Consider the following 144,179-nt stretch of genomic DNA (forward strand, 5'->3'; position numbering starts at 1 on the left):
AGGGGAGACAGAGAGAGAGGTGCTGCGTGAGTGAGAAACAGCAGGTGTCAAGTTACACTGACGCTCTTTGCTGATTGGCTGATTCATTCCTCACTGTTCTATTTATAGCTCTGTGTATCTCCTACTGTATATGTCTGGATGTGATTCTGTCTTTCTTTCTGCCTCTCTGTGTCTCACACTGGGACACACACCCACACACACTCACACACACACCCACACACACACACACACAGACACACACACAAACACAGACACACACACACCCACACACACACACACATACAGACACACACACACCCACAGACACACACACACACAGACACACACACAGACACACACACACACACACACAGACACACACACACACACACACACACACACACACACACACAGACACACACACCCACCCTCACACACACACACACACACACACACACACACACACACACACACACACACACACACAGACACACACAGACACACACACACACACACACACAGACACAGACACACACACACACACACACACACACACAGACACACACACACCCACACACAGACACACACACACCCACACACACACACAGACACACACACAGACACACCCTCACACACACCCTCACACACACACACACAGACACACACACACACACAAACACAGACACACACACAGACACACCCTTACACACACCCTCACACACACACACACAGACACACACACAAACACACACACACACACACAGACACACACACACCCACACACACACACCCAGACACACACAGACTTATAGAAGATATGCAGCATCTTGCTGCAAACACCAAAGGATCTAAGCTTCCTCAAGAAGTACAGTCTGCTCTGTCCCTTCTTGTAGATGGCTTCACAGTTGCATCTCCACTCTAGTCTGTTGTCCAGGTGAACACCGAGGTATTTATACTCCTCCACCACCTCCACTTCTTCTCCCATGATAGAAATAGTGTTTGACTTATTCCTGTTTCTCTTAAAATCTACAATCATCTCCTTTGTTTTAGTCACGTTCAAAATGAGATGATTGTTTCCACACCATGCCACAAAGCGGTCCACCACCTTCCTGTACTCAGCTTCTTCTCCATCTCTGATCCACCAACAACTCCAGAATCATCCGAGTATTTCTGCAGATGACAGGAGTCTGTCTTGTACAGGAAGTCTGAGGTGTACAGAGTGAAAAGGAATGGTGAGAGTACCGTCCCCTGTGGTGCTCCTGTGCTGCTGACTACCTGGTTAGACTCACAACCCTTCAGTCTCACAAACTGTGGTCTGTTTGTCAGGTAGTCTTTGATCCAGGAGATTGTTGAGGCCTCCACCTGAGTCTTCTGGAGTTTCTGACAAAGCAAATCAGGTTGGATTGTATTAAATGCACTGGAGAAATCAAAGAACATGATCCTCACAGTGCTGCTGGCTTTGTCCAGATGACAGTGGGTTTGTTGAAGCAGGTGTTTGATGGCATCTTCAACTCCAACTCCACAGCGATAAGCAAACTGAAGGAGGTTCTGATGGTTTACTGTTTGCTTACTCAGGTGGGCCAACAGGAGTCTCTATAGGACCTTCATGATGTGAGATGTCAGGGCAACAGGTCCATAGTCATTGAGGACTGATGGGTGTGGGGGTGAGTGGAGGTTGGGGGCCATCCATCCAACCTCTAATATTCAGAAATTCAAATCTGCCAAAGTGGGAAAAGAAAGTGTGAATATTTCCTCCTAAAATACAATTAAGAATAAGCCTCAAAGTTCATTTTAAAGTCAGAAAAAAGCACAGAGCCATTAATGTTAGTGACTGATGTAATTCCTGTATGAGCATTAAACCTAAAAGCAAACCGCTGACAGGGACTGCTGGGATTCTGCATCAAATCTAACACTTTGACGTCAGAATTAATGGAAGATCTGGCGTTTTTAACTGGGCCTTCATTAGGGAAATCACCTGCTGAAGTGCATCATGTTTTCAGCCGCTCAGCCCAGAACCCTGCTGGTTGTTTCCTTTACTTTTTAGCTGACTTCACCGGTGATGATCAGCCAACATTTACATGATTACAGACAGATCCATTTGAAGCAAACGTTTTTAAAGAAACAGCACCATCTTTTGGTCTGAAGGACTATGGCTGATGCCTTCACTGCAAGGAAAACCTGCAGTCAGCTCTGACCTGGTGTCCACCTGGTTAATCTGAGCATTAAAGTTAAAAGGCCTTGAGTTATATTTGAATACCATCTCTGCTTAATGGATTCTCAGAGTGTTAGCCGTACTCGAACCATTCATAATGAAAACACAGAAGCTCATTTTACATTTTGCCGTGAGACGAGCGTGATGGATCTGTTTCATAAGGCTCACAGCTCAGAGAACCTGAACAGACCGGCTGGTGATTCTTCAGACTGCCTCCTGAGACGGCTATACTTCACTTCTTTAAAGCTAAGTGCCAAACTGACTTAACACAGTGGTTCTGGAAGTTGGTGGAGCGAATACAGATGCAGTTGCATAAAAAGCAACACAAATCTGTACAAGAACACTTAACATTTCAAACATTGTCCATAAAACATTTTCCCTGAGGATGGTTGCTGCATGAGTTCTCCATTCCACTTTAAATGTATCTTTGAAACAGAAGTTTTTGGAGTGAGACAGGTTTCCTCTGACAAGTTTTCTGGTGAGACTCAGTAACTAAAAGTGAGGAAATATTTAATTAGTTGTCAAAGTAACAAACTGAATGGCTCTGATGTGTCTGAAGAGCTCAGACACATTGGCTTTGATTAACTTCCAATGAAGTCAGAAATGGAAAAGTACAGAACAACTTCTGCACTTATTGGCTTGAAAATAAATTCATGTTTAATGTAAACAGCAGAATCTGAGACTTGAGGAGCCATCACACCAAACCGGCGCACCCTGGCGACAAAAAGAACAAAAAAACAGATTTTATTCAGTTTTAAATTAGCCACTTTTCTGTTGTACTGTTCCTCTTTAGTTCTAAGCTTGGAGGTGCAGAGATATCACGATAAATTAAACTAATATAAGGTTCATGATCTCAAAATAAAACTGAAGGAATTTTGATCACAACCTAACGTGTTCAGTTTTTCCTGTGTTGGAATCAGAACCATATTTTTTCCTCAGTTGGTTTTTATTTCTATTTCCTGAGTGCCTGATGCACCCTGGCTCCATGGTGGTGCAGTTGGTAGCTCTGTTGCCTTGGAGCAAGAAGGTCCTGGGTTCAGCTCCTGGGTTCGGCTCTTTCTGCATGTAGTTTGCATGTTCTCCCCATGCATGCATGGGTTCTCTCTGGGTTCTCCGGCTTCCTCCCTCAGTCCAAAAACGTGACTAGTCTCTCTAAATTACCCTTAGGTGTGATAGTGTGTGTTTATGTGTGTGTGTCTCTGTTGCCCTGTGATGGACTGGCGATGTGTCCAGGGTGGACCATGCCTCTCGTCTAATAACTGCTGGAGATAGGCTCCAGCTACCCTGCATGGATGATGAGGGGGCATTCTGAGCATGTTTAAATGGTGATTAATTACTATTATTAGGGTGACTTAAATGACTCTTTCAGGTTGAAGTAGTTTGAAAGAACTAATCTATTTAATGTAAAAATAGTCAGTATATAACATTTTTACTGCAGATTTGGAGAAGCTCAGATTTTAATTCCTTAGGAACTTGAATGTGCTTTGTTGCTTTTTTTAATCTAACAATGCAAACAAATTATATTCAAAAACCTTACAATTAACTTTATAATATTGATTGTATTTATTTGTTTATTGTTTTGGTGGAGCTTTGTAAACATACTGGATATTAAACTGTTAACATGCCCAAAATATGTTTTTAATGTTTGATAAAAATATTTTAGACTGAAGTTGTTTTAAAAGAGATGCTTAAAATGGAAGAAAGTCAATATATGATTAAATGAGGACGTTTCCGTTTTCCTTAAGGAAAAATGTGCCTGGATTTTAAAGGACTTCTTCGGGAGTCAGGCTGCTTACTTCTTCACAGTTAAACACATTAAACTCCTTAAAATTATGAAGAATCATGAATAAATTGTGATGTTTTTTAAGCTCTAAAACACTATCTTCTGCTCCTGCCATTAGTCTTTAGGACATGATTTGCAGGTTCAAAGGTTAATCCGAGCAGATTTAAAGTCATGGTGGAAGCATCTTAAAGAGCTTCAGTGGAAGTGATTAATTATGTGTGAAAGGTTGGATCCAAGGTGTTCGTATGCGCTGCATCAGGTTGCAATATGCTTCTTATTTGTCAGTTTCTGTTCTGATTTTTCTGTGATGTAAGGAATAATCAGGTGATTTCTGCTGAATAGGTAACCACTGAGAGACTTTCACAGTTTTTAAGAATCTTCTGACAAAATTTTATGTTTGTTAAACGTTTGCTGAATATATCTGCAAGAAACATCTAAATGAATCTATGAGCTGGAAATCCAGATGTGTTCAAAAGTACAGCTTTAGGCACTCTTTGTGAGAACATCTTGTTGGTTTATGAAAAGGTTACTAGTATTTAATGGCTCTTTTTCAGGCCTCGTTTCTTTAGTTATGTACAGAGGCATAACATTTGAGGAACCAAACTGTACAGAGTTAGAGGTTTAGAGTTGCTAAATTTGTCAAGGAGAGTGGTTAGGATCGGTAAACTGGAGTTTGGCTACATGCTGGGAACAAACACCACAGATCTGATGGTTGCCATTAAAGCGTTGATTGCATGAGAAAGGTCAGAAGGAGGTGGACAGAGTTTTTGTGGATCTAGAGAAAGCAGATGACTGGCTGCCAAGAGAAGAGCAGTGATGTTGCAAGACGAGGTATGTGACAGAGGTGCAGAAATGCACAAAAACAGTGAGACAGAGGTGAGGTGTGTGGTAGGAGTAACACAATGGAAACATGGTATTGAGGAGATTCTGCCAGGATCAGTTTTGAGCTCCTACTTGTTTACAGTAACTACGGAAAATTTCAAATTTACTTTTTAATCAGTAAAAAATCTTTAGATTAACGTACGTTTCTGCACTTTTTGTAAAGTTAAATAGCATAAACAAAAGGCTCTTATGGGATACATATGAGAGAGTTGGTTTTGTTGGACCACTTGTTTGCTGAGTATTGGACTATCTGCACGTTGTTGGACGTCACTGTGCCTCATGGTGAAATTCCCCATTTTCTTTGTCTTCAACCTCACTGCTTGCTAGCTTGCCGCCAAAAGTTTTATAACTCTTTGTCTGCTCAGGAGTTGACTGAGTATAACTGAGTTACAGTCGGAGCTGCGCCCCCAACCGCCCCTCACCACCACACCCCTTCGTCATATTATCATTTTTGCCATAACTGCTGGTTTGATCCCACTGCTGTTTTCCTTTATTTTGTTCAGTTAGATATTTTACCCCTTTTATGTAGAACTTTGCATGTTTGAGTAGGTGAAGATTATTAAATCAGAAGAACGGATTGTATCAGGCTGTGATTTAATAAATATTCACATAGATAAAGAGAAGGCGTTTCTGGGTTATTTTGTGTAAGAGTTATTTGTCAGTCAAGATAAGGTTAAAAGTTCCCCACGTTTCAGCAGAAACGGTCGATTAAACAGTGACATCTAGTAATAGTTATTAATTATTACGGAGTATTTAACGGTTGTAGTTATCAAAGGCGTTGAGCCACAATTACAACACCAGAAGACATCTCTGGTCTCGATTCATAAATGAGGATTTTGGTTAAGAAATTGATTTTGTCAAATTATGATTTTTAATTATAATTATTGATAAGGATTAATCAATCAATAATCATAACTCCCAACAGTTTATTAATTAATTTGACAGGAAACATTTGCGTGCTTTAGGCCACTGTCAGGAGTAGAAAACATATGCTTGTCCTCAGGCAGCAGCAGTCAGAACAACACTAACAGCAGAACACAAAGGGAGATAAATGATGCTGGATATGGACAGTAATTGGGAGACCAGGCGTAGAGCTGAAGGATGTTTGGTCCTGCAGACAGTTTGAAGGAGATGTTCTTCAGATGCATTTTAGCAGGTACGAGTTGCAATTGGCTCCTCTTCCACAGTCACAGAGTTTCCCGATTCGGGGACCAAACTTCATGGCACAGCGGTCCCCCATCCCACACTGAGGAAGACAAACAGACGGTAATTCTTCAACGCTGAGTCAAAACTAGATCATTAATGAGGCCTGACGTCTTCAAGGAAAAATATTAGATCAGTTCCATCATTACAGCACAAATATTTCATATGATTAATCTTTCAAATGTTTTTCCTTTGAATAATTTGCATATATAAATCAAAAAGAGTCAGAAGAAGGAAAATCAGCTCAACATTTTCCATCAGCGTAATTAGATCCTGCTCATTAGTTCAAACTGAGTCTGTAGTTAAGATGTTGATTGATTTTCACCAACGAGGACTGAGAAGCTTTTATAGTCTGAAATCAGGCAGCAATCTTTATTTAATCTGTAATTAGAGCATTGTTATCTTTTAATTAGTGGCAGGTATGCTTCTCAAATGGGTTTCATTAAAAAGGAACAAAAGGATGTTTGCAGCATAGACTCAGCAGACTTAAATTAAGCATTAAAATAAAACTGCATTGCATTAATATTAATGTAGAAAGTGTTGCTTGCCAGTGGGATGCTCCCTCTTTTCTCTGTGGAAGAGACACGGCTGTGGATCCGACCCAGCAGAACCTCAAGAGCTTCTACCTACACAGCAACAAGCACAGGAAGAGAAATATAAGGAAAGACAAACGCAGAAATAACAAAATGACCTTAAAGTGTTAGAGAAACGTATTTATCTGTAGAAACTGTGCAAAGGTTTTCAAAAGTTCGTGTTCATTTGAGATCAACAACATACCCGAGACTTATTGCAAAAAGGGATTAGGGTCCTTTTTATAAAAACAGCTGAGATTTTATATTCGGGAAAATGTTAGATTTTATGTAACATTCAATGTATTTGTCTCTTTTGCTTTGCTTGTTTCCTTTTTATATATTTTTATATCAAAATGATTATTTTTAAACTTGTTTCATTCTTTACCCGTTGTTGTTTATGTTTAGAGGTTTTTTCTCATTTTTATTTATTTATTACAATTTTTTGATTTTCTTTTAAAACAAAGGGATTTAAAATATTCTTTACATAATCTGTAGTGTGCCACCTGTAATGGTCATTTTGTAGCCACTTGCCTTTTACACACGGATCTTACTACAAACAGCCCAAGAGAAACCAGGATACATAAAGCATCACAAATGATTCCAAAACTATTGATCAAGATCAATTTAAAAGATACAGTTTCACTGGAAATAATGAAGGGGCACCTCTTTAGTCACGCAAAAGGTAGTTTGTTGACATAAAAAACAGCCCTGTATACAATCAGAACCAGTCTATAATATTCAGAAGAACAAATTTAAAAATTATAATAATAATACATGGTATTTTAAAAATGTCATTCCCTATCACTTACAGAGAGTTAAACAAAACTAGCATCTACAGTTCTACATTTATCCCCTCAGACGCACCAGGTCTCTGTCTGCTGCTGGGTCCAGCTTCTCAACCTCAAAGTCCTCCGCAGAGACTTCCTGTGACACCTCGCCGTGACACAGGACCGACAGCAGGCTGAGGAGCAGCAGCCCCTGGAGCACCCTGGAGCTTTCCATGATGCTGGTCCCGGAGCAGGAGGAGGAGGAGGTCCTGACTGGAGGCAACAGATCAGGAGCTGGAGGAACTGAAGGTCCCAGCAGGTTCACCGGAGCATCTCTCTCATGTTTTATACAGAAGCGTGACGCCCCGCCTGGGAGGAGCCATGGGGAAAGAGCAACTCCTCTTGTGAGGGATGGTTTCAGTTGACTTTAACAGAAAGACATGTTGAGCGTTTAGACATCTGCACTAATGCCTTCTGACTGAAGATAGTCTAACTGAGCCTTTAGAGGGAACTGGTCGCACAAGTCAGATAAGGCAGAGTTATTTTTTTAAATAAGATTTAATCAGTACTGCTTAAGTCAGTTCATTCAGCTTTATAATGTAATGTAAACTCTTTTAGCACCACGCTGGAAACATTCTTCTCCTCAACAACCCAACCATAAAGTTTCCTTTATAAAGAAGCATGAAAGAGAGAGAGATGGGGCAAAAAGAAAAAAGGAAGAGAAGAAGAAAAGAATGGAGGAGAGAAAGAAGGATGAAGAAATTACAAGATAACACCCTGCTGGCTTCTACACCTGCAGAAACAAACATAATAACAGCAACGCTACCGAAAGGTGCACGGTACTAATGAATGCAAGATGTATTTAGTGGTAACTTTAGCTCAATGTAGAACATTTGTGTATCTGTTAACACCTGAATTTAAACACCTGTAGGTCTGAGTGTGAGCGCGTTTGTGTATACAAGGTTTCTCCATACAAATATGCAATGACAAGTGTGAGGAGCCACAGACCTGCCCCAAACACCAACCAGGTCAGCTTCACTGTAACAGCTCAGCCAATCCAAATGCCATTGACCACACATCCAAAAAGAGGACGTAACCCGCCCCCCTGACACGACAGCCAGCGGAGCAGTACACAGCCAAGCCTGCCCAACCATCCGGCCAATGCCAGCAGGCCCAGCCCACCCGTCCATGGGAGAGAAGCATGCTCTAACCAGGTACCCGTACCTGGGCAGACCAACCGCCCCAAGCCAAGCACAGCCCGCCAGCTGTTCCAGTGCAGGTACAAGGCACGCTCGACCACCCCACCCACCCGACTGCGACCCCAGCCCGGCTCCAGGCCAGGCGCCAGAGACACAGAGAGAAGCATCAGAGGAAGGCCACCACAGCACGCCAAAGACCCCGCAAACCCCAAGCTTTCATTCTTATTAAGTGTTTGTACTCACCATTCTGCTGCTGCCTACCTTGGCCTTGGGTCCACTCCTAGAGCCACTCTTTCACACCCTAACGTGAATAAACTCTACTAATTCTGCCAAGAAGTCCTAAGAAACACCCAACCAAAAACATTTCAGAGGCTACATAAACTGTATAATTTGCCGACAACATTTAACAGTTACATGTAGAGGCATATGTAAATATTTGAGCTTGCATGAATCATTTTGACCCTGTGTGAATGAAAGAAAATTCACGATTGATTCAAACTAATATACCTAATTTAATTTTTTTAAATAACAGAAATTGTTTGTCATGTAATCATTTAACTCTGGATAAAGAATGATCCAAAAGCCTACAATTAATATGACATTAACGGCCATAATAAAGGATTGTAAGCCTTTGACCAGTGATATGCTAAAAGATCATAACAGTGTTGCTCCTTACATTACAGATAGATATTCTGTGTATGGTTCAAAGTATGCTCCAATAGAAATCTAAGGATTTTGTCAATAAAGTACCTTAAAAATGTATTTGTGTTTTGGTTAAATCAACAGAAAAGTTGGGTACTTGTGTCCTTGTGAAGTAAAAGCTAAACAAAGTGCCATTATCTGTGAGATTTGTGTAAGAAAGTTGTTCAAACATGAGTTTATAGATGATGAGAAAAAAGCTTGACTCCCCTGTTTATTCTCTTCTGCAGGTTTTCTTCCAGGATTTAGTCCCATCCATCTTCCCATCAACTCTGACCAGCTTCCCTGTCCCTGCTGAAGAAAAGCATTCCCGCAGGATGATGCTGCCACCACCATGTTTTACAGTGGGGATGCTGTCCTTAAACTGATGTGCAGTGTTCGTTTTCTGCCACACTACTGCATGTCGGCCAGATAGTCCAGTTTTGGTCTTACCTGAGCAGAGGACATTCTTCCAAATGTTTGCTGTTTCCGGTATAATGCTTGTACCAAACAGAACTTCTTACGGCTCTATTTCTTGCTACTCTTCCTTAAAGGCCAGACTTGTGGCTCACAGTTTCAGCGATTTTCCCAGCTGGAGCTCTAGATTTCTGCGGCTGCTTTAGAGTTACCGTGGGCGTCTTGACTGTTTCTCTGGTTAATGCTTTCTGTCAGATGTTCAAGGTTTGAGATACTATTTTAGAACCTACCCCTGCTGTAAACTTCTGCACATCTTTCTCCCTTACATGTCTACTGTACTACTTGATATTCTTGATGCTCTAATGTTCTCTAGCAAACTTTCACAGCTGCATGCATTCTGAGATTAAAATTACACACAGCTGGACTCCGTTTGCTCACTAGATGACTTCTGACAGCGTGTGGTTGTACTGGATTATTTTCAGAAGTTTCAAAGTAAAGGGGCATCAGACAAATGTAGGGCACACATGTCAGATTTTTTGTTAAAAAAGTTAAAACCATGTCAAAGCTCATCCAGCTCAATCCCAGCCTCCACTTGGCAGTGGATCTCCAGCTTCCTGAAGGACTGTCTGCAGCAGGTGAGGCTGGGGAGCATCTTCTCCCACTTATAAACCATCAGCACCAGCACCCACCAGGTGTGTGTTCTCTCCCCACTCCTCCCTCTACACAGATGACTGGACCTCAGTGGTCCCGTCTGTGAAACTCCTGAAGTTTGCAGATCACACTACTGTTATTGGACTGAGCCAGGAGAGTGATGAGTCTACATACAGACAGGAGGTGGATCAGCTGGTACACTGGACCATTTCTCGAAACCTGAGATGGTCCTCACACATAGACAATGTTCAGAAGAAGGTCCAGTACAGACTGAACTTCCTGCAGCAACTCAAGAAATTCAACCTTCCACAGGAGCTGCTGGTCATCTTCTCCACTGCCATCATCCAGTCTGTCCTGTCTTGATCCATCTCAGTGTGGTTTGGATCATCCACAGAACAGGACAGGTCCAGACTGCAAACAACAATCAGGACTACAGAGAGAATAATCAGGGCTGACCTTCCCTCCATCCAAGACTTATACAGGTCAAGGGTCAGGAGAAAGGCAGCTCACATCCTCACACACCCTGCACACAAGCTGTTTAGGCTTTGACCTTCAGGTGGCGCTACAGAGCTCTGTCTGCTAAAACCAGCCTCCAGAGAGACAGTTTCTCCCTCCAGGATGTCTCTCTGATGGACACCATGAACACCTTCCAACCAGAGAAGTCAGATACTCTGCTGGAAACAAATTAGGAAATTTCGACTTTTCCAACTTGCCATTCTTTTTTAATTTCTTTATATAAAAATGGCTGCACATATGTTCATGCTCTTGCTTTTATCCTTTTTCATTTACTTTAAAATGTATATATTTATACTTAATGTCTGTATGCTGTGAGCGCTGCAAACCAAAGTCAGATTCCTTGATTGTTCAACAATCTTGGCCAATAAAGTGGATTCTAATTAATTTTCCTTCCTCTTCACCATGTTGCACATTTGTTGGTCTGTCACATAAAATCCCAATCAAATGGTTTGTTGTTGTAACGAGGCACTTCCTTCAAACAACACCAGGGGTCGCTGTCTCTTCAGCCCCTGCGCCTGTTTCCTGAATCTCATACTTCAGGATGAAGAACACACCCAGTGACATCGGCGAGGTTTGAAGAAGAAAAAGTCTCAGAAGAGGAAGAAGAGGTCCGACAGGTCCTTCCTGGGTTTCTGTTGGACTTTGGCGCTGCGCAGAGTTTGAAAAGAGCGGACATCCAGGATCGCTCCGTGCGTAAAGCTTCAACTATTCATCTGAGGCGAACCTTGGAGCGCAGAGAGCTTCTCTAAACCGGAGGATGTCAACTTCAGACGACACAGACGGGCCCCGGCCAAGATATGGCTGTAAGTTTCTAACTGTTTTCATCCGTTTTTTTTAGAGTCTTCTGACCCAGAGAGGAGCCGCTCCGGGCTGCAGAACATGATCTCCAGCCATGGTCTTCTCATGCAGATTGGAGAAAAGTGTCTTTAAGCCACTCTGGTGTTACTTCTGACAGCGTGCTCTCAGCTTTATGATGATTTCCGCGTTTCTTCCGTTGCAGAACTCCGTAAGGAGCGAGGAGGCCTGTTCTCGCTTTGCACTCATTTTCTTTTTCCACAAGTTAGTTTTCACACCTCTAGAACATTATTTAAGGTGGACAGATGATTTGGGATGCAGCCTTTTAGAGATCAAATTCCCACCCAGCAAACCAACAACCACCCACGAAGGAACTTCTGGACTCCCAGTGGTAAACGTTGGGGAAATGAATGAACTGAACCTCATTTCTTCTGGTTTGACCAAGAAAACATTCATCTTCTCTATTTGTGGCAAATATTTTCCATTAAATGCTGCAGGTTTTAAACTGGATTCGCTTCACTATAATTTAGGATTTAAAGAAAGGACTGTGTGACACTCAGGCTTGCCCACAGGAAACCCTGAGATGGATCAGAACCTGTGTTAACAAGTAGATGAGGAAGGGATGAAGCTAGTTTCTTGTGTCTTTAGAGAAGCCACCTTGCTGGACAAAGATGGGTTTTTCCATCTCTTATCAGTATAAACAGCTGTGTTTGAATTAAATGACTAAGATCCAGTTAGAGATGCACTGTTAAATTGTCCAGAGATTGGAATCTGGCCAATTTGTCCTTGAATAAATACTCAAATACTCAGATATGGACTTTCTCGTTCACTGAATGCATCAGAACTAAAAACTCCAAGTATTTTTAGTGTATAAATGCTTCCACCTCCAATATTAACTGTTCAGTTGAATAAAATCAGGTAAAGGTTCAGGACTTGGCGTAGGCTGGTATAACCACGGTCCCACGTTACGTCAAATAAAATGTAAAACCCAGATATTTCAAATCTAACAGCTGTTGTTTAAAAACGGTGTTACATGTAAAAAAGTAATGGATGGGGTTCCTTTAGTTTCCACACCAATACATTTTTTTCCCCAAACAGTTGAACTTGTAGCTTGCTTTCAGCCAGCTGACTGGCAAAGCGTAGCTGTTTCTCCAGCATCTCATAAAACCTTAAACCATGGAAATAGTTTGACAGAAAAAAAGTGGTTTTGAAACAGCAACTGTTTAAAGCTTTGCTATATATTTTATAGTGGAATCAGCCGGTACTTGTTTGGGACACACTTAATGCAGAAATGTTGATGAAAAATCGTTACATTTATTCATTGTCTGGATTCAAAAATGCTTTTATCAAAATACCTGCAGCATTTATTTATTTATTGTTTGTGTTTTAGCCGATTTTACGGGAAAAATCGGGATCAGTTCAAGTCTCACCAAAAAAACAGAAAGCTGATCGATGCATCACTAATTCTTGTAGATTTAAATGTTTTGTTGTTTGAATTTAGTTTTTGAGGAGAAGGTTTAGTTTTTATTTCACAAACACAAAACAGGATCTGTCCAGACTGCAGCGATCTGCAGAGAGGGTCATCAGGGCTGACCTCTGTCCAGGACTTACACAGGTCTAGGGTCAGGAAACGGGCAGCTAATATCTCTGGAGACCCCACACGTCCTGGACACAAACAGTTTAGGCTTTTACCTTCAGGTGGCGTTACAGAGACAGTTTCTCCCCCCAGGATGTCTCTCTGGTGAACACAATGAACACTTCCAGCCAGAGACGTCAGCTACTCTGCTGGGAGCTAAATAAACAGTGTCACAACCTGTCCTTCTTGGTTTCTTTAAAACATGGCTGGACATAAACTACATGTTCCTGTTATACTGAATCTCTGTCTGCTGTGAGCGCTTCAAGCCAACGTCAGAATCCTTGTTTGTGCACACGCTCCTGGCCAATGAAGCCGGTTCTGGTTCTGAAAAGGCAACATTTAAGTCTATTTTGATCTGTTTTGACTCCAGCCGTCCTGGACTGCATGGAGCGGCTCACAGCGGAGGAGATGGATGAGCGGCGGCAGCAGAACATGGCCTACGAGTATCTGTGTCACCTGGAGGAAGCCAAAAGGTGAGAGGCGGGTGGTCCAGTCCAGAACTAAACTAAAACAGAACCAAATAGGGTGTAAAGAGAAATGTTGCTGTGAGAATTGCTTTTATTGTCAATGATCCTTTCTGTGGTTTTGGGTGACAGTCTGCAGCCATAAAGTTCTAAAACCACATGAGATGTCCTCTGATTGCTCCTCTTGTCCACCAGCCGTCCAAACCAACTCATGCACTCAGTAAAGTTTGTTACTTGTAATGAAAAAACGGCTTTATGATCACTGTTGTTGGTGTTAATTGTGATTGGTTGAGCTGTTGAACTTCCAGTCTCTCTGTTAGTTTGTGTTGTTGGAGATCTGAGACATGACACAGCTTTCTCAGATTCACACTGTTTTATTTTTAGTTTCTGACCCAAGTTTTACCTTCATCCAGTGTGTCAGATTCACCTGACAGCAGGGTTGTCTTGCTTACATATTGAACCTGATGGGACCTAATGGTTTCCACGAGCTGAGACATGGAAATCAATGCAGTTTCTGTGAACTCAGCTCAGGGTGATGCAGATTCCGGTCTTTCACTTCAAATACATGCATTTGAAAAAGCAACAAGCACTTCAGATTTGATCATGAAATCTGCAGCTACAGTGACTGAGGGTTTCAGAATGTGCAGTTCAGTGAAGTGGAAAGCTGTGCAGTCGTGCATAAATGACATGTAACTGCTTTTCTGTTGACTTTTGACCTCTTACCAACCCTTCTGAGCTGGTTTTCAACAATTCAGTTGAATATTTAGTCAATCTTGAATTTTCAAATGGAAAAACGTAGATATAAAGAACAGCCTCCAATTGCAAGGACATGATGAGGGAATCCAGGATGTTCTTCCATCTCCATGCAGAGCAGACCTGCTGATTGACTGTCCAGGTTGATGGTGTCCAAACCTTTTGCACCGCCACCAAAAATCTGCAAGTTGAAGTGGATGTAATTTTATTTTCTCAAACAAATGCAAAATAATTTTAGCCTGAATAATTTTCTTTTTACGTGCTCAGCAATAAATTAAACAGGTGATCATTTTAAAGGAGGGGCTCCGACATTTCCCTAGATAAAAGAAAGTGTTGAGTTTTCTGGCTTTTTGGGGTAATTGGTTTTTATTTTGTGAATCTAGACACTGTTTTTTCAACATGTTTAATGAATGGGAATGCCCAAATATGTTATTGAGTAAAAACAAAAAAATGTTCGAGACCCTAAACAACAAAGGGGCAAACATGGCTAAAAAAGAAACCGACTTGGTTTTGGAGGCATCAATTTAATACAAAATGTCCTAATAATTAAAAAAGTGTCCATCTGCATGGGCTCCATTTGCAGCGTTTTCTCTTCCATGTAAAAACATACAAATTTGATGCTGTCTGATGGGGCCCCTGGTGCTTCATCGCTGGTTGAGGATGGTGACCAATTTTTAATCATCAGCGGCTCTGACCTCCTGGAATCACATCCAAACTGGAGACAACCCAGAGCAGATGGTCTGAGTCCTTCAAACATGGAGGGTTCCTCTGAGAAATCAGTGGTTGGTAAAAGAGCGCCACAGGAACTTCAGGCTTCGCATGCATCCAAACATTTAGGAGCATTTCAGAAGCTTCACCTGTTATATTGGTCATATTTATGTTTAATTTGTCATCAGATCAGCTTGGAGCCGTTTTCTTCTGTTACATAAAGTGTCTCTTTCAGGGAGGTTTGATCCTCCATCTGTTGTTTCCTCGTTTTTATTTTGGAGAGGATCACAGTTCAGAAGGAGAGTCTACTGACGCGACTCCATGTTTTTGTCATGTTATCCCTGCAAACAGATGTCTTGATATTACAACTATGAATATATAAATGCTGTTTTGAACAAAAGGCAGTTGGTGCAAACAGAACTACAGAGATTGGCCCTTTTCCATTGCAGGGACGTTCAGCCTGTATTTGTGTTTCGACAGTTTATCTCGAGTAATTTCAACGTCCTGCGTCCACCCTTTCCTTAATTAACAGTCCTGGTCTGGAGGGGGGCTTTCAGGTCACCCCAGGATCGCTGAGGGGCCCGGCTATGTGCTGAGCAATGATTGGTGGACCCTTTCTGGCAGTGTTCTGACTGCCGCTCACCCGCCATATTTAAGACCTGCGTGTTGTTGATCGCCTGCTTTCTTTCGCCCAGGCTCTGCGAGGAAGGATCGTTGATTTGCTTTTATCTGTACGATCATTGAAACTTTCATTCATAAGGATATAAATGATCATTCCTATTTATATCAGGACGGTTGTACGTTTAGCTTCCTGTTTTCAGCTGATGTTTGACATCATGTGACAGCCTGAATGAACCGTGGAAAATGCAGTTTCCTTCCCAAGAGCTTCTTGCACCTGTATATGTTTCTTCTGACTTTATTTCAAACATCTCGCTGATATTGGAAAATCGGGACGCACCAATAAGAACATTTGGGCCAATGTTGGTGTCATGACTGACGGATATTTACCAATATTATTTATATTTCCCTACCCCACACCACTGACATTGCTTCTCAGCTTCAATTAAACAACCCACAATCCTGTGCTGCATCACATGACCAACCCCCTCCCCTCCCCCTCCAGAAACACAAACGGCAACAGGATGGAAAAAAAAACCATATTTGTTAAAATCGGTTTTGCTTATGGGACATATAGTGCTTTGTTAAAAAATGACTAACATTGCCCGATACTAATGTTAATGTAGATGTTTCTGACATCCCTACTGAAAATATCTCTTCTCACATAGCTTAGTGGTAGAGGGGCGCACCATATGCAGAGGCTACAGTCCTCGACGCAACTCTCCCCGGTTCGATTTCCAGCCCTTGGCCATTTACTGCATGTCTTCCACCTCTCTCTCTTTGCCCTACTTTCTGTCCAAGTACTGATGAACACAGGCCACTAGTGCCAAGAAACCTTAAAAAACAAGAAAGTATCTCTTCTTCCTGCAGAAACTGCTTGGAGGAGTGTTGTGGGGCAGCAGGATAATACTTAATGTCTGGTGCATTCAGTGATTGGTAAAAGATGGGCTTTTAAGCTTCAGACTGATCAGTCACTATTTAGGACTGGTCTAGTGTAAAATCTGCCAGTTCCAGTCAACAGACAATTTCTCTGTGATTCTCCAGTTGTAAAAGGAGCTCTTTGATTTGCATTAACCTAAATGAACACAACCCTAACCTGACATTTTATTAATGTTAACATGGAATCATAAATGTTCTTGTTTTTGTCTTAATTTAACCAAATAAACTAAAATCTAACCAGAAGTTAAAAAAATGGAGCTCATAACATTTTGAATTAGTTGTCTCCTTGAAGCCACCTTCAGCCCCTGATGAAAGTGTCCCAGCAGAGACCTGAGGCCCAGTAGCCATGGTATTATGGTGCTGGAGCTGGGCATTTTGGTGGTGGAAATAGAACTGGCTCCAAGCGAGCAATAACACCTGAACTAGAACTTTGGACCTTGGTGGCCTTGACACAGTACATTGATATGGAACAGTAGTTTAAAAGTGATAAAGTCCAAATGCTGACAAACCGTGTGCCATGCCTGAAAAAGTGGAGCCTCCATCCTACTTATGCTTCTGATCTGACCACACTTCCAAATATCACAATTCCTTAATATATCAGTCCAGCTCATCAACTGGACCCATAATCAGAGGTCCCACTGATACGTATCGGGTCAAACACAAGAGCAAGCCTGAAAACAAGTCAAGTTGTGTTAGTTCATGAAGATGTTCTCATATTTTTCTCTGCAAAACAAGTTAATTTTGATGTACAGCTGATATTTGTAATATGGTACATCCGCCACGTTTGGGTTTTCTGTAGATTCAGTCCATTTATAATTTCTGAGTAACACTAAGCAGGATGTTGAGCACAAATGTCAGCCCAGAAATGAATGACAATGTGGCGAGGTCGGTTCTTTGTCTGCGTGTCGGTGGCCCAGTCAGTCAGCAGTCGCTTGCATGAAGTTGAAAATGTCGCGGGTTCAAAAGAGGAAGGATCGTGTGAGACAGGAAGTGACTCAGTCCCTGCTGATTTTGGTATCCCCCACTGTTGCCGCAGAAACCCACAGTTGTCATAGTGACAAGTTCCGGTGCAAGCAAAGGTGCTGTTGCAACCCGCTATTAAAAAAAGCCTGGGCCCTCGTACGAGTCTCTGTTGACCCACATCCCTCACCTGCTGCGCTGCTATCATCCATCTGACATGTTCAGGAAATCCCTGGATGTTGCGGTTCTTCGGGTTATCTGGTTTCCCTCCATCTGAAGCTGCTCTCCCTTGGAAAGCTGTGCAGAAACTTCATCATAACTTCATCGTCATTGTGTGTTTGCAGATCAGGCCATTTCCTGCCAACATAATAGAAAAAAAATCACTTTCACACAGACAATAATAGAACTTAATTCTCTAAGATTTATCTTTTTACTCCATTTGCTGGTGCTGATGGTAGAAATAATTCAACTTTATGGTTTATTTGAAAAACACACAAACTCCAGAACAGCTCAGGTCAGGCTTTGGCAGGTTTTTCATTTTCTGGACCTTCCTTTCAAGATCTACATGTGTGAGAAAACATTGTGACGGCTTCCTGCAGATGTTAGCATGAGAATGTGGAACTGCATTAAGGGAAGGATTGGGTTGGTACTTCAGTCTTTATTGAACAAAACTCATATTATCACTCCTGTTAGTTTCCCAGCCTGTGTGTAAGGGTTGGTATTTTAGCAGCATAATCTCACAGTGAAGAATTGCATCAAATAAAAAATAACATTTATTGAGAGGGGGGAAATGTTACGTTAAATATTTTACAATTAGCGGTGGAGAAATTGCTGACATTCCCATCAATTACTATTAAGTATTACAAATTAAGACTTGTTGATTTCTATTTAACTGTTCTTCACATGTAGGAACTTTTAATTACTAATTCAAGGCTTCGTGTTTCCTAAACGTATAAATATGATGTGACGCAGCGATCTGTTTGACATAGCTCCTCTTCAAAATGGAAAAGAGAAGAGAACATGCAGCTCAAGTCAGGCAGATGTGCGCTGAGCTTCATAGGTGAGAAAATAGCTGCTCCATCAAACCTGACCCTGTCTAGAGTCAGAGCAGTGGAACCGTGAGGAACAAGGCTGGGCGGATATCCTAACTGATCTTCCATCCCACACGGTGAGCAGGATGGAAACGGAGATGGGAATTCTCAAAAGCTCAGTGCTGGAGAACCTCGGGTTAGTGTGGCATCTTGGAGTCACCAGGTTTCCATAAGATCTTTTAGACACTACCTAAATGCCGGATGGACGTTTGGAGGCACGCCAGGAAAAGCCTTTTCCGAGTCACAAAAGTAAATGTGGAGTTTGAGGAGCTTTGCTGGGAGTTGGAGCTTTAGTCAGATGAGACTAAGACTGAGTTTATCTGCAACAATCCCTCCAGGTGGGTCTGCTATGAAACAAAAAATAAATATGGGGAAAAGCACTGCATGCTCACTGTGAAGTACGATGGAGATTCTGTGATGCTGTGGGCCTCTTTCACTTCCGAAAGTTCTGTGAACTCTTTGAAATACCAGGGCATTTTACCGAAGTGTTTTTCAGGATCAGATGATGTGTCATGTACAGTATAATTGTGATATAGTAAAACCGTCTTGATTTGCACATTTTCTGCTTTCTCATAACTGAAACAGTGAGGATATATTTGGCTTCTTGCTTTTTTTTTTTAAATGTGGGTTTAGTTTTGATGGAAGAAATATTTCATGGTGTAATGTCACACATCTTTGTTTGTGTGGAACGATGGGAATGCATGGGACAGGCCTTCAGCTGGGTGTGAGCTGTACTTGTGGGGACAGCTGCAGGAATGTCCTGCAGCTCTTTCTGCTGTTTCAGATGCGTGTTTGAGCTTCGCCATGAATTCATGGCTCAGTCTGATCGCCACAGCTGACAAATGCAAACTGTTATCGCTCTTATTTTCATATTCCTGTCATATGAAGAGAAACAGGCCGAGGCTCAGACCACTTTAGGAGCCTATTATCACTCCTTTATTTAAATGCTCACTGATATTTTCATCTCTGTTGACTTTTCAAATGAGAAACAAAGTGAGCGTGTCTGGAGCCGATTAGGTGGCTACAACTAAGCGTGCTTATATTATTAATGGTACCATCTTCAACTTATTTTAAATCTAGAAGTAATATTTTACTGATAAAATAGGAGAAGAACATCAGAGTTCATGCCCCATATTTTATAAAACTTGTGTAGCTTCTGCTAAACTTGTTTCACTACTAAATGATTGCTTTTGTTATTACAGTTATGAATATCTTGATTCATGGCCAGTAGTATCTCAAGCATTTGGAAACTTATTTTGAGTTTATTTATAGCCTAAGATACTACGACTTGATGAAAACTTCTATGTTCTGCGTTTCCTGTGTTGTACTCCAAGGGTCAGTGCAGGGATCCTTACTCTGACATTTAAACCAGCTCTTTGGACATATCTTGCATTCAGTTTACCTAAAAAGTCAGAACTTGTATGTAGGAATGATTTCAGACCCAACTCATTCATTAGCTGCTAACTGCTATGTATTTCTTTGCGCTTCATGCATACAAACCGCTGTAACTGGGAACCTATTTAATGTGGTGCCAACTGTTAAAAGCATAAATGAACAGTTTATTGCTTTAGCGATCACAGTGTTGGTTTGCGGCAGCTATATTGGATTTTCAGATGTTGGTGGAGAAACTTTACTTTCTAACTTGGAATTGAAATGCTGGAGGGGTGTTCTAGATGGTTGTTACTGACTGGATCTTGAAAATTCAAATTCTGGGAGCAAGTGTCTCATTAGTGATCATCTGAATCACTTTTCTGCAGATGACATACACGTATACATCTAATGTGAAAGGTCTTTTTAAAGTAAATCTTTTAGTCATTCTTCAAGTTTGTCCAGTCCAGAACACTACTGACATAAAGCAGCTTTCTCCAAACCCAGACAGGATGACATCTGGGGATTATCATTAGCGACAACTTGTTTTTCCTCTCACCGTGAAGACTGTCTGTTGTCATTCCATTTTTTTGATTTAACTGCATATCCAAATTCAGGCCATGCATTGCTTCACATACTTCCCGAATCTCAGTAGAAGTTTGGGTTGCATCGTGTCAGCTCGTGTTTGGGAAGGACGGATTCCTCTGGGCTCAGCACTTCACCAACAGTACCAACAGTGTGCAGCAGCTGATCCATTGCTTGACCTCTTGAAAACAATGAATATGAAGGCCCTGTGAGATGTTAAATTGCAGTCTTGCCATCACCATTTTTCCTGAATGTCAAAGTCAGGTTTCCCTTCTTTGGCTACTTTTTGGTCATGTTTCCTACATCATGTTCAAAGATTTATGCTGCGAGCAAGAAAATCTGCTAGACTTCCTATTTCATTGCTTGGGGTCATGATTTTATGATTTAAAATCAAACTGAAACCATTAATGCCTCCTACAGAGAGATGATTGCTATCAGCTTATTCTTCTTCTCAGCTGCTGAGTTTCTCCAAGAATGTCATTTTGTCATAATTTCACACAGATTTTTCCTAGAAAACCTCTTTTAACACATCTATCGCAGTAAGAGTCTGCCTACATTTCTGAACCTGTTCCACCTGTACACTTTTCATTTCAGCAGATCATAATCAGCCTAAAATAAATAGGAGGGTTTCTTACTGTACTGAAGCTTGGCAGTCACTTTGGATGCCTGCACCTGCTAAATGTCTAAATATAAATATGCAATACCATTGCTTTCATTTGTTTCTTGTCGCACCCAGTCTTGCCAGGAATGCAGTGGCACTTGTTGTCAGCAAACTCCTGTTTATTGATCCGTGCTGATGCTAACTGCAGTCCCTCTCTATTGTATGCACCAAAACGACTTCTAGTTTTAGAGATATGTTGCATTCACTGTTTTAAAGTCTGGATTGCCTTAAATGCTGCATGAACTTTGTCACAAATCTGTCAAACTTGACTTGTTTCCTGCCTGCACTCCGTACTTCGGAGTAGAGCAAGCAGTGAACTGGTCGTGCAAAAGTTTCAGTTCTTGAGGTAAGCTACTGAGAACTGCTGTGATGGGATCATTAGACGACAGCAGACTGACGAGTGGAAGAGGAGCTCTTGGTTTGTCTTTTTTTGGAGGAGAAAATAAAAATTCCTGTGAATATAAAATAAAGCGAATACATTGGTTTGTTTGTTTAAAATGTGAGGTTTGTGGGATGTAACGACACAATAAATAATCACAGAAATAAATCTGGTCTGTGGAAAATGGGAAAAGCTGCAATAAACTGCTAGCTTAACTGTGCATGCTTTGAAACTAGCAGTTGAAAAACCTTTTTGCTTAAAATTTGTAAAAGGAATTATTACAAGCATGTTAAATTGTTATTTTTTTAACCATAAATGGGCAATGCATAAAAAACAGGAACCCCATAGCATGATGCTGCCACCACCATGTTTCTCTGTGGGCATGGTGTTCTTTTGGTGATGATGCATGTTGCTTTTCTGCTGGAATCGTGACCCACAATCAGTCCGTTTTAATTCAGACTTCAGCATTCATGCCTATAACAGATTTGTTATATTTTCTGTTTGTCTGATTTGTCACATTACAGAAAAAAGAAAGTATCTATTGTGAAACCTTTTAACAGGGATGTGTACACTTTTTATGTCCACTGTACATCTGGGTGTACTGAACCTTTGGTGTGTGCCTTTGGGTTTGGACTGATTTAAGGCTGAAACTGTAATTTGATGCAGATAGTAATTCATCTCTGTTGATGATCAAAAGCCTAAGAAAACAGATGATATAAAAGAAATGTTCTGGGAATTTTTGGAGATCTGCAACAGATAATTCCAGGTTTTCAGGTGCAGATTCAGATTCCTGTGAGTTTATAGTTGGTTGTTTCTGGACGTCCGGCACTGCTGTTTTAATTGGATCTGTTTGGACCTTCTGGTTGTACTTGATCCAGTTCTGCTTCTGCAAGATTAGATCATCAATGTTTCTTTTTGGTTATCTCAGCCACCATGAACAAAATCTTGTTCAGTGGCAACATCTAGCTGAAAATATCTAAATGTTATTAAAAGACATGGCGGCGGCGGCGGCAATCCCCGAACCCAGTGGTGGACACCGGCAGTAAGGGACACTGTCAAGCTGAAGAAGGAGTCCTATCGGCTGTGGTTGGCTTGTGGGACTCCTGAGGCGGCTGACGGGTACCGTGAGGCCAAGCATGCCGCGGCCCGGGCTGTGGCAGAGGCAAAAACTCGGACCTGGGAGGAGTTTGGTGATACCAAGGAGAAGGACTACCGGTTGGCCCCGAAGCGATTCTGGCAAACCGTCCGGCGCCTCAGGAGGGGGAAGCAGTGCTTCGCCAACACTGTTTACAGTGGGGGTGGGGAGCTGCTGACCTCGACTGGGGACATTATCGGGCGGTGGAAGGAGTACTTCGAGGATCTCCTCAATCCTGCCATCACACATTCCCTGGTGGAAACAGAGGCTGGGGACTCGGGGTTGGACTCTTTCATCACACAGGCTGAAGTCACCGAGGTGGTTAAAAAGCTCCACGGTGGCAAGGCTTCGGGGGAGGATGAGATCCGCCCTGAGTACCTCAAGTCTTTGGATGTTGTGGGGCTGTCATGGTTGACACGCTTCTTCAACATTGCGTGGCGGTCGAGGACAGTGCCTCTGGACTGGCAGACTGGGGTGGTGGTCCCCCTTCATCAGAAGGGTGACCGGAGGGTGTGTTCCAACTACAGGAGGATCACACTCCTCTGCCTCCCTGGTAAGGCCTACGCCAGGGTATTGGACAGGAGAGTCCGGCCGATAGTCGAACCTCGGCTTCAGGAGGAGCAGTGTGGTTTTCGTCCCGGCCGTGGAACACTGGACCAGCTCTATACCCTCTACAGGGTACTCGAGGGTTCATGGGAGTTTGCCCAACCGGTTCACATGTGTTTTGTGGACCTGGAGAAAGCATTCAACTGTGTCCCTCATGATGCCCTGTGGGGGGGTGCTCCAGGAGTATGGAATCGGGGGCCCTTTATTAGGGGCCATCCGGTCTCTGTACAAGCGGAGCAGGAGTTTGGTTCGCATTGCCGGCACTAAGTTGGACCTGTTCCCGGTGCATGTTGGACTCCGGCAGGGCTGCCCTTTGTCACCGGTCCTGTTCATAACTTTTATGGACAGGATTTCTAGACGCAGCCAAGGGCCGGAGGGGGTCTGGTTTGGGGACCAGTGGATTTCGTCTCTTCTTTTTGCAGATGACGTGGTCCTGCTGGCCCCCTCTAGCCAAGACCTACAGCATGCACTGGGGCGGTTCGCAGCCGAGTGTGAAGCAGCTGGGATGAAGATCAGCTCCTCCAAGTCCGAGGCCATGGTTCTCGACCAGAAAAGGGTGGCTTGTCCTCTTCAGGTTGGAGGGGAGTTCCTGCCTCAAGTGGAGGAGTTCAAGTATCTCGGGGTCTTGTTCATGAGTGAGGGAAGAATGGAGCGGGAGATCGACAGACGGATCGGTGCGGCTGCCACAGTAATGGGGGCGCTGTGCCGATCCGTTGTGGTGAAGAGAGAGCTGAGCCGAAAAGCGAAGCTCTCGATTTACTGGTCGGTCTACGTTCCTACCCTCACCTATGGACATGAAGTTTGGGTCATGACTGAAAGAACGAGATCCCGGATACAAGCGGCTGAAATTAGTTTCCTCCGTAGGGTGGCCGGACACTCCCTTAGAGATAGGGTGAGGAGCTCGGCCATCCGGGAGGGGCTCGGAGTAGAGCCGCTGCTCCTCCACATCGAGAGGAGCCAGTTGAGGTGGCTCGGACATCTATACCAGATGCCTCCTGGACGCCTTCCTCGGGAGGTGTTCCAGGCACGTCCCACCGGGAGGAGGCTCAGGGGACGGCCCAGGACACGCTGGAGGGACTATGTCTCTCGGCTGGCCTGGGAACGCCTTGGGCTCCCCCTGGAGGAACTGGAGGAGGTGTCTGAGGAGAGGGACGTCTGGGTGTCTCTGCTGAGTCTGCTGCCCCTGCGACCTGGTCCCGGATAAAGTGGAAGAGTACGAGTACGAGTATTAAAAGACATTAAATTAGCGTTTATTTAGAGGATAAAGGGTATAAATCACAGGTGTGACAAAAATTTATATTTTCATATCAACTGACCTGAAACAAAAACAAGTTACTTGGTGGCATTTCTAGATGAAGTAGAGGAGAAATTACTGGGACCAGCTGCATCACTAAAATAAATGAAGTCATTCAGGTTCATTCAGGCTGAAAGAGTGAGACTCTCCACAGATAACAGAAAGACTGAAGACAGTACAGAAAATGTGTGATGTTTTATTTTAAACATCCACTCTCCCAATGTCTGTCATGGAAGATGCTGAATTTAGACATATTATCAACTTTTGGTAAGAAAAAAAAAGAAATCAGTTCGGGTATAGTTCTACATTCTCCTGGTCCTCAGGACCCACAGTCCTGCATGTTTTAGGAGTTCCCCTGCTGCCACTCCCATAGCTTAAACAAACTGGTGATTACCAACCTTCTGCAGGATTTAACGGCATGCTGAGGTAATATAATCATTGGAATCAGGTGTGCAGAGACGCATCTAGAACATGAAGAGTGGGCCCTGAGGACCAGGGTAGAGGAACGATGCCATAAAAAATATGCAGAGACTCTTTAAGTAACGCTGTCTGAGCTACACTAACTGCTAAAGTTAGATGTTGAGGACAGTTTGAAACGTGAACGTGCAGCATGCTTCTGAATGACCTCTCATATCAGCGACACATGCTAATCAGTGTGAGTAAAGGTGCAAGGAAAATGGGAAATGACTTACATTTTCCAGGTATACCTGGATTACTTTCCTTAAAGCCTCAAACAAAGAAAATCTATATCAGGGGTCACCTTAAATGCAAAGCTTTTTATTTTCCAGTTAAAACTTGAACTTATGACACAATTTAAAGAAATTAAATTCATAATCAGTTCAAAAAATTTAATGTTTTTAAGATGCTGATATCCTATCGGATTTCTTTTTAAATGCACATGAATAATTGGATTATTCTTTGATATCTCTTATATATGTAGCTGCTTACTTTATTAAACTCAAGCATTTGAATATAGCGTAGATTTTTGTAAGGTTTTTGTGAGAAACTGCTTAAAGTGTTAGAGATTAATATGAGCAGCCTTCAGAACCTCTCAACCTCTATATTAAAAAACTAGAGGTTTACCTCTCAGGACATAAACAACAGGATTTGGTCTGTACCAAGTTCTAAAATGATTTACATTTGAGCCCAATCATACAAAAACACAGCAGTTCCCTGAGATTGGGCTAAATTGGAGAATTTATCTGTAGAGAAACTAAGTACACCCCAGCGTCTTGTAGAGTTACTTTTTGCTCCATTACACTGGTCCTCTCAGCGGCCGTTTTCTGTTCGACTTTATTAGTCGCTCACATCGTCGTGGTCCTCCAAGCTGTGAACAATCCTTCACAGCTTGGAGGACCCAGTTTGGACCAAGCTTGGAGTGTGCTGTATAGATGGTTGACTCCGGGTGGTTCTGTAATTTGTTTTGCTGGGATGTCCATTGCTGGCTAGATTTGCTGCTCTTCTAAATGTTTTTTTACAAATAGTCTTTCTCTGTGTCTGGGCTTCAAATTGCGTGCAAATGGCCAGATAAGCCTTTCCAGACTCATGGTCCGATAAGTGAAACCGGGCCGATATTAACAATCGATGTTTATTTCCATCTTGTTGCCGTTTGTGTATGGTGGCCGTGGCGTGTTTCTTTGGTCATGTGACGGCGACAGTGATGCAGCCCAGGATTGTGGGGTGTTCAGCCGAAGCAGAGAAGCAGTGTCAGGAGTCTGGTCCTTTTTAATGGTAAATATTGGTTGTCAGCCATAACAACAATATTAATGTCAGATATTGGCCCACATTTGCATATCTGTGCATCCCTAATTCTGGAACCTGGTGAAGATGTTCCGATATGTAAATCCGTTGAATTAAATGGGTGTACTTTGTGAAAAAGGCTTTTTTCTTCCAGTATTCAGCCTTAAGCCTGATCATGCTGTGGTTTGGTAACTCCAACGACCTTGTGGGCTTTTGTTTGCCAGTTTTTTTGCCTTGTGTCTAAAATGTATGAACAGTTTTGTTCAGTTACGTAAGAAGAAATGCAGGTTTTTAGTTGTTTTTATTTTCATATCCTTAAGTATGACCTTAAGATACGTATTTTCTAAGTTAGTAGGGAAAGGAAATATTATTTCTTGTTTCTTATTCTGACTCTGACTTTGCTTGTGTTTGTCAGGGTGACAACCTGCTTCTAACGCTCAGATTTGCAGCCTTAAACAAAGATATTCTTTTAAGAGCTACGTTCAACATCTGTGTCAGAGAGGGCTGTCACTGAAAAATGAGAAGAATTCACACTGAACCCAAACTGTTGCTGATGGAACAAATGACACGCATGTCTTTATGGTGAGGTTATTGGGTTTTAACAGGTGATTGTGATTCAACTGTAGCTCATGAGTGTATTTTTGTCTCCGATCGAAGATTTTTTTTATTTAATTGGGTTTATTTCACCAGTTTTACTGTCTAGCAGGAGGAACACAATGATTGTAATCATAACTGGTCATCGTATAACAATAATGACACTTATTTATGTCTAATCCACAATCAAGTGTTTTTATATTGCCACTTTTCTCCTCTAACAGCACAGAGAAGAGGACTTGAAGTGGCTCCACCTCTAAATGAAGGCTCTTAGCTCAAAATGTACCAATTTAACTTAAATCCAATCAGAAGCTTCTTTTCTCTCATTCTCAGCTTTCACAGTCAGACCAGCCCAGTTCCTCCTTAAGCTCTGGCTGTTTGCCTGTAATTTCCTGTTTTTGAAAAAGTTTCCAAACCCTCCAGTGTATTGGTGCTGCTGCAGGGATGATTGTGTAACATCGACCCCTGACCTTGTGTTGGTGATGGGGAACAATGTCTGAAGAGTACTGTGTCGAAAGCCCTCTGAAAGCTATCAGATCTGACCTCTGGTGACTGATTCTGTTCACTGCTGGAAGAAACATACTGCTGCTTCTGTAGCTATTGGATTTAAAGCTCAAACTGTTTAGAAGCCACAGCTTTGTTAATGAGGATATTTCCAGTTCACTACATTAAAGTGGTCTTTAAATGTCTTAATTTTTTCTTTCTCTGAAAAATATCTGGATTATCGTCAGCTATGCATCAAAAGAATATGAACAACGTTAATCAGTTTTTGTTTTTTGAACAAAAAAACGCATCAAAGTTCATGACATTGTTTACACACAAAAAACGTTCAGAGTTTGTAGTTGAATCCATTTAATAAATGGGGGAAAAAAGTGATTTGTCAATGTAAATAATTGTCCCTATAAAGTTTCAACAAATACAATAAAGAATTCCCAAATCTCAAATTGTTTATTAGAGTCCTCTGGCTGTAGACCTGTGCAGTTCAGGTGTGACCAGCACAGGTATTTTTTATTTTGAACTAGAGATTATTGGACTCTGTTCATATTTATTAAAAACGGTGAAAACAAACAGTTAAATATTTCTTTAATTTAGCACTGAATAGGAATCTTAGATTAGATTATGGCTTTAGTCTCATTAACCAGGTGAAGTTTTCAGCCCCAGCTTGTGAACTGGCCAGCTTGTTGGGGACGTCGTGACGCGTCAGACAGATTACAGAACTTTAGTTGATGATGATTTTGTTGGACATGTTGACACCAAATAGAACGGGTTCAAAATTGGTTGCTTGACTTTTTGAGGCGCTCATGCTGCCCCCAGACACAAAGGCACCCTGGGCTAAGAGCCAACATGAATGAAAATATGCTTCTTGTGGCTACTCCCAGTGCTCCCAGTTATAAGAATTGTCCTAACCTGAATGGGGAAAAATTGATCTAGTGGGATTTTGAATTCTCTCAAATTGTTTTTGTTACCCAGTCTGGTTGCCCAGTGTGTTGACCAGCCTGTTACCCAGTTTGTTGACCAGCCTGTTACCCAGTTTGTTGACCAGCCTGTTACCCAGTTTGTTGACCAGCCTGTTACCCAGTTTGTTGACCAGCCTGTTACCCAGTTTTTTGACCAGCCTGTTACCCAGTTTGTTGACCAGCCTGTTACCCAGTTTGTTGACCAGCCTGTTACCCAGTTTGTTGACCAGCCTGTTACCCAGTTTGTTGACCAGCCTGTTACCCAGTTTGTTGACCAGCCTGTTACCCAGTTTGTTGACCAGCCTGTTACACAGTCTTGTTGACCAGCCTGTTACACAGTCTTGTTGACCAGCCTGTTACCCAGTTTGTTGACCAGCCTGTTACACAGTCTTGTTGACCAGCCTGTTACCCAGTTTTTTGACCAGCCTGTTACCCAGTCTTGTTGCCCAGCCTTGTTGACCAGCCTGTTACCCAGTTTGTTGACCAGCCTGTTACCCAGTCTTGTTGACCAGCCTGTTACCCAGTCTTGTTGACCAGCCTGTTACCCAGCCTTGTTGACCAGCCTATTACCCAGTCTTGTTGACCAGCCTGTTACCCAGTCTTGTTGACCAGCCTGTTGCCCAGCCTTGTTGACCAGCCTGTTGCCCAGCCTTGTTGACCAGCCTGTTGCCCAGTCTTGTTGACCAGCCTGTTACCCAGTCTTGTTGACCAGCCTGTTACCCAGTCTTGTTGACCAGCCTGTTACCCAGTTTGTTGACCAGCCTGTTACCCAGTCTTGTTGACCAGCCTGTTACCCAGTCTTGTTGACCAGCCTGTTACCCAGTCTTGTTGACCAGCCTGTTGCCCAGTCTTGTTGACCAGCCTGTTGCCCAGCCTTGTTGACCAGCCTGTTGCCCAGCCTTGTTGACCAGCCTGTTACCCAGTTTGTTGACCAGCCTGTTACTGAGTCTTGTTGCCCAGCCTTGTTGACCAGCCTGTTGCCCAGCCTTGTTGACCAGCCTGTTACCCAGTTTGTTGACCAGTCTGTTACCCAGTCTTGTTGACCAGCCTGTTACCCAGTTTGTTGACCAGCCTGTTACCCAGTCTTGTTGACCAGCCTGTTACCCAGTCTTGTTGACCAGCCTGTTACCCAGTCTTGACCAGCCTGTTGCCCAGTCTTGTTGCCCAGCCTTGTTGCTGAACAACAGTCTATAGCAGTTCAAACCATGTAAAAAAGGACCTGTTGAAATGTTTAAAGCAACTAAAACTTAATGTCACTTAAAGTCAGCTATTGTTGCCAGCTGATCTGCGTCATAAACATGGTAAGATGCATGTAGCTACATCATTTAGTTTAATGTAATTAAATGTAATTTAACTGAAGAGATGATGAATCTGTTTAATGTTGCCTTTCAGAGAAAGCAACTTGGCGGTTTGAGTTCAACTGGTAAACATTGTGTTTAGTGGTTTTGTGTAATCCTTTGTAAAGGTCGTTTCCAGAGAAACAGTGATTCCTTTGGGTAAATGGGCCTGAGTCATGCAGCCTGGCAGTAAATGGGACAGAAGGAGGGAAGGACAAAGTGAAATAAAAGGAGAGGGATCATTGTTCCATAAAGGGAGCTGCAGGAGTTGTACCACCCCTCCTCCTCCTGGCTCGTACCTGGCGCTCACCTGGCCGCAGATGAAACATGAAACTTTGCTTTTCTCTCTCAGACTAGCAACAGTCCGAGTCCCTGTCAAGAACTTCTGCATTAACTGCTTCATTGTTTTGTCTGTTTTTATTCAAGAACTACTCTGAGCTTGGCTTCACTTTGGAGAAGTCTAAAGGTGTTCTCAACACAAACAGCTGGATTACAGCCTGTCATGTAGTCATGCGAAGGCTTTTATTGCCTCCAGAACGAGCGTCTCCGCCATGAAAGGTCATTAATTGTTCTAAAGCAAAGCCGTATCCGCGTCTCGTTATATTTTAGTCGAATGATGTCAGACCTGACATTTTTACGCTGCGTTTAACAACTTTTGTTTGCAGTTAGAGCCTTTAGCATCATTAGCATTGCTTACTGTAGCAACAGTGGTTTTTATTTTCTCTTTTCCAATGCAAAAGCATCATCTGGATGTTAAACTTAAACACTCTGGCAAATCTAAAAAACACGTCTAGAGATGTATTCTGAGCTGCATAATGTCTATTTCCAATTGCAATATCAATCTATACATCATCCCAGTTGTAATGAGACTGCTTGACTGCAATATTTATTAATAATTATATTTTAAATATTATTTCAAGTACCGTGCTTTCATACCCGATGCAGAGTTTAGTGGCCAGAGCTCATAAGACTGGTTGGGGGCATTGTCCTGGAAAAGTAAGAGAATATAGGATATATATATATATATATAGTGGAGAAGAAAAGGTCAGATTCTAGTGTCGCAGTAAAAGCATGTAATGGACAACTTGGCTCTCTGTTCGGCTTTTGTTTTTCCTTCTGTCACCTTTCTCCTACATTTTTTCCAGCGTTTTATTTGTGCTTTAGCAAAGTTGAAACGTGTTCCTGGAGGACAGCATGCAGGGAAGAGGAGAGTAGAAAAAGCAGGAGAAGGATTTCTTTACCTTGGCATTTTGCTGCATCCATAAATGGCTCGCCACACATAATTATTCAATAATCACGCTTCCTTCTTGCTTTACTTAGCATGCAGTGAAGCTTTATCTGTTTGTGCAGAGTTATTGTGCGTCCTTCTGTTATCTAAACACACGTCTGGCCTTCTGATGTGTTCATTTCTAGTCATTAAGTAAATTTTGCATGTGAATAGAGGGGATTTCCCAGCTCAAACCAAGTGCTGCTTTGCATTTATTCAGCACACATGGCCCAAGGCTCTTCACTTGATAGTTGGTGGGCAAACTGATAAAGATGTCTGTTCATCTATTCAATTCAATTCAGTTTCATTTATATAGCGCCAATTTACAACACATGTCGTCTCAAGGTTCTTCACAACAGTCAGGTTCATACATTCCTATTAATCGTAACCATTGAACAGTTCAGTCAGATTCAGTTATTTATTCAAATTGGATAAAAAGTTTTTCTATCTAAGGAAACCCAGCAGATTGCATCCAGTCAGTGACTTGCAGCATTCACTCCTCCTGGATGAGCATGTAGAGACAGTGGACAGTCACTGGTGTTGACTTTGCAGCAATCCCTCATACTGAGCATGCATGTAGCGACAGTGGAGAGGAAAAACTCCCTTTTAACAGGAAGAAACCTCCAGCAGAACCAGAACCAGGCTCAGTGTGAGCGGCCATCTGCCACGACCGACTGGAGGTTTGAGAGAACAGAGCAGAGATACAAAGAGAACAAAGAAGCACTGATCCAGGAGTACTTTCTATGGGAAGGAAAAGTAAATGTTAATGGATGTAGCTCCTTTAGTCGTTTCATCTAGAAAGAAAGAACAGATAAACTCTGAGCCAGTTTTCAAGGTTAGAGTCTGAAAGAGAGCACATAGAGTTAGTTACAGTAGAAGCTCAGTCAGTAGCCATGTCTAGGAGAGAGAAAGGGTTAAACACTGAAAGACAGGGTCATGTGGATCATCTGTAGAAGGTGAGCATTAAGTTGTTGCCAGCAGAAGCTCGGACGATGCCCCTCTCCAGAAAGGTGTCACAGGTAGACACAGAGTCAGGCCAGGTGTAGCTTCTAGGAAGAGAAAAGAGAGAACATAAAGTTAAAAGCTGAAAACAGCAAATAATGCAAAATTGGAGAGTAGTGTGAGAATGTAGCAAAGAGGGTGAAAGTGGTCATTATGTCCTCCAGCAGCCTAAGCCTCTAGCAGCATAACTACACAGATAGCTCAGGATAAACTAAGCCACTCTAACTATAAGCTTTATCAAAAAGGAAAGTTTTAAGCCTAGCCTTAAAAGTAGACAGGGTGTCTGCCTCACGGACTAAAACTGGGAGCTGGTTCCACAGGAGAGGAGCCTGATAACTAAAGGATCTGCCTCCCATTCTACTTCTAGAGACTCTAGGAACCACCAGTAAACCTGCAGTCTGACAACAAAGTGCTCTGTTAGGAACATATGGACCAATCAGATCTCTGATGTATGATGGAGCTAGATCATTAAGGGCTTTATATGTGAGGAGGAGAATTTTAAATTATATTCTGGATTTAACAGGGAGCCAATGAAGGGAAGCTAAAATAGGAGAAATATGATCTTTCTTTTTAATTTTCATCAGAACTCTTGCTGCAGCATTTTGAATCAGCTGAAGGCTTTTAACTACATTTTGTGGACATCCTGATAGTAAAGAATTACAATAGTCCAGCCTTGAAGTAACAAATGCATGGACTAGTTTTTCAGCGTCACTCCTGGACAGGATATTTCTAATTTTGGCAATGTTCTGGAGATGAAAGAAGGAAATCCTAGAAACCTGTTTAATATGGGATTTAAATGACATGTCCTAGTCAAAAATAACACCAAGGTTTTTACTTTATCATTGGAGGTCAATTTAATACCATCCAGGTTAAGTAATTGACTAAGCAGTTTCTTTTTTAAAGACTTCGGTCCAAAGACGACAACTTCTGTCTTGTCTGAATTTAGAAGCAGAAAATTTAAAGTTATTCAAGTTTTTATGTCTTCAAGACATGCTTGTAGTCTATCTAACTGGTTGGGTTCATCAGGATTTATGGATAAGTAAAGCTGAGTATCATCAGCGTAACAGTGAAAATGTATCCCATGCTGCCTGATAATTTGACCTATTGGAAGCATATATATATAGTAAAGAGAATTGGTCCAAGTACTGAACCCTGTGGTACTCCACAATTAACCCTGGAGTTTAAAGATGATTTATCATTTACATGAACAAACTGGAATCTGTCAGACAGATAAGATTTAAACCAGCCTAGTGCTGTTCCCCTGATCCCTACAGCATATTCCAGCCTTTCTAAGAGAATATTATGGTCGACTGGATCAAATGCAGCACTGAGATCTAACAGAACCAGAACAGACACAAGTCCATTATCTGAGGCCATAAGAATATCATTAGTGACTTTCAGCAGAGCTGTTTCAGTGCTATGATGAGCTCTGAAACCTGACTGAAACTCTTCAAACAGGTCATTGCTGTATAAATGTTCACACATTTGATTAGCAACTATTTTCTCAAGAATGTTAGATAAGAATGGAAGATTGGATATAGGTCTGTAATTTATTAAGTCATCTCGATCAAGCGAAGGTTTCTTAAGTAAAGGTTTAATTACAGCTAACTTAAAAGCCTGTGGTTCTGATCCATTTACTAAAGATAGATTAATCATATCTAAAATGGGGCTGGTAATCAGAGGGAACACTTCCTTAAATAATTTGGTTGGGATTGGGTCTAACATACAAGTTGAAGGTTTAGATGAAGCTAATATTTCTGATAACTCAGGAAGCTCCACAGGATCAGAACAGTCCAAACACAGATCAGGTTCTAAAGTTATTTCCAATGTTGTCTTTCCAAAGATAGTGGAAACTAATTAAAAGCTTCTCAAAATCTGAATTGATTTTATGTGCATGGCATCATTTCAGGACTTTAAATCTAATTAACAGATTTCTTGCATATTTTTCAAACAGTGAGTCAGTGAAACCTGTAAGGTTGCTCCCAGTAGAGGGGCAACAACACTTTAAAGCCATGGAGAAAAGGCTTGTGGTCTGTTAGCTACAGCATATATTGTCTGTCCTTCATTCATGTCAGCAGAAAGTCCATCCCTCCCAGTGAAACTTGGAAAAGAGGAAGTAGGAAAACCAAAAAGTCCAGAATGTCTTAATCTCTGTGGATGAATGATTCTTAATGCATGTAACATGCAACGGAAACTTTCTGGACTTAGTGGTGCAGTGGAGGGGAGGATGTACCTTCTCAATAACACTAAGTAAGTAAACAGGTCTTCCTGTGGAGGTGACGGTCAGTAGAAGACCTCTTCCTATGAGACTGACCTCTGCTCTGACTTCAGCTTCCTGACAGCATGCTGGATCTGAGAAGGATGCATGTTCCCCATGTGCCTTATGTTGCAGCATATACTCCAGCGCTGGTGTTTTGCGGAGCAGTTTATTCTGAAGTGACATTGACTGAGTGCAATGATGTCACAATCATTTCCTGCTTGAACATAGAAAAAGGTTAGATTTCCTTTAATATGCCACGATTTGGAAAAGTCCTGTCAGCTATATCAGCCTTACAGGGCCTTCATCACACTTTAAAGCCTAGGCCTCTATAGGTAGCATATCTAACTACATTTTTAAGCCATTTGTACTATGCGGCATTTCAACTTTCTGATGGCATCAAAGATAGTGACGCACGTTTACTTTTAATATGCCTGCTCATAGCTTGGAAATGTGTGGAATAATATCTAGCCTTCAGATAGCTAGACCTTTACACCTTCATGTTTTTAGGCAAATAAATTATTCAGATTCCAGTCGTTGCTTTCATATTCGTGGCTTCATTTTCATTTGCAGACATGCTGGTTGGAGTCCAGAACACAACTGTACAAAGGTTGTTTTCTGCTTTCATAGCTGCAGATCTCACTGGTTAAATGGAGGGTGTGACCGTGTTTGTGCTTGGGTGGAAGAGGTGTGTACCCTTGATAAAAAAAAAGAGCCATTACTTAGGAGTCTTTATGGAGCCTTTCATTCCGCCAGCAAAGAGTGAAAGTGGGGGCTTGTTCCTGATGAGAAGGCCCAGCGCCACGGCTCCGTCACCCCAGCCTCAATGGCTGGCTTGTCTGAAAGCCCTGTGTCACGACTTCCTGAGAGGGAAGTTGTTTCAGCTGGTAGTGAGCCGCCCTTTCTTGCATTTGTTTGCAGACCAAGTGACTTAAGGAAAACCTAATTGTTGGGAAAAGGCACTGTTTGTAGAGCTGCTTTATAAACCTTTCAGAAACTACAATGATTTCCACTGAAATCTGTTCAGACTCTCTTCTCAGACAAATCTACACCCTTTTTTCTTTTATTGAACACACTGGACACAACTATTGGGACTTTACAGGAATCTGTTTTTCTGGGTAAATGACTTCTAAATGACAGAAATAACTTAGCATCGCTTCTGATTAATCTCATTAAACTGAGCTGACTGAAATGCACCTGATTATTTTTCTCTATGTTGTCCTGACAGAACTGTGGTTACAAACTGACAGCATATTATTGGCATTGAGTCCTAGAATAGGAAATAGTGGACAGCGGCTATGATTTGAGTCTGACTCACCCAACAACCACACCGTGAGCAGATTAAGTAATGGATATGAGGTTTGATGCCATTTTTTGTTCTTCATTGTTTTGTAAGTCTCATAGATAGCACCATAAACAGTACGTTACAAGTTACATAGTTCAGGGTTTCCAGGGCTGTTGTAGGATCCTGATGAAGGCAAATTAAACTTGGAGTTGTTAGCTGAGTTGGGTGTGGTTCTCCAGCACTGTGAGTAAGATGAGACTAAAGCTGAAGGTTTTATGAGTAAACACTTCTTGCAACAGAGATGCATGTGTGTGCATGTAGAGGGAGGCTTGTCTGAAGGAGGAAAGAATTCACTTGATCTTTCTCAGGATGTAACCTTGCTGTAGTTGCAGAGGGATGGGAGTGTTTTCTCTGCAGATTAAAAGAGCCTCATTTCTTTTTTCAGCGTTTAATGTTTGACTTTACTCTGTCTGCTCTGGCAATGAGAAATTCCTCATGACCGATGAGGAACTCCAGCTTTACCAGTGAGAGCTGATGCTCGTCAGGATAGCTATTACAGAAAATGTTCATTACTGACAACAGAAGATGTGAAGTTTTGACATTTAGAGGCCAATAGTAAAAATATTAAAGTAGTAATAATTAGAATATTCCACAAAGCAGGAGAATATGTGATATAATCATAATTATTACTATTATAATCATTATGTTCTGAATATTTCTATATGAGTAAGAACAATTGTTGCAGTTATATTAAAACAAAATCATATACTATGATATATCCAGTTGCTTTTATTTAAAATACACTTTGAAACCAGTATATTTTCACTCACGGTTATCATACTGAGACTGTCATACAGACTCATGCCTAATGGAGAGATTATAGTTGGTGATCCAGCAGGTTTTACCCAGGCGTTTTGGTTAGAGTGGTGGACAATGCCAACATCCAGTTCAGTTAAAACTGAACAAACATCAAACACAGCATGAACATGGAGCGCCATAAATCAGGTCCAGTCCTCCAGAACACGTTAGAGGTGCTACACGCATCTACAAATGGAAAGTATTTCCCAACATTTGTAGATGTCAGAAGTTGTCTGTGTTGAGGTCTCTTTGAATAAAACAAGTGCACCTCAAAGAACCAGTGATGTCGCAGTGACGCTGTCATTCTATTGGCTGAAACTGTAATCTTTTCCAGGCGGAGCTGCGAGTTTTCTTGTAACAGAGGAAAATGAAAGGATAATGCATAATCTGCAGGAACAGAGAAGTTAGTCGCTTTACTTAAGGCTGCAAGAAAAAGAACAAAGTTCTTGCCAGCAAAGACATTTCATACTTTCCAAGAACTAAGGTGCAGGACTCCTTGGAAGTCAGGCCTTTACTCTGAAGTAAAAATGCATTACATCTGAGTTTTAAGATAGAGCAAAGTATATTTGTAAGCAAAAAATGTTTCTGAGTGTGAGAGCAGAGTTTTTATAAGAGGACCACAACATCTGAGGATGAGAAAAAGAAAGCTTGCTCTTAAATTAATCCCGTCATAACTTGGAGGAAAAACTCCCATCGTATAGCCCTAAAGGTGCCATACTAAGTAGGCATCCTGACTTTAAATAACACCAGCAGGTTTGACAAAGTGGCTCTACTGAATCAGACATGATTTTTCCTGCTGGTGTTTGAATCCAGTCTTCAAGGCTCTTCCTAGTATGGGAGTTCCTCTGTGGCCCTGGGCTGACTCAGCACTCAGCAGGAATGTGGCTTCATAATATGACCTAAAAGAAGTGACCTGTCACGCCTGATGAATGCTGGGAGATCTCGGAGAGTGCTGCAGGCTAGCGCTGTTGTTTTGAGACTAAAAATACAAGAAACTTATGGCTCCACACATGAGATTCAAAACGTGAGGTCCAGAACTTTGCTGTTCGTGTTCTGGGTGCTTGTTGTGTTGGACAAGAAGGATACAGTTCTGTAATAATGATTAAAAATGAGAAATAGGCTTCTGTTCCTAATGTTTGAACATGAAAAGCAGCTCTGCTGTTTCCTCTCATTGAACCTCAACATCCTCAAACAGAACGTTCAGAACATAACTGAGTTTCAGCTCCTCTCTGATTTACTGAGTCCACGTTACATGTTTGTGCACAAGCCACCTTTGTGGTCTTAAGTGCTGTTTATCTTTCGTTGACGTGACACATGCCTTTTCTGCTCACCTTGCAGATGGATGGAGGCATGCCTGGACGAGGAGTTGCCCCCAACAACGGAGCTGGAGGAGGGCTTGAGAAATGGCGTCTATCTGGCCAAACTGGGAAACTTCTTTGCCCCGCAGACGGTTTCCCTGAAGAAGATCTACGATCGTGAGCAGACGCGGTACAAGGTGAGAACATTGAGATGTCCAGTTCACCGCTGCATGGAGGATTGCTGTGAGGTGTAAATTTGCTGTATGCTGTCTGATTAAAACGTTTATTCTCCTCCTTTTTTTATTATTCTCCCCATTTTTCTTATTCTAAATATAGACTATAAATAGACAATAAATTGTCTCTTAATAAATATATTTGCTCTATGTTCTTTTTACACACACTTTAGTTTATACAAGAGACTAAGAGCTTCTGCAATCCAACCACCGTTTCCTCAGACGTTGCAGGGTCTAGCTGCATTAAAGGTTGCTTAAAAGGACTTTGATGCAAAGAGTTAAATGGAAAAGTGCAGCATATGGTGTAAAAGAGTTCAAATACAGTGCTAATACAATTACAATCACAACCTTAGTGAGCTTTAAGATTTTAAATGACAGAACAACACAAAGTGGTGCATGGCCCTCAAGTCCACCTGTTAATAATTTGATCTCAGTATGAATGTAGCTGTTCTTTTTTCTGGCCTCAGAGGTTCTTTAGAGAACATCAGAGAACAACCAGCACCATGAAGACCAAGGACCACTGCAGACAGGTCAGGCAGGAGGTTCTGGTTCAGTTTAAGGCTTTGAACATGGAGAGAGGACGGAGCCCATGGAGGCCTACACTGACAGGCTGGGCAGGGAGGAAGTTAATCAGAGAAGCAGCCTAGAGGCCCATGGTTACTCTGGAGGAGTTGCAGAGATCCACAGCTTGTGTTAAAAAATCTGTCAACAAGAAAACTGAGTCCTTCTCCCTACTCATGTAGCCTTTATAGAAGCGTAGCAGGGAGAAAGGTTTTGTTGAGAGAAAACGGCGCTCTGGCCAGATGAGACATCACCAAACGAATAGGGTCTCATTTTACAGCTTGCGCTGCCAACATAGAGCATTAGCTTTTTGAAAGAAAAAATACATTTTTTCTTCTGTTTTGTTTTTCTCATACAGGCAACGGGTCTCCATTTCAGACACACTGACAATGTCATCCAGTGGCTGAACGCCATGGCAGAAAAAGGACTGCCAAAGGTGAGTTCAATTACAGCGGTACTGATTAACCCTTACTGTTGCTGCTGTTCAAAAATCTTTTGAAAGAGTTGAGGTTGTGAGCAACATAAGCAGGTTTGTAAAATGTGTATATTCTAAATGCTGATGATGGTCCCTGAAAGCTGTGTAAAACAATCACCAACATCACAAAGTAAAGTAGATGAAAACTGGCCTAAAGTGTCACCAGTTGGCAGCTTGAACAGAAAGTATCTGTTTCTACCTCAGTTGTACCACAGGGTGTGTAAATGTGAGCTCATATTCTGCACACATGCTCCAACATGATGCTGATATTCTTCCCTCGCTGTTCCTAACCATGTTTCAGATCTTCTACCCTGAAACCACAGACATATATGACCGAAAGAACATGCCACGGTGCATCTACTGTATACACGCTCTCAGGTTGGTTGTCTCTTTCCTTTTGCAGCCTTTTCTCTTTGTGTAGCCCTGCAGCACAGACATTTACAAGCAACCCATTGAAGTCAAACACATACCATTGTTTGGTTTCTTCTTCCTTTCATTGTTTTCACTGGCCAAAAAGCTTGTTGAGGACAAAAAAGGATGTCTGTTCATTAAAGCGGGAGTTTTTCAGTTGTTTGGACCTGTATTTTCCCAGCTGTCCATTGGCGTTGCTGACCAATAAACACCTGGGACACCTGCTGGCTGTTTTCCTGTTTCAGTTTCCGCAGAAGGTTATTCAAGGGTAGATTGTATAGACCATCTATGCCAAAATGGAGTGGTTTTGTGTAAAAAAAACAAACAACAAAAAACGAGGATTTAACAACTGTTAGAAGCACCCTTACTAGCAACCACCCTCAGTAGTTGTTTTCTGTCTGACTTTACAGGTCCTTCTCAAAATATTAGCATATTGTGATAAAGTTCATTATTTTCCATAATGTCATGATGAAAATGTAACATTCATATATTTTAGATTCATTGCACACTAACTGAAATATTTCAGGTCTTTTATTATCTTAATACGGATGATTTTGGCATACAGCTCATGAAAACCCAAAATTACTATCTCACAAAATTAGCATATCATTAAAAGGGTCTCTAAACGAGCTATGAACCTAATCATCTGAATCAACGAGTTAACTCTAAACACCTGCAAAAGATTCCTGAGGCCTTTAAAACTCCCAGCCTGGTTCATCACTCAAAACCCCAATCATGGGTAAGACTGCCGACCTGACTGCTGTCCAGAAGGCCACTATTGACACCCTCAAGCAAGAGGGTAAGACACAGAAAGAAATTTCTGAACGAATAGGCTGTTCCCAGAGTGCTGTATCAAGGCACCTCAGTGGGAAGTCTGTGGGAAGGAAAAAGTGTGGCAGAAAACGCTGCACAACGAGAAGAGGTGACCGGACCCTGAGGAAGATTGTGGAGAAGGGCCGATTCCAGACCTTGGGGGACCTGCGGAAGCAGTGGACTGAGTCTGGAGTAGAAACATCCAGAGCCACCGTGCACAGGCGTGTGCAGGAAATGGGCTACAGGTGCCGCATTCCCCAGGTCAAGCCACTTTTGAACCAGAAACAGCGGCAGAAGCACCTGACCTGGGCTACAGAGAAGCAGCACTGGACTGTTGCTCAGTGGTCCAAAGTACTTTTTTCGGATGAAAGCAAATTCTGCATGTCATTCGGAAATCAAGGTGCCAGAGTCTGGAGGAAGACTGGGGAGAAGGAAATGCCAAAATGCCAGAAGTCCAGTGTCAAGTACCCACAGTCAGTGATGGTCTGGGGTGCCATGTCAGCTGCTGGTGTTGGTCCACTGTGTTTTATCAAGGGCAGGGTCAATGCAGCTAGCTATCAGGAGATTTTGGAGCACTTCATGCTTCCATCTGCTGAAAAGCTTTATGGAGATGAAGATTTCATTTTTCAGCACGACCTGGCACCTGCTCACAGTGCCAAAACCACTGGTAAATGGTTTACTGACCATGGTATCACTGTGCTCAATTGGCCTGCCAACTCTCCTGACCTGAACCCCATAGAGAATCTGTGGGATATTGTGAAGAGAACGTTGAGAGACTCAAGACCCAACACTCTGGATGAGCTAAAGGCCGCTATCGAAGCATCCTGGGCCTCCATAAGACCTCAGCAGTGCCACAGGCTGATTGCCTCCATGCCACGCCGCATTGAAGCAGTCATTTCTGCAAAAGGATTCCCGACCAAGTATTGAGTGCATAACTGTACATGATTATTTGAAGGTTGACGTTTTTTGTATTAAAAACACTTTTCTTTTATTGGTCGGATGAAATATGCTAATTTTGTGAGATAGGAATTTTGGGTTTTCATGAGCTGTATGCCAAAATCATCCGTATTAAGACAATAAAAGACCTGAAATATTTCAGTTAGTGTGCAATGAATCTAAAATATATGAATGTTACATTTTCATCATGACATTATGGAAAATAATGAACTTTATCACAATATGCTAATATTTTTAGAAGGACTTGTATGCAGGAATTCTGGCACACCTATCTTTCAGATATTGCTTTGGTTAATTGAGTTGTGTAGATATCGATTTTTGCACAGCTCTATGAAAGCCCTGTCAAGACATTTAAAGTAGGTTGAGATCTGGACTTACAATGGGCCATAGCAACACCTCGTTTCTCTCTTTTCTCAACCATCTTTTGTAGATTTGCTGTTGTATTTAGGATAATTTCCTGTTGATGACCCAGTTTGGGCCAAGCCACAGCTGTCAGGCAGTTGGCCTCACCTTTGACTCTAGAATACCTTGGTATACAGAGTAGTTCATGGTTGATTCAATGACTGCAATGTGCCCAGGTCCTATGGCTACAAATATAAGCCCACATTATGATCCTTCCATCACTATGCTTGATAGTTTGTTGGAGAAGAGCTTCAAAAGATAAGTACCTCTGATCTGAAATGAAACTCTTTGGGGTTTTGTCATGTTTCTCAGCTTGATGGGGCCACCACTCCTGGAAAGACTGGCAGCGGTTCCAAATGATTTCCACTGGTTACTAGTCTTTCTGTGTGCAGAGGGATCTTTATGTGCCATCCCAGAATGATTCGCTCCTATAGAACTATTCCACCAGAGATAAGAAGCTGGATTTGTTACATGCAAATGTCAAGGACTAATAATGGTCCTGAATACCAGAACAATGGATAGCAACAGTTTCTTGTCTAAAGTTTTTGCTGATATTTTTCTGCCATTGAATTTTGTTCAAACAATGCGGTATGCTCCAGGGCGACAAACTGCCAAAGCACCTGATGTTCTACAGATGTTCACAGCTGGCTTCTGCTTTCTATTTTTAAACCTATGGAAGCAACAAGGATGTACTTACTTTTTCATAAGTGTTTCTTATTGTATAACATTGACCTCATACTGTGTTTTCTTTTGATTTTTACCATTTTAACAGTCTCTACTTGTTCAAGCTGGGTTTGGCCCCACAGATCCAGGATCTTTATGGAAAAGTAGATTTCACCGGTAAGTGAACGAGTTAAAACAGGGGTTCCTGCCTCTAATTCCCTCACTCTGTCTATTCTTAAACTGATTATGTCACCCTCAAGGTTGAGCGCCACAAATGTTGCCTTGTTTGTGAAGTTTAAGACAAGGTTTAAACTATGCTGGAGTTGTTCACACCATAAAACCCTGAGAGTGAGGAATATGGCAGACCACGGCTGGAAATGTGAAAGTCATTAGTAACAGTGAGAGCTTTTCCTGTCTGTGGCGTTCCCACTCAGCTGTATGTTCCAGAGCCAGCCTGAGGAATCTGATTGTCAAACATAAGCCAGGAACAGTTCGTCCCTGCAGTCTGCCACATTTCCTTAACCGCCCCCCTCCTACCCACCGAAAAAAAACAGCTCCCTGTTTTTCCTGCTTGTTTCTTTTTCCACTGCAATGCCTGAATCTGTTCCTTCTGCTCTGCTCTCTCATCTCTTATAGAGGAGGAGATCAACAACATGAAGAGCGAGCTGGAGAAGTACGGCATCCAGATGCCCGCCTTCAGCAAGATCGGCGGGATTTTGGCCAACGAGCTCTCCGTGGATGAAGCTGCATGTGAGAGGGTCTTCTAGCTTTACAGTGCTGCACTAATTATTATATGCTGGTCTTCATCGGTGTCTTCAAAAAACCTCAAGCAAGGTCCAAACATTTATCTATTTCACAGTCCCTAAAACAGACCAAAGAAATTCTGTTTGTTATTTTTCTAAACCTTTTTCTCATAAAGGTCAATTATGTCCAAAAGAAACATTGAAAGATAACATGGTATAAAAGCACTTGTAAAATAAATATAGGCATATGACTGAATGATCTGGAAAATTAATGAGTTCATTAAAAACCATTTTAAATAGAGATGCGGTGGTCACAGTTTCTAATGTCAAATTTCTGTGGGTCTTACCTGCCAAATATGATAATATAATTAGATATTTCTCTGTTTATTGTGGTTTTTCTTGTTTGTTGATAAATAGAAAAAATCTGCCCTAAAAACAAATTTACTTTAAAATAAAATGGAACAAGTTCCTAGGTTCCCAACATGTTTGCATTTTATCACTAGATATTTAAGTAATTTCTTTAACATTAATTGACAATAAATATTGGTGTTAATCATAATTTTTCAGAGGAAAAAGCAACATGTTTTGTTGCTCTGTAAAAGATTAATGCATGCCCCTCATTTTCAATAAATAAATTCTTTATTGCAGCCATTTCTTCTTATTTATTTTCATCATGTTGACCAAAATCCTTTTTCCATGGCAGCACTGCTGCAGCTCACTAATAAACAGCTCATATCTGATTTAAACAATGAATGGAAAATAATCAATCTCAGTTAGAGATGATGTGAGAATCCAGTTGGGATTAGATGTGTTGATTAGTGACACTGAGAGCCGCTGGTGGCCGGTTATTGCTTCATATCAAACGCACTAACAGCACAGAAACCTGAGCTTTACAAAACACATCCCTGCTTTGACAGTTAAAGGTAAATTGAGTTTAAAATCAAAGGCAAACCTCTTTCAATGCACCTGAATGGGTCTAATCTGTTCCTGTCTTCCATCCTCAGTACATGCTGCAGTGATCGCCATCAATGAGGCCATCGATCAGGGAGTCCCAGAGGGAACCCTGGCTGCCTTGCAGAACCCCAATACCATGCTCGTACACCTGGACCCAGACTCGGCCCAGAAATATCACGATACACTTTACCGAGCAAAGGGGGAGAAGGTGGCCAGCTCACGAAAACGGGTAAGAACCTGGGTAATCATTTTTGAAATGATAGCATGGAGTTGACGTTGCAGCTTAATAGAAATGGTGTGAGCACAGTTGCTAAGCTGCTGAGAAACGTTTGGAGTTAAACTTTGTTCTCTGGAGGGACAATAAAAGTGAATTCCTTCTCTGTGCAGATTTCATTTGCACAACACTCCCATTATTGTTGTTGAGTTCTGCATGGAGAGCTTACATCATAGACCCATTCAGCCTTGAATGAGGTTTTTAATTTTACTTGCTTGGTCCAAAACATTAAACGTTTCAAAAACAACATGACACGCACAGCGTTTCAAATTTCTGATCACATTCGAAATACTTTTGGGAATTTTCTCTGGTTTAAATGAATTTAAATCAGTAAAATCTGTTACAATCACAGTAGGTTTTCTAGTTCATCTATAATTTAGCGCTTTGAGTGCCTTGTTGCTGAAAAGCGCTGTATAAATAAACTTGACTTCACTTGGATAATTAAACTGGCTTTTAAGGGTTTAAAAACCTGAAAATAATGAAACATTTAGATAGGTGCCTGCCATAGCAATGCATATTCACCTGGTCAAAACCTATCCACTTTAATGCGGCCCGAACCGCAGCGTGCACCCCCACAATATATACATCAAAACGACCGGCTCGGTCCCGTGAGGTGTGCTATTACTTTTATTGGCGTTTCGAGTTACCATGACGACGTAATTTACGAAAAACCGAGCCCCAAAATCCCATAGAAATGAATGGAGTCAGGGGCGGAGGAATCCTCAAAATTCACTGTTTTTGAGGCTCTACTGTATCACCATACTTTCACCTAGAAACACAGTTTGACTTTCAGTTTGTAGGAAAATCCGCCGGCTTTTCAGAAGGGAAAACGGTTTGTTGATAACTGCTACGGTTTCTCTAAAGTTAGACTCCAAGCAACACAAAGTTTGCGAGAAAATCACACTCTTTACAGTGGAGATGGCAGTTACTAGAGTGTAGAAAGAGGGGATTTTGTTCAGGAAAAATGAGTTTTAACTGGCCCTCACGGCCACAAATTTCGCTCTAAAGTCACAATTTTCGGTCAGATTGTAGGGCCGGGCCTCTGCTTTCACACAATAACTTCAAAATTGTTCAAAGTCTCATAGATTTCTGTCAAAACACCCTCGATCGCCAAGAGTCACAGGAATTCTGTAGGCCTTCTCCCATGTATTTTCAATGAGAGTTTGACCTGTAATCCATGAGTGACACCATTTATTTCCATAATCCTATTTTATACTGTGAATGACATAGAGCTATGAAAATCTCCATGATTGGGGACGAGGGATAGCTGTCGCCCACAGTTTAAAAAAATTTCAAATACCATGTACGGATTCCGAGATATTAGACTTTGTTCAGGAGCATGTTCAGGCATTTTTGTCTTTTTCTCCATTTTCCCTTACTTTTCACCCAGTGTTGTGTCTTTATTATTATATTTTCACTAATAAAGGATGAATATTAATGTTCCCCTGTCCGTTCTGATAAAAACGGTCCAAGAATGACATCGATCGCCCCTACGGTTTCAGAGTTATGGCCAGTTGTTCGGGAGCATGCGCCTCCATGTTATAAATCCTAGACCAGGGGAGACAGAGAGAGAGGTGCTGCGTGAGTGAGAAACAGCAGGTGTCAAGTTACACTGACGCTCTTTGCTGATTGGCTGATTCATTCCTCACTGTTCTATTTATAGCTCTGTGTATCTCCTACTGTATATGTCTGGATGGGATTCTGTCTTTCTTTCTGCCTCTCTGTGTCTCACACTGGGACACACACCCACACACACTCACACTCACACACATACAGACACACACCCACACACAGACACACACACACACACACACACTCACACACACACACACATACAGACACACACACACCCACACACACACACACACACACACACACTCACACACTCACACACAGACACACACACACACACACCCACAGACACACACACACAGACACACACCCACACACACTCACACACAGACACACACACACCCACACACACACACAGACACACACACACACACACACCCCCACACAAACACACACACACAGACCCACACCCACACACACACACACACTCACACACTCACACACACCCACACACACACACACACACACACACACTCACACACTCACACACACCCACACACAGACAGACACTCACACACAGACACACACCCACACACACTCACACACAGACACACACACACCCACACACACACACAGACACACACACACACACACACACCCCCACACAAACACACACACACAGACCCACACCCACACACACACACACACACACACACACACACACACTCACACACTCACACACACCCACACACACACACACACACACACACACACACACACTCACACACTCACACACACCCACACACAGACAGACACTCACACACAGACACACACCCACACACACTCACACACAGACACACCCACACACACACACAGACACACACACACACACACACCCCCACACAAACACACACACACAGACACACACCCACACACACACCCACACACAGACACACACCCACACACACTCACACACACACACACACACACACAGACACACACACACACACACACACACACACACAGACACACACCCACACACACTCACACACACACACACACACACAGACACACACACAGACACACACTAGGGATGGCGTGATTATCGATTGGATCGTCTATCGGCGATTGAAGGGTTGGATCATGATTTATTTTTTAAGGGCGATCTTTATTAATTAATTTAATGCCGTGCTGGGGATGTAAAATCAATTTTAAATGCGCGCTTCTCTGTAATTTAAAATGTTTTAATCATCATCCCCGTGATCTGTGCAATAGAGGGAATAAAATGCGTCTTTCTCTTTTTTCCTGTCACTTTTCTCGGAGTAAGCGCCAACGCGGCTCCTCTTCGTATCTCCGCTCGTCATCTTCTTGCTCTGTGCGCCACAAGTGGTGCCGATAGAGCTGTATTATCACATATAGTCACAAAACGAATAAACCATGACAGGCATACATTTGAACAAGTAACTTTATTACAAATCGAGAGTTACAGTGTTAAATAAACTGGCTTTAATAAATAATGTGTACAAACAAAAAAGCTTAAACGGTAGAATTTCTTAGTAAATGTGAATGTTACCACAAAATAAAATCACTTCAAATATGACGCCTACTTAGGTTTGCCTTTCATAAGAAATTATTTCGAATGAACTTAAAGCTTAAAACATTAAACAATAGAACATTGCAGCCTGCGTATGATAAACAAATGAAAATAAATATATAACCTTTTACAAATTATTTGACAAAAAAACAAGCATGTTAACTTTATCTGGCTTTAGCAGACTGCGGTACCGGGTTACAACATTCCCTGCTTTACTGAATATGCGCTCCGATGGCGTGCTGGTCGCAGGAATGCACAAATATTTCTGTGCAATTTTTGCCATTAAGGGTAAGCGGCTTTCGTTCCTTTTCCACCATTCAAGAGCGTTGGTTTCTCCATCAACTACCTCTTCTTGGAGGTAATTCGCCATTTCCGCCTGCGCTCGCTGCTCAGGAGTTGCAACAGGTGCAGGTCTTATTGAGCCAAGGAGACTGTCCAGTGTTTTCTTCTTTTTGCTTGGCTGAGACTGGGAGAAAGGAGGTGCATCGTCGTCATCCGTAGAGTCCCGCACAGTCACAGGTGGTCCGGAAGTAGTCTGCTTCCAGAACAGCACCATCTCATCCTCCAGCTGGGTTCTGATGTAGTCCAGGTCAATACTGCCCACGTGAGTAGCTTTGTACCGCGGGTCAAGGAGGGCAGCTGTGCGCATTAACTGGATGATCTTGTCGTTGTCATATCTATTATCAAGTTGCTCCAGGATCGTTTGTTTAATGGCTGCAGTCAGTTTGGCATCGCTCTCTTTTTTCTTGAGAGTATCTTTAATCAAATGAAGCAGAGGCAGCAGCAATGAGATGGTGACGTCACGCTCACTTGACAAGATGTCTGTAAATTCAGATACAGACTTCAGGCCTTCTGTGACAGCCTCCAGCACGCTTACATCTTGCCAGCTAATGGTTGGTAGTGTGCGCCAACTCCTGTCATCAGCAAAAACCCTTCTGATGTGAGGCAGCAGGGTGAGGATCCTCTCTGTCATCGCATATTTGCTGCCCCAGCGCGTTGCACAATCCTGTTTTATAAGAGAAAATATAATGGGCAAAAGGCGGTTATAGGCTGAGTAAAAGCAATATGCGTATTGTTACTTTCTAAATGTGCTGTCTTCTGTGTGTATGTTTGTATGCAGACACCGATAAAACTAGCCTCCAATCTGTTATGTTATTATTGGTAATAATACAGTGGCAACACTAAGCTAGTGATGAAATTGTACATTTTTAACAGAAAACATATGATTGAAACTGAGTTTGTTATCGTTTGGTGGGATAACGGCTATATGTTAATACTTACAGTTATTAAAGAAAGCGGTTTCTTTATCCCCTGTTGCTCTTGCTCTTTCCTGAGTTGCTGTCGCCTTTGCCAACTGTGTGGAAAGGCTCCATTTATTTGGCGACACACTCCGAAAGCCCGGTCCGTTTTGTTTTTTTCTTTATTCAAGGCATTGTTGACGGCTAAGTTCAAATTATGCCCGAAACAACTGATCTATGGCCACTTAAGATCATGAACAGCTGCAACGATGTTGGCTCCGTTGTCGCTTGTAATGCAAACGACTTTCTCTTCTCCTATTCCCCATGCTTGCAACCCATCCTGGAGTGCTTCAGCTAGCACCGCCGCGGTGTGACTCTCTGGGGTAAAAGCTGTCTCGAGACATTTGGATTTTAATGTCCAGTCTTTTGAGACATAGTGCGCAGTTATGGACATATAAGGAGACATGTTACTGCTTGACCACATATCCTTAGTCAAAGCAATGAAGTTGGCCTCTTTTAATTCATTAACTATTTCCCCTCTCAGCTGTTCATACAGTTTTGGCACAGCAGTCTCCGAGAAATATTTCCTCCCAGGCGGTTCATACTGCGCATCCAGTGTAGTCAACATTTTTTTGAAACTTTCTCTTTCAACCGCCTGAAATGGGACGCACTCCTTCGCCAGAAATCTTGCAACAGCTGTTGTACACTTGGTCCATCTTTTGCTGCCTGGCCTGTATTTAGTTGATTTAGCAAAAGCTGCTGATATTGTGGGCTGTCCCACAGAAGCACCTGCATCGCTGCTGGTTGGAGGCAGTTTTGCGGCCTCGGCGGGGTGATGGACTCGAATGTGTGCGAATAAATTTGTGGTTTGCCTATCCTTCGCAGGCACACATAATTTGCATAATGTGCAAATAGGCTGTGTTAGGTCTTGAGGCTCACCGTTAGCATTTGGATAGAACCTAAATTATGCCCAAATAACCGACTTAGCATTCTTTTTGGGCACCAAATTGCTGTCTGACTCTGCCATGTTTTCGGCACCAAGATTTTTTTTTTTGATGACATAATTGCACCCGCCCCATCAGCCGATTGGATCGTCTATCGGCGATAGCCAGTGACCTCGATCTTACGATCAGAAAATAGGGCGATTTCCCATCCCTAACACACACACACCCACCCACACACACACAGACACACACAGACACACACCCTCTTGTTTTGCTATATGTAGTGAGGACCATGTGTTGACTCCCATTGACTTCCATTGATTTTCAGTCATTTTCAACCCTTTCTATGCCCTAACCCTGACAATAACCCTAAACCTAACCATTACCAGTGCATGCTTAATCCTAACCTTAACCGTTAGCAAAATAGGTCGTGAGGACCAGCAAAATGTCCTCACTTTGGTACAAACGGTCCTCAATTTGATGGTGAAATCGGGAAAATGGTTCTCACTGTGATGCCAAGACAGGAACACACACACACACACACACACAAATACTCCCACACACACATGCATAGATTACTATCTTTCTGAGGACTTTGCATTGACTTTCATTGATTTTCATTCATTTCTATGGCTTAAACCTGACCTGACCCCCTTTGACCAGCTTCATAGGAGGCAACTACATGGCGGCCATGTTGTGTGGGGAACTTAAACAGCATGTTCTGCTGTTCCAACACCCAGACAACAGTGATTGACCCTAAAGGTCAATTTCTTTCATCAACCATCCATGCTTACTAATGATTTTTGAAAGCTGATAATAGCATACACAATGATTTCAGAAGAGCACTAAAACTTTCAAAATAAAAGCCTCAACCTTCCATAATTATTATTTATTTTTTTAAGCTGATAACAGCATACACAATGATTTTGGAAGAGCAAGCAGGTTCTATTTAACTAATGGAAGTAACCCAAATCTGAAAGGACAACCATGCTGGGCTTTCAAAATAAGACAAAACATGCTCTACAAAATAAAAGCCTTTACATTTTCAACTATAGATCATTGCAGAACTGGGCATTACACTACTGTCGGAGTTCACCCAGTGTTGGAAATGGGACTATGCTGGTCCTTTGAAATATGGGTTACTAAAACTTTCAAAATAAAAGCCTCAACCCCCCATAGTTACTATGGATTTTGTGAGCTGACAAGTGAATAGAAAATGATTTTTAAATAGCAAACAGGTTCTATTTAACCAATGCAACTAACCCAGACCTGAAAGTACAACCATGCTGCACTTTCAAAATAAGACAAAACATGCTCTACAAAATAAAAGCCTTTGCATTTTAAACAATAGATCATTTCAGGACTGGGTTTCACACTAATGTTGGAGCTCACCCAGTGTTGGCCTCTTAAAATACAGGTCCTTCTCAAAAAATTAGCATATTGTGATAAAGTTAATTATTTTCTATAATGTAATGATGAAAATTTAACATTCATATATTTTAGATTCCTTGCACACTAACTGAAATATTTCAGGTCTTTTATTGTCTTAATACGGATGATTTTGGCATACAGCTCATGAAAACCCAAAATTCCTATCTCACAAAATTAGCATATTTCATCCGACCAATAAAAGAAAAGTGTTTTTAATACAAAAAACATCAACCTTCAAATAATCATGTACAGTTATGCACTCAATACTTGGTCGGGAATCCTTTTGCAGAAATGACTGCTTCAATGCGGCGTGGCATGGAGGCAATCAGCCTGTGGCACTGCTGAGGTCTTATGGAGGCCCAGGATGCTTCGATAGCGGCCTTTAGCTCATCCAGAGTGTTGGGTCTTGAGTCTCTCAACGTTCTCTTCACAATATCCCACAGATTCTCTATGGGGTTCAGGTCAGGAGAGTTGGCAGGCCAATTGAGCACAGTGATACCATGGTCAGTAAACCATTTACCAGTGGTTTTGGCACTGTGAGCAGGTGCCAGGTCGTGCTGAAAAATGAAATCTTCATCTCCATAAAGCTTTTCAGCAGATGGAAGCATGAAGTGCTCCAAAATCTCCTGATAGCTAGCTGCATTGACCCTGCCCTTGATAAAACACAGTGGACCAACACCAGCAGCTGACACGGCACCCCAGACCATCACTGACTGTGGGTACTTGACACTGGACTTCTGGCATTTTGGCATTTCCTTCTCCCCAGTCTTCCTCCAGACTCTGGCACCTTGATTTCTGAATGACATGCAGAATTTGCTTTCATCTGAAAAAAGTACTTTGGACCACTGAGCAACAGTCCAGTGCTGCTTCTCTGTAGCCCAGGTCAGGCGCTTCTGCCGCTGTTTCTGGTTCAAAAGTGGCTTGACCTGGGGAATGTGGCACCTGTAGACCATTTCCTGCACACGCCTGTGCACGGTGGCTCTGGATGTTTCTACTCCAGACTCAGTCCACTGCTTCCGCAGGTCCCCCAAGGTCTGGAATCGGCCCTTCTCCACAATCTTCCTCAGGGTCCGGTCACCTCTTCTCGTTGTGCAGCGTTTTCTGCCACACTTTTTCCTTCCCACAGACTTCCCACTGAGGTGCCTTGATACAGCACTCTGGGAACAGCCTATTCGTTCAGAAATTTCTTTCTGTGTCTTACCCTCTTGCTTGAGGGTGTCAATAGTGGCCTTCTGGACAGCAGTCAGGTCGGCAGTCTTACCCATGATTGGGGTTTTGAGTGATGAACCAGGCTGGGAGTTTTAAAGGCCTCAGGAATCTTTTGCAGGTGTTTAGAGTTAACTCGTTGATTCAGATGATTAGGTTCATAGCTCGTTTAGAGACCCTTTTAATGATATGCTAATTTTGTGAGATAGGAATTTTGGGTTTTCATGAGCTGTATGCCAAAATCATCCGTATTAAGACAATAAAAGACCTGAAATATTTCAGTTAGTGTGCAATGAATCTAAAATATATGAATGTTAAATTTTCATCATGACATTATGGAAAATAATGAACTTTATCACAATATGCTAATATTTTGAGAAGGACCTGTAAGGCTTATTGAAAATTTCAAAATAAAAGCCTCAGTCTTCCAGAGTTACTAGTAATATTTTAAGGTGATAATAGCATAGAAAATAGCATAGACGATGAATTTCAATAAAAATAGCAAGCTCCGGTCCGAGAAGCACGCACCAAGAGGCAGGCCCCGTCTAAATTTCTTCCGAAAGTTTCTAGTTTATATTGTTACTTTGTCGTGAGCTCCTTCTAGCTGCCCATGTGGAGGGCCTGGACCCCATAAACCTGACTCCAAAAAGTGGAAAAAATCACAGAGGGCATGTTGGCATTTGATGGTTAAGCTTTTTATTTACACACCTCCCAAAAATGAAATGCAGAGTAGCAGGAAAAATGAGAAGAAAAATTGGATATATAGTATTTACAACTCCTTATCTTTCTCTTAGTGCTGCCCATCAACATTACCTCCTCTGTAATTAGACCAGACTGACTCCAGCAGAGCAGAAGCTCTTCTTATAAACCATAAGCCCCAGCCCACAATCATTCATCATTAATTTTACTATACAGAAAAACCAAAACATTAATGACCCCAAAAACAATCAATATTAATTTCATGCTGAAGCTCTTGGTTTTCTTCAGTTAAAAATAATCTACCATTACATTTTCTGGAAGAGAACTGACGAAGTGTTACGCCCACTTTTACTCAAGCCGCCACAGGCATCTGGACCACGCTACACGAGGGAGTGAAAACTTATGTCGTTATGTTTAAATGTGAATGAATGAGTACCGATTTCTACGTGCCTCCAAGTGTGCACCCTTGGTCGCCACGGAGTACAAGAAGGAAAGATGAATGTGTAAAGCGATCTGGCTGTAGCTGTCATATACTGAGAGGGACATGTAGTCGAATGTGTGTGTAGGCACGTGCATCGCGATGCGTGTGTGTGATCTATCAGCGGAAGGGACAGAACTGCTCCGTCACTTTCTATCACTTTTTTAACAGCACCTTCGCCATATGGGTACATTTTAGTTTTTTGTCATTTTACAATTAAGTTTACAATGTCTTTTTTTCCCTTCAGTTTCTTATTTGATTTTAGAAAATGTCCCAAACTTTTGGTGGATAACTAAAGTCCAGTAAAGACAGTTTCCACTTGGGAACATGTTACAGTAGCAAATTGCTGTTTAAAATAGATTAAAATATGCAGCGTCTTGCTGAAAAAGATGTCAGTCTGACCACATATAAGGCTCCAAATTCAGTTTATTTAATTTAATTTAATGCTCAATGCTTAACAGCCTCGTCTCTTCTTGTTTTAGTTCGTGGTCTTCCTGCCAGTCAGTCGGTGTATACTTGTCCGGTTCCTTATTTTTTCTTCTAAACGTCTTGTAAGAACAACAGGGTGGACGGAGCTCTGAAACAGATCAGACCGTTTTCTTCCCCAAGGGGGAAATTAAACTGTCACAGCAGTGAGTAAAAGTTGCACATCTAGGAAGGTCATTTAAAGAAAATTGACAAAGCAAATGGTGTAACAAATAAAGCATTATATATAAATAGATTTAGATGTACACTATTGGCAGTATTGTTTAACATCTGTGCATTGGGACTTGAGTTGGAGGATTAATACTGATCCAAGTTGACCCAAAAAACTGATGAATAACTGTTTTCATGGTCTACAGCTAATAATATACTGATGTTTGTGTTGCAGCAACTGGAGAACACTGAAGCAGAGCGAGATATCTACGACGAGCTTCTCACTCAGGCTGAAATCCAGGGTAACATCAACACGGTCAACGGTAAGCTCCACCGACACACATTAAAGCTGCAAACCGTTGGGTTTTATGAAGTTTTAATGTATGTCACACAGCAACACAACGTAGCGCACATTTGTGGAGACAAAGCAAAAATAGTTGCAGCCTCCTTTTACTCTGATACCCCCTAAAAAGAAATCCAGTTAAACCACAGTTCAAAGTTCAGAAGCCATTCTATAAATAAATACTGAGCTGGGTCCGGCTATGTGTAAGTTAGTATCAATGCAGCTGTTCTATGAAGGCCACAGAGGTTTTTTTAGAGAACAACCAGCATCATAAAGACCAAAGGACATAACAGACAGGTCAGGGAGATGTTGAAAACTCTAGTTTCTAAAATAATGTCCCAAGCTTTGCACCCTGAACACATCGTCCCCATGGTAATGCACGGTGGTGGCAGAATAATGCTGTTAGGATGCTGTAGAGGCAGAGACGGGCAAGCTAAGTGGAAAGGAAGATGGATTTTACTAAATGCTGTGGAATCCTGCATAAAAAGGCTACAAAAGCCATGAGTCTGGGTCAAAGGTCCCTTGTGCAGCAGGACAATGACCCAGTGATGCTGTACAAGCCAAGGTCCAGTCTTAAATCCAACTGAGAAGGCTGGAGAATTACTATTCACTCTCTCCATCCCATTCAACTGAGCTTGAGCTATTTAGCTTAGAGGCTCTGCTTCCAGATGTTCAAACCCTGAGGACTTTCAGATGTAATTCACTTCACATTTGGTGGAGTCTCATTAAAAGCTCAGTAAAATACATAAAAGTGGTTCTAACGTAGCAAACTGCTCAACGGGTATGAAAAGGCACTGTATACACAGGTTAGTGAATGTCTCCTGGTTTCTCTGGTGCATTGGTTGAACATCAACCTTTCTCCAACAGTGAGCAACGCCCTGAATGCAGCTGAGCAGGCTCTGCTCGGTGGAAATGAGGATATGTTGTACGAGGCTCTGAAGGCCATGGGCATCCAGAACCTGCAGCCTCAGAACAAAGGCTGGTACCTGAAGCAGCTGCAGGGTGAAAGAGAGAATAAAGAGCAGGTAGGGTCCAGACAAGCAAAGATTATTGTAGTTTAGATTTTTTAAGCTCCTCATCATAACTTCTCCATGCTAGGTGTCTCCTGGAGAACCTCTGACTAAGGATGAGCTGCAGAGCGGCGTGGACACGGCCAATGAGATTGCAGTGGGCTACCTGAAGAGTACGAGCGTCACACAGTGAATGTATTTCCTGTCTGTGCCTGTTGCTATCATTAATCCTAATTTCCTGCCTCCATGTAGTGTTGAAAGCAGTGGAACGCATCAACGCTGCTATTAAAGCGCGTGTGCCGGAGAAAACAGTGGAGGAGCTGATGAACCCTGACGCTCAGCTGCCTGAAGTTTACCCAAGCGCTGCTGATCTCTACCAGAAGGAGCTCGAATGTCTGCAGCAGCAAAGCCCAGAGGTGACGGCACATACCTGCAGCATTAAAGTGAGCCAACCTGTGGCTTCTGAGGCTGACTTACAGGAGCAGTGCAGCTGGACATGGAAACTGCTGACCTCATCACACATCAGAACCACACTGATGTTTCACACTTTGTACAATCTGTTACAGAGGTTGTAGTCCTTCAACTGGGTTCTTCATATCTGTCTTCAGATGATCTTTTAATCCTGTAAAGTAGTCTTCATCAGTAGTTCTGCGGGAACTTTTTAGTTTCTCTCTAGACTTTGGCTGCTTTTTTACTCCGTCTCTGTTCTAGTATGTTTTTTTTTATTCAGGACATGTCAGAGGAAATTCAACATTTCAGGATGTTTTGGTCAGTTATGACATCATATTCACTGACGTAGAAAAACAGCGAGGAGCTAAAAATCAGGCATCTCCGTCTATCATCCATCCATCTGTCCATTTAATCCAAGTCAATTTGTCCATCCATCCAGTTGTCCGTCCAGCTGAAGCTTGAACTTTTTTCTGTGTTCACATCATCAGTCGGACATTTTCCTTTGCAGTTTGACACACAGAATGAATTTTTGACCCACCTGTCTGTCCTGCAGGGTTCCCTGACCCACCCTGAGCTGCTCGTTGCCGTGGAGATGCTGTCAGCGGTGGTGCTGATGAACGAGGCAATGGACGTTAGAGACCGAGCCGCACTGTGGAGACAGTTGGCCAGCTCCGTCACCGGGCTCAGTAATGTGGAGGAAGAGTACGCACAGAGGTGAGCGTAAAGGTCCGCAAGCTGAGAATGGTTCTGATCACGTTGTTTCCAGAAGGTTCACGTCGTGCTTGTCTGCTGCTCAGATACATGGATGAGCTGATGCGCCTGAAAGAGGCAGCCAAAGAGGAGGGAAATAAATATCTGACCTGGAACGACATCCAGGCCTGCATCGACCAAGTCAACCTGGCCGTGCAGGAGGAGCATGAACGTAAGAGACAAACGTTTATTGTACCATGAAGCCGGCATGTAAAAATCTTGAACGAAACACCAACCGCAGCCATACAAAACTTTATTTACATGTTTCATTGCTGAGCCAAACTATTTAATAACTGTCAACCAAGCTAATAGGCATAAATGATTACGACGGCTGCATTAATTACTTCTGCAGTCCACTCTGCTAATAAATTGTGATTGATTTCCTGCTGTGGAAACAACCATCTCTGCAGGAATTGCTGCCATCGGACAGATCAACGAGGCCCTGGACGAAGGAGACCCCATGAAGACCCTGGACATGCTGCAGAACCCCTCGGCCAAGCTGACGGACGTGGACCCGTCCATCGCTCAGCACTACCATGATAAACTGCTGGAGGCCCGCAGGGAGAAGGCTCATGTAAGTCAGGAAGTTATCATTTAGAAAAAGCATCCTGCAGATGGTAGGAACAAGCAGAACTTTCAGCCAGCCCTAATTCCTTTATATCCTTCTTCCAAGCAGTCTGAAGTTCTAGTAGTCTCTCAGAGGTTCTCTAGGCTATGTGAAGGTTTTCATCTGCCTCCTAAAAACCAGGGATGAGCCAGTTTCTGAGGATACCTAGTTATGTTATTAAAATATTGGAACTAAGATGGAAAGAGGTTCATCTATATGCTGTTCATGTCCCTGAATCTGAGATTCGAATGCTGAAGAAGATACTGCTGGTGTCAGAATACACAGAATGTTGCAGTCTGTCGGGTAGGGGGATGCATTGCTGCAACCTGGTCAAGGTGCCCATGCTGGTCATAATGTTTTGCCTGATTAGCATAGTCCCGGCCGACAAGATATGCTAGCTCAGCTGAATATAGGGCGTTTCATGTGTTTTTCTGGACAATTTTGGAATATGGAGTTTTAAAAAATCTTGTTTTTCCTGCCTGGTGGTCTGAATGTTTGCTCATTATGCTTGTTTTCAAATAAAAGAGCTGGAGGGTGGAGTGTGAGGGGGGTTGTAGCGTGTGGGGTGGGGGGTTGTGTGGATGTGGGCACCGCCATTTTGGCTGAGCAGTGACGGGGGAGCTGAGCTGGTTGGTGTTTCTCCTTGGGCTGTCGTTGCGGTGATGGTGATGTGGTGTGGTTGCGGGGGCATTGTGGGGGCCGCGGGCTCCAGGTGCATGTCGCCGACTATGGACCTTTTTCAAGTGTGTTTGTCCCGTCTGGGTGTGGGGTCAGGAGTTCGTTGTGAGCACGGTGCTCGGTGGTCGTCTGCTCTGCTGCGTTTGTGGGCGGAGGCTAGGGTGGCGTCTCTGCCCTCCACAGCATGTGGTGGAGGGCAGAAATGTGGTGGGGTTGCATGGAGTGGGGCTGTGTGTGGAGCTTGCGCTGTGTTGGATGCGTCTTCATCGGCTTTTCGGGGGTGGGGCTCATCTGTGGGGGTATGCCCCCTATTTCCTTCCCGCCACACTACCTGCTACCTGGTGGTTGGTGTCTCTGCCTGCTGGTGTATTGGTGGTTCTTGGTGTCCGGGGCTGGGTGCTTTGGTATATACCTGGTCTCTCCTGCTGGCTACTTGCCGGGACCTGGGTCTCCTGGCTCTGTTGGGCCTCTGCTCGGGGAGTGATGTGCCCCGGGGTCTCGGGTCTCTGGGTCCATGGCTGGATTTGCTCCACCGTAGACGGCTCTTGGCGGGGCCTATGGGCTTCTGCACTGTGGCTGCTGGGTGGCTCCCTTAGGGCTCTCCTCTGCTATTCTCTTGGGGGGGGTTGTGGTAGTCCCGACCGTGGCCCTCCCCGGGTTTCCGTGCCCTGGGGCAGCCTTTGGGTCTCTGTGGTTCAGATCTCCTCCGTGTCTGTCTCGGGTCCAGGGGGACAGGTCTGTGGCTCCTCACACTTGTCATTGCATATTTTTATGGAGAAACCTTGTATACACAAGCGCGCTCACACTCAGACCTACAGGTGTTTAAATTCAGGTGTTAACAGATACACAGATATATTGAGCCGTAGTTGCCGCTAAATACACCTTGCATTCATTTTTTTACCATCTATTTTTCGGAAACTTTGTCACAGGTTTGTACAGGTGTAGAAGCAGTCTTCTTGTAATCTCTTCATCCTTCTTTCTCTCCTGCAAACAGAGTTGGGCTACAGTTACATCAGGCTTTGTGTTTCTGCTGCTCACATTTTAACGTTGTCAGAGCTTTATTTGAATGTGTCTGTTGAAGAACTTGGATGACTCTAGTGAATCTGCTAATGTTAAGCTGGTGTGAAAATCGTTAAAATAATTTAATTCAGACATGGAGCTGCAGGTTCATATCTTCCGTTTTAAATGCATTATTTTAAAACTCAGAGATGATTCTTGCAGAGAACATACATCTGATATTGATATCTTTGTAGAGTTTAAGTGAAAACATTGCTAGTTAATGCATTGCATAGTACTTCACATTGTGGATGTTTTTCCACCATTTAGAAGTGCCTTTTTACGGTGAATGTGCTTGAGGTGATCTGATGGAAAGCTGCAGATGTCTCCATGTGACTCAGGCTTCCAGCAGACGCTGATGTCATGGTGTTGTCACCCCTCCAACCCCCACTTCCTGTCCTATATCCATGTAGGATGTGTAAGTTTGGCTCTGCAGCCTGAGATGTCTGCTGGTTTTTCTCTTCAGATTGAGACGTTCAGCTGCTGAACCTCGACACACACCAGACTGGAGCTCCGTCTTGCTCGAGGGCACCTCTTCCTGTTGCCTCTTAACGCATTTGCCTGGATTATCATGAGTAGATGAATGCGGTTCTGGTGTGCAGAGTGTATGCACGGCACTTCTGGGCATGACGTTGTGAGCAGAGACTCCTTATTTGGACCTTTTTCTCTGTGATAGGGAGGGAAACAGAGGGCAGGTGTTTGCTGCAGGTGGACTGCATTGCACAACATCACAGTCGAGGCTCAAACCCAAAACCAGACAGAAGTTCAGTGTTTTCTGCCAGATTCCCAAGATATATGTAGTTTTTTCCCCATAGTTTTGTTAAAACAGAGCCACTGCCAACCTTTTATATGTAAAACACAATCTGAATCATACAGCCTTGTAAAGTATTCACACCCCCTGAGGTTTTCACATTTTGTCTTGCTATGACCTCAAACGTCAGAGTGTTTTTATTGGGTTTTTATGTGATTAATTAACACAAAGTAATTCACAAATCAATGTCCCTAAATGATAAATATTGAATTATTCCTCCTGAGGGAATGCCTTGTTGGAGCAGCTGTACCTGCAGTCCTTGGGGACATGTCTCTACCAGCATCTAGAGATTGAAACAGCTCAAGATCTTTCAGATGAGATTGAGAACATCATGGAACATCAATTTTCAAGTCTTGGCGCAGGTTCTTAGTTGCATTTAGGTCTGGACTTTAACTGGTCCATTCTCACATGTAAATCTGCTTTGATGTAAATGATCCAGATTGTACCTCTGGCTGTATGTGTAGGGTGGTTGTCCTGCTGGAAGGTGAACCTCCACCCCAGAATGAAGTCGTCTGCAGGTTTTCCTCCAGCATTGACCTTGATGTACCTCCATCCACCTTCGCTTCAAATCTGAACAGCTTTCCTATTTCGGATGAAGAAAACCGTCACCACAGCATGATGCTGCAACCACCGTGTTTTACTGTGGGGATGGTGTGTTCAAAGCGTTGGTTTTTCATGTTGGCTAAAACAGGGAACTTTGGTCTCATCTAAGTTGAGCACCTTCTTCCTCATGTTTCCTGTGTCTCATACACAGCTTGTAGCAAACTGAAATCAAGAAGTCTTTTGATTTTCTTTAATCATTCTTGTTTGTGGCCAATAAAGATCAGATTTGCTCGACTAAATGTCTCATCCTCTCAACAGATTCTCCCACTTGAGCTGTGGATCTCTGGAGCTCCTCCAGAGTTACCATGGGCCTCCTGCTGCTCTTCTTGCTTGGTTGTGTAGGTGGATGGCCATGTCTTGGTACTCTCTCCATGTTCAGATGATGAATTGTTGAAAACATCTCTAACACAGCTTCCTCCTGACCTCTGCTGTGCTCCTTGGTCTTCATGATGCTGTTTGTTCTCTGCTGTTCTCTTACAAACTTCTGAGGCCAGAAACAGAACAGCTGCTTTTAAACTGGGTTTACATTGTTTTAAGCAAAATTTAGGAAGCCGCTTTATTTAAAGAGAACTTTGTAGAAGTTTGGGAAACTCCATAGATAGTTCCACAAAAAGAGTAAGAAACAACATGGATCTGTTTCTCCTGCTGATTTCACAGACATAGGAAATAAAAAGTAGGACCTCGGTCGTTTGATTCCATAAAAGGACAGAAAGCTTACTGCTACGTAGGCACACTCACACACACAACGTTCCCTGGTCTGAAGACTGAGTTAGTGATTAAAGCAGCACAAGCTTCCTGTTGGATTTCTGATAGACGGAGCAGACGAGGTATTCCCCAGGCGAGAGAGCAGGATCATCAGGAGGACCAGCCTCGTGCCTCAGATTTAGTGGACTGCAAGTTGCAGCTGATCTGAGGTCAGGAGAGCTGGGACACAAAGGAACGAGTGTATTTACTTTATGGTCCTGTGTTTCTCTTTGGTCTCATTTACTCTGCTGTCTTAGGGCTGTTAGTCAGAGAGGCAGGAAGCAGAAGTTGGCTCAGAGCTTTGGGCTGTGCCTAGATAAACAGCAGGAAGTCCTGCCCAGACTCCACCAACTAAAGAGCTCAGCTCTTCAGATGATTATCACTTGAATTTGTTGCTGCAGAAAGCACAACATCAATGTTTATTAGGAACCTCTGGTAGTTTTTACCAAATTACAGTTGCAGCAATTATTATTATTGTAAGTATTGGTTTATTTAATACTAATACCATCATATCAGTAACCAGTGACTTTCTGAGACCCGTTTCTTCAAATCTAGAAAGACAAGAGAACATGCTAGTCAAGTAAGGCAGATGTGTGTTGATGTTCTGAAGTCAAGAAAATAACGGGTCTATCGGGTCTAAACTACCTCTACAGTCAGAGCAATAATTAAAAGCTTAGAACAGCCGCAACAGCGACAATGAGGCTAGAGAAGGACCCAAGTTTATCTTCTACCACACATTGAGGAGCATGGAAAAAATTAGATGTTATATACAGTACAGACCGAAGGTTTGGACACACCTTCTCATTCAAAGAGTTTTCTTTATTTTCATGACTATGAATATTGTAGTATCAGTGATGGTTAACATAAGTTACTGCAATAGGAGATTAATTTAAGGCAGGGTGCCTTAAATGTTTACACATCTGTATGTGTAAAAAGTACATCCTCATTTATTAGAGAAACCTGTCTTTACACATTAACTACCAGCAAAAAAAAAAAACACATTTTCCTTCACAACTTTAAATAAGTTTAATGAAATTAAATCTTTCTAGACTGTTTCTAAGGAAGTGAGATGAAGGGCAGAATAAAATGTTAGATAGTTTTTAACTAATCTACCTCTAGAAAGCTCAACCGCCCCGGCTCTCACTTCCTCTATTTCCATGATGCAGTCATAATGTTTGAAGCTGCACATTAGTCGTCCTCCACCCAGGTCCCAGTCAGTGCAGTGAACCTTCTACAGCCTTCTTCTTCAGGTTTGTTTACTACAGTCTGTGCACGCTGCGGCAGAGCCTGTCCACCAACACCACCAGTCCTCTTCAACCCCCTGGCATGAGACATGAAGATCAGGTATCAGTTTTACCGCACTTTTCATATATACGCCTCCTTCCATGTTCCCTGCAAGAAGAAGGGGTGGGACATATGAGAGGGGAGGCTGCAAGCTGAAGAAACTCTCTGGAGAGCATCTTCTATACAGACAGTGCCATCTGGTGGCTGGTTTGCACCACTGCAGTGTAAAACCAGTACGGGACTCTGGTCTCTGATGAATTTAAAGCAGTAAATACAAAAACTACACTTACAAAACGTAAAAACAGTATGTGAAAAAATCTAAGTACACCCTATGATTTGGCATCGTTTAGAACCAAATCAGTCTCTCACATCCTGGTGGAGAAATGTTGTCACGTTCTTCTTTCCAATGTTGCTTTATTTCGTTCAAGTTTGCGACCCACAGCATTTTAATCAGGTTGAGGTCTGGACTTTGAATTTTGCAACATCTGATTCTTTTCTATTTTAACAGTTTTGTTGTAGATTTGCTGAAGTGGTTTGGATCATTGTACTGTTAATGACCCAGTTTGGGTCATTCTTTCTGTCTTGGTGTTGTGCTAAAAATTACTCGCCTAAATTCCTGCTTTTACACAGATGTTCACATCGACAATAGTCAGTTAATCAATGCATTAGATCAGCTGCACCTAGTGGCTTGCTGTCCTTCATATAAGGAGATGCACTGACCAGAGGTTTGTGAAACCCCGAGTACCAGGTTTCTCATTAATAACGTTCATTAATGACCAGCTGTCCTGCTTTTATTGTTGCTGTTTGTTTCTGATCCTTTTAGCCGTTTTTTTCAGGAGACTCAGGATCCCTCTGCTGTGCTGTGGCTGGATGAGATCCAGGATGCCATCTTGAAGGCAAACCAAGACACCAAGGAGGCCATACAGTGTAAACACACATTTACGCCACTTTGTACTTTTAAACATTTCTATTCATGTTGGGGGAACTGTAAAGCCTGATGTTTGGATTTGTACCAACAGTTTCACAGTCCATCCAGGCCATTAATGAGGCGGTCGATGCTGGAGACGCCGCTCAGACCCTGGCTGCTCTGCGCAATCCTGGAGCAGGACTGTACGGCATCACATCGGAGTGTGCGCACACCTATCAGGACAACTTAGCAAAGATTAAAGAGGAGAAGAAGAACAAAGGTAAGGACATGTATTAATGATTCTATTCCTGGTTTGGAACATTGCTGGTGTCATTACTCAATATATTTATCAGGTGGAGACTGATCAAATGAAGATTTTGCAAGAACGGAATGATGTGAGAATAGGGCTATGGGTTGCTACTCAGAAACAAACTTAGTTCAGTTTTAAGCCTCAACAAGGAGGTTTGCAGCCACACCTGCACAGGTGCAGACAGCTGTTACAGTTAAGAGCTTGCATCATCCAAGAATCCTGTTGGAACATTAAGGCCGTCTGCAGGGGAAAATAACAGGAAGTAAAGCAACCGAAACAGAGCAACAGAATCTTTAACTAGGAAATAATGTAGAAAATTGTAATTATGACTATATCGCGCGCGGATCATTTTCTCATTTACAGCCTGTAAATTATCAGCTGCCATTTAGTTGGAAGGAACGGTAATGATGATGAAAACAGAACAGGAACGTTATCAGCAGGGAACGTTTAATGAGAAGAAGATTGACCTTCGACCTAGCTGGACCTGGCATGAATATTCAGATTTATTAGATGATTCATCTTTGGTAATGTGACACAAAGACAAGGATGATGCTGTTCGGCGCTCGGTGGTGAATTCAAAAAAGCAAAAACCACGGTGTGTAAAGCATTCGAGGACGTTCTTCAGCTGTTCAGGTGGTGTTGCTATAGCTCTGTGGTAAAGATTTGTAATGATGCCCAGTTTGTAGAGGCTTCAATCTGATAAAAATGTTTTCATTTCAAATGCAGCTGATTGAAGCACTTGTCAGTTAAGGCCACAAGAGTTCTGTAAAGGTTGCCAAAAAGTGAATATCAGCCACAACTGGACTGGATCATTCTGATGGGAAAAGCATCATAAGTCTGTTTCCAGTTCAAGTGATGAAGACTGATCACCAGATGTTGCTGTTAAATGCAGAACAAGCAGTTATTAGGTTTAGAAAGCAGTTTCATAAAGCCAGACTGGGTTGGAAAGTGCTGCTGGTATTTACTTAGGTTATCTTTGTCTGATGTTAATTAATGGTTTTATCTGAATCTGAACAAATAAACAGATTAAAAGCTTATAGAGCTGTAATCAGAGAGATGAATCGGCTCTTTTATGGTTATATTTTATTTCTGCAGATTCATTTGTGCAGCAAACCAATTTCTTTCATTAGATATAAAACCTTTTAAACCAATTAATGGAATAATAAACTGAACTGCACTGTTAGTTAGGATTAATTGGAATGTATGTACCTGACTTGAAATTTGTATGTACCCCATGTACTCGTACTCGTCGTCTTCCGCTTATCCGGGACCGGGTCGCGGGGACAGCAGACTCAGCAGAGACGCCCAGACGTCCCTCTCCCCAGACACCTCCTCCAGTTCCTCCAGGGGGAGCCCAAGGCGTTCCCAGGCCAGCTGAGAGACATAGTCCCTCCAGCGTGTCCTGGGCCGTCCCCTGGGCCTCCTCCCGGTGGGACGTGCCTGGAACACCTCCCGAGGAAGGCGTCCAGGAGGCATCCGGTATAGATGTCCGAGCCACCTCAACTGGCTCCTCTCGATGTGTAGGAGCAGCAGATCTACTCCGAGCTCCTCACCCTATCTCTAAGTGAGCGCCCGGCCACCCTACGGAGGAAGCTCATTTCAGCCGCTTGTATCCAGGATCTCGTTCTTTCGGTCATGACCCAAAGTTCATGGCCATAGGTGAGGGTAGGAACGTAGACTGACCAGTAAATTGAGAGCTTTGCTTTTCTGCTCAGCTCTCTCTTCACCACAACGGACCGGCACAGCGCCCCCATTACTGCGGCAGCCGCACCGATCCGTCTGTCGATCTCCCGCTCCATTTTTCCTTCACTCGTGAACAAGAGTCCAAGATACTGCATGAACTGAATTGAAGTCAGCAATTAGAGAAAGTTCTGACGTTGGGAGAAATGAATGTTGTTAATGTTTTACTATGAAAACTGTAAACTAATAGAGGAAGCAGCTTTGGATGAAATTTAACTTTAAACACAATTTTGTCACCCCTGTTTGCCGCCCACGCACAAACACACACACACACACACACACACACACACGTTAGAGGCTGTTTATCTCCAAGCACTCAGATCCAACATAGGCTGTAAATGTCTACCTGACCTTTGCTCTTTAAACTCAGGTTAACCACTCATCAATATCCGCACATGGTGTTCTGCATGAGCATAACTACCATTTAATAACCCATCCTAGTCCTCTTCCAAACATGATTTATCTTAAATGTTATAAACAAAGCGTCTCCAGAGCTTTCATTACTTTCAGTGTTCCACAGGGATTTACCCACTCTGCACTTTGACCTCGAGCTGCATCCGCTTTGATTTTTTAAAGGTTCTGGTACTTTTCTGTTTTTTAAAATTAGACCCCACAATTAATTGGGATTACCTCCTATAAATAAAAGCGAAAATAATCTGTGTGTCCAGGTGATAACGGCAGTGAGTGGGTCAAACACTGGGTGAAGGGAGGACACAACTACTACTACAACCTGCAGACCAAGGAGGGCACATGGGTGGAGCCAGAGGGCTTCGTACCAAACAACGTCCAGATCAACAAGGAGGAGATCCAGGTATGGATCTGCTTATGGACCTCACCTGAAGTCTGGAGCCTTGTTTAACCATTATGTTCTCCTATCAGGGGGTTGTTTCTGGAGTTACTACAGCCTATAACCGAGAGCAGCTCTGGCTCGCCAATGAGACTCTAATCACAAAGCTTCAAGCTCGATGTCGTGGTTACCTGGTGAGAAATGGCCTGAAGGAGCGGATGGACTTCTTGAAATCTCAGGACCCAGCTGTGACTTGCATCCAGGTGAGAAATCTGTGATCAAATAAACATTTGGATTAAACATGATTCCATCAGTCTGATACCAGAACCTTTTCATCTCAGGCTCACTGGAAAGGCTACAAACAGAGGAAGGAGTTCAAAGATCGCAAGCAGTACCTGACGGATCACACCGAAGAGGCTGTTAAGGTAAAGTTAGGAAGAGGTTCCAGTAACCTCGAGGCCGATGGAGAAAAGAAGCGTTAAAAACTTTGTCTTTCTTTGTCAGATTCAGTCTGTGGTTCGAATGCATCAAGCTCGTAAGAAGTATAAAGATCGTCTCAAGTACTTCGAAGATCATGTGAGTTTTCTTTACCCAGGGTTCTATGCAGCCTTTGAAAGTATGGAAAAACATAGCTTAAAGTCCCCTGGTAACTCTGGAGGAGCTGCAGAGGTCCACAGCTCAGGTGGTAGAATCTGTTGACAGAACAATTATCAGTTGTGCAACTTTATCTAAGAGTGGCAAGAAGAAAACCAATTTCTATTTGCCATGTAAGGTTACACCAGATGTAACGGGTTCCACTTTTGCCTCTTTGGTCCAAAAACTATTTTCTCAGAGGTCTACGGGGTCATCAAGATGTTTTTGGTAGATGTGAGACGGGCCTTGATGTTCTTTTTGTTCTGAAGTGGTTTTGGCCTTGAAATTCTCCCATAGATGTCATTTTTTGCCAAGTGTCTTTATTGTTTGACCCTTAACCCTGACCTTAACTCGTTGTTCTGGGTTCTTCTGTGAACTCCAGCATCAGTGGTTGAAGCAATCTTGGAGTAATTTTGATGCTTCTCATTGTGGCTCTGGAGTCCCTTAGAAATGACTTTATAACTCCTTCCAGACCGATAGATGTCAGTGACTTTGTTTCTCATTCATTCTTTAATTTCTTTAGCTTGGTGCCAAGATATGATGCTTCATGAAATCTTTTAGCCTACTTCATCTTGTCAGAAAGGTTCTAAGTAGTTTCCTGATTCTACACGTCAGGCAATAATCGGGCCGGATGTCTATGAGGAAACTGACCAAAAAGAAAATTTGGTTTTCAAAGTTAAATTATGATTTAATATATTTTCACATAGGGTCAAGTTGGTTTGACATTTTTACCTTAATAAATGAAATTATGATTAAAATACGTTTGTAGGAAGTTACCTTATATCACCTTATCTTTGTCTGACACATAATTTAGATCATTTAAATGTAACAAAATTAGCAATGACAGAAGGCATTTGTGAGGGCAATTACTTTTTAAAGGAACTATATGTGACATTATTTGCTCTCTGACTCACTGTGGACCGATGTCTGTTGATCAATCCAACGATTAATGTTTTGTGCTGCAGATCGATGACGTGGTGAAGATTCAGGCCTTCATCAGAGCCAACAAGGCAAGGGATGACTACAAGACTCTGAGTAAGTAGGACATGAGCAACGGTCAAACACGAATCAGTCTCTTGAGTTTAGTGGTCATGTGACGTTTCTGTGAACGTTCCGCAGTCAACGCGGAAAATCCGCCGATGGCGGTGGTGAGGAAGTTCGTCCACCTGCTGGACCACAGCGACCAGGACTTCCAGGAGGAACTGGAGCTGATGCGGCTCCGTGAGGAGGTGGTCACAAACATCCGCTCCAACCAGCAGCTGGAGAATGACCTGAACCTGATGGATATCAAGATTGGTCTGCTGGTGAAAAACAAGATCACCCTGCAGGAGGTGGTGTCTCACAGCAAGAAGCTGACCAAGAAAAATAAGACCCAGCTGTCTGACATGATGATGATGAACAAGCAGAGGGGAGGCCTGAAGGCTCTCAGCAAGGAGAAGAGAGTCAAGCTTGAGGCCTACCAGCATCTCTTTTACCTTTTACAGGTGATGGTCTTTCACAGTCTTTGTCTGTTGTTGAATTTCTGTAGAAAAAGCCCAAAGTCTCAGATCCACCGCTCCGCCTAGTAATACTTCTCCAAATGTCTGATACGTTTTAGACCAACCCGACATATCTGGCCAAGCTGATCTTCCAGATGCCACAGAATAAATCTACAAAGTTCATGGACTCTGTCATCTTCACCTTGTATAACTACGCATCGAACCAGAGAGAGGAGTACCTGCTCCTGAAGCTCTTCAAAACTGCCCTGCAGGAGGAGATCAAGTAAGAACCAAAGTCCTGATATAAGTCACACCCTTAGATTTTAAGGAATAAATGCAGCTGCTGGAGTCAGATCAGGCTCTCCATGACATAAATCAACATTAATGTTTACCTCCCTGCATCATTTCACCTTTTTTGTCCCTACTTATTAGTTCTGTGTTTTTGTATTTCATACATTTATATGGACTGCTTTGCGCTGAGAAGCCTTTTGAGTGGGTTGTCGCATTGAATTTGTTGGTAATGGCTCAAGGTTACACTTCCTCTGACAGACAAGGCTTTGGTCTTGGTCTGTAAATATAGCAGTCTCAAGTCTTATTGGCAGCCCTGGTAAAGATGTGGAAAGGTAGGAATTATATCTGAAGATTCAGATGACCATGGAGGAAGGCTAATTTCTCTGGTAATTTCATTTCTGCACCCATGTGGCCATTAGTTTTGGGTCATTATCCACGTTTGTGACAGTAGGACAGAAAAGGTTTATCTTTGGCATAGCATCTTAAGGTTTTCATGGAGCCTTTGTGAGGGAAAGATGCCAAACTTTGCTCCAGTTGTCTAACAAGTTTACCTCCTGTACAAGCCCACAGCTGTGGATGTGGGCAGGATATACTTGAGTCTTTGCCCAGGTCTGCTTGGCATAGTTCCACTTGTTTTTTGAAGCTTTGTAATTTTTGCAAATAACAGTCTTGTTGCCATTTTTCAACTTACAAAACTGAAAACACATCTACATTACATAAATGAGATATTCTGTCACCTTTTCCATTTAAAGAGTGCCTAGGAGACCTTTGTGTTTAGATATAGTTGACCTAATGTGACACTGTATTTATTATCCAGCGCACATCAGTGTCTGATGGAAGCTTACTATAGTAGAGGCCTTAAATGTTGTTCAACTGCTTGTAGGTCAAAAGTGGACCAGATGAAGGAGATCGTCACAGGAAACCCAACAGTAATCAAGATGGTGGTGAGCTTCCACAGAGGCGCACGAGGACAGAATGCACTGAGGCAGATCCTGGCACCTGTGGTCAAGGAGATCATGGATGACAAAACGCTAAACATCAAGACGGACCCAGTGGACATCTACAAGGGCTGGGTGAACCAGATGGAGACGGAGACTGGAGAGGCCAGGTAAGCCAGAGGTTGGGTTGCTGCAGTGCATCATAGCAGAAAGATTAACACGTACACTTCAAATACTGGAAATGACCACACAGCTGACAGGATTATATTAACATAAAGCATCTCAACAGCTGCTGCTTCTGGTCATTCTTTATCGACGAACAATAATCAATATTTATATCAAACTTCTGAACATTTCAAATAAATCAGACATTCGGTGGTTATGGACACCTGCTGCCCTTTTGTTTCCAAGGAAAATCTACGTTTTAAGGAATAAAAAGCATTGTCTCTTAGCTTTCCTCCAATTCCACAGAAACAACCAGGACACCCTACACCTGAGAAGCATGGAGTTTAGGGCTAGCGGATAAAATGGGATCCAGCCTTATTGAGATGTTTTTTCTTCCTTTTTTGTTCTCTTGTTGACAGTAAACTGCCGTATGACGTCACTCCAGAACAAGCCATGGCTCACGAAGAGGTGAGGACGAGACTGGAGGCCTCCATCAAGAACATGAAGAGCATCACTGACAAATTCCTGTCTGCGATAATAGTCTCGGTGGACAAAATCCCGTACGTTCCTCATTTCTAGCATCATAAGAAAGATGTATTGCATTATTTTCCAGCCAGCCAGCCTCCACCGTTTTGCATAATTTATATCTGACTTTTGTGTCAGATATGGAATGCGGTTCATCTCCAAAGTGCTCAAGGACACCCTCCACGAGAAGTTTCCAGATTCTACAGAGGACGAGCTGCTCAAGGTTAGCATCTTGATTTGTTCGCTTACTTCACTCTTCGATCGACCAGTTTCTGCAAAACACAGAAGTCCATCTAAGGCAGCTAATCATACGGAAATTGTGTTGACTATATAGAGAACTGAGTACAGTCCAGCATAGATAATACTTTTGCTCTTTCCTTAATACTTCAGTGTTGTATAAGAAAGTTTTACTTTTGAATTATTTGTATTATTGAAATTAAGGTTTTGATAATGCAATAAATATTGTAACATCAATGTGTGCAAAACCAGCAACACACAAGACGGCTTCAACTCTAATATTTACAACTTAAAAACCATTACAACTTTCAGGAAACAAAAGAAAAATCAATAAATATAAGAAAGTTATAAAATACTACATGTAGTAAACACTGGTTTTTAAAACTGTGGCACAAGGAGACATAACACAGGAAGTTTTGCTAAGTTGAAATGAAGCTTTAATCTTCAAGTTGTAGTTGATATCATAGCTTTGCCCATGTGTATTGTTGACAAAGGTTTTACATATAGTTTCAGCAACCAACTAATCCCATAGTTAAAAGAAGCTGCTTAGCTGATGAGGAATAACAACAATAGTCTACTGTTATCATGCTAACGTCAGCAGCAGTCACAATATTTAATTCAATTCAGTTTATTTCTATAGCGCCAATTCACAACACATGTCGTCTCAAGGTTCTTCACAACAGTCAAGTTCATACATTCCAATTAATCCTAATCATTGAACAGTTCAGTCAGATTCAGTTATTTATTCAAATTGGATAAAAAGTTTTTCTATCTAAGGAAACCCAGCAGATTGCATCCAGTCAGTGACTTGCAGCATTCACTCCTCCTGGATGAGCATGTAGAGACAGTGGACAGTCACTGGTGTTGACTTTGCAGCAATCCCTCATACTGAGCATGCATGTAGCGACAGTGGAGAGGAAAAACTCCCTTTTAACAGGAAGAAACCTCCAGCAGAACCAGAACCAGGCTCAGTGTGAGCGGCCATCTGCCACGACCGACTGGGGGTTTGAGAGAACAGAGCAGAGACACAAAGAGAACAAAGAAGCACTGATCCAGGAGTACTTTCTATGGGAAGGAAAAGTAAATGTTAATGGATGTAGCTCCTTTAGTCGTTTCATCTAGAAAGAAAGAACAGATAAACTCTGATCCAGTTTTCAAGGTTAGAGTCTGAAAGAGAGAACATAGAGTTAGTTACAGTAGAAGCTCAGTCAGTATCCATGTCTAGGAGAGAGAAAGGGTTAAACACTAAAAGACAGGGCCATGTGGATCATCTGTAGAGGGTGAGCATTAAGTTGTTGCCAGCAGAAGCTCGGATGATGCCTCCCTCCAGAAAGGTGTCACAGGTAGACACAGAGTCAGGCCAGGTGTAGCTTCTAGAAAGAGAAAAGAGAGAACAAAGTTAAAAGCTGAAATAACAGCAAAATTGGAGAGTAGTATGAGAATGTAGTGAAGAGGTTGAAAGTGGTCATTATGTCCTCCAGCAGCCTAAGCCTATAGCAGCATAACTACAGAGATAGCTCAGGATAAACTAAGTCACTCTAACTATAAGCTTTATCAAAAAGGAAAGTTTTAAGCCTAGCCTTAAAAGTAGACAGGGTGTCTGCCTCACGGACTAAAACTGGGAGCTGGTTCCACAGGAGAGGAGCCTGATAACTAAAGGATCTGCCTCCCATTCTACTTCTAGAGACTCTAGGAACCACCAGTAAACCTGCAGTCTGAGAACAAAGTGCTCTGTTAGGAACATATGGACCAATCAGATCTCTGATGTATGATGGAGCTAGATCATTAAGGGCTTTATATGTGAGGAGGAGAATTTTAAATTATATTCTGGATTTAACAGGGAGCCAATGAAGGGAAGCTAAAATAGGAGAAATATGATCTCTCTTTTTAATTTTCATCAGAACTCTTGCTGCAGCATTTTGAATCAGCTGAAGGCTTTTAACTACATTTTGTGGACATCCTGATAGTAAAGAATTACAATAGTCCAGCCTTGAAGTAACAAATGCATGGACTAGTTTTTCAGCGTCACTCCTGGACAGGATATTTCTAATTTTGGCAATGTTCTGGAGATGAAAGAAGGAAATCCTAGAAACCTGTTTAATATGGGATTTAAATGACATGTCCTGGTCAAAAATAACACCAAGGTTTTTTACTTTATTATCAGAGGTCAATTTAATGCCATCCAGGTTAAGTGATTGACTAAGCAGTTTCTTTTTTAAAGACTCCGGTCCAAAGACGACAACTTCTGTCTTGTCTGAATTTAGAAGCAGAAAATTTAAAGTCATCCAAGTTTTTATATCTTCAAGACATGCTTGTAGTCTATCTAACTGGTTGGACTCATCAGGATTTATGGATAAGTAAAGCTGAGTATCATCAGCGTAACAATGAAAATTTATTCTATGCTGCCTGATAATTTGACCTATTGGAAGCATATATATAGTAAAGAGAATTGGCCCAAGTACTGAACCCTGTGGTACTCCACAATTAACCCTGGAGTTTAAAGATGATTTATCATTTACATGAACAAACTGGAATCTGTCAGACAAATAAGATTTAAACCAGCCTAGCGCTGTTCCCCTGATCCCTACAGCATATTCCAGCCTTTCTAAGAGAATATTATGGTCGACTGGATCAAATGCAGCACTGAGATCTAACAGAACCAGAACAGACACAAGTCCATTATCTGAGGCCATAAGAATATCATTAGTGACTTTCAGCAGAGCTGTTTCAGTGCTATGATGAGCTCTGAAACCTGACTGAAACTCTTCAAACAGGTCATTGCTGTATAAATGTTCACACATTTGATTAGCAACTATTTTCTCAAGAATTTTAGATAAGAATGGAAGATTGGATATAGGTCTGTAATTTATTAAATCATCTCGATCAAGCGAAGGTTTCTTAAGTAAAGGTTTAATTACAGCTACCTTAAAAGCCTGTGGTTCTGATCCATTTACTAAAGATAGATTAATCATATCTAAAATGGGGCTGGTAATCAGAGGGAACACTTCCTTAAATAATTTGGTTGGGATTGGGTCTAACATACAAGTTGAAGGTTTAGATGAAGCTAATATTTCTGATAACTCAGGAAGCTCCACAGGATCAAAACAGTCCAAACACAGATCAGGTTCTACAGTTATTTCCAATGTTGTCTCACTTGCTGAGGATGAAGTAATCATCTTCGGGAGTATGTCAAAGATTTTATTTTTAATAGAATTAATTTTTTACGGGCTGCACGGTGGCGCAGTTGGTAGCACTGTTGCCTTGCAGCAAGAAGGTCCTGGGTTCGATTCCCGGCCTGGGGTCTTTCTGCATGGAGTTTGCATGTTCTCCTCGTCCATGCGTGGGTTCTCACCGGGTACTCCGGCTTCCTCCCACAGTCCAAAGACTTGCCTGTTAGGTTAATTGGTCTCTCTAAATTTCCCTTAGGTGTATGAATGAGTGTGTGCGTGGTTGTATGTGTGTTGCCCTGTGATGGACTGGCGATCTGTCCAGGGTGTACCCTGCCTCTCGCCCATAGACTGCTGGAGATAGGCACCAGCTCCCCCGCGACCCACTATGGAATAAGCGGTAGAAAATGACTGACTGACTGAGAATTAATTTTATTTAAGAAGAATCCCATAAAGTTATGACTGCTAAGAGCTAAGGGAATGGATGGCTCAACAGAGCTATGACTCTGTGTAAGTTTAGCAACTGTACTAAAGAGAAACCTAGGATTATTCTTATTCTCTTCAATTAATGATGAGAAATAAGCTGTTCTAGCTTGGTGAAGTGTCTTTTTATACAACAGTAGGCTATTTTTCCAGATTTAGTAGGAATCCTCTAGGTGTGTAGAGCGCCATTTTCTCTCCAATTTTCTAACATTGTGCTTTAATGTACGCAGCTCTGAATTAAACCAAGGAGCTAGCCTCCTATGAATGATTACCTTCTTTTTCAAGGGGGCTGCATTGTCTAATGCATCACGCAATGATGAAGAAACACTATGAACAAGATAATTAATTTGTGAAGGGGCAGAAACAGAATTATTGCCCTCCATTGTGCTTTTCAGTGATAATGAGGAAATTAAAAGTGGGATAGATTATTTAAAGGTTGTTACAGCATCGTCTGATAATGATCTACTATAATGAAATTTTCTTTCAGGTGTGGAGTACTCTGTTAAATTAAACTCAAAGGTTATTAAGAAATGGTCAGACAGGACAGGGTTATGAGAGAATATTGTTATGTCTTTACACTCAATGCCATATGTCAGCACAAGGTCCAGAGAATGAAGACAAAGGTGGGTAGGTTTGTTAATGTTTTGATCAAAGCCAATTGAGTCTAAGATAGCATTAAAGGCTATATTTAGGCTATCACTTTCAGTGTCAACATGAATGTTAAAATCCCCCACTATAATAACTTTATCTGTATTTAACACTAAATCAGATAAAAGGTCTGAAAACTGATCTAAAAATTGAGAGTAAGGGCCTGGTGGACGGTACATAACAACAAACAGAAAAGGTTTTAGTGCTTTGCAATTTGGATGAGGAAAACTAAGGATTAAATATTCAAAAGAGTTGTAGCTATTGATTGGTCTGGGACTAGTCAATAAATCAGACTGAAAGATGGTTGCTACTCCTCCTCCTCGCCCAGTAATTCAAGGAATGTGAAAATTTAAATAATTAGTAGGAGTTGACTCATTTATTTAACTGAGGATGTTACTATAATGACTGTTAATAACAATAATACAAAATGGATGTTTGCCTGTTAATGTTAGTCATAATGACCAATTTTGGATGTTAGCATAATAATGCTAATCGTAAAAATCAATTGTTGACTATAGGATTCTAATATTAGTAATAACTAGTTAATTCATTAGTTTTATTGGATGGTGACCTGCTAATGTGACTTATTATAATAAATGTTGGATGTTAGCATGCTATTAGCATTACAAAAATATGTATGTTGGCATACTAATCATTTTAATCATAATAATCAGGAGTAGACTACAGTGGACTAATGTTAGTTAAGGTCATATGCTAATGTGAGCAATAATAATTTTTCACTACAGCTGTTTGCTGGCTAATGTCAGCATTTATCACAATAATTTAATCATAATTTAATGTAAATTAGGATTAACAGTGGATGTTACTATGCTGTTGTTTGCATTAATCAAAACAAAGTATGGATAATCAAATGGTAATCGATCATTAGTTAACTATTGAAGCCTTTAGGCCAGTGCCTGCATTAATCACATGAATCAACTATGGATGTTATCATGCTAATGTCTGCATTCATCATAATAATTAGCAGTGAATATTAGTTTTTAAATTATTTTACATAAACTGTGTTTAATTGATCCATTAACTCCAACCCATCAATTTTCTTTACTGGTGCTTCTCATTTAACAGTTTTTATGCTCATTTCCTGTTCTGTATTTCCTGTTTGTTACACATCTCTGTCCTTTTTCCTTTTCCATCTTCCTGGTGTTGCCTTCTTCCCTCAACGTTTCCAAGCAGCTCCAGTTTCTCTGCTGATTTTCAGCTGCTCCCTTATCTCTGCCAATATAAAGGTGAGCCATTGGATGCTTTCAGGCTTTCTTTTCATGCTGCTCAGTTTATCTCTTACACATTTCTGCATCTCTCCAAAGCATTTACTGACATTTTAAATCCCCACTTCTCTCACAATTGTGCTAAAATGGAAAAGAAAAGTGGTTCAAATAATGTTTACACAAATAAAGTGTTCAACTTGTTCTGAAAACTATCATTTAAAGTGACTGAGCACTTTGGGGTTGAACTTTCCAGATCGTGGGGAACCTTTTGTATTACCGCTACATGAACCCTGCCATTGTGGCACCGGATGCCTTTGACATTATTGAGATTTCTGCTGGTGGTCAGCTTACAACTGAGCAAAGAAGAAACCTGGGTTCTGTGGCCAAGATGCTTCAGCACGCTGCGTCCAACAAGATGTTCCTGGGAGACAACGCTCACCTCAATCCCATCAATGAATATCTTAGCTCCTCCAACCAGAAGTTCAGGTCAGAAATGTTAATTGTTGTCCAGAATGTTGCCTTTGTTTTTCCTCTGAGTTCATTTGACTTTATTTTCTCCTTCTATCGCAGGCGTTTCTTTCTGGCTGCATGCGACGTTCACACGCTTGAAGAGAAATTCAATGTGGACCAGTACTCAGACCTGGTCACAGTCACCAAACCTGTCATCTACATCTCCATTGGAGAGATCATAAACACTCACACTGTGAGTTTAGATCACCTCGTTTTAAAATTGATCTATTGATTATTCCATGACGTTTTTATGAAAATGGCAATCCCTTGTGTTCTGTTTAGCTGCTGCTGGACCACCAGGACGCCATTGCTCCCGAGCACAATGACCCCATCCATGAGCTGCTGGAGGACCTGGGTGAGGTTCCCACTGTGGAGTCTCTCATTGGTGAGTGGAGTGAAGAATAATAACATTGTGAGAACTGGAACATACTTGGGTGCAGAAAGTATTTTAGTAGTAGGAGGTAGTCAGGATTATCTTGGCTTGGAGAATTAGAGGAACTGTTTTGGAGACTAAAGCCAACAGCTACTCGAACTAGAAAACTACATTTAAAACTCAGAGAGCACATTTTTCTTGCTGTTTGTTTGACTACAGCTCAGTCGAAGGCCGTTTTAGGTACTTTTATACCCTGTTGGTTTTGCATGAGACAGTTGGGTTTTTCCTCTCCAACAAGCCACACCAGTATATCACTGACTGTTTCCTACACGTATAACAAATCTTGTGATATTAAAATGTTGTAAAATATTTGGCGTCTTGAGGAAGTCTCTCATTTTGCAATTGTCCAGCTCAGTCTGCTTGACCTCATCAGGCTAAGCTGGCATTAAAAAAAAACCCCATCAATTCTCAGTCCTGTGTTTGGCAGCATTTTGGGTTTGCTCTTACTGGGTTTTTCAACTATTCTGGTGCAGCAAATAAGATTATAACGGCTAAAAGAAACACAGAATGAACAACAAAGGTTTCATTTTAATAATATGACCGTTTAATTTGCTGTGCTAGTCCACTCTACTTTCATGGCTTGGTTACAGTAGAGATGAGAGCTGTAGCTGTAAAAGATACTTTGAAGCTGACTGCTTCGGCCCTCCATCGCTCTCTTAGGTGAAAATCCCCTTCCTCCTGACGACCCCAACAAAGACCTGATGGGAAAGACGGAGGTTTCGCTCACACTCACCAACAAGTTTGACGTTCCTGGGGAGGCCAATACAGAGATGGACGCCAAGACCCTTCTGCTCAAGTGAGTTTGGTGTCAACAGACAGATCTATTGAGACTTGTTTCGAATGTTTCTGATCTTTATTCTGCCGTTTCCAGCACCAAGAGGCTCATCGTGGACGTGATCCGGTTCCAGCCCGGGGAGACTCTGACCGAGATCCTGGATTCGACAGCGTCTCCGGAGCAGGTCAAAAACACATGTGTTGTTGTGGAAATCAACTATTTCAGTCTTTAGCGCAAACAAACACCAGAGGGCACCCAGCTTTTAGCCATGTCCACAGCGTTTTTCTTCCATTAGTGGAAAACTACCTTTAGGTTAAAAACAGGAACTTATTTTTCCAACATGTTTGAAGACGGATGCTGACTTTACTTTGTGACGGATCAAGTGCAGCCAGAGTTGCACTACCCACCTCTTTGGCAGCTTACAGTTTTTGAAAAATAGAGAATTTCAGACCCAAAGAAATTCTTCCATAGAGCCATTAGTTATTTTCATTACACTGCTGCTTGTCTACTATAAATTAACACCATATCAGTTATATTTACACACATAGTGTTGTGCAGAAGTCTTGAACAACTTCTAATGTTATAATAATTTCTTTTGATTAAACCAGACTGTCTTCTAGTCCTTTGTTTTAGACTGCGGCTCTTCATTCCTAATTTTGTTGTTTCAGCAGACAGGATGTTGTCATGGTCGGGCTCAGAGAGTGGACTGAAAATCATTTTTGAAAGCGGCCCAAGCCCATAGAAGAGCTTTTAAAGGCCTTCAGAAAGCCTGATGAACTGTTAATTAAGATCACCTTAAAAGTGGACCAGTCTGGCTGCGGTTCTGATCAAAACAAGAATCATATTAAGTTTGAATTTATTGTTGATTTTTCTCTCATCCACATTATACATAAATGCTCAAATAACTCATGCACCCCACTAATATCTGGATAATGCATATTCAGCCACTGATTATAGCTTATTAAGTTCTGCTATAACTCTGGCAGGATATTTGACCTCTCCTCTTACCAGAATCAGTGGAGTTGATCTAAATCCACCAGTTTCCTGGCTTTAATCATAGCTAATAAAATTTCAGTTGAGTTAACATTAATGCATTTCCAAACGCCTACTGTTAGCCTGCTTTATATATTCTAAAACCAGTTTGGAAGCGTTGCTGTTGGAACACCAAGTTGTGTCCATCTTACTCAAACTGTCCTCCTCAGATAAAAGGAGATTATTTAGGATGTTCAAGAACAAGCCAGAAACCACCCTGACCGAAGCCTGCCATGACCTGGAAGATGCTGGAGCACCAGTATCACTGACCATAGTGAAGCCAGTACTGCATCACCAGGGAGTGAGAGGAAATCTACACCTTGAATTTTCCCACATGGACTAGCCAAATGTCTTCAGAAGAAAGGTTTGATGGGCATACAAGACAAAGATTGAGCTGTTAGACTCGGTGAAGAGTATGCTTGGAACACTGTACCAACTGTACGATGGTGGCAGCATCATGCTGTGGGGCTGTTTTGCTGTCAGTAGTACTGGTGCCTTGCTCAGAGTGGATGGAGTATTGAAACACGAGGATTACCTCCAATTCTTTAAATCTTTTGAAATGAATAAAGCAGCCTAACGTTACGCTTCTGGAAAGCCTTCCCAAAGGACTGGGTCTTAGAGTCGGGTCCATTCCAGAAAACCAACCAGGTCAAATCTGACGATTCTTCCTGAAAAGGGTGGTCAAATATCCACTCTAAATGATGCCAGAGGCCCATTATTGGCTGAAGAAAGTGCCACCAAAGTGCAACTAGTTAAGGAAAATTACCCCAATTAATACTTGGAGTGTATGCATATACTTGTAATTGAACTTGTTCAAATTTTTAAAATCAATGTTATGTGGTGTTTTCAGGCCATCCCAAACAAAGAACACTTCAAATAACACCCTAAAGTGCCTGTGACACGCCTTTCCCACCAATGCAGAAACTGAAAGAAAACATCTATATTTTGAAGGAATTGGGCAGTAATTGACATATTAGGATTAAAGACGCGATAAAAGACTATTTTTGACACATTCGCATATTTCAAGGGATCATTGCTCAGCAGGTAAGAACACTTCCTTGCTGCAAAAGTACATTTAGACATCGGCAGTTTTTGTTAATAATTCAAAATGATTATTATTATTAGTAAAATAGGATAAATTACAGGTGCATACAATATGTTTAAATGAATGTTTCTCTAAATATTCTGATATAAAGTTAAAAAATGACACCAGGTGGTGTCTTCAGATCTTAAATCATCTCTTATGTTGCTGCTGCTGCTCAGCTTCACCTCCGGTTGTTTCACTCAGAGCCATATTTACTGTAACCCTGGATTTACACCGTATCTGCTCCGGTCCGGTCCGGTTGTTTCAAAGCCCGGAGGAGCTCCAAGAACCATAGGCAGATCGCTCAATAAACGCCGGTGATAAATGCAGCAGCAGGTCCAAAACAAGTCATTCTGTGGAGGTTAAACTGCTTCATTTTTCATTTGATGCATCCAGATATTTTCACGTGTTTTGTTCTACAATGGATGAGTTCACTGAGAGCAGAGAAGCTTGTTGCTTCATTTGGTGCATTTAATGTTTAATAGCTTGGTTATAATCCCTTAGTTAACCCAGTAACTGATCTAATTTATCTAATGTTCTCATGCTCGTCGTCTTCCTCTTTATCCGGGACCGGGGGCAGCAGACTCAGCAGAGACACCCAGACGTCCCTCTCTCCAGACACCTCCTCCAGCTCCTCCAGGGGGAGCCCAAGGCGTTCCCAGGCCAGCCGAGAGACATAGTCCCTCCAGCGTGTCCTGGGCCGTCCCCTGGGCCTCCTCCTGGTGGGACGTGCCTGGAACACCTCCTGAGAAAGGCGTCCAGGAGGCATCCGGTATAGATGCCCGAGCCACCTCAACTGGCTCCTCTCAATGTGGAGGAGCAGGGGCTCTACTCCGAGCTCCTCACCCTATCTCTAAGGGAGTGCCCGGCCACCCTACAGAGGAAGCTCATTTCAGCCGCTTGTATCCAGGATCTCGTTCTTTCGGTCATGACCCAAAGTTCATGTCCATAGGTGAGGGTAGGAACGTAGACTGACCAGTAAATTGAGAGCTTTGCTTTTCGTCTCAGCTCTCTCTTCACCACAACGGACCATTACTGTGGCAGCCGCACCGATCCATCTGTCGATCTCCTGCTCCATTCTTCCCTCACTCGTGAACAAGACCCCGAGATACTTAAACTCCTCCACTTGAGGCAGGAACTCCCCTCCAACCTGAAGAGGACAAGCCACCCTTTTCCGATCGAGAACCATGGCCTCGGACTTGGAGGAGCTGATCTTCATCCCAGCCGCTTCACACTCGGCTGCGAACCGCCACAGCGCATGCTGTAGGTCTTGGCTAGAGGGGGTCAGCAGGACCACGTCATCCGCAAAAAGAAGAGACGAAATCCGCTGGTCCCCAAACCAGACCCCCTCCGGCCCTTGGCTGCGTCTAGAAATCCTGTCCATAAAAGTTATGAACAGGACCGGCGACAAAGGGCAGAACTGCCAGAGTCCAACATGCACTGGGAACAGGTCCGACTTAGTGCCGGCAATGTGGACCAAACTCCTGCTCCGCTTGTACAGAGACCGGATGGCCCCTAATAAAAGGCCCCCGATTCCATACTCCTGGAGCACCCCCCCACAGGGCATCATGAGTGACACAGTCGAATGCCTTCTCCAGGTCCACAAAACACATGTGAACCGGTTGGACAAACTCCCATGAACCCTCGAGTACCCTGTAGAGGGTATAGAGCTGGTCCAGTGTTCCACGGCTGGGACGAAAACCACACTGTTCCTCCTGAAGCCGAGGTTCAACTATCGGTCGGACTCTCCTCTCCAATACCCTGGCGTAGGCCTTACCAGGGAGGCTGAGGAGTGTGATCCCCCTGTAGTTGGAACACACCCTCCGGTCACCCTTCTTATGAAGGGGGACCACCACCCCAGTCTGCCAGTCCAGAGGCACTGTCCCCGACCGCCACGCAATGTTGAAGAGACGTGTCAACCATGACATCCCTACAACATCCAGAGACTTGAGGTACTCAGGGCGGATCTCATCCAACCCCGAAACCTTGCCACCACGGAGCTTTTTAACCACCTCGGTGACTTCAGCTTGGGTGATGAAAGAGTCCAACCCCGAGTCCCCAGCCTCTGTTTCCACCAGGGAATGCGTGACGGCAGGATTGAGGAGATCCTCGAAGTACTCCTTCCACCGCCCGATAATGTCCTCAGTCGAGGTCAGCAGCTCGTAAACAGTGTTGGCGAAGCACTGCGTCCTCCTCCTGAGGCGACGGACGATTTGCCAGAATCGCTTCGAGGCCAACCGGTAGTCCTTCTCCATGGCCTCACCGAACTCCTCCCAGGCCCGAGTTTTTGCCTCTGCCACTGCCCGGGCCGCAGCACGCTTGACTTCACGGTACCCGTCAGCCGCCTCAGGAGTCCAACAAGCCAACCACAGCTGATAGGACTCCTTCTTCAGCTTAACAGCATCCCTTACTGCCGGTGTCCACCACCGGGTTCGGGGATTGCCACCACAACAGGTACCGCAGACCTTACGGCCGCAGCTACGGGCGGCAGCATCGACAATAGATGCGGAGAACATGGTCCACTCGGACTCTATGTCTCCAACACCCTCCAGGATCTGGTCAAAGCTCTCCTGGAGGTGAGAGTTTAATCCATCCGTGGCCAAGGGGTCTGCCAGGCATTCCCAGCAGACCCTCACTATGTACTTGGGCCTGCCAAGTCTGTACGACTTTCTCCTCCTCCAGCGGATCCAACTCACCACCAGGTGGTGATCAGTGGACAGCTCAGCCCCTCTCTTCACCCGAGTGTCCAAAACATGCGGCCGAAGATCTGATGATACGACAACAAAGTCGATCATTGACCTCCTGCCTAGGGTGTCCTGGTGCCAAGTGCACTGATGGACACCCTTATCATAACTAATGACCCCCCAGATTGAAGCAGGTTAACATTTTTCATGTTTTGTGTTTTCAGGAAGCAGAGTACCAGCGTGCCATGCAGAGGAGGGCTATCAGGGATGCAAAGACCCCAGAGAAGATGAAGCAGGTGAAGCCGGTGGTGGACGACAGCCTGACCCTGCAGGGGAAAAAGGACAAGATCAAGAGCAACTTGCAGAGGCTGGCAGAGCTTGGGAAGGTCCACCCCGAGACCCGCTACCAGGATCTCATAAACGACATCGCCAAGGTTTACACAAATAAACATAAACAGCTGTTCTGTGAAGGCCTGCGTTTAAAAGAACAACCTCATCAGTGTTTCAATGTGATGCATCTGTGTGCTGCACAGGACATCAGGAATCAGAGGCGGTATCGGCAGCGCAGGAAAGCCGAGCTGGTGAAGCTTCAGCAGACCAACTCGGCCCTGAATTCAAAAACCAACTTCTACAACATGCAGATTGATTCTTACAATCAATACATCAAGACGTGCATGGACAACCTGGCCAGCAAGGGCAAGTAAGTGTTCTTCACCCTGAGATTCCCCTCTGGTTCTTTCTTTAAGGAACAGGTTCATTTTTTCCTTTGAGGAGATGTGAAGTATTTATGAGTAGTTGGTGTAAGTCAGTGTTTCAGTTTGGAGGAGGGAGGAGTCCTAACTGGAGAACCCAGTTATAACCCATCCAGATCAGAGCCAGCAGCTAGCAAACATTTTTTTCTCCATCTACAGAGCTGGGCAAATGTTTTAAACCACTCCAACTTTATATTTTCCCCCAAAACAGATGGATTTTTCTGCAGTCTTAATATTTTTCTAAACTTTCTCAGAATCAGAATCAGAATCAGAAAAGCTTTATTGCCAAGTACGTTTTTGGACATACAAGGAATTTGTTTTGGCGTAGTCGGTGCAATACAATACAAATGAAACTGTATAAACATATCTACAATATAATATAAATATATGTGCACAGTTTTAAGTGAGTGAGAGTAAATATAGAGCAGTATAAGATGCAAGAGCAATACAACAGTGCAGGTGATCATTGTGCAAGTAAAGCAGGAGTCCAAGCTGAGCGTTAATGTAACTCATAGAGTTACAGGTTACAGGTGTCCTGTCAGCAAAAACAGGGGGGGTGTGGGGGAAAGGGAGAGTGTCAGGGTGGTTTCCGGGCTTTGTTAACCAGGCTGGTGGCAGATGGGAAAAAACTGTTCTTGTGGCGTGAGGTTTTGGTCCGGATGGACCGCAGCCTCCTGCCAGAGGGGAGAGTCTCAAAGAGTCTGTGACCGGGGTGGGAGGGATCAGCCAGAATCTTCCCTGCCCGCTTCAGGGTCCTGGAGGTGTACAGTTCCTGGAGCGACAGTAGACTGCAGCCAATCACCTTCTCAGCAGACCGAATGACACGCTGCAGCCTGCCTTTCTGAAAGTATTTGAACTTTTCTGTTTTTGCTTTTGGTTCCTTTTTTTTAAATATTTTCAGTCGAGTACCATAACACCTTCAGAGAAATGTCTGTGAAAGAATTCATCAAATATTTAGGTTTGTTTTATTGAATTCTGCACGATGTATGCTGATGTCGCCTCCTACTGGCCATTAGGTGTAATGCTGCCTTTTGTTTTCCTTCAGTCAGTTTTATTTCGATCAGCTCCGAAAAGCGTGGTTTTTAATTGGAGGCTTTTATTGAGGGAACAAAGGTGGCCTATGAAGCATATTAGATCAAGTCTTTGGATGTTTCTCCTGCAACCAGCATGCTTTGTGGCTTTCTAGTGTTGGAGGTTGGAAGTAGCAACTCTGGTGGGTAAATTATCAGGATGGGAAGCAGCCATTTGTTCTGTAACATGCTGCACTGCCACCGAACAAACAACCCAACAAAGATCTGTATTAAACACTAAACAACCTTTGAAAAACCCCTTACGAACTCTTGTAAAATTTGATGCTTAAAGCTTTTCTCATGTTGCATCTTTGTTCTTAGGTTGTCGAAGAAACCAGGAGACAGCAAGGCCAAGAAGAGTAAGCAGGTTTCACAGAAATACACGGCAGCTCGGCTCCATGAAAAGGGAGTGCTGATCTCAATAGATGACCTGCAGCCCAACCAGTGAGTCCTGAACTCCAACATAACAAATCTTCATTTAATCAACACCTGCCGTTTTAAATGGTTGACTTCACATTTCAGCATATTTTCTGCTGCTGTAAGTCAGTTACCTTTTGTATGAATCTGTTTTCCTCCTATAGATACAAGAATGCTATTTTTGAGATCTCTCCTTCCGAGACTGTTGGTGTGTTTGACGTGAAGGCCAAGTTCATGGGCGTACACTTGGAGACGTTACCGTTAGAATATCAGGTAACCCCCCCCCCCCCCTTTTTATTTTTTTTTTTATTTTTTTTACAATAGTCATAAAAAAGGCTTTGTGTTTTTTAAACAATGGTTTATATTGGGTTCCCCAGGGTTCTATCCTGGGACCCCTCCTATTCCTATTATCTACATGCTGACTATGCAGATGATACACAGCTCTACATTACAATGTCACCAGGTGACTATGAACCCATTCAAGCAGTAGCTAGATCCATAGAGCCAATCAATGCGTTAAGAGCCAGAATTTTCTTAAGTTGAAGAAACAGAACTGAAGTCATTTTTGGACCAAAGGAGGAGCAGTCATAAGTCAGCACACAGCTTCAGTTACTATGGCTAGAAACCTCTGATTAGGCCTGAAACCTGGGTGTAGTGATGGACTCAGACCTGAACCTCCAGAACCACATTAAGACAGTCACTAAGTTAGCCTTCTATCACCTGAAGAACATCTCCAGGATTAAAGGACTAATGTCCAGCAGGATCTGGAGAAACTCATCCATGTGTGCATCTTTAGCAGAATTGATTACTGCAACAGGTTCTTCACAGGTCTGCCTAAAAGGTCCATCAGACAGCTGATCCAGAACGCTGCTGCCTGGTCCTCACTAGAACCTAGAAAGTAGAGAACATCAGCCTGGTTCTAAAGTCCTACCATTGGCTCCCTGTAGCTCAGAGAAGAGACTTTTAAATCCTTCTGTTAGTCTATAAGTCATTGAATGACTTGGCACCAAAATACATTGAAGATCTACTGCTGTTGTATCAACCTTCTAGACCACTCAGGTTTTCTGGTTCCAGTCCACCTTGGATCCCCAGAACCAAACAGGTAGAAGCAGCATTCAGTTCTTCTGCTCCACTGATATAGAACAAACTTCCAGAAACCTGCAGAGGTGCTGAATCCCTGACTTCTTTAAAAGCCCATCAGTTTAGAGTTGATTTAGTTCTTCTATTTAAACTATGAACGAAAACATATTGGTAAAGGTTTCTACTGGGGTTAAAGGTCAATTAGGAGTTTCCACCTTGGAACAGACAGCATAAAATGACCTCACTGTCCACAATGAGAAGCAGTTCACTGTTAAAGACCCCTGGATGAGCTGGGTTCTCCTAGAAGAAGTTACGAGGACGATACAGGCCTCCAGGAAGTCTCTGACTCTTGGTCCAGACATGGACCAGTTTTAAAGGAATATTCCCCATTATGGTGATGCAGAATGGGTCAGAACAGTTCTAAGGAGTTACTTCCTCCTCAGGGAGAAACTTTTAATTTTATTGTGAAAAGAACCCTAAAAATATGGACCAAAACACGCCGAGTGCATCAATGAAGGGGTTAAAGATGTGAATTTTCCTGCAGAGGGTTTGTTTAGTCTTATGGTTTTACAAGATAGTTGAGGTCATTAATTTTAGTCTGTGGTCCAACGTTCCTTTCCTTTATCCTGCCCCTGCAGTGTACTTTCTAACATGTTTTTGTCATCATGTAAAGCACTTTGAATTGCATTGTTGCTGAAATGTGATCTACAAATAAACCTGCTGCGCAGAACCACCCGATGCAGGTCATTTCTTTTCACAATAATGTCGCTTAAAAACACATTCTCACTAATGTGGCCTATAATGACCAGCTACCTTCCTGTCAGGATGGTCATATCATTAACAAAGGTGAAGCTCTGAAAGAGTCCAGCTGATGTCCCTCTATCTAATCAGGCTGATTCCTGTGAAAGAGGGTCAGTTGGACATCAAGTCAGTGTCTTCTTGTGTTACCAACTGTTGTCTCGTAGGAAAAGCATCAAGCTTTACAGAATTTCATCAAAATGTGGAAATCTGCTGAATGGTATTGCAGCTAAAAGAACAGCTTTCTGGATCATGAAGAACTTGAAGCTGAGAGGTTCAGTTGCAGAGAAGAAGGCTTCAGAATGTTCAAGTGCTTCCAGCACGATTATGATGTTGCGTGCCACCAGTGCAGAGCTTACTCAATGTGTGCCTTGTGGCAGGAAGGGCAGTGAAGAGGTCATTTTTCCCATGAAAACATTGAGAGACAGTAAAAGGATGGACAGCAGACGACTGGAGCGTAGTCATTTTCTCTGATGAAGCCTCCTTTTAATTGTTAGAAACCTCTGGAGTGTTTGGCCAACAGTGAAGCATCCCAAGGCAATTTAAATTCTCCAAAAATGGAGACAAAAGTCCAAGAACAATCTGGTGGTGATCTGTTGGTTTTTTCTTCTGCATGATGGGTCAAAGGTCAGAGCTTTGAAATTTTGGACCTTTGCTAAGGAAACTCCACCGATACGAACCCCACTGAGAACCTGGGGCCAGATCTCTTGAATCATGTGGAGCAACAGTAGCCAACGAACTGAACCAGTCCAAGCGCCAAGAAGACAAGAATGGGTCGCCATCATTCAGAATTTGATCAGAATTCTGAATGATGGCGGGGAAAATTTTATAATTTGATGAATTTTCAATCCCTGCTCCGTCCTTGTGTCCTTGGCCAAGACACTTCACCCTCCTTGCCTGCTGATGGTGGTCAGAGGGCTCGTTGCTCAGATTGTATGGCAGCCTCCCTTCTGTCAGTCTGTCCCAGGGCAGCTGTGGTTACATTGACTGTCTGTCAGTGGATGACTGATTGTAGCATAAAGCACTTCAGGGTCCCTGAGGACTTGATAAAGCGCTATACAAGTGCAGACAATTTACCATAAATCTTTTACATGTTTTAAATATTTTTCATCAGTATCAGTAAGCTTAGTTTGTGGCTCATCTATCCCTCTGTGTTCCCCAGGATCTCCTCCAGTTGCAGTATGAAGGTGTGGCGGTGATGAAGCTCTTCGACAAGGCCACCGTAAACGTCAACCTGCTCATCTTCCTGCTCAACAAGAAATTTTATGGAAAGTAGAAAGAAAAGAGAGGAGTAAAGAGCTACAGACACTGAAATGACACGACAGAACCTGAGGGTGGCTTTAAACCAGCCCCCCACTGCACCTCTCATTTCTGCCTATGCAAATTTCTGTGCATTATTTTTTATATGGGGTGCATCTCCACATGGGCTCTTTTGTCCAAGTTTTCCATGCTTCTCATTGGATAGCTGCATTAAAGTGAGCTTTGTATTTTTTGCTTGAATTATTCTGAATATCTTGTGCATGGGCTTTGATTTAATATAAAGATTCTTTCATGTAAAGACATTTATTTTTCCTTAAAGATCCAAGAAGCATCAGTGGAAAAGTGCTTGGCAGCATGTAAACGTCCAGGCTTTAACCTGCACTGAGCTTGTGTTTCTGTTGCTCCAAAGAGGAATTCCCATTAAAAACTGAAATATGTTTGGGGGAAAAATTAGACTCGAAACATTGGAGCAAGCCACTCTTCAGATTAGCTCCTTTTCAGATATGACCATCACTAAAAACATCTGTTGATTACAAAAGTGAATATTTGATGAAAATCTCACTAAATCTTTGGGAAAAACCTGTTTTTTTTTTTAAAGACGTACGGACCATAAACACGACATATTCACATTACGCTCCTATATTGGCACTAGTCTGACCTCTTGGTCTTTCCCATGTTTCTCAAACCAGTCAGGGTCCAAACTGCTGTTGCACCAAACCGCTCAGATGGGCTCATTCATCAGCTTTCTCTGACACATTAGAAAAGGTTATATATTTAAATGTGTATCCACTTTAGCCCATTAATGCTCTTTAATTAAAACAGGTCTATGATTGCTGCAGTGAAGACGTCTGCTGATTTGCAAAGACTCGGTTGTATTTTAGTTTTTTTTCAAATGTCTTCTTGAAATGCATCAAAGTTGCCTTTATTTATATTTTAATATGTTGTCAATTTCCAATAAACGATAGCTTATGTATGCAAAGCCTGAGACGGATCTCTTGCATAAGCTTGCAAGGATGTTCAGTATTACATTAATTTGGGAGGGAGGGGTCCAGCAGATGGCGCTGTACACCACCCAGTTCTTTTCGGCATTTAGTTGGTTTAGCCTGAAACCTGGACTCCACTATCTGGATGTAAAGTTGTCAGAAGATGATGCTGATCTGTGTCTGATCTATCCTGATGCACAGTCTGTGATGTGTAATCTACCTGTTTAAGAATAAAGCTCTTTTAATGCGCCGTTGTTGTTCCTGATCCAACGGGTCTGTAGGCAGGACGGATTTGATAAGATATTTATTTACAGCACATGTTGCTCTATATTCAAACAATCCAACCTTTTGAAACTATAGCCTGGGTTAGATGTCAACTGATTTTTTTTGACCTGTGATAATATTGTTGGAATAATGGCCTCCCTGGACATCCTTTGGTTCCTGCCTGTAGCAGTTCAGCAGGAGGCTGTCGTGTTTCAGTCTGCATTCGGTGGGGTGTTTGGGTCGTCTGGGTCACGGTGCCCTGGAAGCATCCCTGCTCAAACATACTGTTTTCAGATAGATTAATTATCTTCTCACCTCAGGGCTCTTATGAGGTGTGGAATATGTTTCAAGAATTTTCCAGGTATGGATAAACCTAGGAAAAAGAAAACGGTGTAAAGATGTTTTTTCTACAGTTGTTCCACATTTCATTTTCATTAAAAGTTTTCATTAATATCCATCTGGTTATGCCACTCGTCTTCCAAGAATGCTCAGGGTGCCCAATGTTTCATTCAGGAGAAACACTGGCCTACTCCTGGTCTGTAAATAAGCTGTGATGCATACGTGGAATCCACTCTTAGCTATAATGACTGTTTTTAAAGAGGGAGGATGCTGGGATGAGATGAAGGCAGATGTTCTGTGATGGAACCTAAAGGGAGCAATAAATAGAAATATAGAAAGTACTCGGACTAAGAATAACCTGATTATTTCATAGTGGTCACTAAAGTGAACAGCTCAGAAGCAGTTTTCGTATGTAGGCCACTTCAATGGATACACTGCCACCTTCTGGCCAACCAGTGTAAATTCACATACACTTCCTTAAACTCGCAGAAAAAAATCCAGCATCTGGTTAATGTCTTGTCAGGTCTACAGTCTGTGATCCTTACCTGTAAACATAAATACCAATAATTAACAACTAAGAACTAATACATCTGTACAAATGTTGAATGATTGGTTTTATGCTGATGGAAAATTACAGATAACTGCCTGTCCTTTGAAAGTGGACGTCGTGCATCACTAACATTTTGACTATCACTGAATTTTTATTGTTCTGAAAAATGTTTAATGGCAGGAAACTTTTTTTTGTTATTGGACTGCAACTTGCAGTTTTTGTAACCAATTGTGGCAGAGTGAGTAACAGTAACTCTGTTCTGTAAAGCTGAAGTGCTTTGCAGATAGGGTGGTGTAGCAACTAAAGCCTATCCTCCGACGCTACTGGTTGCTAAATGATTGTTGGTTGGATTTGGTGTCAACCTTTGATTCCATTTATAATGGTAAGAATAATTGATTTCCTTTACAACGTGGATTTAGGTTTCCATTTCCATTTAGAACAAAAGAAAAACTGGTAATTCTAAACTAAGCACAGTAGAAAAACCATTTGCTCCTTCCCATCAGCAACACCTGAAGTTCAGTTGACCTCAAATAACCACTCCCCTGCCTCTGCCGTAATCAGTACCTACATTAAATGCAACCCCTAATGGTGACAAAGATGTGGCTCCTACAGGTAGTGAAGCTAAGATCTATGTTCACATCAGTAGGATGCCAGTAACGGTGCCTCTAAGTGTTTCAGATTTGCTGGGATATTCTGGTGACAGTGGAGCTGAAGCTTTGACACCTGACAGAGTCCTCCTCCTCTTGCTTGTACCAAGAGATTGTTGTGATCAGTTTTCTGGATCAATGAACCCATTAATGACTCATTTTGATTGTGATGGATGACTGCTCATACTGGACCAGTTTTCCCTGTTAAAAAGGTAGTGGTTCCTTTCCCCTGTCGCCACGTGCTTGTTCAGGATGGGTTGCTGCAAAATCACTAACTGAAAGAAATCAGCTGGGTTTCCTTGGATTGAAAACTTTTTACCAGTTTTAACAATGCTAAAAGAATTCAAGTAATTAACCAAAAATAAAGCTAAAAGTGAGATGTTGGGACATCTCTACTTAAAATGACAAAATCACATCAGGTCACATGATGAGAACATTGTTACTATTTTAAAAGGAACGACTGTGTTTAAACCTCTTACATTTAGTTTGGTTTTCCTGACTGTTGAAGTGAACGAGAACACCATGAAGAGATCCAAGGAGCAGAGACGATGGTAGCAGCTTATGAACTTGGTAAAGGATTTAATGAGGTACCCAAAAAGTTCAGTCATTCTACTGTACAGGGAGGTCTACAAGTTGATGAAATCTCTGAACAAAAAACAACTAAAACTCCCATCCCCAGGTTGGGCCGTCCAAGCAAGTTAACCCTAAAACCAGACCATTAGATGCTGAAGAAGGTGTCCAGAACACCTAAAATGCCATCACAGGATCTACAGTGGACTGTTGCTACTCCCAATATAAAAGTGTAAAGTGTATTTGATACACTGATGATTTAGCAGGTTTTCCCACCTCCACCTGGACATGCGCTGGCTTTAGTAGGGGGACCTTGTTGCAGGATTTTAATCCATGGCAGCATAGTGTGTTACTGATGGTCTTCTTTGAGACTGTGGTCCCAGCTCTCTTCAGGTCATTGACTAGGTCCTGCTGTGTAGTTCTGGGCTGATCCTTCACCTTCCTCATGATCACTGATGCTCCACGAGGTGAGATCTTGCATGGAGCCCCAGACTGAGGGAAACTGACCTTCATCTTGAACTTCTTCCATTTTCTTATCATTGCTCCAACAGTTGTTGACTTCTCACCAAGCTGCTTGGCTGTTTTCCGGTAGCTCATCCCAGCCTGGTGCAGGTCCACTATTTTATCCCTGATGTCCTCACACAGCTGTCTGGTCTTGGCCATCATGGAAAAGTTGGAGTGTGTTTAATTGAGTGTGTGGACAGGTGTCTTTTTACACAGATAACGAGTTCAAACAGGTGCAGTTAATCCAGGTAATGAGTGGAGAACAGGAGGACTTCGTAAAGAAGAACCAATAGGCCTGAGAGAGCTGGGATTCTTACTGGTTGGTAGGTGATCCAATACTGATGTCATGCAATAAAATGCTAATTAATTACTAAAAATCACACAATGTGATCTTCTGGATGTTTTGTTTTAGATTATGTCTCTCACAGTTAAAGGGCACCTATGATTAAAAAAAATAAGAACCAGGCCAAAGTTTCCTCAGATCGATGTGAGAGATGTAGAAGGGCCCCAGAAGGGTTATTTCAGCCAAAGGGAGCAAAACTATTAGTGGGTATTCTACCTTTTTTTTCCATCAGCTAGAAAACGCATTTTAAAATATTTTGTTTGATGAATAACACGTTATATGTTGTTTAAGTGCTAAGAAATCACTTTCCTTCTTAGAAATAAATAAAAACCAAGGATAGACATCAATCTGAGAGTCTTTTATAAATAAGTTAATATTTAACATCATTTTTCCCACGTGACTTCATGTAAATATGCTTTATTGAATTTATTTCGTTCATCTTCTAATGTTAGAAACAATGTTTGTTGTTAAAACTCAGGGTGAGTGAGGGTCTGAAGGGTTAAGAGCAAAGAGCGGAATGAGGGATTAATGGCAGTGTTATTTTTTCATTACAAGTCAAAAGTTCTTTAAAAAGTGCATATTTAAAAGAAGATATACAGGGGTTGGACAATGAAACTGAAACACCTGGTTTTAGACCACAATAATTTATTAGTATGGTGTAGGGCCTCCTTTTGTGGCCAATACAGCATCAATTCATCTTGGGAATGACATATACAAGTCCTGCACAGAGGTCAGAGGGATTTTAAGCCATTCTTCTTGCAGGATAGTGGCCAGGTCACTACGTGATACTGGTGGAGGAAAACGTTTCCTGACTAGCTCCTTCAAAACACCCCAAAGTGGCTCAATAATATTTAGATCTGGTGACTGTGCAGGCCATGGGAGATGTTCAACTTCACTTTCATGTTCATCAAACCAATCTTTCACCAGTCTTGCTGTGTGTATTGGTGCATTGTCATCCTGATACACGGCACCGCCTTCAGGATACAATGTTTGAACCATTGGATGCACATGGTCCTCAAGAATGGTTCGGTAGTCCTTGGCAGTGACGCGCCCATCTAGCACAAGTATTGGGCCAAGGGAATGCCATGATATGGCAGACCAAACCATCACTGATCCACCCCCATGCTTCACTCTGGGCATGCAACAGTCTGGGTGGTACGCTTCTTTGGGGCTTCTCCACACCGTAACTCTCCTGGATGTGGGGAAAACAGTAAAGGTGGACTCATCAGAGAACAATACATGTTTCACATTGTCCACAGCCCAAGATTTGCGTTCCTTGCACCATTGAAACCAACGTTTGGCATTGGCATGAGTGACCAAAGGTTTGGCTATAGCAGCCCGGCCGTGTATATTGACCCTGTGGAGCTCCTGATGGACAGTTCTGGTGGAAACAGGAGAGTTGAGGTGCACATTTAATTCTGCCGTGATTTGGACAGCCGTGGTTTTATGTTTTGTGGATACAATCCAGGTTAGCACCCGAACATCCCTTTCAGACAGCTTCCTCTTGCGTCCACAGTTAATCCTGTTGGATGTGGTTCGTCCTTCTTGGTGGTATGCTGACATTACCCTGGATACCGTGGCTCTTGATACATCACAAAGACTTGCTGTCTTGGTCACAGATGCGCCAGCAAGACGTGCACCAACAATTTGTCCTCTTTTGAACTCTGGTATGTCACCCATAATGTTGTGTGCATTTCAATATTTTGATCAAAACTGTGCTCTTACCCTGGTAATTGAACCTTCACACTCTGCTCTTACTGGTGCAATGTTCAATCAATGAAGACTGGCTACCAGGCTGGTCCAATTTAGTCATGAAACCTCCCACACTAAAATGACAGGTGTTTCAGTTTCATTGTCTAACCCCTGTAACTCCACGTCCTAAAACAATCTTGTGATCCAAGCATGAAATGGTTAATGACCATCTTCAGGGTGACTTTGTCTCCCTCCTGTGGCCACCGACAGTATTGGCGTGGTAATGTTTTTCTGGCAGGCAGCAGCACTATGGGGAATAACAAGCCTGTGGATCCCACTGCCGTTTCTAGCTCGGTCATTCCTGGAGTCATGAACTAAAGGAAATCTGCACAGTTTTCCGAAAACGCCAAGAAGAATAAAAAGTCTGATACTGGCGAGAAAAAGACGAGCGTGTCCGTCAGCGCTGTTTAGTTTATCTTCATGGAGTCGTCGGGCTGGAGTTTCTCTGCGCTCTCTGTGGATTAACTCGGGAATCGCCTCTTCTGCAGAGAGCTGTGATATTTCTATCCAACTATCTCCGTGGATTGTGTTGCATACGGACAGTTGGGAGCTAATTATTCTCACTTTGGGGAATAAAGTGGAAACTGTATGAAGCCAATGAATGCGGGACCAACGGACACTTGTTGAAACGCAGTTGACGCGTCGCTGTTTGTCATAAGATTTTGGAGACGAGCTGAGAAACTTCCGCTGCCTTTGAGCAGACAGAAGACGACCAGGAGATACGTTGTAAACAATAACAGACATGGTCCGAACAGCAGCTTAGCTAAACTGGTTAGCTGCCGCTGTTCGTTCATTTGTGTCGCGTTAGCAACAACATGCTAACGTTATCTTAACATTCAAACAAGTAGTTGGTGGAAATGCGCTAATATGAAGTTCAATGCGCAGATAAGTTGCTGTGATTGTTTCCAGTTTATTCTCGAAACTAATTGTGAATAATTTTTAAACATTAACAGCAGCACCGTTTTAATTTATGCCGATATAAGTCATCGGTAGACAACTTTTATGACAGCTTAACGTTAGCTTAGCCGCGTTAGCCCGACCAGCCGAACTCAGTTAGTCAGTTTGCGGCAACTTGGTTCTGCCGCTCATGTGCGGAGTGTTCACTGGGACTCTAATGGGTCTGCATCTGCGGTCTCAGAGAGGTTCCGGAAGATAAGCATCCACCCCCCTCACTCCAGAACGGTCTTCCACTTTTATACCCCACTAAAGTTTTGAAACTGCGGCCCGCAGAATGTCCGGCTCCGCGGGCACAGGTGGCTCCAACCCCAGGAAGTTCAGCGAGAAGATCGCGCTGCACAACCAGAAGCAAGCTGAGGAGACGAGGGCCTTTGAGCAGCTGATGACCGACCTCACCGTATCCAGGGTAAATACAGATCTTTTATCTCCAAGAGGTCCTCTGAAGCCAGAGAGCCGCCTGCTTCTGCACATTTGACTGAGATGTGTGGGATCAAACCAACACTTGGTAGCCCTTCATAAAGTGTTGAAAGATTTCACTAAAAATACCCAAAACAAACCAATGTTTAAAGGTGTCTATTCAGCTGTTATCAGTGACTTGGTCTGAAGGTGTGGTCCTCAGAGTCCACTGGGCTTCATGTTGAAGACATCTCCCTCCTCCAGCCCAGATGCAGATGGTTCAATGATCTCCTCAGCAGGTCGTTGAGTCCTGCAGAATCCCGTTAATGAGCCATAGATTTAAATCAAGTGTGCTGAAGCAGGAATAGTCTTCTTCAAATCATATTAAACATGCTGTTAGCTGGACTTTAACAGTCTAGTATTCATTATTTTACATCTACTTTAACTGCTAATAATACTAGCAAATATTGTTTTATCTCTTTCTGTTTTAGTTAACAATTTTAGCAAGTTTTTGTATTTTAATTATTTACATTTTCTGAAGCTTAATGAAAAATATTTTCAACTTTATATTTCAATGAAATGTTACCCCGCCTCTCGCCCATAGACTGCTGGAGATGGGCACCAGCTCCCCCGTGACCCACTATGGAATAAGTGGTAGAAAATGACTGAATATTTTAATGAAATGTCCAGGTTTTATCATTTTAAATGTGTCTTGAGCTCCCGTCTTTTAAAATTCTTTGGTTTATTCTTTGGTGTGTTTGTTCACCAGTTTAATGGTTTCCAGTGTGTTGGTATGGCTGGGTTTAATGGCTGTGAAGCAGGGTCTGTTGGCCCGGGTCCTCAGGGACCTATGTCCTGCGTGCTCTAGGTGTTTCCTGCTGCCACACAGCTGACTTAATGAATGGCAGACTAACAGGCTCCTGCAGGGCGTGAAGGCAGCCGAGGAAGAAGCGAAATCATTTAAATTAGATGTGTTGGAGCAGAGAGCATCTGAAGGACTGTGGGCCCTGAAGACCAGGGTGAAGAAACATGGCTGGAAAGCTCTCGGTGTTGAAAAGCTCTCAACAAATAATATTGTGATTGGCTAAAAGGAGATTATGTATGAGTTTATCTGGTTTATATTGATTTCATTGAGATATTAACATCATCTACATAGTCGAATGTGATTGAAACCGAGATGTTCTTTTGTTATCTCGTCCTCCCGACACGTAGACGCATCGACTCGCTTTGAATATTCAATGTCATTTCTTCATCTGTCTAAACTGCTGTTAGCATGACAACCATAGTAGTATATTATAACAAATACCAAGTTCATGTGTGTAGCTTAAAAGTTCATTTCTTGATATTCTTGAGTTTAAATTGAAACGTTCTGACCTAAAATCGCTAAAATAAATGTCCGTTAACTGACTTGTAGCGGTCCCTTTTTCAGCTTAATGTTCAACATCGTTACAATAGAACGATAGTTTCACCAAAACAAAACCATTCAGCTAGCATTTTGTTGTCAAATTAAACATTCCAGTTAAATTCTGAAATAAAGAGGAATCTTCTGACTAAGCTAAATTAAGCATGTAATTATGTATTTAATCAGTTGATTTTAGGTCTAAATGACCATTAGCAACTGACTGTTTAGTCGATTTAAAAAGTTCTGCTCGACTTCTTCCGGACCAAACTGTCAGGAACAATCCCTCCAAAATACATCAGTAGCATGTATGAGAACCGTAGAGAGTCAGAGGTATCCTGGGTAGGTTTATGCTCGCGTAGCTCCATCACCACTCCAGAACTGGAGCACCAACAGCCACAGCAGACTCATTTATGGTAACAGACCTGCTAAAAGCAGTGGTTCCTCTCTCTGATTCTCAAACTGCTCCAACATTCCTGATCCAAATAGTTCAGTTGCCTCAGTCTTATCTTCACGATCTGCAGGGACCTGTTGAAGAACCACTCATGTAAAACTGTGTGTTGAAGCAGGGATGCATGCAGGTTGGGATTTTCTGATTTTCCAAGCAGTCCTATTTGCTTTGTGAGCTGGTTTAGATTTAGTGGCCCACATGCTGAAGCTCACAGAGAAGGTTTAGGACCTCATGATGATGAAAAAGATGCTGTTTAACATTGATATAGCACCTGTATGTTTCATGTTGAAATGTGTTCAGCCAGAGTTGATTTGAACGTTGTTGACATCCTTTATCTTTGAGTTTTCACAGTTTAGCTTCAATTCTTGTCCATCTCATGGATTGTTGGGTCTTTTAGCTTTTTTTAAATTATATATACGCCACTCGGCCCATTTTGCAATGGTTTCATTTAAATCAGGCAGGTTCAGGCCACTAAAACCTGCTGAACACAGGTCCTCGAGGACAGAAGCTGGCCAACACTGCCTCAAGGTAGAACCTCATTAGGTCCTTAAATAAACCTGGAACGCTTCTTTCATCTTTAGGATTTCCTCATGTTTGTCTACACATCACTCAACTGTTGATGGAGCGTCTTCTCAGTTTCATCGTGCAGGTCGGAGCTTTCCTAATGAAGGGACAAAGCTGCTATTGTTCTTGGTCCAAAGAACATGCAAGCAGAACCCTGCTGGTTGTAAGGGAGTTGTACCTGCAGGGCTGTTGCCGTCAAAGAAAAAAGGCCTAATGAGGAAAGTGTCCTTTAATTGCATTCAGACAACATCTGTTACTTTGCTGCTGGGTCCAGCTGAAGTTTGAGGTGTTGTGCTTCAGAACCGAACCACCTTGAAACCATCAGATGAACTCATACTCATCTGATTTACTGCATCATTCTCTTTATCAGCATTTCAGATTTGTTTTCTAATGTTTCTTTTTATTTTTGTTGCTTTTCATAAAATGTTGACAGTGTTACTTTATTGCAGCTTTTCACTCGTATAAATAATGAACCACAAGGGCAGCACATCACTGCACCACGGATGTATGCGTTGTGTGTGAATAAACGGTATCTCTTGGTACGTTTTAACATACTTCTTGCATCATTTACTCAGTACGTCCCCTCATTGTGCTGCAGGGACCGGACCTGAGTGGACAGCCGCAAATGATGTGGTTTCGAGTTGAAGGTAAAGTGTGAACTGTTGGTGACCTCGTCCAGGGCGCAGGACAGCTGGGATCAGAACTGGATGGTTTAATATTCACACCAGCAACCAGATGGTTTAGTGAAGCGACCGCTGTTCCTGAATGCCCCAACAGTTCCAGGGCTTCCCTCAGTTGCATTCTGATCAACAATAGATGTGTTGTGATGGATAGTTTGTCATGGAAACATCACAGCTACTATCACTGGCATGTTTCACTGACACCGGGACATTTAGGTTGTCTGAGATGCTGCTTATGCAGCAGGATTATTGGGTATCTGCACTTAGAAGAACGTGTTTTCAGGCTGCTTGTTGAAGATGCAGAAGTCATTTAGGATTTCTTCTATCTGAGAACACAAATTACTGTATATCATATCTATTAAAATAAAATGTTGTCTTCCAGGCCAGCAGGGGAGCTTAAATAAAGCATCAGGTGGTTATTTAGGTGGAGCATCATAGTAGATAGGAGGAAGGATATTTGGATAAAATCCCAAATCACCTGTTGCACTACAGTGACGCTGATCTAGAAATAATGTCTGTTTAGTATACAGACAGTTATTGGCTTTTAAAATGAGAGAAATGTTTCTACTGGGTTGGTTCCAGTGAAGTTTAACCACTGGGATGTGTTGAAAAGGAATTTCTGTTCCTGATACCAGTTCGTTATTTAGGAGGAGGACTGAACCAGTATCAACTCCAATAAAATCCATGGCTCACACACTTTAAAGCAGATATTAAGAAACGCTGCGGGCTGCTCTGTGTTAGGAACACATGATAATATTACATAACGCTATAAATAAACAAGACGCTGTCATGTCCCAGGTGTTCTCAGGCTTTAATGTTGCTGTTGGAGTAATGGCTTCTTCATCACTGAGTGGTGTTTCAGCTCATGCTGGAGCAGGACTGGTTTCCCTCTGGAAACCAGCTTCAGCCAGCACGGTCACACTGAAGCGCTTTAGTTCGTCTCTGTGACGATATCACGGCCTGGACATTCAGATGCTGGTTAGACTCGAACTCAGCTCTGAACCGATGAATGTGGAACCTTCAGGTGTCTGGAAGTTGTCTCCAGTAGGTGTGTAACGTCACATAAAACTCACGAGACGAGATGAGTAAGTTCACGGAAACGAGAAGAGATTTTAATGATCCGTTTATTAAATTTTAAAGACGAGCTGAGAGGTAAAGTTATCTTCAGCTTGGTCTGTCCTTGTGGTTTTGTCTTTATTGGTGCTGCTGATTAAAGCATGGGGCTCTGGTGCTTCTCAAGGTGTTTTTACAGTGTGCTAGCGTTAGCCGCAATGTACGATAGTGTTTTCATGCCATGCTTACATATTGTCTGCGTCTATCACCATTTCTCATTTCTGCTAGGAAGCCAAAGTGTTGCTGACAGTGTTTGAAACATCTTCATCAGGAGGAGCCAGGCTGACCTCAGCTGGCTGGTGCTCGCGATACAGCAGTCACCTCACCCAGAAATATTCTGATGTTTTCTTATTGTGAGACGTACGATGAGATCTCGTACGATGAGATCTCGTACGATGAGATCTCGTACGATGAGATCTCGTACGATGAGATCTCGTACGATGAGCTCTCGTACGATGAGCTCTCGTACGATGAGATCTCGTACGATGAGATCTCGTACGATGAGCTCTCGTACGATGAGCTCTCGTACGATGAGCTCTCGTACGATGAGATCTCGTACGATGAGCTCTCGTACGATGAGCTCTCGTACGATGAGCTCTCGTACGATGAGATCTCGTACGATGAGATTTCGTGCAGTGAGACTTTGTTACACCCCAGTACTCAACAATGGATGGGACTTGTGGAGGTCCACCATGTTCTTCCTCGTATCTTGGCGGATTTCCTTGATTATTCCATGATGTCATGCAGGTCTGCAGTGTGTTGGAGATGCTGCATCCACAGATGCTCCTCCATTTAACTCAAATCAGAAGCTTACAAAACCACAACATCATCAGATTATTAAAGGCACAGTGTCTGAAAACCTCTGATGGGAAACAGTCTACCTGTCTTTATACAGCGTATGTAAATATCTGATTTTAACAGACTGAAGAAAACAAACGTGCAACGTTTTTTCACCACAGCTCCTCATGTATGTCTCCTCCTTGTGAACGTGCAGGTGCAGTTTCAGAAGGTCCAGCAGCTTCGTCTGTCCCAGTCACGGGCGCAGTACTACGGAGGCTCTCTTCCGAACGTCAATCAAATCGGCAACGCCAACGTGGATTTTCAGGTGGGTTCACAGCTTTTATAGCAGAGAGGAAGAAAGAATGTCATGAATTTCTCCAAGTTAGTTATTCCTTCAGGTCGTCAAGGACAAGGCATGTTGTGCACAGGGTTCGTACGGGTGCTTGAAATCCTTGAAAATGCTTACATTTCAACAAGGTGTTTTCAAGGTTTGGAAAGTGCTTGATTTCTGTGTAAAGTCCTTGAAGGTGCTTGACATTCTAACTGCATCAGTAGCTGAGGCGTGGCAATGCTCCGTGGCGCCCGCTGTGGCACTGATTTCTCCTTCTGCCGACACGTCCATTTCATACTGGTACCATAACTTGCTGAATTTGAATTGTTCACATAGGGAACGCTGTGTGTGTCATGGTTATAAAGCTCAATGAAAAAAGGCGCACAGAGATGAACACTGATCCGAAGTTTGGTGCTGGAAAAGTTTGAAACCTTGAAAGTGCTTGAATTTTACCGTGGGAAAAGTGTGTGAGCTCAAACACTTTCATCGTGGTTCAGCAGTCTGCTGTTCTAAAGGTTTTCAGAAGAACCAGGTTCCACTGTGTTGCTGAACAACCTTGTTAATTTTTAGTTCTAGTCAAGCCTTCAGCATCTGCATTACATCTTCATCCCTGCAGCCGTCTTCCTCAGATAAACCAAAAGCCTTTTTTCTTTTGGCCATTGTGCTGAAAATTGTCTGAAGTTGTTCTGTGTTTTAACTGGATAGCAGCGATAAATAGATGAAATGAACATAGATGTTTTATCTAGAGAGCCCAGTCTACCAGATCAAGGTCTGTCCCATGTTTTCTAAGTAGGCCAGTTCTGCCTGACAGCCTCTCCTGATGTCGTTCTACAGCAGAAACAGCAGAACAGTGAACTAAACATACAGAAATGCAAACAAACTTTCTCTAAAAGCTATGAATAATTTAGAGCTTTGGAGGAAGAGGAAGAATAAAAGATCAACGCAGAACTTCCTAGCAGTCCTTCAAGGGTTTCACTGCTCTGTGTGATGAAGAGGAGCTCTTCTGTTGCACGGCCCTCTGTATGTGTGTCAGCCCTCTCAGGAGTACTGGGAGACTGGAGGTCCAGGTAAAGGTGGTCTTGTTATTTGAAAGAATGGCCCTTTTTAAGTAGAGCAGCTCTGAGCTTTCATCCAGAAATCAATCCCAGCAGAGAGGAAGAAAGCTCCTCTTACTCAAAGAGTCCATTTTTCTTTTCTTCAGTGAACAGAACAAACTAAATGGCTCCTAAACTCCTCTTGATGAAAATGTAACCATGGTTCGAATGAATACATGTTAGTACTCCATAAATGACCCAACTGTAACCTGGAGGGTTGTGAAGACATTTCTGTGATGTCACTGTATTTATGTAAATCTTAGTTTTATCAAGGAAACAAGCTGCATGGTGGTTATTTTTACCATGGTGATAACAGAAACATCTTAGGAAACTTCCTCTGTGCATTAAAGAGCTACTGGAGTGTCAGATTCTTGATTTTTAATGGTCCAGATCAGCATCTGAGGGAACAAACTTCATGCGGACGCTCCATCTGAAAAGGGCTTTTATGGGCTTTCTGCCTGTTACTTTCTCTCTTTTTCAGTTCATATTTTAGCTGGCAGGAAACTTCACACTGATTGGTAATGAGGGTGATGGAAATGTCTGAAAGCCTTTAAATAAATTCATTTATTGCAGGAACGTAATCACACATTAGAATAAAAAAAAAATCCAGTTTTTAATCAGAGTAAGTTTATTCAACTGGAGAGAAAATCAATAATATTTAGAAAATCGCTGCGGACCACAGGTATTGGCCCCCTATGGTTAAAGCTTTGTATGAGCTCCTTTTTCCAGTAGTACAAGACTTCTAACATTTCACACGGTTGGGTCTAAAGAGAGGGCTCCTCTGCACCATTCTCTCCAGGTGGTCCTGAGTCTTGGGCTCAGCTTTTCCCACAGCTTTCCTGCAGGGTTTGGGTCTGTTGGTGACTTGGCCATATGGGTTGGATCATTATTCTGTGGACAGACTCGATAACAACCTGTTTTCGGTTTACTAAGAGATGAAATGACCGTGATGCAGAAAGATCCCAGGGCCTTTTGAAGCGAAGCAGGCCCACAGCATCATAGATCCTCCACTATACCCAACAGAAACATGAGGTTCTTTACGCCATGGGTGTCAGCCTTAGTTTCATTGGATCAAAGCACACGGTCCAGTTAAAGTCCGAGTAGCTTTCAGCAAACTTTGTGATGGCAGGAAAACCAAACCTTATCATTTTTTGCCTCCCTGACCGTAGGCTGGCATGTAGATGGCATCTACATTGTTGTTATGGAGACTATGGTGCCATCCTTTACTGTAATATTGTAACGGTGAACTTTTGGACTTCTCCACCATCCTCGTCACCATGGCAACATGAACCTGGATCCTCATCCAGCTTTGTAAAAAAACAACTAGAACTGAGACTTTCTAATTATTCTCTGACTGTAGATTCAGGCAAAGTTTGGTTAGCAGCTGTTTTCTGAATTGCTGGAATGGCATGCTCTCTTGTCTTTCCCATTTTGAAGAGTGGCTGAGAGAAATGTCTGTCATGATATACTTTATGTTTCAGGGAAACAGGAAGTAATGCTCTTCTAATAACGAGTTTCCCTCTGATCAACTTTAAAAAGTAAAGTATGAATAAAAACATCCCTGGTAAAATTGTTAGTTCTGCCACCAAATGTGACTCCTAACATGGGATTTATGTTCCCACTGAAGGGAAATGAAGGGTTGGATGGTTAAAGTATAGTTTGAATTTCAGTTAATCCTGCTGCATTCAATGTGTAAATGTAAGAGATCCTTAAATGTGAGAAGTTGGAGAATATGGTGACTAAATCCCAGCTTATCTTTGGAGCGCTGCTGTATTTTATGTCTAATGTAAGCAACCTGTTCCTGTCTCCTTCACAGGGTTGCTTCCCTTCAGGGCTGGACTCAGTCAGAGGGACCCGCCACCATGGGTTGGTAGAGAGGGTCCATCGCAGCCGCATCAACTCTCCTCATCGCCGACCCATTGACAAGCACGGGCGGCAGATATCCTTCCATACGTAGCTCACAGACAGTAGGGGCTTCTCTAACGCATTCCAGACGGATGCAGATGTCATGAGGAAAGGTGGCTCTGATGCTTCCATGTGCTTGCTCCTGCTTGTACACTGTGCTGCGGCGTGTGACGGCAGAGGTGTAGGCAGCGGCATTGTTGCCTCAGGAGTGGAATTGGTCATTAAGACAAATGTGATGCAGAAGTGCTGTTTAACCTGCGACTAATATGAAGTGACAGTAGTAGAGTCAGAGCATGTGCTGAATGCCGGGCAGGTTGTAATAAAGCGTAGATGTATCATGAAGATGGAGAAGAGTAGAAAGAAGAGCGTAAATTGGTGCAGTGAAATCTTTCTTGTGGCTCCACCTTTAGTTTTCTTCCTGCTGCGTTTCTGTTAGTTCTCGTTGTTTGTAGCCAACTGAAGTGTGCTTGTGTGGGTTGCATGGATCTTCTGCCCTCAGTGCACAGATGATCCCTCAGCAGTTTGGGTTTGACCAGGTTAATTGAGCTCTTGTGTTGTTCCAGCATGCTGTCCTGACAGCTGAACTCACTGCTTCCAAATGAGATCATGTCTTACCAGTGATGGGGACAACCTTACAGAAGCAGTTATTCCTCGCCACGTGTTAAATGAACTGAATCTCTGGACTGCCCGGTTCTGTCTGAGCAGATTCTTTTTATTGGTGCTTAATGGGGAAATAATGAAGGAAGGTCTGGCTCCCATTAAATGGCTGTATTGGTTTTGAACGCAGCCAACATGAGGCCTTCTTACTGAAGTGACAACTTCCACACTGAAGAGTGATGAGGCAACCTGGTAATGCTTGGTATGGTTTTCACTGATGAGAAAAGATTTGGGTTTCTGACCGGCCAGAACCGATGAAGCTGGAAATCATCTGATTGCGCGGACTAGATGAACATTGTTCACATCTTCTTTGTACATTTGGTTATGATCTGAGTCTAACGTTAAGATTAGTGAATGAGAGGATCAAGATTGCTATGCTCACATAGTTCTTCCTTTGCATTTTGATAAGCTGTTTGATGGTTGTGTTATTGCCACCTGCTGTTGGGCATGGGTATTGCTGCGTGTTTTGATGTATCTACCATCTTGCTACAGTTCGTTAAGCTCAAGTTTCTCAGTGTGGAATGTAATTAATGGTTGCTGGTTCTGCTGGATGCTTGGTTTAAAGTGAGAAATCAAAGCCCAGGTGTACCCTACCTTAGGGAGGTGCTCGAGTCACTCTCATCTGTTTAGAGAAAGCTCAGCTGTGGTGTTAGTATGTGTTTCAGTGGCTTATCTCATGTTTTGTGTCGCATGGGATGAGTAGTAATAGGCCTCCAGGCTTTGAAAATCTTCCTCCCTACTGATAACAGTTGAAGCAAGGTTTGATCGAATGGTTCAGGGGAGTCGTTGGCTCGGCCCGCTCCTGATGAACAGCTCTGAGAGAGGTTTTTCCCGCGCTGGCTCTGTGATAGTAACAGTGAGCAAGACGAAACATGTTCTGCTCTTCCTCATACAGCATCAGAAACCACTCAGGCTTTAGGCCATTATTCAAATAATTCTCATGTGCTTTCATTAACTGTTGGAGAGCGAAACCTTATTGTTCACAATCATTTTCACCATCTTCAGGCTCTTATTAACCATAAAACATATTCACACCGGTCTTCTGTTATGTTTTTCTAATTTAAGCTATAAGCACCGTTCATTATTTTTCCTGAAGGAACTGTTTCTCCTTAATGTAAACTCACATGGAGAGCTCACCATATGGAGCAGTGTACCTGTCACCCCCACCAGACAACAGCTGGAGAAGGTGAGAACAACTTTAACGTTTCTGACGGGAGATTTATTGGGTTGATTCTGCTTCCTCTCACCGGGATATTTTGGATCAGGAACTGTTTGCAGCTGTGGATCACAGATGTGAATGAGAGTGGAAGGGTGGGTGAAGGGTGGACCTGTTGGTATTTGTTGTTTCTGCTCAAATGTTTCAAGTGTGAGAATGCAGCGTTAACCACATGGAGGCTGAGAGCGTTTGACAGGTAGCCTTTTCCTTTAAAGGTCAAGCCCAACGGCAGGTTTTCTACTGTTGGGGGATTTTGTCCTGTCACTGCAGGATCACAGAACTACAGGAGATGTGAGGTCTTGGAACACTATGCTCGAACAAGATTGTCCTTTTCTTCTGCAGGTCTTATTGTGCCCACACAGAGCAGAAGCGTATTGTGTTTACAAGGGAGTGAATTATGGGCCTGTGATAAAAAGCCAGGCCAAGCTCCTCCCTGTCCGCTCCCCGTCAGCCTTGCTTTGTCTCTGCTCTTGTGTTTAGTATGCTTCCTTGGCCATCTGCCAATCACCCTGCCTCGTCTTCTTCCCCGGCACCGACCCGGACGCTGGCCTAGCTCAGCGCTGGGCGCACTGTAACAGCTTGTGCTGTGGAAGGCCTACACCCTGTCATTGTTGACGACACAGAACAGGTTGGCTGATGAATGTGTTTATGGTGCCACCCGACGTCAGCGCTCTCAGGCGGAATGGGAAGCACTGGAAGCTGTCTCTTTATTTAAATCAAGTTTATTCTGGGTTTACATAGATTTTTATCGCTGTGGGTGGATGCATTCGGCATTTCGTTGCTTTACCTGTGACGTGCAATGACAATAAAGTTGAATCTAATCTGTTCCAGTCATACACAGTATTACCTGCTCCAGAATATTTGATGCTGCTGCTACAGTCATGATTTCTCCAGTTAAGCTGTTGACCAACTTTTCAATCAACCTATTAATCTAAACTGATCTTTTTCTTTTTTTTAGACACTATGTAAACAAAGTTCTGGATTTGAATATATGAATTATATTGATAGTGTGCCTCCTCCAGCATGACTAAAATAATTCAAATGAAGCGATTTTATTTGTGTTTACCAATAAAAGCACCAAAGAGTTGTTAGCCTGTCGATAATGAGGAGATTTAATGAGCAAAAACAAGGTCTCAGTTCAGTCCTGAGAGCAGCTCCATAATTATTTGAATTCTAGCATTTCCAAATGTATCCGTTCAAGCTTGATTACTACAGCATGGAGTAAAATAGATCTGGTTGGTGGGACATTACCTGCAGATTCATACACACACACACACACACACACATGCAGACAGACAGACAACATATCTATTATTATCATAGAGCAGCCTTGGCTGTGTGCTTACTGTGGGCCCTTCAGAGGCCCCTGGCTGTCGTCTCTTCAGCAGCTCATCACTTCTGGTACAGAAAAACTCAGACTGTAAAAACATTGCATTTATCGTCGCCTAACTTGAAGATCTCAGACTTATTTCAGTGTGAAGCTGATGTTGGTTTCGAAACTGTAGCTCCGACCAGGGACTGGAGCCCAACTCGAATGACATATGCAGCGTGCAAACACAACAGTTTAGAGGAAAATAGCTGCAACTCTTGTAAAAATGCTAAATAAAGATGATTAATTTTATATAATTATTTCAGGTAAAAGTATTAAAAGAAAAATACTGATCTGAGAATGTTGTGATGAGCAAACAAACTATATTAAGGCTGCAGTTTAACAGCAGTTTAGTCTTTCCAGTTCCAGAATTTGCTCAAAGCTGATACTAAACCCTATAAAATAAAAAGACACTTTGTTCTTAGTTTAATCTAAAATCCTTAGATGAAAACATTGTAATTGAAAATGTTGTCTGGAAAATAGCTTTGAAATTTTAAATATCGGAATTGTGGAAACCGTAATTAATATGTAGTATTTATAAAAACAAGCAGGAACATTTGGTTCTCTGAATGCTGGTCTAGGCCACACAAAATATTCAGCAAACATACGTGACCTCAAAGGCACGTTAGGGTGTAGGAAGATAGCTTAGAAACCTTTTAGGTCAAGCAGAGTTTACATTTAATGCTGGGTTTGAGGAGATCACATGGAAGAACTGAAGAGATGAGCTCACATTTGGATCTGTGTTCGATGAAAGCAGGAAATCTGGCTGGCACCAACAAACAGGTCCGATTCAAACGCAGTTTTATAGAATCCTGTGTCTTCTAAATCTACTTAAACTCAGTTCATTCCAATAAAATCATTTAAGCAGAACGAAGAAAGAACTGAATAAGGTCCATTTTAGTCCTATAAACACTAGTCATACTAAGCTGATATTCACAATTAGGTATGAAGTGATCTATGTCAGGAAGCCCAGCTGGTTGCAATCTCTCCTCCTGTGGAAGCACGTGGCGACAGTGGAAAGGAACAACTTCCCTTTAACAAGAATAAACCTCTACCAACATCCAGATTCACCAAACTTAAAATTCCCTAAATTCCCTACTTAAGTAAAAGAAACATTACTTTAACACAAGTATGTCAATTTAAGATTAAATTCACACAATTACAATAAAACCTTAATGAAAAATAAAACTTGAAAGTATTAAAAATTAAGTATGTGCATCACCTGAAAATTTGCAAACTTCATGCCAGTTCATTATATTGAAGGAAAACATGACCTGGTTCTATAAAAGCTCATTCTTTCATTACTTATGACTCTTTAGCTGAAAACTCTTTTAAATAAACAATTATCTTTCTTTTAAATATGATTTTATCTTGCCCATCACTCCCAAGCATCCTCCTCTGCCATTTTCCTGCAGGCCATATTGAGACTCCTGCTCCAACCTGCAGCAGATTGCTGTCACAGCATGCAGCAGGGATAAACTTCCTCCAGAGCTGTGGATTTTGGCCCACATTGCTGTGAAAAGACAGGAATAAACTGGCAGAGTCCAAACATGGAAATAGTTTTAAGAGCTTAAGGAGCAACCAGATTAATGTGCCTGATGTTAGGAAATCTACCTACAAGTGTCAGCTACAAACTGTTGGTTGTGAGCTGTTCGTATTGATAAATTGACGAATCAGGTTGAGCTCATGTTTTAGGGCCATCTCACTTTAAACAGCCATGCAGGCTGTTTTTCTAGTCAGAGGGGTTAAACCCTGATTATGTCCCATCATTTTGTGCTTTAACCCGAACACAGCACACAGATCCTTCGGCTCAGAATAAAGACTGAGGATTGGAGAGGAAATCTGTCTGGCTTAAGAATCTTTGTTTCCACATTTCCATCAGAGAAAATTCTCCTATAACTGAGAGTATACAACAAAACCCTCTCATATCCAAACATCCACGTGAAGTGTTTTGGCTGTTTGGGCCGTTGCATTGAGAAGCAGCTTCCCTGCTTGTCCATCTCCTGGGAGAGAGGCGCGGTAAGTGTTTACAGCCCCAGCTACATCTGCACTTCATTACTGTTAGTCAGCTGTGGACAAGCGCCACAGAGCAGCTTTAACTGTTTCACTGCTTCTAACATCTGTAATTCCCATCACATCAGCAGCAACAGGAACCATAAAAAATGAGGTGCATGCATGTTTATGCCACATGCAGTACATGTTCTTTTTGTCTAAGAGCTATTTGGAGACAAGTTCATCACACTGTTTCATCAGCAAGACATCAGAGTTCAGACATAGTGGCCGAGTAATTGGGAACCAACAATGGTAACAAAACAGACACTTTAAGGTGATGAAGTGGCCCCCACTGACCCCTGATTAACGAGCCTGCGTTGTAAAACACACCAACATTTGTTAACCTGCAAACTGTGGCAACGTAGGACGCCATACAGCCCCCTCCCCACCTATTGACACCCCTGTTACAAATGTTAAAGTCCAACCTTTAATTTAAGCATATGAATCCAACAGTGGGGAAAATCTAATGTAAAAAATAAAAATTCAGTCATCAGTGCCACAGTTATTGGGTCATTTACTGTTAATACTTGATTGAAGCCCATTGGTGCCATTAGGACAGCCAATTTCTATAACATTTCACAAGGTTGGAGCAGATCACGGATCAGACGGGCAGTTGGGTCCCTCGGGTCCATTTTACTGCATGTTTTAGATGTTTCCCCTATAGAGCACATCTGAATCAATTGCACTGATCATTAGCAGACCTCTGCAGAACGTGGTGACATGCAGGGTAGTTGAGACAGCTGTTTGATTTAGGTGTGCTGGAGCAGGACACAGGACCTTTTGGGATCATTATCCGGCCCAGATAAAGAGAAAGAGCCACTGATTTCTGGTAGAGGCCACCAGATTTTTATTAAAATGTTCTGTTATGTTAAAGAGTTTGTGATGCCAAGCTTGCCAACAAGGCTCCCGTGGCCTTACAGAACCTCCACCGTACTTAAACATACTTCATGACACAGCCGCTTGGAGTGTTTGTTGCTGAAGACCACAATCTTAGCCCCATCCGACCAAAGTTCACAGTTCCAGATAAAGTCCCAGTGGTAGCAGGCCACACACTCTTAAGTTTGTGATGGTTGGACAGAAAAGGCTTCTCATGTCATAATTGGCCATCATTGCAGACCTGGTGATTTGAGATGCTGGTCTTTGCTGCAGTTGTCTAACAGTGAACTTTTCTACCACATTTTACCATCCTCCTCCCCAAGTCAAGATAGACTTGCAACCTTGCTCAGCCTCTTTTTTTTGTTACATTTCCAGCTGGTTTAACTTATGAATTATAGGCCTGACTGTATATACATTTTCTGATTTATGAAGCTAATCGCCCATCTTCCTAACTTTAATGGCAGGTTCTCTTTTCTTGCTCATCTTGACCAATAGCATAGAAAAACAGGCTTCTGCGTCGCATTGTATTTACGTTCCAGGGAAACAGGGTGCCATTAATGGTGGAGTTTGTTGTATAATTACATAAATTAATCTATGGCTTTCTATTAAAGGGATAGTTCAGTCTTTTTTTGAAGTGGGGTTCTGGTGAGAGGGGTTGAAAAGTCATTATCTTCCCCGCAGAGTAAAACTTGCTGATGAAAAAAGAGTAAGGCAGTGAGACGATGCTTCCTTAAACAGCTGTAATGTATTTGGTTTTTTTACACAAATGTATTTTTTAAACAGAAAAGAAGATGCTTGGAGATTTATCAGAATCAGCTTTATTGGCCAAGACTGTGCACAAACAAGGAATTTGACTTCGGGTTTAAGTGTTCACAGCGTACAGACGTTCAGTGTAAAGGGACAGTATGTGCTTGTACAGATCCTTCTCAAAATATTAGCATATTGTGATAAAGTTCATTATTTTCCATAATGTCATGATGAAAATTTAACATTCATATATTTTAGATTCATTGCACACTAACTGAAATATTTCAGGTCTTTTATTGTCTTAATACGGATGATTTTGGCATACAGCTCATGAAAACCCAAAATTCCTATCTCACAAAATTAGCATATCATTAAAAGGGTCTCTAAACGAGCTATGAACCTAATCATCTGAATCAACGAGTTAACTCTAAACACCTGCAAAAGATTCCTGAGGCCTTTAAAACTCCCAGCCTGGTTCATCACTCAAAACCCCAATCATGGGTAAGACTGCCGACCTGACTGCTGTCCAGAAGGCCACTATTGACACCCTCAAGCAAGAGGGTAAGACACAGAAAGACATTTCTGAACAAATAGGCTGTTCCCAGAGTGCTGTATCAAGGCACCTCAGTGGGAAGTCTGTGGGAAGGAAAAAGTGTGGCAGAAAACGCTGCACAACGAGAAGAGGTGACCGGACCCTGAGGAAGATTGTGGAGAAGGGCCGATTCCAGACCTTGGGGGACCTGCGGAAGCAGTGGACTGAGTCTGGAGTAGAAACATCCAGAGCCACCGTGCACAGGCGTGTGCAGGAAATGGGCTACAGGTGCCGCATTCCCCAGGTCAAGCCACTTTTGAACCAGAAACAGCGGCAGAAGCACCTGACCTGGGCTACAGAGAAGCAGCACTGGACTGTTGCTCAGTGGTCCAAAGTACTTTTTTCAGATGAAAGCAAATTCTGCATGTCATTCGGAAATCAAGGTGCCAGAGTCTGGAGGAAGACTGGGGAGAAGGAAATGCCAAAATGCCAGAAGTCCAGTGTCAAGTACCCACAGTTAGTGATGGTCTGGGGTGCCGTGTCAGCTGCTGGTGTTGGTCCACTGTGTTTTATCAAGGGCAGGGTCAATGCAGCTAGCTATCAGGAGATTTTGGAGCACTTCATGCTTCCATCTGCTGAAAAGCTTTATGGAGATGAAGATTTCATTTTTCAGCACGACCTGGCACCTGCTCACAGTGCCAAAACCACTGGTAAATGGTTTACTGACCATGGTATCACTGTGCTCAATTGGCCTGCCAACTCTCCTGACCTGAACCCCATAGAGAATCTGTGGGATATTGTGAAGAGAACGTTGAGAGACTCAAGACCCAACACTCTGGATGAGCTAAAGGCCGCTATCGAAGCATCCTGGGCCTCCATAAGACCTCAGCAGTGCCACAGGCTGATTGCCTCCATGCCACGCCGCATTGAAGCAGTCATTTCTGCAAAAGGATTCCCGACCAAGTATTGAGTGCATAACTGTACATGATTATTTGAAGGTTGACGTTTTTTGTATTAAAAACACTTTTCTTTTATTGGTCGGATGAAATATGCTAATTTTGTGAGATAGGAATTTTGGGTTTTCATGAGCTGTATGCCACAATCATCCGTATTAAGACAATAAAAGACCTGAAATATTTCAGTTAGTGTGCAATGAATCTAAAATATATGAATGTTAAATTTTCATCATGACATTATGGAAAATAATGAACTTTATCACAATATGCTAATATTTTTAGAAGGACCTGTATATACATGTATCGCCTGCTGGTAGCATATCATGCTGTTATAATGTTCTAACAGAGTCCAGCTTTAACAAATCAGAACTATGCCTTGAAGAACAGTGTCCTGAAGCTTCCTAGGGTCTGTTCCATGAAGCAGCGAGCCGGTGCTGAGAGATGGTCAGGCATGACAGAAATGCAGGGGAACAGAGTTGTTCACACAGCCTTTAACCGCTCCATGACCAGCTTTCTGGTCCACAGATTTAATCTTCTCACCGGATTTTCTGAGCATGCTTGTTTTTATTTTTAGCAAGAAAATCAAGACTCCCAACTTGTTCATTTGCATCAAGCTTGGCTCTGGGTTTAAAGTTCTAACAGGGGCCTTGAGACATCAGACCTGAGTAGAGTTCTGCGTCCCTCAGAGGCCATCTGCTTCAGGGTCAGAACCTCAGTCCAGTCCCACGCCCTCCCCCTCGTCCATTCACCCATCTTTGGCCTGCTGTTCATGTACCAACCTCTCTGGGGATGAAATCACAGCCCGCACTCCCTGGAGAACCCAAAAAGAGAGAAGCCTTCCAGCAGAGGGATCTGAAACCTTTCCAGCGCTGCCTCTTTGGGAAATGCTGTGCTGTAATTTTTGGCTGCCGTTTTATTTGATAAACTTATTGAAAGGATTTTGTTTTTCAGATAAAAGCCAGGAAGTTATTTACAATAAAGCAATAACCTTTCAAATCAAAGACTCTATGTGGCTTCATTAGAACATGTCTGGATGAACATGGCTGATCCAGTTTGAACCTCATTGATGTAACATCTGCATGGCGCAATAGTGAGTTGGCCATGGAGATTTGTTGTCAAGCTGGGAGTGTCACATCTTCTCTGCATTCCATAACCTGCGTCATACATCTAAGTATAAGCATTGAGTACATAGCCTCCAGTGATGACCATCCCTCAGCCAGGTAATTTGACCCACATAGAGGGTTTTGTGTTTTGTCGGCTTTGTTTTTCAACTGCTCAGCAAATGTCAGAGAGCATGAAAACACAGCAGACACTAGGAGATGTGTCTTCTTCACATTGAGAAGACCCTGGCCTCCAGATCTGTGCAAATTAACCAGTTTGCACACAAAATATGTCCATGAATGGGACTGAGATGCATCACATTGAAAGCAAGATACATGCGTTGTCGTGGTGACAATAATTGTAAGGGCTCTTCTTCAAAAACCTCCAGAAACTCCTGCTTGAACAACACTTGGCTAACAGACACAATCAGTGTCAGCTGCAGCTCAGTGAGTCTACATGTAATAAAGTAGTTGGGGCTAACTGCAAGCATGTACAGTGCAGTTAAAAAGTATCTGTTTGCTTTGTATTCCCGTTAAATTCAGATCATAGAACAAATGTTAATCGTAGAGAACTGGAGTAAAAACATGAAGCAGTTTTTAAACAATTTTGTGGTTAATGGCCTTAACTTGTATAGCTCATTATCAATAGCCTGGAGACCCCAAAGAGCCTTCTACTACAATCAGTCATCCACGCATTCACTCACTGACTGTGGTGAGCTACATTGTAGACTGACAGAAGTGAGGCTGCCATACAATCGGCGCCGCCGGACCCTCTGACCACCATCGGCAGGTAAGGCGGGTGAAGTGTCTTTCCCAAGGACATGACGACCGAGACAAACAGAGAGGGGTTCGAACCGTAACCCACGGGCTACAGGACGAACCTGAACCACCGTCGCCCCATTAACTAAAAAGCTTCCAAACCAACCTGGCCCTGCGTAAAACAGTAATCGCCATTGTTGAATCTAACTCTGACCAGAACCAACTCTTATCGGTGCCAGAGCTTCATCAGGACCTGTAGGTCGGTTGTTGGAGAATAATGTCCAACTGAAACGTTCCGAGTGCTCTGGGCCACAGTCTAGACTGACATAGGAACATTAATGAATGGAAATAGAGTATAATACAAAGTCTTTGGACAAGACTTACATTATGCATGAGGTTGTGGCACTTTTATAAATGTTCATCTCAACAATTTGTGTAAAAAATGGTAAGGGATGAAATGACGATTTTCTAAGTAAAGGTTACGACCCCCATTTACCGCTGCTCATGCAGCTTTTCTGAGGACTGACCATATCAAGCCGTTTGATTTCTTATTCTGCCTTGTCTGTCATTCAGCAGCGTTCTGCGTCGTGTCTTCCAGTTAGAAAATGGAGAATCACTTTAAACAGTGACCAGGCAGTCCTTGCTTTCATTAGGGTCCATTATCACTTGTAACTTTCCTGTGAATGTTTTGTCTTGTTTTCCTCCAAAATGAAATGGTTCGTTGTGAGTATTTTCCAGGGTTTTTCTTCTGTCAGCTTTCTCTCCAACATGTCCTAATTCCTAGCAGGGCTCTCCTCTTTCACCCAGTAATTGTCTGTCCTGGATTTCCTCTGTCTTCAAAGGGAACAGCAGCCATGGACTGAGGAAAAACGGCCTGGGTTTAGATTATTATCACAACTCAACAGGTGACCCTTGACCCCGTCCATCCCTCCTCCAATCGCTCTCTTTTCCTCAGTTTATCTTTATTGCTTTGTCTCTTCGTTCACAGAGACGAACAGTTCTCCTGTTTGTCGCTTTGCAATCTCTTTTGGCTTGTAATACGCTGGGTTTGTCTCTCTCTTGTAAATCTCCATCTGAATTTTACCATCTCCATAATCCTCTCCTTTCTTGGGTGCACTAATATAGACATCCACAAAGTCTCATTGTGTTACGATGGATTTATTTTTTCCCTCTTTGTAGTTTTTCACTCATCTCTTTTTAATCTGTGCTTTCTGAAACAATAATCATTTTTCTCTTACTAACCAAGCTTTAGGACTCTTGGGCCATGCAGCCTAACACAAAGCCTCATTAATATTTTCAAACTTTCAGCATTTTTACATCTTAAATCAAATGTATTTGTTGTTTTTTGCTCTGTTTTCAAATGAAACTAATAGTGATTCAGTTGTTTGCTTTGAGAACACAGATGTTACATGTTTCATAAGTCTTATAAATGTGAATTTATGTGGTGTTTTAATAGTAAATTTACAAGTTAAAATGTCTTGTTTACTAAAAATCTGCATTTTGTTAGTACAAAACTGAACATTATCACAATATTGCAAATGAACACAACAAAAACAAACTTAAATACAGTAGTAAATTAAATGAAATTTAATGAAGTTTTGAAACTTTTATTTTATTTTCTTAATATATATTTCTTACCTTTTTTTTAATGGCTTTTTTGAAGGTTTAAACTTATTGCAATATTTCATGCTGTAACTTCTCTCCATATGGCGACATATGGAGAGAAGTACAGGGGTTGGACAATGAAAGTGAAACACCTGTCATTTTAGTGTGGGAGGTTTCATGGCTAAATTGGACCAGCCTGGTAACCAGTCTTCATTGATTGAACATTGCACCAGTAAGAGCAGAGTGTGAAGGTTCAATTAGCAGGGTAAGAGCACAGTTTTGCTCAAAATATTGAAATGCACACAACATTATGGGTGACATACCAGAGTTCAAAAGAGGACAAATTGTTGGTGCACGTCTTGCTGGCGCATCTGTGACCAAGACAGCAAGTCTTTGTGATGTATCAAGAGCCACGGTATCCAGGGTAATGTCAGCATACCACCAAGAAGGACGAACCACATCCAACAGGATTAACTGTGGACGCAAGAGGAAGCTGTCTGAAAGGGATGTTCTGGTGCTAACCTGGATTGTATCCAAAAAACATAAAACCACGGCTGCCCAAATCACGGCAGAATTAAATGTGCACCTCAACTCTCCTGTTTCCACCAGAACTGTCCGTCAGGAGCTCCACAGGGTCAATCTACACGGCCGGGCTGCTATAACCAAACCTTTGGTCACTCATGCCAATGCCAAACGTTGGTTTCAATGGTGCAAGGAGCGCAAATCTTGGGCTGTGGACAATGTGAAACATGTATTGTTCTCTGATGAGTCCACCTTTACTGTTTTCCCCACATCCAGGAGAGTTACGGTGTGGAGAAGCCCCAAAGAAGCGTACCACCCAGACTGTTGCATGCCCAGAGTGAAGCATGGGGGTGGATCAGTGATGGTTTGGGCTGCCATATCATAGCATTCCCTTGGCCCAATACTTGTGCTAGATGGGCGCGTCACTGCCAAGGACTACCGAACCATTCTTGAGGACCATGTGCATCCAATGGTTCAAACATTGTATCCTGAAGGCAGTGCCGTGTATCAGGATGACAATGCACCAATACACACAGCAAGACTGGTGAAAGATTGGTTTGATGAACATGAAAGTGAAGTTGAACATCTCCCATGGCCTGCACAGTCACCAGATCTAAATATTATTGAGCCACTTTGGGGTGTTTTGGAGGAGCGAGTCAGGAAACGTTTTCCTCCACCAGTATCACGTAGTGACCTGGCCACTATCCTGCAAGAAGAATGGCTTAAAATCCCTCTGACCACTGTGCAGGACTTGTATATGTCATTCCCAAGATGAATTGATGCTGTATTGGCCACAAAAGGAGGCCCTACACCATTCTAATAAATTATTGTGGTCTAAAACCAGGTGTTTCAGTTTCATTGTCCAACCCCTGTATACAATAAAGAAATATGTTGATCGTTGTGTGAGTGGAACAAATCATGTTCCTGCATAAGATACGACTTCTTCACGAACCCTGTATCCAAAAACGAGGAAATGTCTCTAAAATTGCAGCAAAAAACGAAATGTAAAATATTTTTATGTTTGTACCTTTAACAGACACAAGTACAAAAGCAAAGGTTTCAGGCATCGTCATCGACCTAATTATCTGGAAAATAATACAAGTGAAATGGCAAATTGGCCCAGTTCACACAAACATGGAGCCACTTTGCAAAGCTGAGATTTTCTGCTGTTTGCAGACAGAACTGTCTGGTGTATCTGTGATGACTGGACGTCCAGAGAATATTAGAAACAAGGACATAGAGAGGCCCACTGTCTCTGTGCTAGAAACAACAGCAACAGTGGAACTGTTTTTATACGTTCTTTTGTCCACATTTAACTCGCTTTATCCTCACCCTGTTAAACTTTAAAAATAAGCTGAAGAAGTTAGTGGTGTAGAGGAAAAAGTAAGGGCAACAGGAAAATCATTAGCCTAGTGCTGCTTTAGCCATGCACAGAATCTCCTCCTTTGGGCTCCTTTCCTTACAGCTGGTGAGGCTGGTCATAAAAATAAAAAAATACCTTGTTGATGCCTAATATTTCTATGTATCTCGGCTGATTCAGTGGTAAACGGGACAGCTTTTAGCATTACTGTTCACACCTCAGTGACTGCTCTTCAGTATGCTCTAAATGTAAAGTATAACCACTTTTCCACTGTAGTGATCAGTCAAGTACTGGACAGGATTTTTTACTTTTCTGGAATCTTTCAATTAAATCACGTTTATTCGCCTTCGCTGTCATTTTTCAGACAAGTCTGATTTTCTGAGACACATTCTCTGCAGTCATTTGTTGCAAAAATCTTGATGAGCTTACTAATATCGCCTAGCAGACACAACTTCAGTGAAGTAAAGGATATTAAAATGATTTGCGACTTGACATTGTGCAGTGATCGCACAAAGACACAGATGATTTTAATCTTTAAAACTCTGCAGTAAAACATCTTCTTTAAGCTGTAAGGTGTTAAATTACACATGTTGTGTTACTTGGTCTACTAATTTAAATTCCTCTTTTAATGATGCAGTTTTTATGACCCTGAAATCAGCAGTCAGAATGAACAACAACCACAGAAAAGGTACTCAATGACCTGGTAATCTATAGATCAGTGTTACTCAGACAGTATTGCCACAGGTTACATCTTCAGCAACTTCCAAAACTGTAGATTAGACCAGTGATTCCCAACCGGGGGCACTCGTACCCCTAGTGGTACGTGAGCACATTGCAGGGGATACCTGGAAACATTTTTTATTTCCTAGATGACAGGAAAATATTCTCAGTTAGTAGAAATAATTCTTGGATGTGTGATGCCTTAATAGGACCCAGGTGCAAAATACACCAAACTTTTATCAAAAGAGCAAATAAGGCACAATAAAACGTACAGGGGGGAAAGACTAGATCAGAGGTGTCATTGCTGTTTACCTGGACGACGATCCGCTACATGGAGAGAGAGAACAGTACCAGCTGTTTCCACTCTGCTGATCTATCAAAGCACATCAAGGACAAGCAGCTCAGGTGTCTCATTAAAGCTCAGTTAAATGATGAAAACAAGGTAAACCGTTTTAGTGAGCTTGGACATGTGTTCTGGTCCGGATTGTTTAGGTTTAAATATCTGTTAATTGGGAACTTATTTAAAAGAGCTCCAGTTTTTGTTATAACAAAAGCAGGTTTAGTATTTATGTTTATTTTGTATTTATTTAGATCACTTATTCACTCGCATGGTAACAGTTATCTCTGTTTTAATTTGAGCTGAAAAGAATAAAAGGCCCAAGAGCTAAATGGTCAAAGAGATTACATGAAACGGTTTTTATTTAATAATCATTTGTTTTACATTCTGCTAACACGTTTGACTGAGGGCAGTTTCCCCAACCATTATCCAGTGGGGTTGTCCCATCCCCATTGGATAACAAGGGAATAATAGTTCATTTTCACAGTTGATGTCATTTTTTTTAGATTGCCTTGTGAGTGATTTCTGTCCCTGTTTTGTCACTAATCGACTTTCTATTGCCAAACTTGACAAAAGCTGGACGAAAACACACTCTTCATACTCTGTCACCGACGCTGACACGCTGAGTTACATGCGCTCGCAAGCAGGGGAACACAAGCTCCAGACAGCGCACAGAAAAACATGCCGCTAAAATAGGAAAACAGGCAAGGATATCTGCGGTTTCTAAAAAGTGAATTTCCTTTAGATCGTAGAACGTCCTCTCCTGCGAGCAGCAGCAGGGCCAACTCTCCTACTCCTGGTACATATGGCGAAGGTAGAAGTACACAAAATAGCCCAAGTGTTTCATGTCCTGCCCCTGACATGCAGCTAAAGTTCAGTCACTGCAGAATAAAAGGTCCTGACCTGAAATTGTCTCCCTGGCTCTATGAGACTGAGCTTGGTAATTAAATATTTACATGACCAAACTCCTAGGGGAACCATTGGAGGGGAAACCCGTGGCATGCTGACCCGCTGATGGAGCTCCAGACCTCTGGGGAAAGTTGTCACCTTGATGGTACTTTGGTCTGTCCAGTTTACCCATATAGATTTCCTCAGCATGCATAGCTTCACATAATATACCAAAACAACCTGGATGGCCATTTTTATTTCCCATAAATAGTGAACTGAAGGTGGACTGACTACAGGTTAATGTAATGCACCTTGGGGTTCTCATTCTGGATGGAGACTCCAGCTGTGTTCTGTTGTCTCCAGGTAATCTGCTGATTGTTGAGCCTGAACCATCTCTCCTTACTTGTCTTAGTGCCCAGATATTAACAACATTTCAATAACATTCCTAACCTCAAGTTACTTATTTTATTAAGTTTTACTTGTGTCTGAATTAAGGTTCTGACAAAATCCAGATTTAAGTTAATGTGGAATTAAAAACTGTCCAGTTGGTCAGTTGGAAATTATAGTGAAGTATATGTGAACTATGGGAAAAATCACCAATGAAGGTAGACTTTGATGGATTGACAGCTATGGATTTATCTGTTGAAATATTGACAACAAATGGGAATTGGATACATTTTGTGAGGTGGTTTGTGTTTTCCTCACAGAGTGCTGCTCGGTTAGTTTGACCCTGTGAGGGTGTAAGTGTAAGGTCAGCGTGAGCCTGCAGAGAAATGCCAACTGTGTGGAGGCAGAGCAGGAAGCAGAGTGATTCACTGACCCTTACGGCCTTAAGAAACCCTTCTGTCTCTGTCCAAGGTGCTGGAATACTCTGCATAACTCTCCTCTTCCTCCTACTCAGAACCAACTCTGACTCTGCTCTGCATACGAGTGCTATGAACCCAAACCCTCAGGATCCGTTTGGCATGAACCAACAGATGGGTCGAGGTCCTCCACAGCGTAATGGTGAGAGTAACAGCCACACACTTGTTCTTTTCATTTTGCTGTGAAATGCAAGCAACATGAATTTAACCTTCCTTTCCGAGCTTTATTTAAGGTCTGTAGTTTATTGCTGTCATGATATCAACATTTCTAACTAAACACAGATATTAAAAATGCATACCATAGTTAACAGAAAAATGTTTCAGAACCATCCAGACCTTTTCTGGTCTGGTGAAATTCTTATTAATGTTGCAACAAGCATGGGTGTCTGGTTGGTCCATCCCAGTTGTGTTCTGGAGGCAACATCTTCTTCATGAGTCACATATTCACTGTTCTTACAAACAATCAGATGAATCGGTGCAGTGAATTACAGCTGCTGCTTTAAGTGTGTTTGGATCAGCGATGGTTGGTATGAGATTCTCATGGAACGAGAACGTTGAGGACAAATACTGGAGTTTCACAGTACCACAGGGTTAACACATTGATTGAAAACATGATGTGATCCCTTGTATTTATTGTGGAAAAGTAACAACAATTTCTGCTGCTATCAAAATAATAGAACACTTGTAGTTTTTCTGCTTTGCAATAAAAAAGGAAATGTTGTTTTATAGCTGTAAATAGTGTAGAAGTTGGCCAAGTAGTTAACGGGAGTCATGTTTAACTCAATCAAGGCTCATTGTGTCATGGGTTTTAATTGTTTCATTTTCTTTGGTTGCTTATGTTTTATTTTTTATTCTTTGTATTAGATGTTCAGCACCTTTGAAAATGAGGGTTCTCCCTCAAACAGCTTGAATAATTTAATACAAATAATGTTAAAGTCGTAGGAATATATAAAATCCTATTTAATAAAAGATGGTATTGACAAGCTAATGTATTTCAGGAACGCACTCCATTAAGTGAAACACATTATTTAGGTTAATTCCACACAGACTGATTAATTATGATGATTTTCTGCTTCCAGCCAATGAAAACATGCCATTTAAGATTAGAATATTAAATCAAATCAATAAACTGTTTTAATACAGAAATATGGGCTTAATGAGACGTTTTATTATTACCTGCTTAAATGCTGTGATTTATTAAGGTACTTAATATCTGACAAACGAGCCTCACACTTATTCTGATTTATTGAATATGGCTGGAAGTTTATACCTTAACCTACTGTTCTATTTAGCATGTTAGAAGCAAACGTTATGTTCAACAAAGGTGAAATGCTACCATAATGAACATTCAAACATGTCTGAAATAAAATTAATTTGCTGATTTCATTTTAACAGCAATCATTTTTTCAGATAAATGTATTTAGAAAAATCAAGGATTCAATTCTCCTTCAGATTTAAAGTTTTTTTTAATTAACGGATTAACACAATGGTGGAAGACCTAATAGAATTACCACCTGGTTAATTCAGTCGCAGTTTCTAAGTAAACTTCGGCAGATTATTTGTTTTAATATTCTGAACTGCAACAAGCTGGAATCAGCTTGTTGGTGAGGTTATCTGCTCTGGTAGCTAGCCTGCATCCCGCTGCTTTACAGAAGAGCGCTACCCTAACATGAGAGATGGGCGGCACTCCTTCAGTTTTTATGCCCTGACCGTCCAAACAGCCGACTTTGTCTTTCCTGAAAACAGGGGAATCTGTAGAATATGGCGTGAAATCAACTGATTTGGAAAGGACCTAAATTAAGAAGTTATGAATCCTTAAACGTTGAAAGCTTGATCAGGTTTTTTTTCCAAAAGACGGCCGGCTGATCCGCGGATGGACTTTTCTGATTATAAGTTTGAATCAGAACGGCCTGGAAATCCGATGAGGAAGCGATTCTATTGAAATGGAGAAAACTCAGGTCTGTCCAGAACGTCCTTCAGCGTCTCACAAAGCTGTTTTATACTTAAAGAACTGTGCGACGGAGAATTTAAGTGGAGTTTAAACCGTAACTTTTTATGCTCTTGGTATACTTCTACATTTGCTGTGAGAGGGTCGTTTTGCTGGAGTTTAGAGAAACGATGAGACTGGTTGAAAAAACAAGACTAGATTTTCCTTGATATTCACCCACGTTTAATCCCACACTTTGCCTGTAAACCCTCTTAGATCAGTGGTTCAGATTGACCTGAGCTTCTGGTTTAGCTCGCAGAGTATTGACTTGAATATCTTTGGAATATTTATGTTAAAGAAATCCTGAATCACAAACTGTGCTTGAAATGATCTGTATTTATTGCAGGTTAATCCAGGTCATATTTTTCAATATTTTTCAAAGAAATATACATTTTAATGTAGTGCTAATCCAAGTTTGTCGCAATACCAGAAAGTGAAGTGAAATAGTGCTGATCTGAATCCAACTCCATCAAGGAGTCGTTTAGTGATTTGTGGAACAAATAATCAAACTCAGTTGTGTAAAAGTTTTCAACCCGACCGCCCAGACTGTTGTAGAACTGTCAGAAAAATGTAGAAATTTGGTATAAAGGTATAAAATTAGTGCAATAGAGAATGTGTTGGAACATTTGGCTGAAGTACAGCTGAACCAGACATTTGGCCTTGAAAGTTAGACAAACTTTGTGTGTTTCGTCTTTTCTTTGAGTGTTAAGGACCAGAAGGAGTAGGGCAGACATCACGTCATACCATGAAAGAGTAGGCGGAAGGTTATCAGACCAAACTCACCACCACCGAGGGCAAAAAGCATCCCTCTGGGACTAGCTGGGAGACATGGATGTTATTATGGAGACATTTTGCCACCCGTCAAATCAAAGCAGAAACCTATCTAGATACAGTTTGCAGGCAGCTCCTACACCAGCCCTCGTCGCTGTTATCATCCCTCTTTATGGTGTTTGTGTTTCTGTTCTTCTGGTCACTGATTAACAGAGAACACAGTCCATCCAGGCAGCTGCCTATCAGTTCAGCTTCTCTCTTCAGGTCCACACATCTCCAAAGCCTTTTTTATTTGTCTTTGTTTAAAAAATCCTGTTTACATTTTAGTTCAGATAATTAAACCTGAGAAAAAGAGCTGATTTTTTATCGCGTGTTTCACACCAACCCTTTACATTTCCTCTCGGTTTCCATATAATCCTCTCTTTGATCATTTTTATTTCTGCGTGAAGCCAGTACATTCAAACAGGGTTTTACCTTAAGAATGAGTTTCTCACACACAGCCTGAATTAAACCTGTTCAGAGGGATGAATCACAGGATTGTGTGTGAATGGGTGACCTTAGACCCAGGTGGAAGTACCGGTCTGTCAGTGTTGCTTATAGTGCACTGCAATTAAAAATCTCAACGTAGTTCAAGGAAACAGTCAATGATGTCAAAAAAGGAACAAGGTTTTTGTTTTACTAATTAATGGCCACGATAAGAGCTTTTTATCTCTTGATTCATTATTGGTGACTTTACTGCCACCTACTGGCCTGATAGGATTATTTTACTACTTTTTAGTTAAAATACCAGTGAAGAATATACACCTTTTCTTAGTTAAATGTTTAATATTTGTTCTGTCTGTATTTTTACTGTAAAGTGAGAAACTTGATTTGCATTGAATTTGTTTGGTTTTCTGCATCAGGGCTTAAGTTTAATCCACACATTTTAAATAGTTTTAGGGTCAGAGGTTTCTGAAGCTTAACGTGTTTCGGGTCGTTGTCATATCAGACAACTTTGTAGTGACAGAAATCTGCAGCTGCTTACATGGACTAATGCATTTTTTTAGAAAAGTTTTATGTTCAAATGAAACAAAGATGCATCACCTTAAAGAGAAGAACAATGTTAGAAGTTTTCGTGAGAGGCTGCACGGTGGAGCAGTCGTTGGCACTGCTGCCTTGCAGAAAGATGGTTATGTGTTCGAATCCCGACCTGAGGTCTTTCTCAATAGAGTTTGATCTCTCCTGTGCATGCGTGAGTTCTCACCGGGTACTCCAGTTTCCTCCCACAGTCAAACATGACTGTCAGCTTAGTTGGTTTCTCTAAATTGCCCTTAAATATTGGTGGGTGTGTATAGTTGTTTGTCCTATGATGGACTGGGGACTTGTCCAGGGTGGACCCCGCCTCTCACCCAGTGACCCCTGGAAAAAGGCACCAGCCCCTCATCGACTATGCGATGGATGAATGGATATTTCAAACCTAACAACAACTTCCCCTCTGATCTACAGTGAGATGATTGAACACGATCTGGTGTTCCTGCAGGACAGGGATCCCCAAGTTCACAACAATCATGTTGACAATTGATGGACTGTGCTGAAGTCCTAGCAACCTTCGAGGAAATGAACCGATGGTTCTGTCAAGAAACCTGGTTGAATATCCAGCTAGGAAGAAAGGTTCTACAATCTTTGTGTCAAGGTCTCTCCTGACCAAGATTTTTATCTCAACTAGATATTTTACCCAGACAGATAATGGAGATAATTATGATGGAAATGTGTTAAATTCAATGTGAAGTTTAAAAAACCCCAGAACACCACAATTCCTTTAGGATGTGTCGATATATTTCACAATATGGACAAGCATGGCCAAAAGATTTTCTCCTGGTGGTAAATGGTTCAAAATCCAAACTATTTCCCCACCTGCTTCATTTGAAGCATATCTAGATGATTCCATGGCTCCAGTGCATTTGTTCTTTCACTTTTCTCTTAGATGTGTTTTTTGTTACTCCTTAAATAATGACTAGTGACGTAAACGGATTTGAATAATTTTTACCCACGCCCTGAGATAATTTATGCCAGAAATCACATCATATCCATCTTCTTACTTGTTCTGCTGCAGACCAACTCATAGCCGTCTCTGTGCGAGATGTTTACCCTGAAGCAGCCTGGACACAAAGGCAGCTCTTGTCAGAGAGCGAGCAGCGCTGCCTCATGGCTCCATGTGCACAGCTGTGAAGCCTCAGGGCCTCGTTGGCACCTCTCAAGGTTTCAGCGGGTTTGGAGTGGTGTTAAGTCCGGGCTGATTAAAGGAGCATCTAACTAGGAATTACGGTAATGACTCACCTGCCGGGCGGAAACGCTTACAGCGGAGGAGTTCTGTTACACTCAGATTTCCTTTTGCAGTGATTTCTGTCTGCTGGTTGTTGCCCCTGAGAAATGAGCACCCTCCGTGAGTGGAGATATAACGCTCGCCCTGCAGCCATCAGGCTCTTGCTTGGTGCTCTGCCCTGGGTGCAGACAGTATTTTATTTATTTATTCAATCTTAGCATTTACAACCTCCATATTGAGTTCCCTTCTGCCAAGAACACAAGCCAGCCATTTTCCATCCCAGTTGTCTTGCTTCCGTCCTTGTTGCGAGTGTGGGCAACAGTGAATAAACACGGTTGCAGGGGGGTTCTAATGGTGCTAGAGTGTTGTATCGCCTCATTGTCCCATCTGCAGCAGAGACCAAAAAACACGTCTCTGTAAATAAAAAGGCCTTGAAAGGCTGATTTTATGAAAGGAGAAGAAATGGGTGGATGAGCTCCTGATTGAGACTCAGAGGAAGTTTAACATATTTGTTTTCTCACAGACAACAGAAGCGTTGAGCAGGAAATGTTCTGCAGAATAATCCAAATGAAACGCAGTGACAACAGGCATATTTAACCTGCAGTAAAAAGGAAGAATGGTTCTCTTTGTTGGAGGAGAACAGTGGTTCTCTCTGTTCATCTTCTGAAGTCCGAACCAACTGGTGCTGTACCATTCCCTCTCTTAAGACGAATAACGATGCCAGATGCCCAGCTGTTGCTGCTATGAAACTGCTCAGTAATTGCAGAGCATATGAAGAGCCTGCTCCTGTCAGAGGGCTGATGAGTGTGCCATACATTGTTGCATTCTTTTGAGCAGGTGGTTATAATTAAACATCCTCTAATTTTCCTCTGCTACTGTTTTCTTCTGTCCCTCCTTTTGTTCACCAACACCCATCCGTCCTGCACGCTTTCCTCTGGCTGTTCTTCATGGAGGCTGGCATGCAGCTAGTGTAAATGAGGCCGATGTAGATGGCAGCGGAGATGGTGGGTTTGCATTCGTCTTCATTTCTGATAGACAGAGATCAGATTTTGTTCATATTAATTTTCATGTTTCTCTGCAGTCTTTTCCTTTCCTGCACTGCCGCATGAGGAGAATCTGATGGGTGTCAGTAAACCTCTCCCCAAGCAGCTGTGGGAGGCCAAGAAGGTAAGGCTTCTTACGTCAGATAGGTTTACTGGTGCCCGGATAAAACAAGCTTAGCCTGCAAAAAGCTACTTTTTAAAAATGTTTTGTCTTCCCTCAGGAACAAGGGAAGCCACTTGTTGAGCAGGTTTGACGCTAACTGGTGCTAATATCCAAGCGTAAAACAAGCAACACGTGTGACCCACATGCTGAACGAGATGTAAAACACAACAAAGACAAAAACATCCGAATCTTACAAACACAATCGATGTTAATCTCACTCGGGTTAGACGCCAAGGAATAAAAGAAAACATGGCGAGAGGTTTTAACTGGTTATTACCAACAAAGTAAAGCCCAACATCTACTTCCACTGCTTCTTTGTAGAGGAATTTTCAAGGAGCGTTTCCAGTATCTCTTTCAGCTGGGTTCCTGAACCTCAGCTGGTCGCCCATGGCGTCAGACACAGGAGGATAAACTCATCCTCTTCTTGCTCTTGAACTCAGAAACTTCCCATGATTTTTCTGGTTGTTTGTTATCAAACGCAGCTCATTCATTTAAAAGATTTTCTTGGATAACTTGTTGGAAATGTGGTGAGACTCTGAGATTTTATAACACATCTAGCATGGGTTTAGTGTAATATAAAATAAAAACAGTTGGTTCAGCGTTCTGTAATGTTCTCATGATTTCATCATTTAGTCCTTTTAAAACAATACTAAACTCTAAGCTTTTACAACCCGCTCATGACTGCGCCATAATTGAGCATAAATATATATTATACCTGGAAAGACTGAACTCAATATTAGGTTAGCCTCATGATTAATGTAGATAAATGGACGTGTGTAAGCTACAGTCAGGGTCAACAGCGAGGACTTCCTGTTTGAGTTCTGGGGGTTTGTGTAAAAGGACATAATAAAAGTGATGTGAGCTTTACCAGGTTCATTTAGATTTAATGAAACGTTTAAGACAAGAAATCTCAGACTGTTCAGACCTCAGACGGCAGATTTAAGTTCATGGCAGGACGATTAGGAGAAGATTAAGCTTGTAGGGCTTGTTTGAGGTTGAAGGAGAAAGCCCCAGTGTTGTTTGGAGAGATGAGACCAACGTGGAGATGTTTGGGCCTAATACACAGCACCATGCTAGGAGAAAACCCAAACACAGCATACTAGCACCTCATACCAACTGTCAGGCACAGGGGTGGAGGGATCATGATAAGGGCTTGTTTAAAACAGCTGAAGTTTGACCAAAATCGAGCCATTCAAGCAATGAAGCAACGTTCCTCCCAAGCAATGCGAGACACAGTTGGAAACCGCTGAAGGTGGCTGACTCATGGGGTGTACTTAGTTTTCCAGACTTCATCAAAGGCTTCAACTTCATGTAGTAGAATCTGTGTGTTTTATACTCTTAGGGTTGGATTAAAATAATTTTAGAACCTAGTAGACACCAGATCCTTTTTATCCTGTCCTGATACTTAAAACTTCAGAACTGACTGCGGGTGTACTTTCTTTTTACATTAGTTTATGAGAAACCCCATCAGAGCCATGAACGTGAAGGCTGTGGTTCTCTTTATATCCCAGGTTTTCCCTGTTGACCATAAAATGCAGAAGAGCAGTGATGGTGTTTGAAGACATGAAGGTCACCTGTGGTCAGTCGCTCAGTTCATGGAGAGTTTTAAACGCATGTTGCTGTTGTCGGGGTTTCCTCATGTCTGAGGGGAGTATGTCATCTGGGGTGGGAGCCAGAAAAACACCTGGAGCTCGGATTCTTGACTGCAGCCATCATCCTCTGCTCCATCAGCTTAGAAACATGAAGTATGTGAACCCGATGCTGAAATGCTGCGGGTCAGTTCAGGTGATCACAACACCTTAAATTCCTGCCATGACTTGGCACAAACCAATCACCCCACCTGTTGGACCGGTCCTTCCTGTTTGACTTTAAACAGACAAGGCTGAGCCAGACACATTTTTACAACGCTGAATGTTGACTACAGCCTGAGGTATTTTCCTGACTTCCAAGAAACTGGTCTGTGGTTTTAGAGCTCCTTCCACTGCCAACCGTATCACCAGCTGCTCCACACTTCTCCTCAGCTCTCAGTTTTCACTGCCAGGGTTTGCTTTCCTCTCCTAAGTCATCGAATGGTTCCCAAGAACCAAGTCCAACTGGAAGTCTTCTGTGAATCTTCCCCAAACTCCTCCCCGCCTGAAGCTTTTGATTGTGAAATCCAGAAACCACAGCCCCTCTGGTTTCTCCAGACTGCCGCCAGGATTTGGATCAAGGTTTTGTGTTTTTTGAGGTTCAGGTTTATTTTAGCTCAGGTCCGTGGAGCTGGTGTTTATGAACAATGGACCGGTTCTATGCTTGCAAACCTGTGTGGGTTCAGAAGCTCTCCCAGTTTAACTCTATTAGAGTTTCAGTTCCAAATGTTGGTCATATTTATCTCCTCGTTTATTTTAGATAAGACGCTTATTTTCTCTAATGGCTCTTATCTCTAAATAAAAACTTGTAAAAATCTTTAGTAAACGCTTCTGAAATGTGTCCAAAATAAGTTTGACATAGAAATTCACTGTAATTTTAGCTAAAACGTAATCTCAGGAAATTCACGTCCCAGCTCATAAATCTAATACTGGTCTTTATTTACAATATGTTCGATATGCTAATGAGGCTCTAGGTCAAATAAGCCACCAATTTGTTTGATAAATTATAAATAAAATGCAGAAATATCATCTATAATGACTTTTATTTCCCTTTAAAGTCAGGTCCAACAAGACTAAAAGTAGAAAATGACGGATGGTTGAAATGACCGGCAATGGATTGTGTTTGTGTTTCAGGTCCAGTCTCTGGCATCAAGACCTAAATCATGTGAAGTGCCTGGAATCAAGTAAGTCCTGGAAGTGGATTCTGTATGATCATAAAACACCTGTTTCCACCTGACAGGACCTGGATGTCATCGATTGATGTTTCTGTATTTTCATATCGAACTATCTTCAAAACGAAACACAATTCAAACTAATTTCCACACATGAATCTAATCTATAGTAAAGAGGAAGAATCACTAATCTGTATAACATGTCCTCGGTATCAGGTACATTATTCAGAGTTTTAGATGTCTTTTCTGGAGAATAGGTTAGCCATGATATCAGGAAACCACTCATGATAATATTAAGTATGACCTGAATTTTGTTTCTTCTCCTCCATTATAATGTCCACCACCATTTCCTGAGTTTTATCATCTCAGCCACTAAAAATATTTGCCTGCTATGATCATCGGGGGCTAGCTGGCCACTGATGCTATCGCCATGCAGAGTGTCAATACACGTCCCACCTAATAGTGCCTTCAAGCAGTCCAGTGTGATATGGAAAACATCGATGCTGCAATGACGACGAAGTTGAAATGTTGTGTAGCCCTGCAGGCGGCAGACTTAGATGTGGAAAAAAAACAACAAATGCAGTCAGTATGAACAGGAAGATAGTTTAAAGAGTTTTTATTTCATTACTCTTTGAAAGGAATCACCCAGGTCCCTAAAGGATACCTGGGATATAACCAATGGCTCCTGGTTGTAGTGTATAAATGCAAAGTCTGACAGCTGTAAATAACATCCAGCATGTTTGCTACAAGGCCTGTAAGGGACACAGCAAGCATGTTGAAGAAGATGCCCAGGGCAGATGAGAAACAGTACACATCATCCTGAATACAGCGTTTCCGCAGTGAAACGGGGCAGGGGCGACATCGTGCCCCTGCCCCGTTGGATGGAGCTGAACAGAGGATGAATTCTGGAAGAAACCCCATTAGAGGCTCTAGGTATGCAAAGCTGGCAGAGACCCTAATAGTCCTGCAGCGAAACGTGGTTCTGTGAAGTGTTTAGTCAGGGTGAACCAGGAAGAGCATCCTTTGATACCCTGAGACAATCAGACTCTAGCAGGCATCCCAGCACCAAAAATACTCTGGAATGATGTGATAAATCACAAAGATTATTCACAAATTGATATTTACAACTATGAAGATATCTTGTCTGGAGTTGAAGCTGATCATAAGAGGTCTCTGTGATTCATCGGTCACATTTTGATCTCAGAGAATACAACCTTTTCCTCTAGTGAGCGACCAAAGATTTAGGGCATCTGCAAGGATGCGTTTGTCTTGATGTAAATTAAAAGGATGATCAGAACAGCAGGCTGCGGTCTGATTGGCTGCTTTCTGGTAAACACATGTTTTTATGAAGGCAAGCATTTGCTCAGTGTTTTGTACTGTGCCTGTTTGATGAGTCATGGCTGATTCCCATAATCACATGTCAGAACAAATCAATAAAAGGATAAATGAGTAAAAAGCAGCTAAAGAAAGTAAGGTCAATGAAATCAACATCCTGTCCATTGAAGTAACAGCGACAGGACAAATCACTCATCAGCCAAATGGATGTTGTGTCCATCTTTTCCACAGTATATTCCCGTCTCCGGAGCAGAACCTTGGTCTGTCCCACTACCAGGGCTCGTTGAATACCGGTGGCTCTCTGCCAGACCTCAGCAACCTGCAGTTCCCGTCACCACTGTCCACCCCGCTGGACCCCGAAGACAGCAGCGGCTACCCCAACCTCAGCGGGGGAAGTAGCACCGGAAACCTGCCGGCTGCCATGATGCACCTCGGCATAGGCAACTCTCAGGGTGGGTGGAGAGCATAAATAGCAGTTTGACTGAGGAACCTATCAGAGGTATGATGACCTTCTCCATCAGAAACTGCACAGATCTACGTTCTGCCTTAGTGAAGGACTTTTATCCTGATCTCCATCCTAGTTTTTGGCTTTTGCCGAGCACCGTAACTTGTATATTAAATCTGTATTACGGATCCGTCCTCTTTGCTGAGGGCAAATATCCACACACTGCTTGAAGGGAAGCCTGATCTGCTGTTGATTTTCTGTGTTGTTGGCTTTAATAGGCTGAATATTTCATTCAGCTTTCAGATATGAGAACTACTGCTGCAATGTTTCAAACATGTTCCATGTTTCTGCGCCAGCCGATCATACGTTATTAATAACTCTCTGAGGATCTCTCTGTCTCCAACTTGTTCACTTTGAGATCTGCTGCCTGATCTGATCACACCCAGAGCTTCTCCCTTTCACTCCTTCCTCATTGTCTGTGTTGTCGGGCTCTCATGTCGGACACAGTTCAGCCTGGCCGAGCACCAAAGCGATGCAGGAATTCGACCCTCTTTCTGGCTCTTGACAATCGGCTCTTTTGTTTCCCTTCCTTCCCCTTTCTCCCCACTCACACAATAAAGTCTAGTGTTTCACGTCGGCTACCAAAGAACGCACTGGAAAATCAAATACATCCATGCAGGCAAGTTCTCCTGGTGAATTCAAAGCTGATCTGACTTTTCTCTTTGCTGTCCCAGCAGGTCTGTCCTCCTCTTTGAGTAATCCCTCCATTCAGGCGTCTCTCAACAACTGCCAGCTGCAGTCATCGCTCAGTAATCCCTCCATCAACTCATCCCTGCGTCTGTCCAACAACTCGCCCCGCCGACGGCCGGCTCCCATCAGTCCCCTCACCCTGTCTCCTGGAGCGGAGCAGCGCAGGGGTCTGTCCAAGCAGCTGTCTCCCACCATGTCCCCCTCGCTGTCCCCCATCACACAGGTACACACAGTGTATTACAGAAGACATTATACTATGTCTCTACTACCTTTGCATGTCTAGAGACTGAAATTCATCCTATTCTTCTTTGCAAAACAGCTCAGGTTCAGTCAGAATGGATCAATTTTCAAGTCTGGCCACAGATTCTCAATTTACGCTGGACTGTGACTGGGCCATTCTGATTCATGAATATGCCTTAATCTAAAACATGAGTGTGACGACCCGGCTGTATGTTTAGGGTGGCCCATCTGCTAGAAGGTGAACCTTCACGCCAGGTCCTGCAATTAGCTCCATCCATCTTCCCATCAACACTGACTAGCTTCCCTGTCCCTGCTGGAGAGAAGCATCCCCACAGCATGATGCTGCCACCACCACGTTTTAAGGTGTTCAGAGTGATGTGTAGCATTTGCACATAGGCCAAAAAGTTGAATTTTGGTGTAATCTGAACAGCAAACAGGACTTCTTATGGCTTTCTTCTTCCATAACGGTAGATTTGTGGAGCAAATTAACAATAGTTTTCCCACCTGAGCTGTGAATCTCTGCAGCTCCTCCAGAGCTACCATGGGAATCTTGGTTGCTTCCCTGATTAATGCTCTCCTGTCAGGTTAGGTGGACATCCATGTCTTGGTAGGTCTGCAGGTGGTCCATCTTCTCTCCATGTTCAGATGATGGACTGGGCAGAGCTGTGGGAGATGTTCAGAGCTTGGATGTTGCTGTAGAACCTAACCCTGCTTTAAACTCAACCAGACTTTCCTCCCTGACCTGTCTGCTGTGTTGCCTGGTCTAGACCAGAAACAGAACCTCTGTACTTATAGTCGGGTTTATTTACACACAGGTCTCAGTTGGTTCTCAGTTGGTACTCATGGATCCTATTTATTGTTGCCAGAGTAAGGGGTCAAATACAAATGCATTTATTTCTTTTTCTAATTTTATTGGTTAAAAAGGTTAAAAATATCGTATCATTTTTGCCACAAAATACCACTTTGTGATGGACCGTCACATAAAATCCAAATAAGATACTTAGACGTTTATGATTATAAGGTGAAAGTGTAGAAAACGTTAAAGCGCTATAAACAATTTTCTGTATCAAATTGATATTTTATCTCAGTGACTTGGACTAGGGTTTAAGACATGGAATAATAAGAAAATATATCATATATCAGGTCATGGGCTCTTTCTGCACGCAGTTTGCTTGTTCTCCCAGTTTATGTATGGGTTCACTTGGAACTTTTAATCCAGAACTTTTGTAGTTCTTCTGTAGTGACTTTTGTCTCCTCTGCAGGGAGTTGCTTTGGACACCAGCAACATGCCGAGGGAGCCGCCTCCACCCTACCCGCTCTATCAGCAACCCCAGCATGCAGTAGACCACGGCCGGCCACACCAACAGCCGGCGCAGCATCAGCACCAGCAGCAGCACCAGCAGCAGCAGCAGCACCAGCAGCCGCACCAGCAGCAGCACCAGCAGCAGCACCAGCAGCAGCACCAGCAGCAGCACCAGCAGCAGCACCAGCACCAGCAGCAGCACCAGCAGCAGCCTGTTTCACCTCTTCAGAACATCCATCTGGACTTCAACACAAGCCAGGTATGGCCTGCAGGGTCGTCATTGTTGTGTTTGTACTTGGACTGAGCCGAGAAATTAGTCGCTATCTTGGGATGATTTAAAAGGAAATATTTTCAGTCAGTGAGTGATGTGAGATCAGCAGGTAAAATGTAGCAAAATTAGATTGTTAGCTTTGTAAAAATCCGATAGATGTCAGGAACCGAGCTGGTTATGTGGACACAGTGGTCATTTTCCAAAGAAAATGGGTTTTATTTCCCCATAGTAGCAAACTCAAACAGTTAATACAGGCCCCTTAAAAGGGTTCAAATAAAGAAAGTAAACTAAAACTAAGGTGGGAAGGGGAGCATCTGCTTACAAATTCAGCTAAAAGGAATTAAAAACACAGTTTAAGAATCAGCTTAAATGGCTAACAGCATAAATTTAACCAAATAACCAAATCACAAAGCAAAAGAACTTATGGATTATTATCACCCCTGGTAGAGATGTGCAGAAAGTCTTGAAATTAATTTATATTTTATCGCAGCAGTATAATCTCACGCTGAAAATAAAACATATTACCTTTGAATGATTATATTTATTGAGTGGAGGAAACGTCCTACACACAGGAAATACTTGTCTTGAACAAAGACTCTGGTACCACCACACCCCCTGGTGCTGTTCTTACAACCCTTGTTCTCCTTCTCATATTCGGCTGTATGTTTGGGACCCCACAGCATCACACATCCTCTGCTTACTTAACAAAGTTTCATAGCAGACCGGACTGGAGTGTCGTTGAGTTTTAGTCTCATCTGACCAAAGCTCATAGTTCAACTTAAAGTCTCGCTACAGTTTCATCAACTTCACATGTTTACGTTTGAAATGGTTGAACAAAAAGGACTTTTTCATGGTATGCCTCCCAAACACCTTTTTGTAGCATGTTGATGGTGTCTGCTAGTTAATATGGAGACTTGGTGACCCTGAGATGTCACTCTTTGCAGCAGATGTGGGCAGGTTTAGGCCAGTAGCTGTTTGGGACGTATAATCCCGTCATTAACTTTACTGGGGATCCTGCTGCACATCGTTATTTTTATTAATAATAATAATAATACATTTTATTTATAGGCACCTTTCTAGGCACTCAAGGTCACCTTACATAACACAGACACAATTTAAATAAATGAATAAAATAAGTACAAAATGGGGTTAAATAAAACAGTGAAAAATTACAATCACCATGCATAAGCTAATTTCAACAGATACGTTTCGAGTTTAGATTTGAAGTGTGGCAATGAGTGTGTTGCAGAGATCAGGTGGAAGTGAGTTCCAGAGATGGGGAGCAGACCGGCTGAATGCTCTGCTCCCCATAGTAACAAGACTAGGGGGGGGAACAGTGAGATGGACCCAGGAGGAAGATCTGAGGGTACGGACAGGTACAATAATGTGAAGAAGGTTTGAAAGATATAAAGGAGCGAGGTTGTGAATAGTTTTAAAGGTAAGAAGGAGTATTTTGTAGTTGATACGATATGAAATAGGAAGCCAATGAAGCTGTTGTAGAACCGGTGTGATGTGATGGATTGAAGGAGTCCGTGTAATGATACGAGCTGCTGAGTTTTGAACCAATTATAGTTTATGAAGGGTTTTCTGTGGTAGACCAAAAAGAAGAGAATTACAATAATCTAAACGAGAGGTGACCAGACTGTGAACCAAGACAGCAGTGGAATGAGGAGTGAGAAAAGGACGAAGACGCTGAATATTACGAAGATGGAAGTAGGCTGATCGAGTAATATTATTGACATGGGAAGTGAAGGAAAGGCTGCTAACAAGGATGACACCGAGACTCTTAACTTGAGGAGAAGGAAAGATGAACGAGTTATTGTTTAGTATTGATTTAGTGCCAATTAGAAGTTCTGTTTTATTGCAATTTAATTTCAGTAAGTTTTGGGTAAACCAGTGTTTTATTTCAATGAGACAATTAGTGAGGGATGAGGGTGGAAGTGTAGAATTAGGTTTAGTTGAAAGGTAAAGCTGGGTGTCATCCGCATAACAGAGAAACTGAATATTATATTTACGAAAAATATAACCAAGGGGGAGAAGGTAAACGATAAACAACAGGGGCCCCAGGACAGAGCCCTGGGGAACACCTGAGGTAACAGAAACATAATGAGATGTGAATGATTTTAACTGGACAAACTGAGTGCGGCCTGAAATGTAAGAATGAAACAAATTAAGAGGGGTATTTACAATCCCAAAGAAGGAAGGTCTGTCCAAAAGGATGTTATGAGAAATGGTATGAAACGCTGCAGTCAGATCAAGCAGAAGAAGTATGGATAATAAACCAGAATCAGCAGCAAGGAGGTCATTAGTGATTTTAAGGAGTGCTGTTTCAGTACTGTGAAGCAGACGAAAACCAGATTGGAACTGTTCATACAAATTATTGCAAGACAGATGAGCATGAAGTTGAGCAGAAACTATTTTTTCAAGAATGTTGGAAATAAATGGAAGATTTGAGATGGGGTGAAAATTATTGAGATTATTTGAATCTAAGCCAGTTTTTTTAGTATTGGGGTTACAGCAAATGTTTTGAGGCCAGAAGGAACAACACCAGTGGTAAGAGAAGAATGTATAATGTCTGTAATCAAAGGAGATAGAGAGGGAAGGGTAGCTTTAACAAGAATTGTTGGAAGAGGATCTAATTGGCAAGTTGAAGATTTTGATTTTTGTATTAATTTGGAGATGTCATTAATTGAGGGAAGAGTAAAGACTGAAAATAAATTAACAGAGGCAGTTGAAACTGAAACTGATGACATTAGAGCCATAGAGGGTAACAGTTGTTGATGAATATGTGATATTTTTGAAGAGAAGAAAGATACCATAGTAAGAATATAAATGCAAAGGAAGTTAATCTAGTGGTTTTGTAATATTTGCCAGCAGGGAGAAGAGGGCCTTGGAATTACCCTGATTAGAACTGATTAGATTTGAATAATATATGGATTTAGCTGTAGAAACGGCATCTTTATAGTGAAGAATGTGGTTCGAATAAATATCTTTGTGTACAGTGAGACCAGTTTTCCTGTAGAGTCTTTCAAGTTGACGTCCTTTTGCTTTTAACTTTTTAAGGGTGGAAGTAAACCAAGGTGCTGCTGTATGAGTGAATGAAACAGATTTGGTTTTAAGTGGAGCAAGAATGTTTAGAAGGTACTGCAGGTATTTGTTGTAGTGTGATAGCGGTTCATCTGTGGTAGAAGACTGCTCGACTCTGGGAAGACTATTTATAGAAGAATATAAGTTATCTAAGTTAATGTCCTTAATTTTACGAAAGGTTATAATACATGGAGGGTTAGAATTGGAAATAGAAATATTAACTCCAAATGATAAAAACATATGATCTGAAAATGGGAAAGAGTCAACTTTACAGCCAACAGGTTTAACACCAGAACAGCAGATTAAATCCAAAATATGACCTTTAATATGTGTGGGGAAATTAGTATACTGCTGTAGTCCAAAACTGTCCAAAGAGGATATAAAGTCTTTGGTAAAAGGATTAGTATCTTTATCCACATGAATGTTAAAATCCCCCAGGAGTATTATGTTTGGTGATACCATGAAAAGTTACATCACAAAGCCTGTAAACTCAGAAATAAAGTCTTTGTTGTACTTCGGAGGATGGTACAAGGCAGCAATAATAGTGGGAGTTGATCCAGAAAGCTGACATACAGTTGCTTCAAACGAGAGACAGACAGGAACAGTTACAGGTACTACCCTCCATTTCTCATGGTAGATTATCGCAAGACCTCCCCCTCGGCCAGAATCACGAGGTAGAGTGATGTAAACAAACCCCGGAGGAGTAGCATCATTGACTGCAGCAAAATCATTTGGCTGTTGCCAGGTTTCAGTGAGGCACAGAAAATCAGAGATAGTTTCCTGCACAAGATCCCCCTAACTTGTAAGTGAGCGGATATTGAAGTGGTCAAAGTTGATGGTTTTGTTGTAACTGACAGCCGTGTTAGCTGACAGAGCCAGGCGGGCCAACACGCTGTGATCAATACGGTGACCACTTCTCCTCGGAAGACGACGTACAGTAGACCAGGTAGAATTAATGGAGTTCAGTCCATCACAGCAGAAGATCCGGCGAGAGCCTCGGTGAATGTATTTCCGACGGGGCTGATAGAAGATAATTTGGTGCAGGAACAGAGCTGATGGTGGTGGCCCATGCAGATGGAACCGGAGTTTATGAAGCTCAGCGGCAGAGTACTGGAGTAATGCTATCGTTGGATGATAGACCAGGAACAGGATAATCCAGGCAAGTAAAAGCCACACATAGCAGGTCTGATTAATAGTCGAAGGCATGTCAGCGGATAGGCTGATGGTCTTCGTTCAGACAGGGCAGAGCAGAAAAGCCTAAAGTAAAATAAGGCCGGGGATCAGCGGCTGCAAAACGCGCCAGCGTTCACTCTCAAACCGGAATAGTCTCGTACTCGGAATACTTGCTGTTAAATTAAAAGATATTTTACAGATGTGGGTTTGTCTCAGTTAGAAACTAAAATCTTCATCATTATTTAGTTTTTGGCAGAGTTTCCCAACTCTGTAGAGGTGAACATAGAGTGGTGTGTGACAGACAACTGCAGCAGGTTTTCCTGCTCCGGGTTCTTGGGACCCTTTGCTCCAAACACACGTCATTCTAAAGAATAGTTCATCATCAGGGTTCTGTCTCAGCTTGACGAGGTGTTGATGATGTGAAGCAGAATATCTTCCCAAACATGGAGGACTGGGGCCCCAGGACACAGACTGGGAAACACTGGATGAAATGTTCCCTAACTGGAAACAACTCCTGTACTGTGGTACCTCAGTAAATGTGGTTCTGATTAATCAAATCAGATTATTAGAGTTCTGAATGTTTGTATTTTCTCTTCTCTAACAGCAAAACAGCATGGCATCACTATTCAGTGACCCGTTTGTGGAGCAGCAGTACTCAAATCGCCAGAGCAAGACGCTGCCCTATCAGGTGAGAGTTTAAAAACAGGCACATCTGGAGCGCACGTGTTGGACCAATCAGCAGAGTCTCAATCAGAAAAAACCTTTATTTGCTTTAGAAATTAACAAGAAGAACAAATTCAAGTTGTTTTTGTTTGTTGAAATGAGTTTTAGTACTTAATGCTAGAAAGAACCTTCCCACAGAATGGGCCGCTATAATAACCGTGGTTCCAGTCCGGTTCTCCAACTGTGTGCTTTCTCTTGATTGCCATTTCCTTTCCATCTGCCGACCAGTTGGACCAGTTCAGTCTCTTGGAAAACGCTTTGAGCTCCTCAGCAGGGGGGTCCTGCTATGATCCGTCATCCTCTTCCTCGCTCTACTACTCCCAGGCGTCTCTGTCCGGCCTGGGGGGCAGCCACAGCAGCCTGCAGGACCCGACCCACATGAGGTCCAACATGCTGTACTCCAACTGCAGTGGAGGGCTGCCTAATATCATACTCACAGGTGAGTCTGACTGCTCATTGGCATCATTGGTCTCCATTATAAACCCCAATAAGATGCTATCAATGATGTAAAATCTCTAAATTTCTCTTACAAAAGTAATTTTCAAATTTTTTCATTGTTGGGCTGCTGCATTTGATTCACATCCTTTATACACTCGGTAAACCATTCAGATTAAAATCAATGTATCTATTTTGCACCTGTAGAAAATGGTTAAGCTTGAAATGTGGTTCCCTCTGGAGGAAACCCAAATATGGCGGCAGGATGCTTCCTGGTGCTTCTAAAAATTCAGATTCACTCCTTTTGTTTAGTTTCCTAATCTAAGCTGCAGCTGTTTGTCTTCCTCGGTTTCTTCTTCAGAATAACCTGATAAAATAGTTCTGTTGAGTTGGTTCGAACCTTTGGTTCATCAGCATTCATTCTCAGTCCTTTTTATGTGGAGAATTAACTACACTGATAAAGATCTACTGAAGGGGTGTGGTCTGAGATGACTTTTCTTGTACTCGTCGTCTTCTGCTTATCCGGGACCGGGTCGCGGGGGCAGCAGACTCAGCAGAGACGCCCAGACGTCCCTCTCTCCAGACACCTCCTCCAGCTCCTCCAGGGGGAGCCCAAGGCGTTCCCAGGCCAGCCGAGAGACATAGTCCCTCCAGCGTGTCCTGGGCCGTCCCCTGGGCCTCCTCCTGGTGGGACGTGCCTGGAACACCTCCAGAGGAAGGCGTCCAGGAGGCATCCGGTATAGATGTCCGAGCCACCTCAACTGGCTCCTCTCGATGTGGAGGAGCAGCAGCTCTACTCCGAGCTCCTCCCGGATGGCCGAGCTCCTCACCCTATCTCTAAGGGAGTGCCCGGCCACCCTACGGAGGAAGCTCATTTCAGCCGCTTGTATCCAGGATTTTGTTCTTTCGGTCATGACCCAAAGTTCATGGCCATAGGTGAGGGTAGGAACGTAGACCGACCAGTAAATTGAGAGCTTCGCTTTTCGGCTCAGTTCTCTCTTCACCACAACGGACTGGCACAGCGCCCCCATTACTGCAGCAGCCGCACCGATCCGTCTGTCGATCTCCTGCTCCATTCTTCCCTCACTCATGAACAAGACCCCGAGATACTTAAACTCCTCCACTTGAGGCAGGAACTCCCCTCCAACCTGAAGAGGACAAGCCACCCTTTTCCGGTCGAGAACCATGGCCTCGGACTTGGAGGAGCTGATCTTCATCCCAGCCGCTTCACACTCGGCTGCGAACCGCCCCAGCGCATGCTGTAGGTCTTGGCTAGAGGGGGTCAGCAGGACCACGTCATCCGCAAAAAGAAGAGACGAAATCCTCTGGTCCCCAAACCAGACCCCCTCCGGCCCTTGGCTGCACCTAGAAATCCTGTCCATAAAAGTTATGAACAGGACCGGTGACAAAGGGCAGAACTGCTGGAGTCCAACATGCACTGGGAACAGGTCCGACTTAGTGCCGGCAATGCGGACCAAACTCCTGCTCTGCTTGTACAGGGACCGGATGGCCCCTAGTAAAGGGCCCCTGATTCCATACTCCTGGAGCACCCCCCACAGGGCATCATGAGGGACACAGTTGACTGCCTTCTCCAGGTCCACAAAACACATGTGAACCGGTTGGGCAACCTCCCATGAACCCTCGAGCACCCGGTAGAGGGTATAGAGCTGGTCCAGTGTTCCACGGCTGGGACGAAAACCACACTGCTCCTCCTGAAGCCGAGGTTCGACTATCGGTCGGTCTCTCCTCTCCAATACCCTGGCGTAGGCCTTACCAGGGAGGCTGAGGAGTGTGATCCCCCTGTAGTTGGAACACACCCTCCGGTCCCCCTTCTTATGAAGGGGGACCACCACCCCAGTCTGCCAATCCAAAGGCACTGTCCCCGACCGCCACGCAATGTTGAAGAGACGTGTCAACCATGACATCCCTACAACATCCAGAGACTTGAGGTACTCAGGGTGGATCTCATCCACCCTCGAAGCCTTGCCACCGCGGAGCTTTTTAACCACCTTGGTGACTTCAGCCTGGATGATGAAAGAGTCCAACCCCGAGTCCCCAGCCTCTGTTTCCACCAGGGAATGCATGATGGCAGGATTGAGGAGATCCTCGTAGTACTCCTTCCACTGCCCGATAATGTCCTCAGTCGAGGTCAGCAGCCTCCCACCCCCACTGTAAACAGTGTTGGCGAAGCACTGCTTCCCCCTCCTGAGGCGCCGGACGGTTTGTCAGAATCGCTTTGAGGCCAACCGTCAGCCGCCTCACAAGCCAAGCTTGCTAATTGATTTTAACTGAGTTACTACCGGCACAATAATCACCGCGACTCCTGGTAATATTTTATTTATTTAAAAGGTTCTAGCAAAAACAGAAAGATCTTTAACCCTTCATCTTTGCAGAATTTCTCTAGATCAGGGGTCTGCTACCTGAGGCTCTGGAGCCACAGGTGGATCATCATAAACCAGGACAATAATTATGAAAAATAAGCAATGTTTGAGATGATATGGGCAATATAAAGGCAAGGCTGGTTTGAGTAGTTGCTTTATTTCTGTGCAACATCGGCATACATCTTTTCCAAGATATCGACCTTAATGGTTCAGTTCAATTCAGTTTATTTATATAGCACCAATTCACAACACATGTCGTCTCAAGGTTCTTCACAACAGTCAGGTTCATACATTCCAGTTAATCGTAACCATTGAACAGTTCAGTCAGATTCAGTTATTTATTCAAATTGGATAAAAAGTTTTTCTATCTAAGGAAACCCAGCAGATTGCATCCAGTCAGTGACTTGCAGCATTCACTCCTCCTGGATGAGCATGTAGAGACAGTGGACAGTCACTGGTGTTGACTTTGCAGCAATCCCTCATACTGAGCATGCATGTAGTGACAGTGGAGAGGAAAAACTCCCTTTTAACAGGAAGAAACCTCCAGCAGAACCAGAACCAGGATCAGTGTGAGCAGCCATCTGCCACGACCGACTGGAGGTTTGAGAGAACAGAGCAGAGACACAAAAAGAACAAAGAAGCACTGATCCAGGTGTACAGGTCCTTCTCAAAATATTAGCCTATTGTGATAAAGTTCATTATTTTCCATAATGTCATGATGAAAATTTAACATTCATATATTTTAGATTCATTGCACACTAACTGAAATATTTCAGGTCTTTTATTGTCTTAATATGGATGATTTTGGCATACAGCTCATGAAAACCCAAAATTCCTATCTCACAAAATTAGCATATTTCATCCGACCAATAAAAGAAAAGTGTTTTTAATACAAAAAACGTCAACCTTCAAATAATCATGTACAGTTATGCACTCAATACTTGGTCGGGAATCCTTTTGCAGAAATGACTGCTTCAATGCGGCGTGGCATGGAGGCAATCAGCCTGTGGCACTGCTGAGGTCTTATGGAGGCCCAGGATGCTTCGATAGCGGCCTTTAGCTCATCCAGAGTGTTGGGTCTTGAGTCTCTCAACGTTCTCTTCACAATATCCCACAGATTCTCTATGGGGTTCAGGTCAGGAGAGTTGGCAGGCCAATTGAGCACAGTGATACCATGGTCAGTAAACCATTTACCAGTGGTTTTGGCACTGTGAGCAGGTGCCAGGTCGTGCTGAAAAATAAAATCTTCATCTCCATAAAGCTTTTCAGCAGATGGAAGCATGAAGTGCTCCAAAATCTCCTGATAGCTAGCTGCATTGACCCTGCCCTTGATAGAACACAGTGGACCAACACCAGCAGCTGACACGGCACCCCAGACCATCACTGACTGTGGGTACTTGACACTGGACTTCTGGCATTTTGGCATTTCCTTCTCCCCAGTCTTCCTCCAGACTCTGGCACCTTGATTTCCGAATGACATGCAGAATTTGCTTTCATCCGAAAAAAGTACTTTGGACCACTGAGCAACAGTCCAGTGCTGCTTCTCTGTAGCCCAGGTCTGGGGAATGCGGCACCTGTAGCCCATTTCCTGCACACGCCTGTGCACGGTGGCTCTGGATGTTTCTACTCCAGACTCAGTCCACTGCTTCCGCAGGTCCCCCAAGGTCTGGAATCGGCCCTTCTCCACAATCTTCCTCAGGGTCCGGTCACCTCTTCTCGTTGTGCAGCGTTTTCTGCCACACTTTTTCCTTCCCACAGACTTCCCACTGAGGTGCCTTGATACAGCACTCTGGGAACAGCCTATTCGTTCAGAAATGTCTTTCTGTGTCTTACCCTCTTGCTTGAGGGTGTCAATAGTGGCCTTCTGGACAGCAGTCAGGTCGGCAGTCTTACCCATGATTGGGGTTTTGAGTGATGAACCAGGCTGGGAGTTTTAAAGGCCTCAGGAATCTTTTGCAGGTGTTTAGAGTTAACTCGTTGATTCAGATGATTAGGTTCATAGCTCGTTTAGAGACCCTTTTAATGATATGCTAATTTTGTGAGATAGGAATTTTGGGTTTTCATGAGCTGTATGCCAAAATCATCCGTATTAAGACAATAAAAGACCTGAAATATTTCAGTTAGTGTGCAATGAATCTAAAATATATGAATGTTAAATTTTCATCATGACATTATGGAAAATAATGAACTTTATCACAATATGCTAATTTTTTGAGAAGGACCTGTACTTTCTATGGAAAGGAAAAGTAAATGTTAATGGATGTAGCTCCTTTAGTCGTTTCATCTAGAAAGAAAGAACAGATAAACTCTGTTGTGATTATGAATCTGAGAATATTATTTAATATTAATATTTTAATATTTTATCAAATAATATTTGGGTCTGTTAAGGGTTGTCCTGTGAATACCAGCCCAGTAAGGCGATGGTATTAGGACAAAATAGAAAGGTGTGAGACGAGCTCTGACATTATTGAACAGCATGAACTCTGCACATATATGGAATAAATTCACACAATTTCTTAAAATACAAGAATTTATTAACAAAAATAAGTCAACTCAAAGTCAAACATATTTCAATCAACAAACTCTTTACTTTGCTAAAATAATCCAACTAAACTACCAAGCAGAATTAAAGAATAATGAAGACTAATGGACTATGTACAATATAAACAAGTTGATTAAAGATGATTGATAATTATGACCAAAAGAGTGATGAAACATTACCATGCAATGTTTATGTTTGAGAACCAAGGATTATCTTGAAGAATCTGAAAATGAAGTTAAGTTAGTTTTGGA

The 144,179-nt window shown here is 42.5% G+C and overlaps 3 protein-coding genes across 7 annotated transcripts in view; 2 read left to right on the forward strand and 1 right to left on the reverse strand.

Moving 5' to 3' along the window:
* Positions 1-5,762: 5,762 nt before the first annotated feature.
* Positions 5,763-10,729, reverse strand: cartl (cocaine- and amphetamine-regulated transcript-like). Its single transcript, XM_047363601.1, has 4 exons — positions 9,729-10,729; positions 7,496-9,590; positions 6,608-6,685; positions 5,763-6,102 (listed from the first exon to the last, which is right to left on the reverse strand). Exons 2-4 carry the CDS (start codon positions 7,631-7,633, stop codon positions 5,995-5,997), a joined length of 324 nt encoding a protein of 107 aa, XP_047219557.1. The 5' UTR covers positions 7,634-9,590; positions 9,729-10,729; the 3' UTR covers positions 5,763-5,994.
* A 449-nt stretch (positions 10,730-11,178) lies between these two features.
* iqgap1 (IQ motif containing GTPase activating protein 1) lies at positions 11,179-89,229 on the forward strand. Its single transcript, XM_047362941.1, has 37 exons — positions 11,179-11,662; positions 13,661-13,763; positions 37,987-38,143; positions 39,099-39,176; positions 39,517-39,593; positions 42,571-42,638; positions 43,098-43,211; positions 44,209-44,387; positions 54,466-54,553; positions 55,441-55,598; positions 55,672-55,756; positions 55,836-55,999; positions 56,587-56,747; positions 56,831-56,955; positions 57,194-57,357; positions 63,403-63,493; positions 63,586-63,753; positions 66,192-66,334; positions 66,403-66,573; positions 66,652-66,735; positions 66,815-66,886; positions 67,909-67,978; positions 68,063-68,427; positions 68,541-68,704; positions 69,596-69,820; positions 70,235-70,375; positions 70,479-70,563; positions 76,355-76,587; positions 76,672-76,804; positions 76,894-76,996; positions 77,705-77,840; positions 77,916-78,003; positions 82,844-83,053; positions 83,153-83,319; positions 84,763-84,885; positions 85,023-85,131; positions 87,899-89,229. The coding sequence occupies exons 1-37, from the start codon at positions 11,617-11,619 to the stop codon at positions 88,010-88,012; spliced, it is 4,962 nt and encodes a 1,653-aa protein (XP_047218897.1). The 5' UTR covers positions 11,179-11,616; the 3' UTR covers positions 88,013-89,229.
* A 4,923-nt stretch (positions 89,230-94,152) lies between these two features.
* The window catches only part of crtc3 (CREB regulated transcription coactivator 3), a 54,813-nt gene continuing 4,786 nt past the window's right edge, over positions 94,153-144,179 (forward strand). Inside the window, exons 1-14 of one of the 5 annotated variants that reach the window (XM_047362915.1) lie at positions 94,153-95,311; positions 100,503-100,613; positions 103,530-103,652; positions 105,400-105,461; positions 114,725-114,787; positions 120,216-120,319; positions 126,191-126,241; positions 126,319-126,404; positions 129,206-129,255; positions 130,810-131,030; positions 131,758-131,996; positions 133,276-133,575; positions 138,452-138,535; positions 138,799-139,009. In XM_047362915.1, the coding sequence (XP_047218871.1) occupies positions 95,180-95,311; positions 100,503-100,613; positions 103,530-103,652; positions 105,400-105,461; positions 114,725-114,787; positions 120,216-120,319; positions 126,191-126,241; positions 126,319-126,404; positions 129,206-129,255; positions 130,810-131,030; positions 131,758-131,996; positions 133,276-133,575; positions 138,452-138,535; positions 138,799-139,009 (1,837 nt within the window). In that variant the 5' untranslated portion in view covers positions 94,153-95,179. The remainder of the gene's footprint in view (positions 95,312-100,502; positions 100,614-103,529; positions 103,653-105,399; positions 105,462-114,724; positions 114,788-120,215; positions 120,320-126,190; positions 126,242-126,318; positions 126,405-129,205; positions 129,256-130,809; positions 131,031-131,757; positions 131,997-133,275; positions 133,576-138,451; positions 138,536-138,798; positions 139,010-144,179) is intronic. The other 4 variants (XM_047362916.1, XM_047362917.1, XM_047362918.1 and 1 more) reach the window with 4 other exon arrangements.

This window comes from Girardinichthys multiradiatus, chromosome 4 (genome assembly GCF_021462225.1).
Source record: "Girardinichthys multiradiatus isolate DD_20200921_A chromosome 4, DD_fGirMul_XY1, whole genome shotgun sequence".
Taxonomy (NCBI): domain Eukaryota; kingdom Metazoa; phylum Chordata; class Actinopteri; order Cyprinodontiformes; family Goodeidae; genus Girardinichthys; species Girardinichthys multiradiatus.

Excerpts from the sequence above, each read along its gene's own strand:
- cartl (XM_047363601.1), bottom strand. The coding sequence starts at position 7,633 with ATGGAAAGCTCCAGGGTGCTCCAGGGGCTGCTGCTCCTCAGCCTGCTG. Across the intron at positions 6,686-7,495 it reads CAGCAGCAGACAGAGACCTG|GTAGAAGCTCTTGAGGTTCT; the intron begins GTGCGTCTGAGG and ends GTTGCTGTGTAG. Across the intron at positions 6,103-6,607 it reads AAAGAGGGAGCATCCCACTG|TGTGGGATGGGGGACCGCTG; the intron begins GCAAGCAACACT and ends TGTCTTCCTCAG.
- iqgap1 (XM_047362941.1), top strand. The coding sequence starts at position 11,617 with ATGTCAACTTCAGACGACACAGACGGGCCCCGGCCAAGATATGGCT. Across the intron at positions 39,594-42,570 it reads TACTGTATACACGCTCTCAG|TCTCTACTTGTTCAAGCTGG; the intron begins GTTGGTTGTCTC and ends CCATTTTAACAG. Across the intron at positions 69,821-70,234 it reads ACGGAGACTGGAGAGGCCAG|TAAACTGCCGTATGACGTCA; the intron begins GTAAGCCAGAGG and ends TCTTGTTGACAG.